Source organism: Euprymna scolopes, chromosome 10 (genome assembly GCF_053919585.1).
Source record: "Euprymna scolopes isolate OS-2025 chromosome 10, ASM5391958v1, whole genome shotgun sequence".
In the NCBI taxonomy this organism is placed as follows: Eukaryota; Metazoa; Mollusca; class Cephalopoda; order Sepiida; family Sepiolidae; genus Euprymna; species Euprymna scolopes.
The window spans coordinates 31,434,234-31,578,412 of NC_136491.1; the positions used below are offsets into that span (position 1 = coordinate 31,434,234).

The 144,179-nt window shown below is 34.0% G+C and overlaps 3 protein-coding genes and 1 pseudogene across 4 annotated transcripts in view; 3 read left to right on the plus strand and 1 right to left on the minus strand.

Moving 5' to 3' along the window:
• LOC145285909 (putative ATP-dependent RNA helicase DDX10) overlaps nt 1-44,455 on the plus strand; it is a 67,497-nt gene extending 23,042 nt beyond the window's left edge. Inside the window, exons 8-19 of the mRNA XM_080134388.1 lie at nt 671-775; nt 3,601-3,763; nt 6,793-6,877; nt 10,094-10,195; nt 13,402-13,489; nt 17,536-17,624; nt 21,642-22,218; nt 25,178-25,300; nt 28,552-28,710; nt 30,304-30,357; nt 36,664-36,848; nt 44,285-44,455. Of these exons, the coding sequence (XP_079990514.1) occupies nt 671-775; nt 3,601-3,763; nt 6,793-6,877; nt 10,094-10,195; nt 13,402-13,489; nt 17,536-17,624; nt 21,642-22,218; nt 25,178-25,300; nt 28,552-28,710; nt 30,304-30,357; nt 36,664-36,848; nt 44,285-44,435 (1,881 nt within the window). The 3' untranslated portion in view covers nt 44,436-44,455. The remainder of the gene's footprint in view (nt 1-670; nt 776-3,600; nt 3,764-6,792; nt 6,878-10,093; nt 10,196-13,401; nt 13,490-17,535; nt 17,625-21,641; nt 22,219-25,177; nt 25,301-28,551; nt 28,711-30,303; nt 30,358-36,663; nt 36,849-44,284) is intronic.
• Nucleotides 44,456-53,693: 9,238 nt separating this feature from the next.
• LOC145285910 (DNA-directed RNA polymerase III subunit RPC3-like) lies at nt 53,694-114,856 on the minus strand. Of its 2 annotated transcripts, none has more exons than XM_080134389.1 (15): nt 114,623-114,856; nt 108,107-108,368; nt 102,566-102,727; nt 98,375-98,433; nt 91,807-91,905; nt 86,261-86,353; nt 85,697-85,774; nt 81,536-81,587; nt 76,759-76,819; nt 74,718-74,784; nt 70,118-70,201; nt 66,255-66,356; nt 61,918-61,967; nt 59,212-59,361; nt 53,694-53,912 (listed from the first exon to the last, which is right to left on the minus strand). In XM_080134389.1, the coding sequence occupies exons 1-15, from the start codon at nt 114,767-114,769 to the stop codon at nt 53,822-53,824; spliced, it is 1,557 nt and encodes a 518-aa protein (XP_079990515.1). In that variant the 5' UTR covers nt 114,770-114,856; the 3' UTR covers nt 53,694-53,821. The 2 variants fall into 2 exon arrangements, with proteins under 2 accessions (XP_079990515.1, XP_079990516.1); XM_080134390.1 differs by lacking the exon at nt 114,623-114,856 and adding an exon at nt 114,345-114,470.
• On the plus strand, nt 102,010-102,126 carry LOC145286809 (5S ribosomal RNA; annotated as a pseudogene).
• Nucleotides 114,857-129,507: 14,651 nt separating the features above from the next.
• LOC145285912 (uncharacterized) overlaps nt 129,508-144,179 on the plus strand; it is a 53,091-nt gene continuing 38,419 nt past the window's right edge. Inside the window, exon 1 of the mRNA XM_080134391.1 lies at nt 129,508-129,994. Within this exon, the coding sequence (XP_079990517.1) occupies nt 129,929-129,994 (66 nt within the window). The 5' untranslated portion in view covers nt 129,508-129,928. The remainder of the gene's footprint in view (nt 129,995-144,179) is intronic.

The window sequence follows — 144,179 nt, forward strand, 5'->3', positions numbered from 1 at the left end:
TGCTGTCTGGAAGCCTGCAAAAAATGAATGAAGAGATTGAGAATGGTAACGAATAACACAATTTGATACAGCAAAAAACATGCTTTAAAATGATATATAACATGGCTATATATATATATATATATCAATGAATTAATTCAGAAATCATATATAAAGGTGAGAAAACGATATTGTTCTTACACCAACCTATTAAATTATAGTAACTTTATTGCCCTTGGCTGCAAATCTGAGCAGAAGGGAAAAAACATTTTTAGTCAGCCTCCTTAGATTGTAAGGCTCGTTAAGCTTCAAAGAATAATGTGATATTTCTTTAAAAAATTTTCTTATTTTGTTGTAGCTGGGGATGGGGCACCATACTGGATGTTAAAAATTAATCAGCTATCTCATACATTTCAACCAAAAGATCTTTTTTAGATTCTAACTGTCCTTTTAAGTGCAATTGCTTGTATCTCTCTTACACTTGGTTCACTGGGTATATTTGCCAGGTAGTTTTTAAAATTCTTCATAGGTTTGATTGCACTCCCATAATTACTATAGTGATGAAAATCTTCCTAAGATTCCCTTTTCTTTTCATGCCATACATAAGACTTTGGTATTTTGATACTAGTTTCTAGAATCACTGCAATATTGTTATATAAATGTAACATAATTATCATGTGTTTATTTGTAGAGCTATATCACCTGTGAATTAGAAGACAAAATGACTGTCCTCTGGTCCTTCTTGAAAAATCACCTGAAAAAGAAAATTGTTGTATTTCTGACAACTTGTAGTCAGGTAAGTTTGGAAAATTTATCTATATATTTATATAAAGTGAGGGTGTGTGTGCGTTTGTGTAAGGACACTTCTCAACCTATATACTCAACAAATTTTTTATCTACAAACTTGAAATTTGGTATAGAGGATATCTAGACATGGGGAAAACTTTTTTATCCATTTTCATCCAAAAAAAAGATTTACTAAGAGGTGAAAATTTAAAAGTTTGTACATGGAAGTCATCGGAATATTTTATGTTTACTGTTTCATAAATGCGCATGCATGAATAGTGTACATTACAGATTACTTATGTTAAGAATAAGTAGTTTCAAAACACCTCTTTAAAGATTGTGTCACGCTGGTCTAATGGTTATCATACTTGACTGACTGTCTTTAGGATTTGGTTTTTCTCTCAGCTTGAGTATTTTTTTTTTTTTTACTTACAAGAACTGTTTAAAAAACAAACATAATACTCGAATATACATGTCTTAGTTTCATTCCTTTTTTTACTTCCTTTTTCTAAAGAAATTTAATGTTGATTGAGATTGTCGGACTGACTTCCTCATCTTGGTTGTTCTTGTCACAACGTTTCGGCCTCCGGCCTTCGTCATGTGTTTTGTATTACGAAGGCCGGAGGGAAAAATGGCCGAAACATTGTGACAAAAACAACCAAGATGAGGAAGTCAGTCCGACGATCTCAATCAATGAAAACACCTCATCTCAAAAATACAGACAATTAAATTTAATGTTATGTTTAATACTTGGGCAACGTCAGGCACATTTGCTAGTATATCTATAAAAGTGAGTATATCTATAAAAAATGAGAATGCGTGTGAAGACACTTCTCAACCTATATATTCAACAAATTTTTGATCTACAGACTGAAATTTGGTATATAGAGTTTTCAGACATGTAGAAAACTTTTTCACCTGGAAAAAAAGGTTTACTACAAGGTCAAAATTGAAAAATTGGTAGTTGGGAGTAATCGAATTTTTAATTTTTTGTCAACTGTATAACGACTGCACATGTGTGAATTGATCACATGACAGATTCCTTGTGTTAAGAATAAGTAGGTTTGGAAACAGTTTTTAAAAACTGTGTCAAGCTGGCTTAATGGTTATCGTATTTGACTCACTGTCTTTAGGTTTTGGTTTCGATCTCAGCAAGAGTATTTTTTCTTTTACATATAAAAAGTGAATTGATTAGAAAAACCATAATACTCGCATATCTGTCTCAGTTTCTGTATGAAGTAAAATATAATATTTATGCATATTTTACGACCGGGCAACACCAAGCAGCCTGCTAGTATTTTATAAATATATATATATATATATATATATATATATATATATATATATATATATATATATCATAGTTACATACTTTAAAGATAATGTGACCTTTTGGATCACCCATTGAGTATGGATTAGATTGTTTTTAAATCAGGGAATATATATATATAAAAAGAATATTCAATCACAAAAAACTAAATTCACTTTCCCATATGTTTGCCTCAACTGAGTTATCTGCAGTGGCCATTTTGAACTCTGTACATAACCGGAGCTGAAGTGAGTAAAGACCCAATACTTCTGCATTTTTTTTCTTTATACTCTGCTTATGATCTGAGCATTTATGGGAGTTTGAAATCAAATCCATTAGATAGTGATTTCAATATCAGTAACCTCCCAGCTGATGTAGTATTTATTGAAACTCACACTGCAGACAAGAGTACACATGAGAATGAAATCTGCACCATCCCTCTACAAAGAAATAGCCAATGAAGGCAGGCACCCCACCTCTGCCTTGTTTGTGATTATGAGATTAGGGGGAAATGTAGGAAAAAAATGTAGTGAGGGTAAAAATGATTTACCTGTGTTTTGTGAAGTTTTGTTGCTTAATAATAGAAAAGGTACTTGTACAGTTTAATCAAGACATTAAAAAATGAAAATATAAAAAAAAGTTTAAATTGTACGTAGCCGTTATGGAATGAAGTTCTCTGAAACAAAATTTTAATTAATTTCATCAAGTAGTTTTTGTTTTACAGCGAAAAAACAATTTGTTATGATACCGAACAAAAGGTTAAATATTTAGGAAGAAAAGCTAGTGTTAAAGATGGGGGGGGGGGGAGTTTCGGCGCGTTAACTGGAGTTATCTCCCCGTGGCGTTTCTAAAATCCAAACAAAAATTTTAAAAATCCAATATATCTGCCTTCAATGTTTTGTCATAAAAACGTGTTTTTCCGCTGTAAAAAAAAAAAACTGTTCGATCAAATTAGGTGAAATCTTCAGTTCAAAACGGATACGTACAATATAACCTTTTTTCGATATTTTCATTTTTTAATGTCTTGATTAAACTGTACAAGAACCATAGAAAAAGACAAAATGGCAATGCGCAACTGGTTTTATGCTCAACGGTTACATGAAATAATGCAAATTATTGGTGTTTGTATGTAAATTAGATGATCTGTGGCTGGATAAAAGCAAGTCGTTTGAAGAATGGAACAATTTGTTTGAAAAAGGTGAGTCGTACATATGTACCATATTGACACGTAACAGATTATTTACTTGAGTCAACACAAAAAAAAGGCTACAAGAAAACTGCAATTGTGCATTGCTGAAGAAAATATGTAATCACAGTTAAGATCCCCCCCCCCCCGATTAAAAAAAATTCAAATTTGCTCTAATTTTGAGAATGGGAATAGTTTTGTACAATTCAACTCGACTTATATCTAGTAAAGTAGTTAAACCTGAGAATTTCATCCTGTTTTTTTTTTTATAATTGAGATCTTTTATATCAGTCGATTATATTTGATATCTGCATTTTTTTTTTTTTTCTTTTTCTCCTAGGTGCGTTACATATTCAAAGCTTTGTGTCACATGCGACCTGGTATTTCACTTCACGCACTTTATGGCAAGATGAAGCAGCACAAACGCATGGAAGTCTTTCAGCAATTCTGTTTCAAACAGAGTGCAGTCCTTTTTGCCACGGACATTGCCTCCAGAGGACTTGGTAAGTTTAGTTATACAACTAGAACTCAAATTCTACTGGATCTATTGCGAGCCTTTATGTATTGTTATATCTGGAAACTGTTTGTACCCCCACCCCCACACACTCTATCCTACATCGGGTAAAATTTTATCATTCAAAATGGCTGATTGACTAGGATAAAATCCTTATTTTTCTCTGAGGAACTAGGTTTTATATACGGTGCATGTAAAAGGGTCTTATGTATTTTTCTTCAAGGGTTCTTCTACAAGTGATCCTTGGTCTCCTGATGAATTGTATAAATGAAAGACCCTGATAATTGCATGCTTATTCCCAGTTGTTTGTTTGTGTGCGAAACAGTTGTTGGGAATTTAACTTACAATTGTTTATTTATATATATATATATATATATAAAGCTGAATGTCTGTGTGTGTGTCTGGTCACGAATAGGCTTCTATATGGTTGACTATTTTAAAAAACTGATTACATATAATGATAGATGTATCGAGACACAGGAATGGGTATGTTTGATCTGGCAGAACGGTGGTTCATTAAAATTGTGGGGTCTGCATTCCCACCTGGTTCACAAAGTATGGAAATAAAAAATTAAAAAAAAACGTTTACAAGTGTTTTTGATATAGATGTACATAATAATACTTTGATAAGTATGTTTTAACTTGAATAGGGATGGTATAATAAAATTGCGGGATTCGCTTTCGCGCCTGGCCTCCATAGAATGGAAATAGGCACAAACTTTAATAAAGACTTTTCATATCTATCTGCATAAGTATACTTTGATAATTATGTTTCAGTTTGAAGAAATATGGTATAATAAAATTATGGGGTGTTTGTTCGCGCCTGACCACCATAGAATGTAAATATGTCACAAAGTTTAACAAGGTTTTTTAATATAGATCCACAGAATATTGTGATAAGTGTTTCAGTGTGAACAGGTATGGTATAATAAATTATGGGGTTTATCTATTTTATTTTTACTTTCATCATATTTTGCTTTGGTTTTGATACCCCCAAATTCGAAGCTATCTCTTTACAACCCTTCCTTTTCATAACCTATCATACTTTCATAAATCAGAGCCCATTTTCTGTAGGCTGTTTTTGAACCCAGTCAACGACGGGTACTTTTGCTAGTATATATATATTTTTGTTTTTGTTTCATTTTACTTAACTGGGGGTAACACTCAATCTCTGTACGAGATGCAGAGATATTTGAACGTTCCATAAAAGTTCTCCATCTTTCAAACACTGAAAGAAGTTGAGAACATAATTTTCTTCTCCCTATTTGATCACCTGAATCTGTTGAAGTGTATCTTCTCTTGTGGTCTCTTGGTCTTACTGGATTCCAGGACGAGAATTCATCTAGTCTGGTGGAGTATCCAGCTTTGTGCTGTTACTTGAGGTAACATTACTTCAAGAAGGTACACATTTAGTCAGGGTTTATTTTTAAGGAAAAGAAATAATCAGAGTGATTAATTACTTGTGTGAGAGCCTATATATTTTTATTCCAATCAACACTGAATCAGGCGGAGTTTGATTGTGTGTCACGCCATCAAATCATTGGTTGAAGAATGGTTACATTTGGTATCTTTAATTCTGAAAGCTTATTTTCAGTGCCTTCATTAAACTGAAAACTTCGATGGAAGCTCAAAGTAACATATACTGTCCGTGGAAAAAATAAAATATATATCTTTATTATTTTAATTCATATGTAACCCGATGATTGTCTTCATGATCGCACTATGATAAAGCAACACAAGTACTTGATGTAAATCAGTTAAGCTCTGTGTGTGCACGCGTGTACGTGCGCGCGATACCGTCACGTAATGTAGAAATAGGAATGCTTTCTGGTCGCGTCAGTCCCAAACAATTTTTTAAAAATTTTGTTTTGTTTTATATATAACAAATATAATAAATATAGCTCTTCAGTTTGTAATTAAGTCTTTTAATTTCCATTGTTTTTTCCTATTATGTAAAGCTTTTACAACAGAAAAATACTCAGAATCTCTCCTCCATTAAAAAAACAAAAATAAAGAAAAATCTATATGATGTATGTACCTGTGATAAAATGAAAATATCATATTCTAAAAATCACGTAAATTGATCAAGTAGTTTTTATAAAGAAAATCATTTTTAAGCAATTAATGGGAATTCATAGGCACTACAACATATATCTTGCAAGTTTGAATTATTGAGTTATCTCCCTTGTTTTGTTTTTTTTCAAATTGCCGGACAAGTTACTTCTGTTACTCATAAAATTTGATTTTCTTATCTAAAAATAAAACCTCGTTTTTTAATATTGGAAGAATTCTGGATAACAACCAAAAATGTAGAAAGGGTAGAAGGTACTTATATATAATGTGCATATTTTCATATCCATTCATATATATAAAAGGCAAATGTGTGCATGTGTTTGTATGTCTGCCAAAAGTTTTGATTGAAAAAATTGGTATTGTTTGAAAGATCGGACTCTCGGATGACAAATATCCAAAAATTGGCCAAAACATTAATTGGACTGTTCTTTGCAAGGAAGGATCAGTTTTTGCATCAACATTTTTGCAAAGTCATCATACTCCTTGCAATGACTAAGCTGATTTTAAATGGCCGTGACGTCGTAAGTCGCAGGGGGCATGGCAACTAAACCGTTGGCTTTTTTTTTACACTTCCATTTTCTCTTAGCGTTACAGATTCAAGCTTTTTAGCGTTCACACAGGGGTTGGTTGATTTATTTGTTTTTTTTTTGTGCTCCCACAGAGATTGGTTAATTTTTTTTTTTTTTTTTGTGATCACACGGGGTTGGTTATTATTATTTTTTTTTTTGTTTCTCGTTCAATTGAAACATTTTATTTTTAAGGGCTTGATTGGTCAATACCCTTACCATAAAACCGCTCCAAATCCGGGCAATGCCAGGTACCCCTGCTAGTCTATTGAGAAAAGCATGAGATGTTGTTTTCTTTTTTGACATTGGATTTTTTTAAAGATTTAAATATGAAACAAATATTTTTCTTTGAATTTTTGTTTTCTGTTATGCTTTGCAGATATCCCGGAAGTGAATTGGGTGATACAACTTGACTGTCCTGAAGATGCCAACACTTATATTCACAGAGTAGGGCGTACGGCACGGTAAAGTAGACATATTTTTCAAAGACCTTTTTTTTTCCAAAATTTCCAAGATATGTTTTTGAATAAAAATTCATTTTACTTTATTTTGAATCTTGTTGCACTTAGTGACACCAAATAGTTGGCAAATTACATTTTTGCATTTCATATTTGACAATTAAATGATCTCATTATATAAAAAAAAACGTATGTATTTTACAGGGTTTGTAGAGACTTGAAAAGTTCTTGAATTTTGACTTTTGCCTTGGAAAGGCCTTACTTCTATTATCTTGAAAAATCCTTGAAAATATAGAAAATGTCTTGAAAATTGTAACCTTTATGTCCAGTAAAAATTTGTGTCGAAATATTAAAATACTATTGAATTATCTTTTAAGTATTAATAAAAAATACCATTAAAATATTTTTTAAATATTGAAAATAAAATCGAAATACAGTGTTCTGAAATTGCACGGTAGTATTGTAGATACAAGAGATACGTCCCTTTATCGCAAAACTACCTAAAGTGGTTTTGTGATAAAGGGACGTGACTCCATTTTTTTGGCCCAGCTTACCTAGTTTTCAATTATCACTAAATTTTTTTTCTTACTTTTTTTTTTGGGGGGGGGGTCAAACCTCTCTCTGTTTTTGCTTTCATTTATAATTTAATTTTTTGGAGGAGGGGGCAACAAGGGGTGGGGGGTGGCAGCCACCATAAATAAAAATGATCCCTACCTCCTCTAAAAAAAAAACTTTCCTTGCGCAGACGGGACTCTTCAGTGGTGAATTCCTCCTCTCTCCCCCACTCCCCAAAAAAGTTTGTGATAATTGAAAATGAGGTCAGCCAGGCCGAAAAAAATGGTCAAGCCGACAACCATCTTGGGTTGGAAATTGAAAAGCCGTAAAGAGAGTTAATATTTAAGATGAAATAAAAAGCATCTAAAACTACTTAAAAAAAAAATGATGCCGGTAGGTTGCAAAATAATCTTTATTAGCCAAGGTAACATTTATTTTTTATATGAATGTATTTGATTTTTTTCCATTTTTTTCAAATTGCTGTGGATTGTAAAACAAGCCCCAAATTTTGTTTTGAAAACTTGAATTTTGTCTGGAGAAGGCCTTAAAAACCCTTGAAAATGGACATTGAAAATTTGTACGAACCCTATTTTAAGTTTTAAAAAAAATGCAATAAATTATATGTAATATAGAATAACAAATAAAAGTACACCGTACTTGGCCTTCGGGACAAGATCATAGTGTAATATCTGTTCTTTAGATGCTGCACTTCAATTTCTTGTTTTCTGTCAGTGGAGGAGAAATCCTTCACGATTGAGACCATTTTTATTTTTGTTCCCTTTCTCCACGTTAAAAATCGACCCTGGTGTCTAACTTGAATTTTGTCTGGAGAAGGCCTTTAAAAATCTTGAAAATGGACATTGAAAATTTGTATGAACCCTATTTTAAGTTTAAAAAAATGCAATAAATTATATATAATATAGAACAACAATAACAAATAAAAATTGGCTAGTCAGAATCAAAGTTTGATATGTCGATTTAATTTTTTTTTTTTTTATGGAAATTGTTCCAGACAAGGCATGAAGCTATTTGATGTAAGGAGCTAAAAGGAATACAACTTCAAGGTCCAAAACTAGCCAATGAAAAATGTTACATGTTTAGATAAATTTTGATCCAGTAACAGCAATTTTTTTCTCTTTGTTAGGAACATCTCTCATTTAACTCGCCAAAACAGTTTATGAGTTGAATTTGGAATCAAATGGTGTTTAATTCAGTTTATGTAAAAAAAATCCAAATAAACAAATATATCCTGAAATAATAAAACCAAAAATAATTTAATTCTTATAAAAACATGTAAACATAATTGAAGACGATAAATTATTTGAAACAAATACAATATTACTTTTTATCATCATAATATAGATTTAATACAGTGTTCATTAAAAGAAACAACAACAAACAAACAAAAAATTAATTGTTATCCTAAGGATTTCAGAAGTACTTATCGACTCAGTGCCGAATATTGATGAAGAATCCCGTGTCAGTCTCTGAAATCGCTGAAACAGTTCATTAGTCGAATATGAAAAGGCAAACGACACTAAGTCTGTGAAGGATTGGATTAAGCTTATGTTTTTTTTTTTTTTTTTTTTTTTTTTTTAATGATTTAGGAAAAAAAGAAGGTAGCTCTCAAATCGTAAATTGCTTCAGTCATTTCCGGAACTGACTCGTTAAATACTGAAATCCTGATGCAAGTATCAAGAATAGTAAAAAGTAGTGAATCTTATTATAAATTTTTGTACTGTGTCTGTTTGTCTGTGTGTGACGCGGTTTATCTCAGCCTACAGGCAACCCACCCTGGCAAGTAAGATACCGAAATGAAGCTTATGACCTAGCGGATGTTTAAGTGATATTTATATCCATGTTTGGTGTATGGAAATGCAAAAAAAAAAAATGCAAGAAATGCAAAAAAATAACGATTTACTAAACAACGTTTTATTTATTGGATAATTTTCTGTTATTCACCGGAAGTTATTATCTCCCTTAGTAAGTTTGATTTACTGTCTGTGTGTGTGACGTGATTTATCTCAGCCTACAGGCAAGTAAGGTACCGAAATGAAGCTTATGCCCCAGCGGATGTTTTAGTGATATTTATATCCATGTTTGGTGTATGGAAATGCAACGTTTTATTTACTGGATATTTTTCCCGTACAAGGACCCAAGTTTGCCCAGCTGGGCAAACTTGGGTTTTTGTTATTTTAATTTGCCGTGATCTAATTCTTTTAGTAAAAATCTCTCCTTAAAAGAAAAAATAACCATGTTAACAACAAAACATATATATATATATATATATATATATATATTATATGTTTTATTTTTTAAAGGGAATTAGACCTGGAGTCTAAAGAGCAGAGTTTATTTTAATGTACTAGTAAATGTATTAATACTTTTAAAAGAAAACAGTGCTCATTGTAATGGAGATATATAATAAGCTCAATAGGTAATAGATATCCTAGAGCTATATTTATATTGAGTAAAATGATATATAATAAGCTCAATAGGTATAGATATCCTAATTTTCAGACAAAATAATGGAACGTAAGAGTTATGAGGTTGCTGAAAGCAAACACAGGGTCCACTTTCTACTCTCCTCAAATGCTAATAGGATCCAACTTTTAAAATCCCATCAGATAGCTTTATATGCTAGATTTTATTTTGTTATTTTTGCAGATATAAGAAAAATGGAGAATCTTTGCTCTTCTTGTTACCATCTGAAGAGGCCGGAATGTTGGGTGAATTACAAAAAAAGAAAATACCCATCAAACGTATACAGTAAGTACAGTTCTATTATATACCAGTGGACGCCTTTTGTCTAAAATTGTATTTTTCTCAGGATTTGCACTCATCTATATATCTATTACAATAGAAAAATGTGAGCATGAAACGTAATATTGTTAAGCAAGAGGGGACCAGAGATTGGAGCTCAGATAAGCACTTGCCATAACATGTTCAGCTACAAGATATGTTCAGTAAATGAAAATTTAAACATTGTTAAAAATAGCAGAATTCTCTGCTTGATTAATGTTAAGCTTAAACATGGAAACTTAAAGAACTAGTTATTAAAACTGGAAAAGAAAAGGACAAGATATTTTAGTAAAAAAATATATTAAATTAATAATTTAAAATACTGCTGCATTAAGAATTGATTATGTGACCTTACAGCGTGGTCTTACACGTCCTTGACCTTCTGATTGCGGCCCAGCTATGATCTGCACCCTGGTCGGTACAGTTATGATATGTCGACTGGGCAACCAGGTCTGCAAACCGTTAGTACGTCGCGTCACCCAGTGAGTTCTTCGTTAAGGCGTTGGGGATTCTTCTCGGATGCTCGGTCCTCAAGGCCTGTTCTCCGTGGATCGTCTAGTTATTCTGGGTGTTTGTTGACGGATACGGTGTCACAAATGGCAAATAAAGAATGTACATATATAGGGATCAACGCACATCAGCAACAAAACTCCAGAGGTTGGTTAATATAATATATATTTCGGAAATTCATAAAAGAAGTATTTACAGCATATACATATAGTTGACAATTAATTCAAGCAAGCAGTTAGTTCTACAACTGAGCTTCTGTTGTTGAAATACCTGGTTGGTATTGCGGACTTTGCGTAATTCTCATTAAGTGATCGACATGTTATAAGCGTTGAGTTATCAGGCAACAAGTGAGGGGGAGAGAGAGGAGAGGTGATTCTGCCGAGACTTTGATTCCGGACTCTCTCTTCTCTTCTGTTCTGTTCTCTTCCGTTCTTCACTGACTTAATCTCTAATTTTTCATTTCTTTTATAATACAATTATGGAATGATGACGACACCCATGTTCGTCATCAACCAATGAAATTGCTTGATTATAATTCGACGGGGCCTTTTCTCATTGGTTGATTATACTTCGACAGGGCCCTTTTTCATTGGTCCATTTCCAAAATTGGATTGACTCCTCCCTTAATTAACGCCCAACTTACACGTTGTATTAATTAACTCCTCCCTGGCTTACTAATGGAATTTCCCCATATCCAGGAAAATTATTTTTCCTTTAACTTAAAGCAAATCACGCGATTTTATTTGTTTTAAAATTATCTATTGATCTGACTTTTCGCTTTGATAATTCAAAGGAATTTTAGTTTATCTTTGAATTAAGTTCTGGTTGTCGGCCATTTTATTATATCAGACATTTTGTTTACGTCAAAAGACCAAGAATGCATTTGTCGCTTTGAACTTATCGGACAACACATTTTCCCATCCGAGCAAAAATATTTCATAACTTACATTTTCGGTCGACCTGATTCACCAAATGACAATTCTCGATACGTTATTTTATTGTTTTGAATTTTCGGACAATTCATTTTTCTTCCTATTCTTTGTTCTAAACATAATGCCGAGTCACTGCGTGTGTTTCTCTTAGATCAAAAACAACCCGACTTTTCAACTTGTCAAATTCACAAGTCAACTTTGGCTCATAGTTTTGCCAATTGCGGGTGTGAAATCCCCACCCCTCTGGCTCCTGTACCACTATGATTCCGGTCATCGTAGATCAAACGCCTGTGTATTTTGGCTAACATATTTTATGCATTCTTTTTCGCTTTTGAAGTCCAGAATGTGATTTATCCTCTCGCTACAAAGGCACTCTTGCCGCCGCCATTTCAACAACAGACTTAGCTCAGAATTTATTCACAAATAAAAATTAATAATAATTTTTATTACTTCAACCCGATCATTGTCCGGGAACAAAAAATTACTTTTAACCAAAATAAACGTCACATCAACCCTACAGGTCTGATGTGGCCTCTCTTTAGTGTTACAATTAGCTAATTTTATAAATTGAATTTAAAAAAAAAAAAATTCCTAATGCTGCAATATTTTATTACCTTTCATGTTTGCATTTTTCTATTTAATCCATAATTTTGTCCAGGCTTCCAATAAATTCACTTGTTCTTTGTTTAAGTTCAGTCTTATTTTTTTGCCCCCATAAACACATATGTAATAACAATGTATGGCACTCGTCTGCTTTTAATAACCCCCCCCCCAATTATCTTTCTTTGATGCTTTCATTAGTGAATTAGTAGCAACAGTAGTTGCTGAAGCGACGTGTTTGCTATGGAAACCAATCATAAAAAGCATCGCTCATCTCCTGACAGTTTTACGATTTTGAACATCAGAAAATTCACCATAGGTTTTGCTTTACTGAACAAAAATTGCATTTTTTGTTTTTTTTTCACAATATAGCTGAGAAGGTGGTCTATAAACTGTAATAATTGTTTGAAATTCGAGGGAGCGGTGAAGCTTTAAAGCTGTTCTAAATAACTAAAACTGCCACTTTCATGCTTTTATTAGTTAATTAGTAGCAACAGTAGTCGCTGAAGTGACATGGTTGCTATGGAAACCAGTCATAAAAAGCGTCGCTCACCTCTTTACATATTTTTATGATTTTGAACCCCAAAAAATTAATCGTAACTTTTGTTTTACTGAACGAAAATTGAAATTATTTTTCTTCACAATATAGCTGAGCAGATGATCTATAAACTCTAATAATTATTTGAAATTTGGTCGAAAAATAAGTGAGCAGTGAAACTTTAAAGCAGTTCTAAATGACCAAAACTGACACTTAACCATATATTCAAACACTACTGTGCTTGAATGATAAAAGTGAGAATGTGTGTGAGCACACTTCTTCAATCTATATACTCGACGACTCTTTGATCTACAAACTTAAAATTTTGTATATAGGGTAAGGGCTGCTAAGAGATCAAGATTTAAAATTTGGTACTTGGGAGGGGACCATCATATTTTTATCTATTTGCCAACTCTTTCACAAGTGCGCATGTGTGAATTGTTCACATGACAGCTTCGTTATGTTAAGAATAAGTAGGTTTGAAAACAATTTTTAAAGATTGTGGCAAACTGGCCTAATGGTTATCGTCCTTGACTCGCTGTTGATTAAATGTGTATCAGAATGTTGCATAATCTATTTTCTTATAATTTCAGAGTTAACCCGAAAATGTTGTGGGATATTCGACCTCGTCTGAAATCCCAGTGTGCGGCTGATATAACAATGAAGGAGAATGCTAAAAAGGTAAGCGTTGCATGACATATCTGTTCGCTGTTGTAGCGAGTTTCTTTCTGCCAGCTTCACGTTCTACTTTATCGAGAATTAGATCTCTGGTAAATAAATTCTTGTTTTTGTTTTTTTTTGTTTTTTTTTACATAGGAGTCACCACTTATCAAGGCTCGGAGGCCACTCGAGGATAAGAGTTATTGAGTGTACAGTAATCAATGAGATATCGTAGTAATCGTTAGTAATGAAGATTTGATAAAGTGTCTTACTTAAGGGGGCGGTTCATCAAGAATTTGTTTATGTTGGACTTGAAGACAACCAAGTTGTAGACAGCTGGGAAGCAGGCAAAAGGAAGTGAGTTCCACAGGCGTGCAGTTCTAAGAAAGAAGCTTTGTTCATGGAATCTACTTTTTGATTTAAGCACAGATAAAGAGTGGGGAAAATTATTGACTGGTTTCAGCTAGACGGGTGTTTTTCGTGAAAGATTGGCAAGAGGGGACCAGAGATTGGAGCTCAGATGAGCACTTGCCATAACATGTTCAGCTACAAGATATGTTCAGTAAATGAACATTTAAACATTATTAAAAATGGCAGAATTCTCTGCTTGATTATATCTTTTAAATAAAAATTTTTATTTTTATTTTTTTCATGATCTTGTGTGTGTGACATAGCACTAACCCTCTCTGGGTTCCTCCGAAAGAGGAAGTTTCATGGAAGTATGAAATTCACAAGTGATCCCCAATTGCATATATTAGGGGAGATGACGATGTTAGGTTTTGGCAACTCTTGCAGGAAGGTGTTGACGTCCTGCTACATACAGCGCCTGGAATTCCCAAATTGGTCACCCATTTTAGTAATGACTAGGTTCAATGTTGCTTAACATCAGTGATCTGATTGGAACTAGTGGGTCAACATGATTATGCTGTATTCTAATGTGTTTAAATCCCCAAAAACTGTTTTTTATACTTGGGAGTCCAAACTTACCAAAGCCCAAGGGCTACTCAAGGATAATGGTTAATGAATGTAAGGTTATAGTGAAGTAATCGTTTATGGTGTATGAGTGAATTGGGCAGAATTTGATTATTTACAGAGACAGCTTAACAAGAACTTGTTTACATTGGACTTGAAGACTACCATGGTGTATTCAACAATATATATATATTTCCCTCTTTTATATATGGCACAATCATGTTGTCATACCGATTCTTGCCAGATCACTGAAGTTAAGTGACGATGAGCCTGGCTAGTATCAGATGAGTGACTATTTGGGAAGCCTGTATGTGCGGCGGGGAGATGTAGAAATTTTCAGGTTGGTATCTGGGGACATGTTTAATTCATCATATACAAAATGCAAATATAGAAAAAACTTAATGACTTCGATATGAAAAGGGAATAAAAGAATAGAATAAAATGGTAAATAGTAATTAAAAGTAGGTATAACATATAAGGGTAGTATATATGTAGGTAATAGTAAAATTAAATACAAATCATTTTTCATTATTTTCTTCAATTCGACTTTTCAAGTTTATAATTATCTTGGTGCTTGTTTTTGTAACTTTCAACATTTCTGCAACACTGCCATTTTAAAAAAAAAACAAAACAAATTTTTCCATTTTTTTTTTTTTTTTAATTGTCTGCTTATTAAATCTATGGAAGTAATATTCTTTTGAATGCTTACTAATAAAAATGCAATTTACCTTTTTTCTCTAATAAATATTGTGACTAAAGATTCAGATTTATTTTGGACTAGCAGGCCGGCTGGCATTGCCTGGTCGTAAAATATGTATAAATATTACATTTTAATAATTGCAGAATTCTTATTTATTATAAACAGAAATACTGCCATTTAAAAAAAAAAATTTTTTTTTAATTTTCATTTTTTTTTTTTTTTTTTTAACCCCAAACAAGGCATGTTGCCATTTTCATATAGGGAACCACTACCTGGGACCTAATTGTGCTATGAAGGGAGTTGAGCAACAAGATGTCTGTTTACAGTACATTTGAACTTCTACATGTCAGTAAAGTCGGGAAAGCAGGAACCCAGAAGGGAATTCCCAAGTCTAGCAGTTCTGGAGAAGAAACTATTAGAATAGAAGGTTTGCTGGCATCTGGGGATCTCTAAAAACAGACAGAGGGATGCAACATTTTGTCGGTAGGACAGACGTTGAAAACTTATTAAATCTATGGATTTAATAAGTTTTTGAATGTTTACTCAAAGAAATGCAAGTTATCTTTTTTCTCTAATAAATATTACGACTAGAGATTCAGATTTGTTTTGGACAAGCAGACTGCCCGGTCGTAAAATATGCAAAAATATTATATATTTATTAATGCAGAATTCTTATTTATTATAAACAGAAATACTGTAGGTATTGAACGTAATGTTAAATTCCTTTAAAAAAAATGAAGTAAAAAAAAAAAAAACAACAAAACTGAAAGAAACTGAGACATGTGCATGTGAGTATTATGTTTTTGGTCTTATAACAAAAGAAGGGTGGACCTGTAAATTCACCCTTGTTTGTTCGTCTGTCTGCACTTTTCTCAATAACTTCGCCTTGGAATTTTTTGAAATTTTGCACAAACATTAAACATGATATGAGTAAAAAAAAGTAAACGAACATATTTTCCGGGAAAACTCCGGTTGCCCTTTCCTAGGGGTGCCTTTTGGGTTAAAATGGCTAAAATTTACATTTTTTTGTGCTTATTAAAAAAAATTGATGCCTTGGATTTTTATAAAACTTTCTGAAAAGTTGTCTATACTTCGCGATAACTCTTAGCTGTGCTCTAGGGACTCTATTAGGGCTAATAAAAACACTCTATTTTTGAGACTATTTTACCATATTTGTGTAAAATTTTCTGTGTATGTCTATTTACCAGTTTTGCATGGTGCTGAACTCAAATTTAAATATGTTAAGGCCTTGGAGACTTTTTGGGCGCAATGTGGGGGATGCAAATGATGGACTTAGTCATTTCTTTTTTTGCATGGTGCAGAACTCAAATTTACATATGTTAAGGCCTAAAAATGGACAGTTCATTTTCACCAGGATTTGACGTCTCCTGGAGACTTTGGGGGTTAATGGGGGGGGGATAAATGCTGAACTTAGTCATTTTTTTATGCCTCGTTCACTGTGCACCCACAGGGAACTATGCATGCTTCACTTGTTTCTAGACAGTTCACTTGTAAGTAAAAAATATTAGTCTAGTTGAGATCGAAACCAAAAGTCAAGTACGATAACCATTAGATCAGCTTGACGCAATCTATAAAAACTGTTTTCTGAACCTATTTATTCTTAACCTGAAGAAGATGTGAGGGTTTCCAGTTGTGCATGCACATTCGTGTAACCGTCGACAAACCCAGTCATCTTGACACCAGCTTAAAAGTCTCCCCGGGGCCACACCTCCATCTCACCTGGTTGCATTTTTCTTTCTTCTCTGACCTCACACTGGCACATCTGTTTTCCTCGGCACATACTTTGCTTCTTCCGACCACATGGTATCCTTTTTTTCTTTTTCTTGTCACACAAGCTCATGCACACTTTCAAATTTGGATATGTGCTTTTTTTTTCGGTTATTGCTGCTAATATCTTCGCAAGCTTTTGCTGATATCTTTTTCCACGCGCTCATAATCGCTCTGTTACATTTAATTGAATTTTTTTGATTATCGATTTTCAATACTTATCAGATGCATTCCAATATCAAACCTATGTAAGAACACTCCCAGACACATAAAGTACCTTCATGTAAAATTTTAAAAAAATCGTTCCAGCCGTTTCCGAGTCCATAGGGAACAAACTGTCACGCACACAAAGTTCCTTTTATATAATAGTAGAGATTTTTACTACTTATCACCATAGATCAATACTTATAACCAAATACATAATTTCATGCAGATGTCCGAGTTCTACAGAAAAATTCCCAAGTTTGTCCAGACACTCTTGAAAAAGGTTGCAGGTTATATTGGCTGAAACGGCGTACGAATAATACGCAAGATCAGAACAGACATTCAAATAATCCAAATCTCAAAAATTCAAAAATGTATTTAATTTGTTTTCTTTCTTTCTTAGGCTTTTGTTACGTACACGCGAGCTATATTTTTGATGAAGAATAAAAATATATTTGATGTCCAAAAGTTAAACCTTGAAGAATTTTCTGGGTAAGAAGATTTCTTTTCATTTATTGATCTGTTTTTTGTTTTATTATATATATATATATATATATATATATATATATATATATATATATATGAAATAAAATGGAGGTGGAAGGACCTGGATACTCAACGTTTCGCCCGATTTATGCGGGCTTCTTCAAGAGGGATGGTCATTGACGAGAGAGTCGGAGGATTGGGGCTATATATAATGATGGGGGAGAGCAGCGTGTTTTCCTTATGTAAATTAGATGTCATATATACATGTATATACATTTTATTAAAGAAAACAACTTAAACGCGAAAAAAAAAAAAATTCGTAATTTCACTTAATTTTATTTTTATTTTACTTATTTACTGTATTTTATCATTATCTATTTTTGGACTCCATTTTATCACCTCCTATTCTTATTTTTAGATACCATCTTTTAAGTTACTGCGCTATTTTATCCCAATTCAATTATTTCTAATTTAAAAAAAAAAAAAAATTCTTTCGTAATCTCGTGTCATTTTATTTATTTAATCTATCACCGCTATATTTCCAAACACAATTTTTAATCTCTACGATATTTTATCTTTTAGACGTAATCCACTACACTAGTTTACTCTAATTAGTTCTCTCATAAAATGTATATACATGTATATATGACATCTAATTTACATAAGGAAAACACGCTGCTCTCCCCCATCATTATATATAGCCCCAATCCTCCGACTCTCTCATCAATGACCATCCCTCTTGAAGAAGCCCGCATAAATCGGGCGAAACGTTGAGTATCCAGGTCCTTCCACCTCCATTTTATTTCATATCGTCGGATTTAATCCAGCTCAACAATCATATATATATATATATATATTTTAGTGATTCAAAGATTATGAGGGATTTTTGAAGCATGAAAACGATGTTACTTTTTGTATTTACTATTTTATTTATTTTTTTATATTTCAAGCAGACCTCTGCTCTTATTCACAAAAATATCGAAATTTTTGTGACTGAGGGTGGAGCTCTGCTTGAAGTATAAAAAAATAATAAAATATTAAATACAAAAAGTAACATCGATTTCATGCGTCAAAAAACCCTCATAACATTTAAATTACTATCCTAGAAGCATACGTGGATTTTTAACATTAAACACACACACACACACATATATATATATATATATATATATATATATATATATATAATTAATGACTGACAAAAGTCTATATTCCAAAGTTCATGATGTTGACGATCTTACAATTTATTCCTTTAATTCAATTGACACTTACAATTCTTGACAGTATCTGTTTCGTAGCACAAAATCAATCACTTAATTATTATATCAGTCAGTGAATCTATTTTGTCCTTAACTCATCAGAAGAAATAGCAACAATCAACCCATCAAAAGGAAAGTGTGTACGGTAAAGTAATCAGTGCGTTTTGTCATGATTAAAAATCCGAAAATTGGAAGAGCAGCTGTAAATACCTTATATGTTTACATTATTTATATACATATATATATATATATATATATATATATATGTATATAAATAATGTAAATATATATGAAAACAATTTTGCATTTACTATAAACTTTTTACGCAAATATTATGCAAGTATAAATCATGTAGAATATCTGCATGAATATAATTACATGTAATAGTTAACTAAAGATGATCATCACATAAGAAAACCGAAGCAACTAATAGGGAATTAATTAAAATGAATGTTTAAAAGAATATGCAAATTAGCTAGATCTTTTTTTAGTGAATGCAATTCCACACCCCATATATAAGAAAATTGTATTTTCTTTTTAAATAAATAGAAAAAGGGTTTTTTAATATGAATATCAGTACACACAAAAGAAAAACGAATTTATAGGAGTATATATATTATATATATATTTTTTTTTTTTCTCCCCGTAAATTGAATAAAACGCAATTTTAATCGCTTTTTCATTCTTTGTTTTAAAAATTCCCTCGATACAGCTTTGAGAAGCGAGGGTCGAAACCGGTCAGCTGGCTCCCCATTTCTCTTTCTTTCCTCTCCTGTTCCCCTTTTTTCCCCTTTTAGGAGAGAAGATTAAAGGAATATATATATATCTATATTTATATATATACAAATTTACTTTTAATCATGAATCATAAGTCTTCCCTTCCTAATTGAAACCTGACCGCCCATATGACAGCCGGAGCTTCTAACTGTTGCACTATTCGGCTGCTGCTATGCAGGCAGTGAATTAACAATGTTTTGACATTGTCCAATATATATATATATATATATATATATATATATATATATATATATACTAGCAGTTGCGCCCGGTTTCGCTCGGCCCTATGTACTGTTCATAAGGTTATGTGCATATGTATATATTAAAAAGTGTGAATATGTAAAGTAATGCCTTTCTGTATAATAGTCTTCCTTAACTACCATAAAGAAAAGACAGACAGACATTTTCACTTTTATAGTTATATAGATTGCTAGGTAGATAGATTGGATGCAATATATAGCAATGATTTAAAAAGTATTTTTAAAAAATGACTCAAGCGCCACCACTGAGAATCGAAACTAAAACGTTCAGTTCACGATTTATTTTGCCTCTGCCGTCAATGACTGGGCTATGAAAACATGTTTACGGTAAGGCTAAATATTTAAACATGAACCAGTAGCTACTACATTCTGCATTCGTAATGCCGGCGTTCGACCTTCACCTGCCAAATTTCATTTTTTTTAATTTTCACACTTTTACACCAATTTTTCCGGACTAAAACCCAAATATAAAGTTTTGCATGGATTCAAATACCTTATATATGAAGGTTTATGCCTGTAGACCAAAAACTCTAGGAGGAGTTTGGTAGGTAAAATTTGTTAAACAAAAATTTATACGTATACATAAATATATATGGAAACAGTTTTGCGTTTACTATAAACTTTTTACGCAAATATTATGCAAGTATAAATCATGTAGAATATCTGCATGAATATAATTACATGTAATAGTTAACTAAAGATGATCATCACATAAGAAAACTGAAGCAACTAATAGGGAGTTAATTAAAATGAATGTTTAAAAGAATATGCAAATTAGCTAGATCTTTTTTTAGTGAATGCAATTCCACACCCCATATATAAGAAAATTGTATTTTCTTTTTAAATAAATAGAAAAAGGGTTTTTTAATATGAATATCAGTACACACAAAAGAAAAACGAATTTATAGGAGTATATATATATATATATATATATATATATATTTTTTTTTCTCCCCGTAAATTGAATAAAACGCAATTTTAATCGCTTTTTCATTCTTTGTTTTAAAAATTCCCTCGATACAGCTTTGAGAAGCGAGGGTCGAAACCGGTCAGCTAGCTCCCCATTTCTCTTTCCATCCTCTCCTGTTCCCCTTTTTTCCCCTTTTAGGAAAGAAGATTAAAGGAATATATATCTATATTTATATATATACTAATTTACTTTTAATCATGAATCATAAGTCTTCCCTTCCTAATTGCAATAGATATATATATATATATATATATATATATACTTAGTTATATGTTTGGGAAAAAGAATTTCAGCAAAGTGCTCTATTATAAGGAAAATCTTTCAAAATAAGAGCATAATATTCATAGTTTTATTTTTAGCAGTTTAGATAAGCCATTGGTACTGTTGGTTTCAAATCTGATAATAGGGAATTGTTTTTAGGTTCCAATATCAAGCTCTCTTCATCGGATCAATCTCATCTGTCTATAACCGGAAGTGGAAATATACACAAACCGATGGTACTGATGGCTTATCTTATGTAAACTTTTGAAAATATAAATATATATATACCATACTTTGGGGTAATTGTGCCAAATCCGGGGGTAATTGCGGCAACTAAAAAAAAAAGTGCTCTTTATATGTGTAGTTGGTCAATTACCCCAAAATACAGTGTGTGTGTGTATATATATATATATATATATATATATATATATATATATATATATATATATATATGAGAAAGGAAAGGAAATAATTCAATTTGTTCATCTGCTTTCAGATCTCTTGGACTGGAAATTACTCCACGTGTACGCTTCCTGGAACGGGAACAAGAGAGATTGGCAAAGAAAGAAGATACAAAAACGAAAGACACTAAAAAAGAAGACGAGTCGAGTGATTCTGATGATTCGTCGATGAATGAAGAAGTCTTGAAGAAATGGATGAAAATAAGAAAGCGCCAAATCAAAGCAAAGAAAAATGCCGATAGCTCAGAGGAGTCAGCTGATGAAAGCAATGACGAACTTCTGAAAAGGCTGCAGAAGTTACGGGCTAAATTCCGGGCAAAAGCAAAGGCGAATAAAAAGTACCGAGATTGGTCGGGATCTGAAGAAGAAAATGATGCAGAGACAAGGGAAAAGGGAAAAGAGGAGGCTGTCGACAGATCTGCGAGTGAAGTATCAGAAGAGGAAGTTAGTGACACATCTTCAGATGGAGTATCAGAGGATGAAGATTCTGAAGAAGAGAGTGCAGATAAAAAGTCTCCAAAAATAACATTAATGGCCGATGAAGATGGAGAAGATTTGTTAACATTGAAAAGAGTAATACCAGCGGAACCAGCAAAAGATGAGGAAATTATGGTTTGTTTTCTTTTTTAAGTTTTGAATTCAGTTTTACTTCTCTTAATATTAGTGATGGGATGATTCCAATATGTTTCCCCGATTCAAATACAATAACCGATTCTGTTGTAAATTTCCGATTCCGATACAATTACTGATTCTGATTCTTTAGAAATCTCTAACTATTAAGCAATAGACTTGTTTTCTTTTACAGATTACCTTAAAACCCTATGTAATATGTGCATTTATTTTCACAAATGTAAAAATATACTTTATGGAGTAAGTTATAGATTTTAGTTTTTCCTGATAGTTTAAAATCAATAAATATTTATCAGTTCATCATTAGGATCAGCAATCAAAAATTAAGTTTTAAGCAAAAATAAATAAATAAAAATTAATTTTTTGGCATTGGAAAATAGTTGCAAATTTTTCCGATTTCGATACCCCAAAAAGTTCCGATGGTTATAGTTAGCTAACGTACTTCCTAACTTCTGGTGTAGCACTACCGGAAGCAATGACAAGGTAAATCAGTTCCTTCACTTTTATTGTTCTTCAATATTTCTATTGTGAAGCGATTTATTGAAATAAAATAGAAGAAAAGGACATTTTTGAAAAGTATACGCTAAAAATTAACAAAATTATACAAATAAAAGTGATACAATTAGTCTTTTTTTCGATAGTCATCTGCAAGAATTCCTGTGGCGGCAGAGAATCAAAGCCAATCAACTATTTGGGGAATATTATGTATTGGATAAGTTTTTTTTCTTTTTTATAATTTTTGAAATTTTGTTATTTTGATTTCAATTATTTTATTTTTCTACTTTCATAAACATATATTTATTACATAAATTCTTAAAATTAAAAGTAACTTATTTTTTTAATTTTGTTATTAAAAGTGCATATATAGACTGATCGTGTTATTTTTCTCTGCATAATTTTGTTAATTAATTTTCAATAATGTCCTTTTCTTATATTTTATTTCAATGAATCGCTTCACAATTAAAATACTGAAGATCAATACAGGTGAAGGAACTGATTTGCTTTGTCATCGCTTCCGGTGGTAGCGCTATGCTGGAAGCTATGAAGTATGCTTGCTGACTAGAATTGTTATGACTTTTTTCGATTTACAATTAATCATCTGAACGCTACTCTGTATCTCTTGCTCTTTCTTCAGGAGTTTTCCCCTCTGCGCGAAAGCATTCTGGGTCTAGGCCATTGTTAAGATTACATGTTTCCTGTTGGCTTAGGATTGGTCCTGTGTAGATTCTTTCTCTGCTTCTATCTTTTTCTACCAACATTGTGTCTCTTTCTGTTGCCGGTCCTGGATATGACCTTAAACTATATCCAGTGGTGAGGCCCCAGCTTGCGGGCTTTGGGGAGTGTGGAGCCACCCTTTAATTGCCATTGCTCCCAGGTCCACTCTGACCCAGAGTGGTAGTACCTGTAGGTCTCAACTATGGGTTGAATAGAAACCGACTTGAAAACAACAAATATATTCTATTAAAATTTTTTTTTCAAAATCTTTGGATTCGGCATTAAGTAACCCGAAAAGGGTTGATATGCCGCAAAACAAAAACAACCAACCAATCAACCAACATTCTGTTGCTATTTTTTTTTCACTCTCTTTCTTTCAACATGGTGTATCTTTCGTTAGACGGTCATAGGATATGCTCATGACATTCAGTCCGACAGTGACTTTGTTGCTGTTCCTCTGAGATATGATTCTGCTCAGTCCTGGTAAATCAACCTTCCCAGGCTTTACTTTCTCTTTGAAAAGGGGTTAGTGTATTTCCAATCGTATGAGGTGTTTCTACCAAGGAATATCAACGGGAGTTCTTAGACATTTTTTTGTAGGTCAATGTACACTTCAAATGCGCTGCCTTTTCAAAATCACACCTAACCTTATTTCTGACACCCTAGAGAGGAAATAAATAAACAATCAAGAGAGTCACCAATCATTATCACTGCCTAGACTTTGAAGTGGTGGTGGGAGGAGGAAAAATAATATGACCCAAAATTTGAGAAACTTTTTTTTTCTGTTTTTAATTTTTTAGTTAGATTTTTTTAATTTTATTTTATAATTGTTTTATCTGATTTCTTAACTCCATTTTCATATAAGGGTTACCTCAACTCGCTATTTGATCTAGTCATGCAATAAAATGTCTTCCTTCTCTCTCTTCCTCTTCTCTTTCTTCATCTTCTCTTTCTGATCTTCACCCTTCCTCTCCCTCCTCTATCTCACTCTTCTTTCTTCTCTCTCTCATCTCTAGCTCTTTCTACTTTCTCTCCCATTTCCCACTTGCACCTCTTCTCTTTCTTATCTTCCACTCATATATCTACATTCTCTCTCTTTCCTGTCTCCAACTCGTACCCCTCCCCCCTCTCTCTCTCTCTCATGTCTCCCACTCATACCTCTTTCTTCCCTCTCTCTCTCCTTTCTCCTGTCTCTCACTTGTACCTCTTCTCTTTCTCTCTCGTCTCCCACCTGTACCTCTTTCCTCTCTCTCTCCCATTCGTACCTCTTCCCTCTCTCTCCTGTCTCCCACTTGTACCTTTCCTTCTCTCTTTTTCTCTCTCCCGTTTCCCACTCATACCTCTTCCCGCTTTTTCTCTCTCTCCTGTCTCCAATCTGTACCTCTTTTCTCTCTCTTTTTCACTGTCACCTCTTTCCTCTCTCTCTCTCTCCCACTAGTACCCCTTCCCTCTCTCACTCACACATACCTCTTCCCGCTCTTTCTCTCTCTCTCTTCTGTCTCCCACTTGTATCTCTTACTTCTCTCTCTTTTATCTATCTCTCTCTTTCTCTCTCTCTCTCGTTCCTTTTCCCTCTGTTCTCCCCTCTCCCATTTTTTTCACTTTTCTATTAACTATTCCTGCCACCTTCAGTTTCACTCTCTATCTCCCCCCCCTTTTTCTATACTATGATCACAAATGTTAAGACATTTTTTGTTGCTATTCCATTCATGTTTTTCATTCTCAGCAAACAACAATAGAAGAACCGAAAAAATCCAAGAAAGTCTTGACTAAAATCGCTTTGGCAAAAAGAGCTTTGAAGAAACAGGTCCAAATGAACACAAAGTTGAAGTTCAATGAAGAAGGGGAGGTAAGTCATTCATTCTTCATCAGATTTTGAAAAAAATTAACATTATTTCAATAAATTGTGTTCAGCACTTTACCCAACCCACCGGTAATTTCATCTGCGATTGAGTTTCGCACATTCTGACTTGCTGGAGTTGATTGAAAAATTCCATATGATCACATGATCTCTATTATTTGCATAGCGGATACAATCATTGTTGACACTTGATGTTAACTTTAGCTCATAACTAATGAGACCCAACAATATGAACGCGATTCTAAACTTTGCCGCAAGTTATTGGGTAGCTATCTTGCTTCTGAGCCACATTGGCTCAAGCTGCTATATGCTTTGAATTTATATTTTTCAGCTAACACCCTAAGTAGTCAATTTCTAAAAACCAATATACCTAGTGGTGAATGCTCTGACGAACTGCAATCACTTGTGCTCCCACGACGTGAGCACCCTCGACAAACCCGACAGGCTTGCTAAATCCCACCCCCACACTGTAGAGATCCCTAGATGTAAAAGATCTTTCTACTCCAATAGTTTTTTCCCCAGAACCGCTAGACTTTGGAATTCCATTCCAGGTCCCTGCTTCCCCAACAGTACTGACGTGAAGAAGTTCAAGTGTAATGTGAACCGACATCTTGCTGCCCAAATCCCTACATAGTACCCCAGTAGTTGTTGCCCCTGATAGTAACCCCCTACACCAAAGTGGCAATTTGCCTTGTTTGGGGTGAAAATGTAATAAAAAAAAAAAAATACCTGCTCAATAGATGGTCAAATGGTGGTACTTATGAATGTAGATGGCACCCCCCACTTTAAGTTATCTTCTGCTACCTGGGTAACATGTTAAATGCTGGTGGTGGTTGCAAAAGTGCTCTCATTGTTGTGTTGTTTAGGGAAGGTTCAGGAAGCTTTTGCCAATCTTTAGATCTGGGCAAATTTTTTTTTACCCAGGACTCTGGTTAAGGTCTTTTCGGCCTGTGTTTACGCCACCATTTTTGTAGGGTAGTGACACATAGATCCACAACTCTTCTGACTCGCAACAACTTCAGCATAATGACCGTGCCATGATCAGGTGAACTTGCAGGCAGCAAACTAGAGGAAACAATCCCTTCAGACTTGCTCTATCAGAAGTTTGATATTGATGGAAATTGGGATGCCTTACGTGCTTAGCATCTCAAGTGATTTGGCCATGTACAGTGTGCCACATTTGATTCATAAAACTCACTATGTCCATCTGTCTCCATATTTTCAAACTCTATCTCTTCTGAAACTAAAAGTTGCAAAGCGGCACTAGGGGCCTCAAATGATTGGATTTTTTATGGATCATTCTTTTATGGGACTTTAGCTGGTTAAAATAGTTTTTAAGGGGTCAAAAATCGTTATACATTTTGTACCTTCCTCTCAGTATATTTTTCATCAGTTCATATGCGTGTCATGTTGGTACAGTGGTAACATCACCAGCTTTGAATGCTACGGTTTTGCTTTGGGTTTCGATTCTAGCTGATGCCACCCAGATACTTTTTGTTTTACTTTTGAAATCACAATTTTATAATGATACTAGCATTTCAGCCCGGCGTTGCCTGGGTGTTTGGAGGTGTATGCTGAGCAAAAAAAAAAAAAGTGTAAATTTTTTTTTTAATTTGACCCCTATTATGACCCCTTAAAATTTATAGTTTCGGGCTCAAATCACTTTATTAAGTTAGATCCAGGTTCAAGAACCTATATCTAAAATTTCAAGTGTCTAGACCCAAAATTGTCGGAGGAGGTTGGTAGAGTTCTTAAAGGTCAAATCGTTGAAATTTGACCCCTTAACAGCCAAATTTCTGGCTAACACCCGTCACATCGATTTTCCCAAATCTCAGTACCCGGTATTTCAAATTTCGAGTCTATAGACTAAAAATTGACAGAGTTATTGCGTAGGGAAATGTACACAGACAGACACACAGACAGACAGACAGACAGACACGTTCACTTTTATAGATATATAGATATACAAAATCTGGACAAATTAAAGTATCATATTTAGGCATATTTTATGACTGGGCAAAGCCTGGTGGCCCTTCCCCTGATAGTTCTGCATTAACTCTATATTTCAAGCATGGGGATGTATGGAAAACCTGAGTGTGTATGAAATGATTTGACTTTTTTCAACAGTATTCGTATCAACTCTATAGATTGAATCACATAAAGAGAAGGTGTCAAATGTTGTCTGGTGTTGTCCAATTCTACACTTGCAGCACTTTAAATCTGTGAGTTTCGCTTTTTTAAGATCCCTTAAGCTTTCTAAAATCAAAATCACATAATCATGATTTTAAACATAAAGTTTGCGATCATTATATTATTTTAATCTTTGTAAGGGGCCATAAAAGTTGTGGAGAACTCTTTCATTGGCCTTTGGACCAAGATCACAGTGTAGTATCTGCTCTGATGCTATACTTCACCCTTTCTGTCCTTGGTCAGTGGAGGAGAAATCTTTCATGACTGGGACAATTTTTTTCTCGATTTATCGGAGAGGGACCTATGTTTTCAGTGGCATCCGTTCATCCATTAGTCCGGACGATTCCCGGATAACCGTCCATGACTTTTTTCTGAAATTTTGCCACAAGTTGTACTTCAATACGTAGATGTGTACAACAATAAAATTTTTTTTAACAAAATTCTCGTTGCACTCCCAGGGGCTCAAAAGGGGTCAAAAATGCCCTAAAATGGACAAAAAATTACATTTTTGGCCCCATAATTTTTTATCCATCCATTAGATTTCACTGAAACTTGGCCAAAATGTGAAGGTAATTGATCCAAATATACATTCAGTATCGCTGACCCTGGCAAAATTCTGATTTGCATCCCCCAGGGGCTGGACTTAATCGCATTTTATTTATTTATTTATTTTTTTTTGATAAAGATTGAAAACAAAAAAATTGCTTCACAAACCACGACTTATTTTCCAGACTACTTGGCCTTTTGGTCAAGATCAAAGTGTAGTATCTGTTCTTCAGATGCTGCACTTCCATTTCTTGTTCTCTTTCACAAACCACGACTTACTCATTTTTGGTCATTACTCCCTCACATGTCACTCGTAGAGGGGGACCATGCACGCGCGGCTTGTTATTTTTGTTCCTATCCAGTGCTTCTTTTTGGGGAACTGGAGGCAAGTAAATAGGAACTATGTATTGAATAAAAATTTTATTCAGTGTCAGATATGAGATGTTTTAAATGTTGTATAAGTTTACAGATGGGATATTTTTCATTTTCTTTTCGTCTTGCAGGAAATTCAAGATGTCTACCGAGAGCGTCAAACTGCCAAAGATGCATGTGATAATTCCAGGGTTGGAGGAATCGATATAGAAGAAGCAAAAAAATTTATGCAGACGGAAGATCAATTTGATAAGAAGTTGTACCAAGACAAAGTGAAAATGCAACATAAAGTAAGTTTAATAAGTGAAGTCACTAAATATCGTATTGATAGTGAGAAAATAATTATGTGTAGGCATTAAAAATATTATTTTTGTTAAATATTATTGCATGAGGAGTCATTTCAAGTTAAAATTTATTTTATTTTACGCATCTCAACCTGAGAAATACAGTTTAAATCTATAAACATTACGTAAAGAATAACAAACATGGCGGTCAACGCCATATTTATTACTTGAAGCATAAAAACTTTCTCCAAAATTACTGGATTTAGCATTAAATAACCCAAAAAGGGTTGATATGCCATACAACAAAACAACCAAACCAAACTCCATGAATAAATATTTGAAGATATAAAGAACTTGAAGCATAAAAACTTTCTCCAAAATTACTGGATTTAGTATTAATGACCTGAAAAGGATTGATATGCCGTAAAACAAAACATTGCTTCTACACTATTGGAACGAAATTTCGGAAATCGGAAAACTGAATTTCACATGAAAACAATGGTATCTATGTATTCCTTGTATTTATAAGACGATTATATAAAAAAAATTACGAAAATCGATAAGGTAGAAAATTATTTATTAAAGAAAATAAAAAAAATAGAATTTGATGAAAACGATCATAAAACACAAGAATTCCCCTGATTTGATTTAAACAAGATGGCGGCAATTTTCACCTGCTAACACGATTAAAGTTGTTTTGTTTAATAATTTAGTAATATTCAGGTAATTTCGACTGCATAATTTGAAAGCCACAATTGTAACTTATAAAAACTGACAAAAAAAATCAGTTGAAACCATTGTTTTTTTATCTGAAAACTCCATTTATTGACTATGAAATTTCATCCTAATTCTGTTGAAGCGCTAACAAAACAACTAAACTAAAATTAGAAATGCTAGATTAAGTATACCAAATATTGTGGCCTTTTTTTCCAGTTAAATGACTTGCATGTTCGTCATAGAACAGTTGTCACAAAGTTGATAGAGTTCAAAATAGACTTCGTAGCCTCGTAGGAGATGTCCTTTTCTCTTCCTTGCAACCTCTATCTCACAGAAGAGATGTTGCGAGTTTGTCTCTGATGTATCGTTATTTTCATGGAAGGTGTTCAACTGAGCTTCACTCTATGGTCCCCCCTCGCCAAACTTTCACAAGAAACACTCGTCTAGCTGTACACACTATCAATAATTCCCACCACTCTTTATCTGTGCCTAAACCTAACCGTAGATTCCATGAACAAAGCTTCTTTCTTAGAACTGCACGCCTGTGGAATTGTCTTCCGTTTTCCTGCTTTCCGGCTGACTACAATATGGTTGTGTTCAAGTCTAACGTAAATAAGTTCTTGATGAGCCGTTCTATATAAGTTAACAAATTTACCAAATTTTCATTACTAATGATTACTATATTGTCCAATGTCTACTGTACACTCTTTAACCCTTATCCTTGAGTGGCCTCTTGGCCTTGATAAGTGGTGATGCCTATGTACAAAAAAAAAAAAAAAAAAAAAAGTTAAAGCAAACCAATTAGGTGTATTAACTTGTGAAAAGCCAGTTTTTTAATGATTTTTTTTTTTTTTTAATAATTTGTTTTAATTATCTTTGCAGGAAAAACGTTTAAAGGCAAAAGAGAAGAAACGATTGGAAAGGAAAGGGGAAGAGGTGAGTACTCCTTTTCTTTTATTAATCTGGTAAAGAGTCGAATACCTTGCTATACATCATTTATTATAGCATATTATTACTACCAGCGTCTACCAAGGCTATATCTGCCCAGAGGAGCAGGTAGTAAAAGGTCTGTCAAAGATTGACCACCAACACTGAGCCACTATTGTGAGCACTGAGCAATATCTGATGAGCTCCTAGAATCCAAACCTTAAGATGGTATATGAACACCAAGAAACAAAAACTGGGTTTGTATTACTGTACACATAGATTCGAAAAAGTTGTCAAAAAACAAATATATAACAAATAAATGTTATCAAAGGCAAGATAAGTTACTTTTCTACCAAACTGGATATATTTTTCGTGTTTTTATTCAATGTAACATATTTATTCAGCTTGAAAAACATACAGTGTTTACCGATGTATTGGAAAATTCAAGATGGCGTCTGATTATCTCTTTAACATGGTAAGTTTGGGAAAAGGTGTTATAAATAAAAACCCAGATAAAATACTGTTAAAAACTCGCTCAATATATGTTACCGTGACATAGGTTGACATATATTCGGCGGGTTTTTAATAGTATTTTGTATAGTTTTTTATTTATAACACTTTTTCCCAAACTTACCGTGTTAAAGAGAGAATCAGACGCCATCTTGAATTTTCCAATACATCGGTAAACACTGTATGTTTTTCGAGCTGAATAAATATGTTACATTGAATAAAAACACGAAAAATATATTCAGTTTGGTAGAAAAGTAACTTATCTTGCCTTTGATAACATTTATTTGTTATATATTTGTTTTTTGACAACTTTTTCGAATCTATGTGTACAGTAATACAAACCCCAAAAACTAGTATAACTACCTCCATCGCAAAACCGGCCAAACATTTTGGACAAAGCTGTCTTTTGAATGAAACAGAAGACAAGCCTGCAATGGGAATAGGCCAGAAGTTGGCAAAATTACACAAAGACCTTCCATTACAGAAAACTGGAAGAATGGGCCAACCAACAGTGTGCCAAGTATTTCCCGGATAAACAGGAATATATAGATAAGGAAGACTCACTGAAAAGAGGATCGCTCAACTATGATCAGTAGAGAATGATAATGGCCGCCCAAGATCGAATCTTGATGACCTACACTTTTAAACAGATGATTGGTCTCAGTAATAACAAGTGCAGGTTTTGTCACACAGAAGTAGAGTGTGAGTCACCTGACATTTATTATATAAAAGGCAAAATGTTTGTCAGTATCTGTGTGTCTACCTAAAACTTTCGACATACGCAATGAACACTGATAAATTGGTATCGTTAGAAAGATCGATCTCTCGGACGACAAATATCCCAAAATTGTCCAAAAACATTAATTCTTTGACCGTCAACTGGGCCGTTTTTTACAAGGATGGGTTATTTTTTGCGTTGACAGTTTTGCAAGTCATTCACGCCTAGTGATCTCAACGTACATTTAAAGAACGTTATTTCGAAGGCTCGTGATGTCATAAAAGTCGCCGTGGGCGAGACAGCTAACGCGTTTGCTTTTTTTCACCTCCTTTTCCTCTTTCACGTTACAGGTTCAAGCCTGGCTATTGCGGCTAATTTTTCTTCTTTTTTTTTTTTTTTTGCGCTCGTACGGGTACTCATGGTTATTTATTTATTTATTTTTTTTTTTTTTTTTTAGGGTTGTAGGTTGCTTAGTAGCCTTACTATATCACCTCTTGACACCCGGGCAATGCCGGGTAGCCATGCTAGTCCAGTTATAAAGTTCTGTTAGGGGACAGCTATTATACCATGTGATACAATGAAGTGTGTAAATATCTCCACTGGAAAATGTGTAAAAAGCAGAATATCCAGTCATAGCAGGAGGTTTTAAGAACATATACTAGAACGGACAGTTAGAAATAATTCATACATCATCCATTATGAAATTCCTACAACTACGTATCTAGAAAATGGAGCTGTTAAGCTTGATGTAGTGATATGGAAGAAAGGAGAGAAAGTAGCAACCCTAGTTGAAGTGTCTCTAATGATGCTGGCTTAAATGGAGCCGAGAGGAAGAAGATAAAATACCAAGGTGTTATGCACGATGTAAAAAAAACCTGGAATCATAAGATCTCCATCATTCCATTAACTGCAGGAGCTTCTAATGATGGAGGTCTGAACAGAGCTGAAAGGGAGAAACAGACCAAATATCAAAGTCTCATGTATGATATTAAAAGAAACTGGAATCTTAGGGAGATATCAATCATACCAGTTATTATAGGTGCCATTGCGGCTAATTTTTCTTTTTTTTTTTTTTTGCGCTCGTATGGGTACTCATGGTTATTTATTTATTTTTTTATTAGGGGGTAGGTTGCTTAGTAGCCTTACTATATCACCTCTTGACACCCGGGCAATGCCGGGTAGCCATGCTAGTCCAGTTATAAAGTTCTGTTAGGGGACAGCTATTATACCATGTGACACAATGAAGTGTGTAAATATCTCCACTGGAAAATGTGTAAAAAGCAGAATATCCAGTCATAGCAGGAGGTTTTAAGAACATATTACTAGAACGGACAGTTAGAAATAATTCATACATCATCCATTATGAAATTCCTACAACTACGTATCTAGAAAATGGAGCTGTTAAGCTTGATGTAGTGATATGGAAGAAAGGAGAGAAAGTAGCAACCCTAGTTGAAGTGTCTCTAATGATGCTGGCTTAAATGGAGCCGAGAGGAAGAAGATAAAATACCAAGGTGTTATGCACGATGTAAAAAAAACCTGGAATCATAAGATCTCCATCATTCCATTAACTGCAGGAGCTTCTAATGATGGAGGTCTGAACAGAGCTGAAAGGGAGAAACAGACCAAATATCAAAGTCTCATGTATGATATTAAAAGAAACTGGAATCTTAGGGAGATATCAATCATACCAGTTATTATAGGTGCCATTGCGGCTAATTTTTCTTTTTTTTTTTTTTTGCGCTCGTATGGGTACTCATGGTTATTTATTTATTTTTTTATTAGGGGGTAGGTTGCTTAGTAGCCTTACTATATCACCTCTTGACACCCGGGCAATGCCGGGTAGCCATGCTAGTCCAGTTATAAAGTTCTGTTAGGGGACAGCTATTATACCATGTGACACAATGAAGTGTGTAAATATCTCCACTGGAAAATGTGTAAAAAGCAGAATATCCAGTCATAGCAGGAGGTTTTAAGAACATATTACTAGAACGGACAGTTAGAAATAATTCATACATCATCCATTATGAAATTCCTACAACTACGTATCTAGAAAATGGAGCTGTTAAGCTTGATGTAGTGATATGGAAGAAAGGAGAGAAAGTAGCAACCCTAGTTGAAGTGTCTCTAATGATGCTGGCTTAAATGGAACCGAGAGGAAGAAGATAAAATACCAAGGTGTTATGCACGATGTAAAAAAAACCTGGAATCATAAGATCTCCATCATTCCATTAACTGCAGGAGCTTCTAATGATGGCGGTCTGAACAGAGCTGAAAGGGAGAAACAGACCAAATACCAAGGTCTCATGTATGATATGAAAAGAAACTGGAATCTTAAGGAGATATTAATCATACCAGTTATCATAGGTGCCACAGGGCTTACGAAGAAAAACCTGAAGTCCTACCTAACTAATATTCCCGGTGAACCAAGTGCAAAAGAGATCCAGACAATTGCACTTAAGGGAACAATGAGGATACTAAAAAGAGATCTCGGGTGGTTTCAATAAAAAGCGGAGCAATGTTGGAAGCTGGTTTGGTTGCCCCATATCCAGCATTACAATCTTCAAAGGAAGAAAATTAAAAAAAAAAAAAAAAGTGAAAAAGAATTTTAAAAACTACCTGTCAAATATACCTGGTGAACCAAGTGAAAAAGAAATACAAACAATTGTACTCAAAGGAATGGTTAGAACTTTAAAAAGATCTCTCGGTTGGAGTGACTGAAATAGTGCATGAATGTCTAGCAGTCAGTAGAATGCCCCATTCCCAGCAAAAACAAAATAAGATTAAAACAAAGAAAGAATGCTGATTTCATATTCGATTTCTCTGGTGTTGCAAAAAAAATAAAAATTCTAATGTTTCTTCCACAAATTCTCTGAATTTGTTGTATTATTTGGATGTTTTAGAGGTTTTTTCTTTTTGTTACTTGGGAGTCTCCACTTATTAAGGCCCGAAGGCCACTCGTGGATAAGGGTTAATGAATGTAAGTTAGCAGTGTAGTAATCATTAATGGTGTAAATTAGATAAAATTTGATTATTTATAGGGATGGCTCAATAAGAACTTGCTTACATTGGATTTGAAGGCTACTATGTTGTATTCAACCGGGAAGCATGCTAGCGGAACAGTGTTCCACAGTTGGGACGTTCTAGAAAAGAAGCTTTGTTCATGGAATCTACATTTAGATTTAGGCACAGATAAAGAGTGGGGAAAATCAGATATAGTGATTGTAGCTAGTCGAGTGCTTTTTGTGAAAGTTTGGCAAGAGAGAACCACAGATTGGAGTTCAGTCAAGCATTTGCCATGAAAATAACGAAAGAGCAAAGACTGGCTTGCAACGTCTCTTCTGTAGTTAAGAGGTTGCAGGGAAGAAAAAAGGGTATCAACTACTAGGTTTTGAAGCTGGTTTTGAACTCTATCAAGGCTGTATAGGGTGCGCTGAGCAGCTCCTACCCAGATGTGGCAACAGTACTCCATTTTAGCATGTACCTGGTTCTTATACAGACAGAATTACATCAGCAGTGAGATATCTTCTGGAGTGGTAGAGTGATCCAATCATTTTTCCAGCAACTTTGGCAACAGATTTGATGTATGTGTTCCATTTCAGATCAGGAGTGAAAGTCAATTCCACAAACTTGTCAAGACATGGAGTTTCTCCAAGGCCAGAACCATTCATTTCAATTTGGGCGTGATGGAGGTCAGAACGATTATAATGAAAGGAGAGAAGCTTGGTTTTTGATACATTAAAATTAACTGGTCACCTTTTTCCTCATTGTACTACATTCTCAAGATTAGATCTTGTTTCTATTGCAACTTTTCTGTCTATGTAACATCCGACCTTCCTCAGTTTATCTTGTATTTTGTCAATGGTTCTTATTGATGAATCATTGAAAGAATGTTTTTTGTTCTTTTTTTTCCAATCAATCATAGTGATGCATCACTTATTTTGAGTTCTAATAAAAATGAAAAGAGTGTCGAGTCGTTTCTATTTTTGTATTATTCGGATCTATACTGATTTAATATGTTTCTATGTATTACTTGGGAATAATTTCCCAATTTAATTCATTTTATAATAACAAATTAATTTCAGAATTACTCTTTTTTTTCCCCTTTCATTTTATTTTTAATTTCATTTTATTTGTGAGCTATTTTTAACATAGAATGTGTGAGTATGAGAATGGGAATATCAACAAACCAGATCACATTTTAAAGTTTTATGCAATAATCCGAAAGTTTGGCATCTAATCGATATCAATTCACTAAAAATGAAAAAAAAAAAGAAAGTCTCACTCTATTTTAAGTCTGCTCAAACTGGTTTTAATCAGTTTTGAGAGTAACTTATACTAAAACTTGATTTTGAAAACTGTCATTTATTTATTTTTTGCGAGCCTTACTCTTTTCCTTATTCAGTTTTGATAGACAATACTCAGTTATCTCACTTTAATTTGATTTAGTTTTAACTACGTGTCTAAAATTATTTCAGCACTTGTTTAGTTTAATCAAGGTATTAAATAAAAATATTGAAAAAAAAAAGTTATGGAATTAAGTTCGCTGAAAAAAAATTTCACTTAATTTGATCAAGTTGTTTTTTTTTTTTTTTTGTTATGACAACGAACAAAAGGTAGCTTTGGATTTTTAGACGACGGGGAAGGAAAAGAAGCTATTATTTAACATGAGGAGGAGGGTGTCGGCACTTAAGACTAAGTTATCTCCCCATAGCACCCCCTCCCTTCCTCATGGTCCTAAAATCCAAACATGGCTACCTTTTGCTTACTGTCATAACAAATTACTTTTCCACTGTAAAAAAAGAAAACCTACATGATCAAATTAAGTGAAAAATTTTTTTTTTTTTCTGAGAACTTAATTCCATAACGGGTGCATACCATATAACTTTTCTTTTCTTTTTTTTTTTTTTTAATATTTTAATTTCTTAATGTCTTGATTAAACTAAACAAGTACCCATATTTCAATGATAAAAACGTTTGGAGTATTTTCGCAAAAGAAAAATTGTGAGTGGGTGCAAATTTTCCAATAAATAATCATCGTTTCTTTTTATTTTTAATTTATTCATTTTTTTTTTTTTTTTAATCAGAATGCTTCAGTGGCTGTTCTTGGTTCTGCCAACGATGATAGAAAAGATGACGAATCCTCAGAGGAACAACAAAACAGTGATGATGATGATAAATACCAAAGTTTTGACAGTGCTGATTATGATGATTTTGATGACAAAAATGATGATAGTGATGATGACGACGACGACGACGACGACAGTGATGGGTATGTAGAATGTTTATTTTCTATCTTTCTACCATTTTAGATTTCATTTCAACTTACATCATTTACAAGAATGGTCAATGTTTCATTTGAGTCAAATAATCCTTCACATAAGACTGATAAAATACTGTTGGGAAAAAATATTTTGATTTAAATTTCAGAGGTTATAAAAGGATTTCTGATCCCCATCTGGCATCACTTGGGATGGATGGCTCTCATCTGGGACAAGCTTCTGGGTTTGACCTTTACTCCTGATCTGAAATGGAACACGTACATCAAGTCTGTTGCCAAGGTCGCTGGAAAAATGGTGGGATCCTTCTACCGCTCCAGAAGATATCTCACTACTGATGCAATTCTCTATCTATATAAAAGCCAAGTATGCCCAAGGATGGTATACTGCTGCCATATCTGGGCAGGAGCTGCTAAAAACAGCCTATCCTGTCTAGACAGAGTACAAAATAGACTTCATGGCTTAGTGGGGGATGCCCTTTTCTCTACCCTGCAACCTCTTCTTTCTTAGAACTGCACGCCTGTGGAACTCTGTTCCGTCTGCCTGCTTCCCACCTGACTACAACTTGGATGTCTTCAAGTCCAACGTTAACAAATTCCTAATGAACCGCCCCCTTAAGTAAACACTTCATCAAATCTCCACACTAACGTAATGTACTTGCAATAACCCTTATCCCTGAGTGGCTTCCAGGCCTTGATAAGTGGTGACCACTGTGTAAAAAAAAAAACTTTGTTGCTTCATTATTATAATAACAAAATTTTAAAAAATATTGAATTTCAAGCAAATCCAATGCTATCCATTTAATTGTCGTGTCACAATAATGAACATATCCAAAAATTACGAAAAAAAAAGATAGGTAGAAAATTGATTATTAATAAAAATAGTTTCCGAAAACAATTAACGAAAATTGAGTTTTGATAAAAAAAGAAACAAGAGAATTCTAATCATAACAAGGGAGGTAATTATTTTCTGCAAGCTTTATAAATCTTAGGCCAATTTAGCAAAACTCAACTTTGGAAACTGTTTTCATTAATAATTAATTTTTGGATATGTTCATTACTGCGACATTACTGTCAAGCAGATACCATTAGTTTTACTTGAAATTCAATATTTCGATTTTCACATTTCACTATTATAACTAAGTGCCAAAATTCAAACAAGTAAAACACGAGTTGTCTCCTCTTTGTTCAATTTTTATTCAATTTTCACCCCAAACAAGGCACAGTGCCACTTTGAAGCAGGGGGCTACTATCAGGGACTTAATTAGCAGGGTCATTATGAAGGGAGATGAGTAGAAAGATGTTTGTTCACATTACACTTGAACTTCTGCATATCAGTGCAGTTGGGAAAGCAGAATCCCGGAAGGGAGTTCCAAAGACCCGCAGTTCTGGGGAAGAAACTATTGGAGTAAAAGGCTTTCTTGCACCTAGAGATCTCTACTATAAAGGGATGAGACTTAGTAGCTTGTCGGGTTTGTCGAGGGTAGTTATGTCGGGGAGGTACAAGTGTTTGCAGTTCATCAGAGCATTCACCATTAAAGTATTTGTAGAACAGGCAGAGGGATGCAACATCTCGTCAATGGGACAGAGGCTGAAGCCTAGATGACAGTTCAGGACTTATCAGGGTGGCGACTCTCTTTTGGACCCTGTCCAGGAGCGAGAGACAAGCAGCAGATGCACCAGCCCAGATGTGACAACAGTACTCCATACATGGGCGAATGGTGGCCTTATAGAGGTATAGGATACCGTCAGGCATAAGTAGTTTTCTAGCACGGTAGAGGGAGCCAACCTTCCTTGCAGCAGCCTTAGCAATGCTCTCAACGTATTTATTCCAGTTCATATTCCCTGTAAACGTTAGGCCGAGGAGTTTAAAAGAAGTACTTTCAGGCAATGTGTTCTTGGCCATTGCTATTGGTGGTAGAGAAGGTTTCTTGTAGTTATTGAAGGAAACAAGCTTAGTCTTAGCAGTATTGAATGTGACCATCCATTTTTGTCCCCATTCCACTATAGATTTGAGGTCATCCTCTAGATTTTAATGTAAACAATCTTTAACAATAAGTTTTGTTGGATTTGGAGAACTATGAATACATTTTTAGATATCTGCAAAAGAAAGTGCAATTTTGCCCTCTATCGGCCCCATAACAGTGGAGTTACTATCTTTAAGAGCATATCTGAGAAAATAGACCACATCCTGTCTGCAAATCCCTTGGCTAACATTCATATCTGTGGTGACTTCAATGTCCGTAACGTGGAATGGCTGACCCACTCAAATAAGACAGATGATGAGAGAAGGTTCTGTCATGATTTTGCCATTGCCTATGACCTCACTCAGATTGTTCGCGAGCCCACCCGTGTACCCGATACTACTGGTCAGTATGCAAGCCTTCTACACCTTTTTTCTCTCAACTTCCCCTGAGCTATGTTCATGTTCCGTTCTTTCTCCTCTAGGATTCTCTGACCACTCGGTTGTATCAGTTAAGATAAAAATGAAATGTAACAAGTCCTCAGACATACCCCTCCACCGTACTGTATACCGATACTCCATGGTTGACTGGGATAGCTTCCGTACATTCATATCTGATCTACCTCTGCATTCCATGTTTAAAAAGGATGTGTCCTCTATAGTATCAGACCTAACCGAATGGTTAATTGTAGGCACAGACCGATTCGTACCATCTAAAATATTCCAACAAAAACCTAACAGCCAGCCATGGTCCTCCCCAGAATGTGCTGCTGCCATCGTACACAGAAATCATTTTTTCCATAGCTAGCAACGTAATAGATATATTGAGACTAAAGCTGCTTTCAGGACTGCCAGCAATCACTGTAAAAGAGTAATAAAAAATGCAAGAGAACTATATGCTCAGTCCGTTAAATCCAAATTAGCTGATCAGCAACTTGGTTCCCACCAGTTTTGGCAAATAACAAATAGGATCCTGAACAGAAGTATGCGTTCTATCCCAACCATTATCAATGGACCAGAGGTCACCTTGTCAGCATCAGACAAGGCCAAACTATTTGCCAAGAATTTTGCAGCTAATTCTACCCTATGTGACGAAGGCCATCAACTCCCCATATTTCCTCCTATAACACACAACACGCATATTAAATAGAGAAGTAGTCAACCACCTCAGCAGAAATAACCTTCTTAGTGACACGCAATATGGTTTCCATTCTGCAAAATCTACCGCAGATGTGCTAACGGTTATATCTCACAGGATTAGTGAATCTCTTGACAAAGGCTTCCTTTCTAGGGCAATTGCTCTTGACATATCAAAGGCCTTCGACAAGGTATGGCATAAAGGCCTACTTCACAAGATTTCCAGCTACGGTATAACTGGAAATGTTTTCTCAATCATTAAATCATTTCTCTCCGATAGGCTCATAAGAGTAGTGGTCGATGGACAAAAATCAAAAGCCCACAGTATTAATGCTGGAGTCCCTCAGGAGTCCATCCTGGGCCCAACTCTCTTCCTGATCTACATCAATGATCTCCCAAAACACATACTTAAATCATTCATTGACATCTATGCTGATGACACAACCATCTACGGCAACGCATCAAAGGCTGTAAATGACAAAGTTCTCTCTGATTCTCTCTCCTCTGATCTCGAGCGAGTGGTTCAGTGGGGGAAGATATGGCTGATTATCTTTAATGCATCTAAAACCAAGCTCCTATCTTTACATCATCAACGCTCTGATCCCATCTGGCATCAATTCAAATGGATGGCTCTCGTCTAGGAGAAGCCCTATGTTTGGACAAGCTTCTGGGCTTGACCTTTACTCCAGATCTGAAATGGAACACGTACATCAAGTCTGTTGCCAAGGTCGCTGGAAAGATGGTGGCATCCTTCTACCACTCCAGAAGATATTTCACTACTGATGCAATTCTCTATCTATATAAAAGCCAAGTACGTCCAAGGATAGAATACTGCTGCCACATCTGGGCAGGAGCTGCTAAAAACAGCCTATCCTGCCTTGACAGAGTAAAAAATAGAGCATGGCTTAGTGTGGGATACCTTTTTCTCTTCCTTGCAACCTCTCTCCCACAGAAGAGACGTTGCGAATCTATCTTTGCTTTATAGTTATTTCCATGGGAAGTGCTCGTCTGAGCTCCAATCACTGGTCCCCCCTTGCCAATCTTTTACAAAAAACACCCGTCAAGCTGACACCACTGTCAAAAATTTCCCCACTCTTTATCTGTGCCTAAATCAAAACGTACATTCCATGAATAAAGCTTCTTTCTTAGAATTGCACGCCTGTGGAACTCTCTTCCGTCTGCCTGTTTCCAACCTGACTACAACCTGGATGTCTTCAAGTCCAATGTAAACAAATTCCTGATGAACCGCCCCCTTAAGTAAGACACTTTATTAAATCTCAACACTAACGTACTGTACATGCAATAACCCTTATCCCTGAGTGGTTTCCGGGCCTTGATAAGTGGTGACCACCTTGTAAAAAGAAAAAAAAAAGAAAAGAGGAGTGAAGAATTTTCCTATTTTTAATGTTGGAGGATTTTAACTTCTTTAGTTAAAATCTTCCAAGTTTTAACTTTTTTAGTTAAAATCCTCCAAGTTTTAACTTTTTTAGTTAAAATCCTCCAAGTTTTAACTTTTTTAGTTAAAATCCTCCAAGTTTTAACTTTTTTAGTTAAAATCTTCCAACTTTTAACTTTTTTAGTTAAAATCTTCCAAGTTTTAACTTTTTTAGTTAAAATCTTCCAAGTTTTAACTTTTTTAGTTAAAATCTTCCAACTTTTAACTTTTTTAGTTAAAATCCAACTTTTAACTCTTTTAGTTAAAATCCTCCAACATAAAAAAAAGGAAAATTCTGCACTCCCTCCTTTTTTTTTTTTTTTTACAAGGTGGTCACTCAGGGTTAGTGTTGAGATTTAAGAAATAAATTAATGAACAGAATTTTGGTTTGATGAAAAATATTGCCATTTTGGGATATTTAAGAAGGGCAAATCAAAGTTTTCTGGCTTAGTCAGTTTATTAGTTTCTACTGCTGTTAATTGGAAATGACCTTTGAATTTTTGTGATGAAGTCCGAAGAATCCAAATAATACAAACAATGACAAAATCTTATAAGGCATTTCTGATTAACGCCAGAAACCCTGTCGGCAGGGACACAATTCACTGTGCATAATTCCATGCCCCTTCCTATTCTGATTTGCATTGAATTTGATTTTAATAGCCATTACACACAAATGAAGCAAGATTCTCTGAATTTATTTTTTTTTCTTAAGATTCCTTAAGCTTAAGCCTTAAATTTAAGACATTTTCTATAATCAAAATCATGTAATGGGTTTTGATCAAAATTAGAATAAGGATTCTAAATAAAAGGTTTAATATCACTATATATTTTAATCTCAGAAGGGCACAAAATTGTTTTGTTTTTAGGTTTCTTGTTGTATTGTCGAGAGGGTATATATTATGTATAAGTGTGTCTTTTTTATATATATATATGTGTGTGTGTGTGTGTGTCTAAATTCGCATACTATCTAGTTGTATAGAATGTTCTTCTAATTAATGTGTGTATGCAGAATGTATATACTTGTGTATATACATGTGTTCGTCTAATCTAGTTTTTCTATTGTTTGTTGAATTGTTGCGTGTATAACACTTACGACAGTGTTAATATATTAGATTAACAACAGACATGTAACATTTACAACAGAAAGGGATGTATAACAGTTCCCTGGGGTTTTAACACTGGGCCAATTGGTTCGTCTTTGGTCTTGTTTGATGAAAAGCTGCAAATGAATTAAAAAATCTCAGGTTGATTTTTCAGCAACTTTCTTTCAGATGTTTCCCCATTGGAAAGTTGCAATTCTGATTCTGACTATCGCCACTACCGATCCCCTCTACTTGGAGTCATCCCGATCTGAAGACTGTTTCTCTTTCTCAACTCCAACTCTAAAAAATGATATGTGTCTTTCAAGCTCTACCCTAAAGACCACATCACTTTAAGTGAACTCTATATAAGTCTATAGAGGTCAAACCTATTTTTAAATTATTGTTTGTCTTCTAAAATTCTTTCCCATTAAAATATCTTAACATAAACAATTTTATCTGCATTGCCCGGTCAATATTTAACATCTTCGCTATCTTTAGTGAGACTGAATTTCTCACTTTTATAGATATATAGATTAATTGAACAGAAGTTCATACCTTCTTTTAATGATTTTTATATTTCGCTATCTCTGATTAGACTAAATTGCGCATTGATATGAGCATTCTCGTGCCAGTTTTCTGGCCTTACTATTTCCATGCTGGCACATGACAAATTGGAAAAGTAGGTGTTTTTGTTTGTGAAACCATCAAAAGATTGCTGTACAGGGTCCAGGGGCTCCCTCTATCTAAATTGGTTTTTGAACAGTCTACTCTTTTTCTTAGATTTTCTTTCAACATAGCTGAGAAACTCCCTTTAACCACTGTATGGTAACCGTCCAGAATATCAAGAGATGATATTGCCCAAGGGTGACCTAAAACTGTGCCAGGCAAGGGCATTCAGTTTCCTCAGGTATTTATGGTTGCATCTCAGAAAATAGGGGTATATTTTTGGCCAGATAGAGAGGATTTACAAAATTGAAAATTGGACTGGTCCCAAAATGCATAAGTTCTGGTCGACTATGGGAATTTCCATCTTTTACAGAAATCCAAAATCTACATGAAAAATTTTCTTTGATTTATTTCTGAGATTAATTCATATCCACTCAATTTATTTTTTCTTTTGAGGGGATTAGTAAATAATGGCCATGAATGCTCTTTAGGCATTCAATGGCTACACCCCAGATTAAGCTTTTCTTTTGGTGAGGAGGCAGGAAAATGCCTGCTCTCAATAAAGCTATATTTAAATACCACTATAATACTTAGTTTTGTACTTGAATAGACATCCACTGTATGATACCATGCGCCAGTTCAAAAAAATTTGAAATTTGTACATCTGAATTTATAATTCATGGCTTATGGTAAAGAGATACATCAAATTTGACTACATAATCAGAAAGAGCACACAATTTTACATAAGAGTACCAAGTTTCATGAGAATAGCTTGAAAAATAAATAAATGGTGTCAAAATTTCTTGAAATGTTGAGGTCCGTAATTGAGCCCACTTTTTCTAAAGAAAAATGTCCACAGAAAAGCATAAATTTTGGCATTTAAAATTCTCATAACTTTTGAACTACTGATGGTATTTGCATAATTCAAACGGTTTTAAGCATATTTTACATAGCTCTTTTCATGTAAGTTGAATAAATAACAATTATCTAAAAAGAAAAAAATCAACTTGTGATGCTAATTTAAGCATATTTTACAACCAGGCAAGGCCGGGTGCCAACTGATAGCTTTAAATATAATAAACATTTTTTTTTTTTTTTTTAAATTTTTTTTATCAGTTTAACTATAAACATTTTATTTTATATTCAGATCCCAACCTCCACCAAAACGGAAACGGCCAAACCGAACTAAACCAGATTCTTTGAGTGATGCTGAGGAGGAGATGGAAGAATGTCCAGAAATGTCACTTCAAGACAAGGAAGATTTAGTTTTGAAAATGCTTGAGGTTTCTCGAAAATAATAAAAAAATAATTAATTTTTGTTCTGGTCTTAAGTGTATTTTTTAATATTTAGTACTCATTTAAGGATTATCATACTGCAAAAGAGTCAACATTTTTCCACAAAATTCTTTAACATTGTGGAAGAAAAATGGGTGTTTTTTTAGCCCCAAAAGTCCCCAGGGGATGTCAAATTCTGGTGAAAATGAACAAACAGTGCAGTTTTAGGCCTTAACATATGTAAATTTGAGTTCTGCACCATGCAAAAAAAGAAATGACTAAGTCCATCATTTGCACAAGGCCTTAACATATTTAAATTTGAGTTCAGCGCCATGCAAAACTGCTAAATTGACACAGAAAATTTTGGACAAATATGGTAAAATAGTCACAAGAATGAAATGTCTTTATTAGCCCTCGGGGCACACCCAAGAGAAATCACGAAGTATAGACAAACAAAATTATATAGAAATCAGTTAGTTACAACTTTTCAGAAAGTTTTATAAAAACCCAAGGCATCATTTTTATTTTTAATAAGCACAAAAGTGTCAATTTAAGCCATTTTAACCCGAAAGGTACTGCTAGGGAGGTCAACCGGAGTTTTCCTTGAAAATCTGTTCTGTTATTTTTTTACTCATATCATGTTTAATGTTTGTGCAAAATTTCCAAAAAATTTGAAGGCGTAGTTCTTGAGAAAAGTGCAGACAGACGAACGGACAAGGGTGAATTTACAGATCCACCCTCCTTTTGTCGGGGGACCAATATGTTGCTTTAAGCAAAAACAATATTAAATGTCCAAAATAGGAATATATCCAAAAATTAGAAAAAATCATTGCATAGAAAGTTATTTATATAATTAAAAGTAATTTTTACGGAAAATTGGGTGAAATTGCATTTTACTTAGATGTTATGAAGTAGATAGTAAGAGTCTACACGCAAGGGACATAACTCCAAAATGAATATTTTAGATTACTTCTTCATGGCTGCAATGTTTTTTGTCTATAGCGATAGACTTTTTTTTTTTTTTTTTTTTTTTTTTTTTTACTAAAAACACAATATCAGTTGTTTTAGTCGAATATTCGTAATTTTAATTAAGTTCGTAATAAAGCTTTTGCTTGAAATATGTTTAAAAAGTCGATTTGACGACTATCTCTTTACAAGCACCAAAAAATTTAAAATAATTTTGTGAGAATAAATAAACTCTTTGTAAAAAAAAAAATAAAATAAAATAAAAAAAAAAGAGCATATCTGAGAAAATTAACCACATCCTGTCTGCTCATCCAAAAAATTTAAAATAATTTTGTGAGAATAAATAAACTCTTTGTAAAAAAAAAAATAAAATAAAATAAAAAAAAAAGAGCATATCTGAGAAAATTAACCACATCCTGTCTGCTCATCCTTCAGCTAACATTCACATCTGTGGTGACTTCAATGTCCATAATGTGGAATGGCTAACCCATTCAAACAAGACAGATGATGAGGGGAGGTTCTGTCATGATTTTGCCATTGCCTATGACCTCATCCAGATTGTTCGCGAGCCCACCCGTGTGCCCGATACTACCAGTCAGTATGCAAGCCTTCTAGACCTTTTTCTCACAACTTCCCCTGAGCTATGTTCATGTTCCGTTCTATCTCCTCTGGGATCTTCCAACCAATAGGGTGTATCAGTTAAGATAAAAATGAAATGCAACAAGTCTTCAGACATACCTCTCCACCGTACAGTATATCGATATTCTATGGCTGACTGGGATAGCTTCCGTACATTTATATCTGATCTACCTCTGCATTCCATGTTTAAAAAGGATGTGTCCTCTATAGTATCAGATCTGACTGAATGGTTAATTGTAGGTATAGACGGATTCATACCATCTAAAAAATTCCAACAAAAACCTAACAGCCAGCCATGGTTCTCCCCAGAATGTGCTGCTGCCATCGCACACACAAATCATTTTTTCCATAGCTAGCAACGTAATAGATATATTGAGACTAAAGCTGCTTTCAGGACTGCCAGCAACCACTGTAAAAGAGTAATAAAAAATGCAAGAGAGCTATATGCTCAATCCGTTAAATCCAAAGTAGCTGATCAGCGGCTTGGTTCCCACCAGTTTTGGCAAATAACAAACAGGATCCTGAACAGAAGTGTGCGTTCTATCCCAACCATCATCAATGGACCTGCGGTCATCTCGTCAGCATCAGACAAAGCCAAACTATTTGCCAAGAACTTTGCAGCTAATTCTACCCTATGCGACGAAGGCCATCAACTCCCAGTATTTTCTCCTATAACAGACAACACGCTATGCAACATACAAATATCTGTGCATGATTTTGCCAAGCTAATCAAGAACCTTGATTCCAGTAAAGCAACTGGCCCTGAAGGCATTCCAATTATAGTGTTGAAAAAGATCCAACCACAACTTGCCGCCTTTGCTAGGCTCATAAGAGTAGTGGTTGATGGGCAGAAATCAGAGGCCCACAGTATTTATACTGGAGTCCATCCTGGGCCCAACTCTCTTCCTGATCTACATCAATGATCTCCCAAAACACATACTTAAATCATTTGTTGACATCTATGCTGATGACACGACCATCTATGGCAACACATAAAAGGCTGTAAATGACAAAATTCTCTCTCCTCTGATCTTGAGCACGTGGTACAATGGCGGAAGAGGTGGCTTATTACTTTTAATGCATCTAAAACCAAGCTTCTATCTTTACATCATCAACGTTCTGATCCCCCATCTGGCATCAATTCAAATGGATGGCTCTCATCTTGGGGAGGCTCCATGTTTTGACAAGCTTTTGGGATTGACTTTTACTCCTGATCTGAAATGGAACACGTACGTCAAATCTGTTGCCAAAGTCGCTGGAAAAATTGTGGGATCCTTCTACCACTTCAGTAAATATCTCACTACTGATGCAATTCTCTATCTATATAAGAGCCAAGTATGTCCAAGGATGGAGTACTGCTGCCATATCTGGGCAGGAGCTGCTAAAAACAGCCTATCCTGCCTTAACAGAGTACAAAATAAACTTTGTAGCCAAGTGGGGTATGTCCTTTTCTCTTCTCAGCAACCATTCTCCCACAGAAGGAACGTTGCAAGCCTTTCTTTGTTTTATCGTTATTTCCATGGGAAGTGCTCGCCAGAGCTCCAATCTCTGGTCCTCCTTCGCCAATCTTTCACAAAAAACACCCATCTAGCTGAAACCACTGTCAGTAATTTCCCCCACTCTTTATGCTTAAATTAAAATGTAGATTCCACAAACAAAGCTTCTTTCTTAGAAGTGCACGCCTGTGGAACTCTCTTCCGTTTGCCTGTTTCCCACCTGACTACAACTTGGATGTCTTCAAGTCCAACATAAACAAGTTCTTGATGAACCGCCCCCTTAAGTAAGACTCTTTATCAGATCTCCATTACTAGCAATTACTATGATATTATCCCATTGATTACTGTACACGCAATAACCCTTATCCCCGAGTTTCCTCCGGGCCTTGATAAGTGGTACCTTCCTTGTTAAAAAAAAAAAGAAAAAAAATGTTTCATTAATAAAAGGCAAAACAAAACTTACATGTCTTATACAAAAATTGGTATCGGTTACGTTTACGTTGGAGAAAACAATATTTGCAGTTAGATCTGACATTCTTATAACATCTTGCCTTTTGCGACAATATTGTCAGGTTGAAAGGGTTATGGCAAAACCTGTTGCGCAAAAAAAAATAATTCATTTTTGTTTTGGTTTCTTGTGTATTTTTGAATATTTAATACTCAGTCAATATTTGAGGAATATATGACAAACCCAGGTTTTTTTTATTACCATTAGAAAAATCTAGTGAGAAATAAAAAAAAAAAAAAAATTGTTTTTCTCATCATGTGAATAGGAAATTCTGATGGCAAATTGGCCATCTTGCCTCTGTAACTGATGCAGATCGTTCGACATTTATAGTATTCATTAGAGCAGTAACCTTTAGCGAGCAGGTACCAACCAGAAATGGCTAACTTTGACGTCATGAGACGTACATTTTACTATTTTTTTTTTTAATTACCCATCTAAAAGGAGGCAGGTTTTTTTTTTTTTTTTTTTTTGCTTAACCCTTTATGACCTGATTGAACTAATTCGTTCAGTCGTAAATAAATAAATATAATGGCATAAATAAAGTGGGAATTGATTCAAACACGCCCTTGTACATATTAGTTCAGCATCTAGGTAGACGCCAGATAACTCCAGATTGCAACTGTCCATTGCTTACATTCAGTATGCCACCATTTGTCTCAGAGAGTGGAGGATTTCGTTTGTTGTCATAAACACACTTTTTCAAGAACTATGGATAATAATCAAGGTAAGTTTATGAAATGCAAAAAAAAAAAAATAGTTTTGAACTATTGAACTTCATAATTTTTCCAGTTTGTAGACAATCATAGTATTATTACCCTTTAAACTAACAAATATTTTTTTTAATCATCAACATCATAATTCAGGTTATAAAGGGTTAATTGTTGTTATAAAAATATTTGACTAGCATGGATACCTGGGTGGAAATGAAGTTTGGTTTGAATACAACTGCTATACTGAGGATATTGAGCACTTTCGTCGATATTCCCAGAAAAGAACGGAATCGTGCAAAAAAAAAAAAAAAAAAAAAGAACAACTCCCCCACCAGATATTTCAGCAAAAGGGATACGAAGAGAAGTAGCTATTCTCCAGATCCCACCCCTTAAAAAAAAAAAATATGTGAATCAAAATGCTTTCCTTTCAATCAAAATAGCAGTGTGTGACTTTGTGTACCAAAAAAAGAAAAAAATGAGCCACGGCAGCTAGGTTCAAACCTGAAAGAAAAAGAGGGGAAAAAAGTTGCTAGCTAATAAGCTAGCTGTCACGGCCATGGCGACTTATGACGTCATGATGCTGCAAAATAACGTTTTTAAGCATCGTTTCAGTTTGCTACATGTGCGTGACTTGCGAAGACCCTTGCAAGAAATGGTCAAGTTGGCCATCACAGAATTAATCTTTTTTTTCTAATTTTCACATATTATGCATCCAGGGCATTGCTCTTTCAGACGGTCCCAGTTTCAACCTGGTTGGATGTGGCTAACAAAAGTTTTTAGTAGACATACAAATATACACACTAAGACACAAACGATTTTCCTTTATATAATAGACTACCATGGGTACTCGGCATTGCCCGGGTATGGAGGGGTGGTTTAGTAAGGCTATTGAGCAACCAACCCCCTAAAAAAAAAAAAAAAAAAAAAAAAAAAAACTCAAAATAATAGCGAGTGCCTGTGCAAGCGCAAAAAAAAAAAAAAAAAAAAAAAAAAAAAAAATTATCCACAATCACCAGGCTCAAACCTTAGCGCTAAAGAGGAAAAAGAAATGGAAAAAAAAAAAGCAAACACATTAGCTGTTCCGCCCATGTGGCACTTATGATGTCACGGGCCTTCGAAATAGCGTGTTTTAAATGCATGTTGAGATCGCAAGGTATGAATGACTTTGACACAAAAACTGACCCCCTTTGCAAACAACGGCTCAGTTGACGGTCAAAGAATTAAACTTTTTGGTTAATTTTTATGTATTTGCCGTCCTAGGGATCAATTATTTTTTTCTAACGATACCAATTTTGTCAGCGTTCTTTGCGTGTGTCGAAAGTTTTTGGCAGACATACAAACACACATTTTGCCTTTTATAATAGACTAGAGGGGTTACCTAGCGTTGCCCGGGTGCGGAATTGTTTTATCGTAAGGGTATTGAGCAACCCAGCCCTAAAAAAAAAAAAAAAAAAAAAATTAGCCACAGAATGGTATCATGGTGTACTATTTTTTTAATAATATTAAACATAAATGCAGCATTAAGATTTTTTTAAAAATTCAATTTATAAAATTATATAATCAATTCTTAATGCTGCAATTTATTATATTTTCTACTAGAATATCTTGTTCTTTACTTTTCCATGTTTATGCTTAATCATTACTTTTCGTGCTCGCATTTTTCTATTGTAACATATTCTTCTTGCTCGTCTGTCGAAGTCGACGATGACCACGGTATCAATCAGTTCGGTGTTGGGGTTGGTGGGTCTTGAGATGGCTGATGAGGCCAATCCGTGCTCGCCAGACTCTTCCACACTCTGGACACGTGAAGGCTGTGAACCGGCAGCTCTCTCCTTCCTCCTCTTGCGCTTCTGCTGGTCGTGGGTCATGCGTTGATCCTCTGCCCTGTCGGCTCCTAGGCTGATAGCGCAGCGCCAGGCAGAACCTTCCACAGCGCGACTCTCCCAAGACTGGGGTCTGATGTCAGTCTTTGAGGAAGGTTCTCAGGCAGTGTTTGTATTGTTTCTTTTGGCCTCCTGCAGTCCGCTTTCCCTGGCTGAGTTCCCCATAGAAGAGTTGTTTGGGGATTCGGCCGTCAGGCATGCGATAGACATGGCCTGCCCACCAGAGCTGGGTTTTGCGGATTATGGTGGTGATGGTATGGAGCCCCGCGCGCTTCAAGACTTCTGTGTCAGGAATTCTGTCTTGCCAGCGGATGTTGAGAAGATTACGGGGACATCTGAGGTGGAAGCCATTCAACTGTTTTTCATGTCTTTTATATGGCGTCCAAGTTTCAAAGCCGTAGAGTAGGGTTGTCAGGACGACTGCTCGGGATACTTTCAGTTTGGTTGTGAGTGTAATGCCTCTCCTCTTTCACACATTGTCTCTAAGTCTTCCAAATGCACTGCTCGCTGTGGAGGTCCTATGGTTAACCTCAATCTCAATGTTGGCGGCGCAGGAGAGGGTGCTGCCAAGGTAGGTGAATTGCTCCACAGCATGAATCTTCTGCCCTTTGACAGTGATGCCGGGTTCATGGTATGCATCTCCTGGGGTGGATTGGTACATAACTTCTGTCTTCTTTGTACTGATGGTGAGACCAAAGTTGTCACAACTGGTGGAGAATCCGTCCATTTGACGTTGCATCTCTATCTCATTTATTAGCATTAAGTCATTAAGTTAGATCCATGTCCAAGGAACTTATATCTAAAATTTCAAGTGTTTAGACTTAAAATTGTCGGAGGAGTTTGGTAGAGTTCTCAAAGGTCAAATCGTTAAACTTTGACCCCTTAACAGCCAAATTTCTGGCCGAAAACCGATCACATAGATTTTCCCAAATCTCAGTACACTGTATATCAAATTTCGAGTCTGTAGACTTAAAATTGACAAAGTTATTGCATAGGGAAATGTACACAGACACAGATACGGTCACTTTCATAGATATATAGAGAGATATATAGATAGATTAAACAAAAATATATGTACATATACATAAATATATATGGAAACAATTTTGTGTTTACTATAAGCTTTTTATGAAAATATTATGCAAGTATAAATCATGTAGAATATCTGCATGAATATAATTATACGTAATAGTTAACTAAAGATGATCATTCCATAAGAAAACCGAAAAAACAAATAGGGAATTAATTAAAATGAATGTTTAAAAGAATATGCAAATTAGGTAGATCTTTTGCAGATGAATGCAATTGCACGATTCATATATAAGAAAATTGTATTTTCTTTGTAAATACATAGAAAAGAGGGGTTTTAATATGAATATCAATGCACACAAAAGAAAAACGAATTTATAGGAATATAGATAGATTATTTTCGAATTTTGAGTAGGAAATTAATTTCATATATAAATTTAATGCAAAATGACTATCATTTACAACCCATCCTAACTTGTTAGAGATGTTTTAGAAATATTTTTTTACCACTAATCTTATTTAATCACTCCAAAATCGAATATTACACAAAATACTGGCAGGACATAAAATTTTTGCATGATTGTAGACATTTATTTGATGTGTTTTTACAAGCATTTTGTTTAATTTTCAATTTTAAGCACTTAAGGGTAATCGGTGCAGGTCTTGTGGGCAGCTATTTTTTGTTCTAATTTAACAGAGTGGGCACTAGGTTTGTTTGGATTTAAAATAGGCTTTAAAATAAGTTTAAATACAAATAACATTATCCAGGTAGGTAGAAGAGTAACATCTTGCATTTGGTAACATTATTTTGTTGCATATTTTTTCTTTTTTTTTTCTGTTAGTTGTAATAGCAAATACTTGAATCTCAGGTTGTGTATGTTTGTTTACAAATGACACGTGCGTTGGCAGTCAACTGGTGTCAATTGTAAAGTGTCGCCTTAAGGCAACCCAACTTCCAGGGTCCTTATTCCATACTTTGTCCCATTTTTGTTGTCAAGAAAAAAAATAGAAAAGAATTGCTTTTGGAATCGGAAATTAAGCTCAAATTTTTCTGATTCCAATACCAATTCTTATACCACAAAAAGATCTGATCTTTCTAATTGCTGATATACAAGGTGTTCCAAAAAGTCTTGGGCACATTTCAAGTCCTCATATCTGCTTAACTATGAATGGCAGTCAGATGAAAGTGGTGCCATTTTAAAGCTAAATGTTTTTTTTAAGGCCATTGATGTTTCATTTCTTTTCAGATCCAGTAATGGTGTTCACTCAACCAGAAAAAAGCGTTTTGTGTGCTTGAATTTGCAAAAACCGAATTATGAACACTTGTTCAACATGCCTCTCAGATTTCCAGATCTCACACCCTGCGATTTTTTTTTTTTTTTTTTTTTGTGGGGATTTGTGAAATGATGGGTCTATGTGCCTCCCATTCCAAAAAACATAGATAAGCTTTAGGCCCAAATAACAGAAGCTGTTGCAACCATTGACAACGTAATGCTGGAACATGTTTGGCAAGAATTGAACTATCAGCTTAATGTGTGTTGTGTGAAAAACTTGAGATTACAAGCTTTCTGAATATACCAGATGTGTTTTTATATCCTTAATGGTTCTCGAGGAATTCAATGTTAAAATGTGTAAGGCTTTTGGAACAGCCTGTCTAATGAGTGCGAGTGTGTGTGTAAAATGAAGTTGGACATTTTTTTTTAAATTTCATATAATTATCTTCAAGCAAAATAAAACAGTAAATCCTACAAATAATGTGAGCATCAAAATCAAAGAAGTGAATAAATCAGATGTAATAATATTTAAACAATAAAATTTACAAATTCCCTGCTTTTCTAGTGACTACTCTGTAATTAGATTCCAGTTTTTACCAATTTTTATTTTTTTAAATCAAAAAAAAATAAAAATTGGTAAAAAATACAAAAAGTATAGTAAAAAAAAAAAAAATAGATTGATTAAAATAAATATAAAAATAAAAAGTAAAACGACCTAAGCAACATCTAGTAAATACAGCGCATTTAAAAAAAAATAAATTTGCAACTAAGTTTTTTTGTTAAAATAATTTATTTATAATCTTTTCTACATGTGTCAATCTATATATTTATATATTATATAAATGTGTGTATGTTTGTTTTTTTTTAATAAAGAACAGCCTCCTTTTTTGTTCCCATTCAGTTATCAAAATAACTGACAATTTAGTTTGCAATAAAATAAGTACATCTGTAATAAAAATGCTGTCTCATCAATTTGTATTTCACTCTGGTCCAACCTGAAAACAAGAAAAAAAAATATGAGAGATATAAGTCTTAAAATTTAACCAAACATTTGTGATTTTTTAAAACAAACAACCCATAAGTTTATTTAAGAAATGGCTACCAACATTTAATTAAATTTACATTTTCTGGTACTTATGCACAATAAGGATTGTGCTATCATTAGATTTTCTGGGAAGTTTACGTAAAATGTTGAAAGCTGCTGAATGAAAGTTTTGTGATTCTTTGGGGAGGGGAGTAAAGGACAAACACTAGTCAACTTTTTTAAATGAAAAGCATTATTTCTGTTATTACGAAGATAATTCAATGAAAAATTAATGGAAAAAAAAAATGAGAAGAATATTCTTTTTGTTGAAGAAAATACAATAATTATCGGACAATTTTTCTGAAACTTAAGAAAATTAAAATTCAAATCCAGAAAAAAAAAAAAACTTATTGTAAGTTTCATGAATAAATATTTATTTAATGAATAACAAACAACTGATTGCAAACAAATAAAAGACTTTTGTTTTTTCTTTTTTTTTTTCATTCAAATCAAGATATTTATTTATTTATGTTTTTTAAATAATAAACCAATGATAGCAAATAGATAGCACAAAGAAACAACTTCTGCAAGCTTTAGTATTCTCAATAGCAACATATGGAGCAGAATATTGGGAGTTGAAGAAAATCAACAAAAGGAAAATTGCTGCTTTTGAATTGTGGTGCTACCATAGACTTCTTTGTGTAAGCTAGGTGGACAAACGTACAAACGAATGGATTCTGGAGAAAATTGGACCATGCTAAAGACTGCTGGACAACATCAATGACAGGAAATTGCGATTATTGGGACATGAGGCCAGAACAGATGGTCTAGATCTGCTCTTTGATACAATCCCTAGCAAAAGAGGATGCGGAAAACCAAAAATAAGAATATCAGACGTGAAAGACATTGCGGATATTAGCATGGCTAAGTTACTCAGAATGGCACAGAACTGAAGTCAATGGTGAAGATTCATGAAGAGTGCCACGGCTGGTCAGTAATGACCATTCCGTTAAAGAGAGAGAGATAGCAATTAAATGTTTTCTTAAATGACGGCTTCTGCAGTTTCATTGGCTCAGCATTTTAATACCTTTATAGTGAGCCGTTTAGACCTGCCAAATTTGCTTTGTCTGGATCAAACACACAGACACAGAACAAGCTGTATGCAGTAGCACACACGCATGGAGAGGAGCACATGCAAACATAACATAACTTTGATATGCATGTATTTCCGGTGACCTTTGACATAACCTTCCGTTTACCTCCTTTTTTCCCCTCTTCTCCGCTTGACACTAAGCTGTGCACACGTATAAACCACGCGCTTCATAAACATGCACTCGGAGAGCAACAACAGAAACATGAGGTAGGCTTGCATATTTTTCATATAAACATTGTTACCTGTAAGATGCTTACATATAGGGCTAATACAATATGAACAATCCAAGACTTATAATTAAGCTATATATCGCTCATGTAAAATATGAGCTATAACCTCTATTTATGCACACTTCCACAGAGGTCAACACGTACAAGCCACAATCACACGTCCTTACGTGACTACCCAATTATTGCACTAATGTATGAACTTTGTTTTAAATAAATAATGTAGTTTTATATATATACTGGTATAATGGTTTTCCTTATTGCTAAGTCGTGAACATGCATTATATAGTCTCGCAACACCTTTCAGCATTTTACCTAAACCGAACAGAAAAGTTTGAAGATAGCATATTCTGCATAAGTAATTTCTATCGTCAAAATGATTTGTAAAATATGTGAGATACATGAAAATGATAAGAATAAAATCTCTACGCTAATACCGTAGTACTTTTAATGTATGTAAGTACATGTGTGACATTTTCCAGACTATAAGTTACTAGCAGGGGTGCCCGGCGTTGCTCGGGTGTTTGGAGGTGTATGCTGTGCAAAAAAAGCAAAAAAAAAAAACAAAAAAAAAATGGTTAATTCTTTAAAACTTTGACCCCTATTATGACCCCTTAAAATTTATAGTTTCGGGCTCAAATCACTTTATTAAGTTAGATCCAGGTTCAAGGAACCTATATCTAAAATTTCAAGTGTCTAGACCCAAAATTGTCGGAGGAGTTTGGTAGAGTTCTTAAAGGTCAAATTGTTGAAATTTGACCCCTTAACAGCCAAATTTCTGGCTGACACCCATCACATCGATTTTCCCAAATCTCAGTACCCGGTATTTCAAATTTCGAGTCTATAGACTAAAAATTGACAGAGTTATTGCGTAGGGAAATGTACACAGACAGACAGACACACAGACAGACACGTTCACTTTTATAGATATATAGATTCGATCGAGAGATCCTATTTATTATAAAGGAGAATAGAAGGTGACGACATACTGAGAATATTAAATTAGTATATAGACATGCTAATTTAATGTCTGTAGTATGTTATCACCTCGTATCCTTTTTTTAATTAAATAATTTATCGTGATCATCGAAGATGCAATATAAAAAACAAAAAATTAAATAAAAATAAAAAATGATGTTGTTTTTGGGCCATACATGAAACTAAAATATACCTACTTGGTCTTCTGGTTAAGATCAAAGGATAGTATCTGTTTCGTCTAAAGATAGTTTAATGATATTGTGAGGTTTGTGTTCATGTTGGGCATCCATACAATAGAAATATGTCACAGACTCCTATAAGGATACTGGAGATAAACCATAATAAACAGACATATTTTGTAGGGGGATCTGGGTAGGGGTAATACCTTTGGCAGTTTGCCATGCTGTGTCCTACCTGTTAGAGCAGATGAGCACCACTGTACCCCATCCATCTCCTGATCTCTCACACGCTGACTCCAAGCATCACAACCCGGTACACCGCTTTAGCTGGCAGACTAAACTACATGAGGGGGTGGTGTTTACACTGCACTACTAATCTAGTCAGTGGAGGAACTGCTGCAAATAGTCAATGGCTAAAGGGCGGTGGAGGAGATTAACGATTTAATGGCTAAGTGTAGGGGTGTAAACCTACTGAAACAGGAATGGAGCCCCAAAAACGGATCAGCATGCTGTGCTAACTGACTTCAGCAACTCCCGCAACCAAACTGGTGCCAAACAAATTGTTCTGCTTTCTTTAGCGAAGTCGAGAGGGGGGGGGGGTCTTGAGTACTGGGCAGATTAGGACCTTCAGCCCAGATGTGGCATCAATACTCCACGCATGGGCGAATTGTGGCTTTGTAAAGATATAGTATTCTCTCTGGTGTGAATAATTTTCTAGTATGGCAGAAAGAGCCCATTTTCTTTGCAGCAACCTTGGCAATATCCTCAATGTATTCGTTCCAATTCATGTTGCCTGTAAATGTTAAGCAGAGGAGTTTGAAGGGTTTTAGGATTATCTTCATAGGGTCATTCCTAAAAATGAAATGTTACTATTATTCCTTATAGTATAAAACTGATAAGCAGACACAGATTTCTACTATTAAATATAAATATATGGTAACCCCAGGGGCGGAGATGGGACTAGTGCCACTCGTGCCCGGCACGACCAATAATTCGGTTAATGTTATTCAAAATGGATTAAAAAATCATCCATTAATTTCAAGCAAACATACTTAGTCTGATCTCAATTAAATTACATATTTATTCAAGTTTCGATAACTAAGTAGCAAAAAATTCATAAATATATCTGGGAATAATACAAGGATGCTGTTTTGAACGGGTTGTCTTTGTCCGGCCACTGCCAGATTCATTGAAAACTCCATAACAGCGGCTATGACGTTGAACGTCCGTAATTCGTGCCAAGCCAAACCTTTACTCGTAATAATCATAATGTTAGAGAAATCCAGATTTTTCTGTAATCACCCGCAAAGTGAAGCCCACTTATAGTGCCTAAAATATTTAGCACGATCGAGCCTGCTGATGTCTGTTTTAGGAAGAGGATGAGGGACCGAGAGAGAGAGGGGGAGAGAGAGATCTCTAGACACATACATACGCATAAACACATGAAGAATGATTACTACTACTGTTGCAATATGTAGTAGCACGAATAGTTCTGTGTAAACATAACCACGCGTGTATATCAGATTGCAAATAAATATCAGTGATGAAGTTATTGTTTCATTAATTAATAAAGAACAGGTTTTAAATAAGAGTGAATTTGTTTTTTTGAGGAATTTTTTTTTTTGGTGAATTTTGAATCATAGAAATCTACGAAAAATACGGGTTTTAAGTCATTTTATATTAATACTAAGAAACCCGTCAATCCAATAAACCTTCGTAGAATCACGCAATAGCAACTATGATTACTTATTTGGGTCCATGGACCACGGATTGGGAACTAAAGTTGACAAAGGGCAGGGGGGGGCGGCACGACAAGCAATAATAGGCTAGAGTCGCCACTGGGTAACCCCCATCTCCATGGAAGTGTTAATAAAATTCATAAGATGAGAGATACTTTAGTGGTCATCTTATCAGTAGTAGGCGTGATCCTAAATAACCTTGGAACTCACCAGACTATAATCTCCCACAACTCAATGTATAATCTATATTTTTCTTTGTTGGTTTCATATTTTTATTAGAAACTACTGGCTGAAATTTGATATGGACCTTTGTAATGATAAGGTGCAGTGGACTAAGTATTATGGTATCCGTTCAATGCATAATTACTAATTCATAAAGATTAGTATTTAATGCAAAAAATGAGCACAACTTTAACCATATTCAACCATCAATTTGACACAAGGTGATACTCTTGCAGAATTTGACCTTGATCCTCAGGATTTTCTATTATTTATTGCTTGGACTTGACCAGTAATCATGAGATTAAACTGAGTGTTGCTCAAATATTGAAACGCTAAATCAACATTTTTTGTTTTTTTGTAATAAAAAATGTAATTTTTAATTATTATATTGGGTGATGGGGAGGTATTTTTTCTGTTTATTTTTTCAATTCAATGGCTGAGCGTTTGTAAATTCAGTAAATTTACGGTAGGTTTTTTTATTTTTTATTTATTGTATTTCTATTTTCTTTTTCCAGTTTGTTTGTTTTGAAATTCATCTGCGTCTGTTACTTCACTCAGCTTAATCCGCTGACTGCCGGTGGAGCCCAAGCCATAACCAACAGAAAATCCTAAGGATCCGGGTCAAATTCTGCAAGAGTACCCACAAGGCACTCATTTTAAGTCAACAGGCTATCACTTTTGTCTGTTTTTAATGGGCTAAAAAGTTTAGTATTGATGCAATTACAGTTTTTTTTTTTTTTTTTTTTACTTAAATAAAAATAAAAATATTTACTGGTTGATATCATGTTTGACTTTGGCCAATTGAGTTTTTTCAGCAGGCGTAATTGTTTGCTCGACTTCTGATTTTTGGGTTTCATCCATACCGTTCTGGTCAAGGGAGGCAATGATTGCTTCTACTCTCTGTTGTTTGTCGAGCAAACGTCTAAAGATTTAAAAACAACAAGAAAAATTTTTTAAATCAAATCATTTCAAAGCACCTTTTTTTTTAATACTAAATTCAAAATAAAATCGTGTATGCGACAATTAAAGAACAACGTCATATCCTATCTTGTAAGTTTAAATGTTTCATTTTAATTTCCAGTTAATGGAGATCTTCTTGGACAAATACCTCCACCAAAATTGACGGAAAAAAAAGTATACTTTGCTAGTATTCGCATGAATATTCATATTTATAATAAATTATGTCTCAATCAGTAAAGTTAATGAAAGAAACAAATATCAAAGTAGGAATTTAAAGAAAAATGTTTTAAAATACATATGAATTGGTGTACAGATTAATTGTTTAAAAACTATTACATGTTTCAGTGACACCATAGTTTCATTGAGGTGGATTGGCCTTTTGGCTGTTAAAAATTAATTTAAATCATCAGGGATTCACAAAATCAAAACAAGTCACAGAATGGAGTTCAAAACGAATTCACTAGCAAATCCAAGTGTCCCTTTTGAAAGTGTTCCTTTCAGTGGTGGCAGACTGTATGGTAATATGGGTTTTAATCATAACTAAGCATCATTTGCAATAACATAATTGTTGATGTCTGACTTTGTATGATTTTCTGTCTCAATGACGTATTTAAATTTAATGTGTGTGCAGTTTATTACCAATTGTTGAGCAAGTCAGATATTGGACAGGGTGTACTTCTGTTATAGGGAACAATATTAGCTATGATTAAAACACATTAACATACAAAATTATGGAGTAGAAGTTTAATTAAAAGTAAAAATCAATTGTATTTTGCAGGAGTTGTCCATTTTAAGAGAAATGCCAACATTTGCTGAAATGAAGGACTGAATTATCTCCCTTGTTTTCAGATAACTCTTCAAAATTACTTCAATACAATGAAACTGCAATTTGCGATAAAATTTAATTTTACTTTTAATTAAACTTCTACGCGACTGTTTTTCCTAATTTTTGGTGAGGATACATATTTTTGCCCGATATGTAAGTATAAAAAGTTTTTATTTGGAAATGTGATTTTCATCCGTGTCTTCATCTGTATTAGCGGTACTTATACAGTTTAATCAAGACATTAAAATATGTAAATATTGAAAAAAGTTATATTGTATGTACTTTTATGGAATGAAGTACTCCAGTTTCACTTAATTTGATCAAGTAGTTTTTTTTTTTTTTACAGAGGAAAAACATCTTTATGACAGTACACTGGAGGCAGCCATGTTTGGATTTTTAGAACATGCCACGAGGAGATAACTCAGTCTAAAGTGCCGGCACCCACTCTCCATCTTAAATAATAGCTTTTCTTCCCAAAAATCGAAAACATGTCTACCTTGTGCTTGGTATCATAACAAATTGTTTTTTTGCTGTTAAAAAAAAAACAAAAAAAAAACAACTACTTGATCAAATTAAGTGAAAAAAAAAATTTTTTTTTTTAGAACTTCATTCCATAATGGATACGTACAATATAACTTTTCAATTTTTTTTACTATCTTGATTAAACTGTACAACTACCAGTTTTTATTTGGAAATTATTTTCATCTGTGTCTTTATCTGTATTAGCATCAAACATTCTTGTTTTAAACTTTTGTAATTTTGTTTCAAAAGAAAAATTTTTTTTTACAGCAGCAACAAAGATCACGTGATTGACATTAAAGCCGGTGCTGAAATTAAGCTCTGAATTCAAACAAAGACAACAAGCAGACGATTACAGCTTGTGCAATGAGTGCACATGGATGGATGTTCACTCTTATGTCAGCCTCAATATCAATAATCGTTTACTGATGCAATTGCAAATGGATCATAATTATGGCTGAGGTAGTTTAAAATAATCAAGTCTGGTCTGTAGCAAGATAGAATGCAAGATTTCTTAGTTGGAAAGTATAAATTTAGACTTTGACGATTCCAAAATATCGGACTCAGATTCCTTAAAATCTACAAACATTCAATAATAATCAGTGGAATTAAAAAAATTAAACTCCGACCTCTAACGAATTTGACTGATTTCTAAAATGTTTGACTCAAAAAAAAAAAAATTTGTATTCTATATGTCTCTGTGACAAAAAACGAAAACATCATGTTCTGAAAATCATGTAAATTGATCAAGTAGTTTATTTTTTATAAAGAAAATCATTTTTAAGCACTTAATGAGAATTTGTAGATATTACAGCATAAATTTAGTAAGTATAAATAATTGTTGAGTTACCTCCCTTGTTTGTAGAAATGTTTTTTGTCCCCCCCCCCCAAAAAAAATGGCGGGTTATACAGCCACTACTTGAATGCTCATAAAATTTGATTTTCTTTTTTAAAAATAAAACTACTTCATCAATTTATAAGATTTTTGGAATATGTTTCCATTTCATCACGGGTTACATACATCATACAGATTTTTCTTTATTTTTGTTTTTTAATATAAGAGGAATTCGAGACAAGAACCCTTTATTTTAATTGTAATGAAGAAAAAAATGCCACAAATGTTGGTTACAAGCCATTGACTGACAACCTACAATTATAAAAAAAATGATTTACCTGTGTTCTTTTACTTCATGTTCTCGGCGTAACATGGCATTGTGCAGCGCCTATAAAAAAAATATATATACATATATACATTTTTCAAATTATAGATAATTAGCAGGAAGACTTGCTGTTGCCCAGGATTAAATGAATGTTTCACACTCCCATATGTTTATTGTCATCAAAATTGGTGAAATCGTCCATTTTTCAATCAAATCAATTGATAGCCTGCTCTTGTTGGGAACCCATCGTGGTGCACCCGGAAAGAAGCTTCACATGCCTCCTAACAATGACTTAGTCAACAATACATTGTAATCTACGCTGCACTGTAGAGAATCTACTGTTCAATTTATAAAATTATTTTTATACATAATGGTCTAAATTAAATTTAAAATACAAAAGTCAAGCATCATGCTTCAATTGTGCTTTAAACAGAAACATTTTGAACATATCCTTGTCATAGCAAAGAATCTACTGTTGATTTTATATGCTGGGTCTTTCTACTTGTCCAGTAATAAAACTTCTGAAATGCACTCGTGATGTTAGGCTGTATAAGGTGTTGACTTTGATGAAAATCGCCTGTTCTTTCTTTCATCGGATTTTTTTTTATTCTTATCGAAAGTATTTCGATACAAATCCTATCTAAGAACACAGCCAGATACATGATGTACATTTGTGTGGAGTTTTATAAAAATCGGCCCAACCATTTCAGAGTTCATAGGAAACGAACGCACACACAAAGTTCCTTTTATATAATAGTAGAGACAAGCATTTTGTTTTTACTCTTTTTCACCCCAAACAAGGCATATTGCCACTTGGTTGGTTGTTTTTGTTTTACAGCATATCAACTTTTTTCAGGTTATTTAATGCCGAATCTAGGTATTTTGAGGAACGATTTTTAATGGAGTATATTTGTTTTTTAAGTCGGATTCTATTTAACCCATAGTTGGGACCCTAACAGGTACTACCACTCCGGGTCAGAGTGGACCTGGGAGCAATGGCAATTAAAGGGTGGCTCCACACTCCCAAGGCCCGCAAGGTGAGGCCCTCACCATCGGATATAGTTTGAGGTCATATCCAGGACCGATATTGCCACTTGGACGCGCGGAGCTACTAATTGGGATCATTTATAGGAAACTATATGAGGAATTGATTAGCAAGGTGTCTGTTCATTTGATCTTCTGCATGTTAGTACACTCAGGGAAGCAGGAAACAGGGAGTGAATTCCAAAGACTAAAAGTCAATTTGAAGAAATTATTAGAGTTCTAGAACACTTTCTAACCTCAACAGCGCATAGGTGGGATTTTGATACTCGTCAGGTTAGTTGGGGATATGTACACCAAAGGGACACAAGTGCTACATGTTCATTGGAGCATATTCCAGTAAAAGAGGCACATGAATGCATGATTTTTGGTGATGGGATAGGGATTGGAGTTTGGCTAATAGTGCAGGACCTATTAGATTGGAGACTCTTTTATGGACCCTGTCTAAAAGGGAGGGATTAGTGGTAGCTGCATCAGCCCAAATATGACAACAATACTACATGCATGGATGAATTGTTGCTTTGTAGAGATATACGATATTCTCAGATGCAAGTAATTTTTTTTAGCACTGTAAAGGGAACCCACCTACTCTGCCGTAACCTTGGCAATATCCTCAATGTATTTGTTCAAATTCCTGATGCCTGAGAATGTTATAAACCAAGATGTTTGAGTAATGAGCTCTCAGGTTATGTGTGCATTGGAAAATATAAAGTAAGAAATATTTATTTTTAGGAGGATGTTATAGGTTGCATGAAGCATTGTGTTTGAAGGCTATGCCAATGCAGTCTTGTAGAAAAACATAGTTGGATACAAAAGGTAAACAGAATAAATAACAACTAGATTCCACAGTAGTTGAAAATTTTTAAAAAACACAAATCAAACAAATAAAAAATAAAATAAAACAAAAAATGACAAATTTAAAATAATTTTTTAGCAAATTCTTTTTTAACCTTTTAAAGTTAAAAAGAATTTTCATTGAAAAAAATTTAGATTTTTTTTTCAATGAAAATTCAACACACAACACATTGGTTTTTTTGTTTGTTTTTTTTTCCTAAATTTTTATGTAAATTATAGAGGAACAGATTTCAATTCACTTGCATATTTTTTTTTTAATTTTAAAAAGAAACTATAATAATAAAAAAAACATACTCCTCTCAAAATGACTTTTTTAAATTACAAAATAAAATAGCCAATTTGAAACTGTAAACAGACAGTCATGTTTTTTTTTTTAATTTTTGGAGAGGAAATGGTTTTAATGATTTTTAACTGATAAAGGGAAGTAATTTGTTTCTCATTAATTAATGTTTGCAGTGATGATGTTTTTTTTTTGTGACACTGGACGTACAGCAAGTAAATTAATATTTAGATATTGAAAGATTATAATAATTTTAGATTATTAATTATTTATTTACCAACGATAGTATTGGTGTGTTATGTTCTTTGAATTTTCAAAGTAAAACTTATCTCCATACTTGTTTTTTGTTTTTTCATCATCATAGATTTAATTTTGTCTGGCGTGAACAGACAACTTTTAGAAACTGACTTCCAAACTCTGATCACATCTTTATTTATCACTCTTTCTCTCAAGTGTAGTCTCAATCTACCAGTAATGCAAAAATGTATGTATTTGTATGTACAACATTTTAAGAAGATAAAAAAAAAAATAAAAAAAAAAAAAAATAAAAAAAATCGAAACAGAAATAAAAATTTGTTATTAAAAAAAGCGGAATTAAATATATTTATCATTAAAATAGTTACATAGTTAAAAAAAAAAAAAAAAAAAAATGGTGCCGTTAGAATGAAGAAAGATAGCATTTTATTTGCATACTAATTTCAGGGATGTAATCTGAATAACTGAATAAACCAAGATATCATAATTTAAATTTTTACAAAAATTTAACTAAAAACATTGAAATTTTTGTAAAAATTTAAATTATTTTTTACAGCATAAACTATTTATACTTTAGAATTTTTTCTATTTTTTGTGATAATAATAATAATAATAATAATATATGGAGACCAATCAAGAATACCTCTGGAGGCCAACTCACAACCCTCTTTTATTCACTAAGTGAGGGTTTCCCAACCAGGGTTCCTGAAAAGTTTGTTAAGGGTTTGGGTTCCTTCAAGAGAAATTAATAAAGAGATAGAGAAAATTATGTCTTTGCACATATGTGCAAAAGCATTTGTCACATGTTTTCACAACCTAATTTTCTTATACATGTATGGAATTGTGAATAAATAGGAAAAAGGATCCAGTTAGGTGTTGTAACTAGTTGTCAGAAAAATATTTATTTTTTCTTTTTCAAAATTGTCAAGAAATTTTAAAAAGACATTTTCTTTTTCAAAATTGTCAAGAAATTTTAAAAAGACATTTTCTTTTTCAAAATTGTCAATAAATTTGAAAAAGACATTTTCTTTTTCAAAACTGTCAAGAAATTTGATTTCCAGAAGTACAGCATTGCAAGTAAATTTACTTTTTTTAAAAAATGTTTTTTACATAGTTTCACTACTGATTATAGCACACAGAGATCTTGTACAATTCTTAGACTAAAACCTGTCAAAATATTTTTCAGTAAAATAGTTAGTGATTCTTTATTATACAAACAAAAAAATATTGAATTTCAAGTAAAACAAATAAAACCTATGTAATTGTCATGTCGCAAATAGTAACATATCCAAACGTTTATGGAAAACGATCAGGTAGAAAAATAAAACAGTTTTTGATAAAGTTTATATAAGGAATAAATTTTGTCAGACATTTTGAATTACATTGGTCACGTGATATAAGTAACAGAACTTAACTGTCTCCCCTATCGACTTATCTCTTTTTTTAGTAAGTGTAATATAGTGATTTCGCTTCCTTTCATAAATTTCTTGTACGGCATAATCACGGTTGACACACCGGTTCCCATCAGATCACTGAAGTTAAGCAACAATGAGCCTGGCCAGTACCAGATGGGTGATCATTAGGGACTTCCAGGTGCTGCATGTTCTCTCCGCCTATCTCGGCATTGTTTCCAATTGTGCAACCCTTGCCACACGATTACATGCACAGCTGCCCCTACAGGGGGTATCCTTTGTCTTTTGAGACTGAACGCAGGCATCGATCACAAATTTCTTTTTTCATTAATAATTTTTTCTACCTTATCGTTTTTCATAATTTTTGGATGTGTTACTATTTGAGACCTGAAAATTATGTAGGTACCATTTGTTTCACTTGAAATTCAATATTTTTTTTTGTTTGCATAATATAGAAATTAGACAATCACATGAGGTCATGTTTTTTTTTCTGTTGTGAGGACTCACCTGATAACAACGTTCTAGAAGCATCCGGGCAACATGTTGGATGTCAACCGTGAAGAGATAATATGTCCGTGAAGGTGCATGGTCAGGTGCTTTGGACACTTCCTAAAGAATCAAAAAAAAAAAAAAAAGAGTTAAAAAAGAGTTTGACTAATCTACCCCCCCCCCATGTAAACACAGAATTTTTGTGAACTGTTAAACAGTACTCTGCTCAATAAATGTCGGCATGTTAGTTACAGAAAAATGGTTAATTAAAATGCAGAAGCACCCGTTAAGCTATACAAGTTCTATAATTGAATACCCCCCCCAACAAAAAAGAATGAAAAGCGTAAAAATATGTTTTTGTAAACCGCTTGTGAAAACTTAAATTTATAGACTAGATAAATTTATAGACTAGATAAATTTATAGACTAGATAAATTTATAGACTAATCAAAAAGCATTAAAAACTATGTAAGAAAAAAAAAAAAAATTAAAAAAATTCTTTTTTTTTTTTAAACTTTCTTGTTTTTCAAATGTCTGCTATAAGATTCCTCCACAATGACAAGTCACTTTACTACGTTCGTGCTCATGTGAACGCATCATGTAAGAAAATACTACCAAATCAAATAAAATGATGTGCTGTGATATTTACTTTTTAATTACGGAAACTAATAAAATGCTAATTGTTAAAAATAAATGTGATTACTCTTTGGTCTGTGCGCATGAGCAGTCAGCCGACTTACGCCATTATGGCTTATTATACAAAGAAAATAATCCCCTAGAAAAATATTAATATCTCAAAAACTATTAATTTGCAATGGATACGGTTTTCAGATTCTTTTTCAGCACAACAAAATCTACAAGAAAAATATATTTTTATCTACTAGTTCGAGTTCATGTTTTTCTAAAATTTTACCAGAGTTTGATTAAATCTAAGATATAAATTTATTTTATTTTTATTATTGGAATACTTTCAAGATGAGTAATTTTATATATTTATTTATATATTTATTTATCTATTTATTTGTTTGTTTATTTATTTATTTGTGGACTGTTATCCTCATCTTTATAGTTGTTGTTTCACAACGTTTCACCTAACTATTCCTTTGACCTTCGTCAGATGGTAAACCATGACGGGATAGGAATGTTGAATGTTCAACTGTATCCTCAGTAATTACTGCTTCCCATAGTTGTTATTGCCTCACCACATTTTCAGCCGGCTTTGGGTAGGATTGAAACTGCTCACTTGGAACCGTAGAGATTTAACATCTCTATTCACTGCACCACGGCCTCAAAGGGCGATCAAGTTTTGATTTTTGCTCTTATATATATCCAAGTTTTTTTTTGTTCTCATCTGGTCTTCTACTGTCGGGTTCATACCGAATGGCATTATGTATTATTTTTATTGGAATCCGTTTGAAATCAGTAATTTATATATTTATTTATTTATTTATTCACGGACTATTATCCTCATCTTCTAGTTGTCGTTTCACAATGTTTCGGCCAACTATTCCTCTGGCCAACTAGAAGATGAGGAAGAATAGTCCACAAAAAAATAAATAAATAATATATAAACTTATTTTGTAGGACAAAGCATTAATCCACTTGATATAAGGAGCTAAAAAGAAAATTACCTAAAGGTCAAAAATTAACCAACAAGAAATGTTAGATAGATTCTGATTCAGAAAACAGCAATTCTTCCCCCCTTGCTCATGGAATGTGAGGACTAAAGGACCAAATAATGGAAGCGAGAGTTATGAAGCTGCCAAAAGTAAACCACAAGGTTTGAAGATGATCATATTACCGACTGTAAAACCAAACTTTGAAGATGACGATGTTGTAGCCCTTGAAGAAATTATCTAGTGGCGGTGTGTTTTTGGAAAGAAACCCTGCGCATGGAAATTCCGTTTGATCTTAGGTACACAAAATTAGAAAGGTTCTTTTTTTAAAGTGGTGGTAGGTAGATGAGTTCTTGCTGCGAAAGTCTTACAAGGAAGGACTTGAGATGGAAACTTGGTTGAGAACCTTCTATAGAAATAATGATAGAGTAAGAGTAGAGAGAGACTAACAACATCCTTTCTAGATATATGAGTGGCCAACGACTAAAAAGTCTGAAATTAATTTGTTTTGTAGTCTGCGGACAATAGATTGTGTAAACCATAAATGGGACCCTGACAGCTAATATTACGCTGGTATTTTTTCGGTGGGGAGGAGGAGGAGAGGATTTATGATTCACCACTTATCAAGGCTAAAAGCCACTTGAGGATAACCGTAATGTTGCATCCCTGTGCCCGTTATACAAGTATTTTAATAGAACGTACTCTGATGAACTCGTTGCACTTGTGTCCCCTCGACAAATCCACTTAGCAAAAAAAAAAAAAAAAAAAAAAAAAAAAAAAAAATCGCACCTCTTCATTGTTGAGATCCCTAAATGCCGGAGGGCTTTCTATTCTAATAGCTTCTTCCTTAGAACAGATAGACTTTGGAATTCCCTTCCTGCTACCTGCTTCCCTGACTGTACTGATATGCAGAAGTTCAAATGCAACGTGAATCAACATCTTGTTAATCTTTCCTAGGCATGGTTCCAATTCGTAGCCCCTTACGTTCAGGTGGCGATATGTCTTGTTAGGGGTGACCGTTAGTAAAAAAAAAAAAACCCAAAAAACGGTAAGATGGATAGACTGTTGAATGATGATGAATAACAATTTATGTCTCATAAATAGGGCTAGGACAACAGCATATTCTTTTCATTGTTTTGACCCTCCAGTGTGTATCCGTTGATGTTTTGTATGCTTTTATATAGAGTGATGCGGTTCTCGGTTGATTAACTGTGTCGGATATATACTCTAGAGTCAAAACAATGAGAAGAATATGCTGTTGTCATAGCCCTACCTTCTAAGTTTCTTTTTTTGTATGCAAATAGCATGCATGTCTCAGATGCTTCTCACTCTTTTCTGACTCCTGAGATGGTTAAACTTCAAAGATTCTCTGTAATTACTATACATGAACGGCAAATCAATATATTAAGATATGACTGCATCAAAAAAATCTCAAACTGTGTACAAATGATGAATAGGGCTAGGACAACAGCATATTCTTTCCATCGTTTTGACTCTCGAGTGTGTATCCCTTGATATCTTATATGCTTTGATATAGAGGGATGTGGTTCTCGGTTGATTAACTGTGTCTGTGTCCAATATATATTCGAGAGTCAAAACAACGAAAAGAATATGCTGTTGTCATAGCCCTACTTAATGAGCACAGTTTATCGCAAGTGTTTATATTAGATTTAGAAGATGACCATCTTGTAACCCTCACGGAAGCAATTTTGTTAGAATATGTTTATCGGAAATAAACTTTGTAGTCCAGTCACAATATGACCCCCACCCTCAAAAAAACCTTTAGCCTGAACAAATTCCAAGAAAATGTTTTATGATTTTTTAAAATTACTATTATATGTGGGGAATAACATACTAAAAGCTTACGAAAATCTGATCACCACAAAGGTCCTAACTATGACATCATAAAACAACAACCATCGCACTAAAAATAACCAATATTTCCAGATTTCAAATATGGAAATATTTCAAAGCTGTAGTATCTGAAACGAGCTGGAAGACATGGCCACAAAAAAAAAAAAAAAAAAAAAATCTGAAGAAGAGAATGTGGGGTGGGTTCGGGATATACCGTTTCTGATTGGAGGAACTAACCGTAAACCTAAAATCCTGACCATAAACTCTACCCCTACTCCTCCCCAAAAAAAGCATTTAGTTTATAATCACACCAGGAAAAAATGTTTCTATTGATTTCAAACAAAAAAATAAAATAAGTATTCATAAAACTTATGATAGAAAAAAAAACCAACAAAAAAAAACGTAAACTTACAGTGAATGTAACAAAACCGTTTGTGAACATATTATAGAGATATTCTTTTACTTCTTTGGCAGGAACCATCGCATATTCTTCAATCTGAAAAGATAAAATTATTAAACCGATATACGAGGGTCATTCCAAAACTAAAGCCCCCTATTTTTTTTTTTTTTTTTTTTTAAACAAGCAACCTTTTGTGCTCCGGAATTTATTTTTCTACATAGTCAGCACCATTCCCATTAGTTTTGCCAGGAATTCAATGGCACATCTCTGCTTCTGATGCACATCCATGACAGGTCGCTTTCTTAGATCCATGCGGGCGGAATAAAAAATAAGAGGCATTACTTTTGGAAGACCCTTGTATATTACTAGACAAGCATCAGTGAATACATCTGCGCCCTTAACTGATTGTTAAGATAAAGTGAAAATTTTGAAATAGGTGCTGTATAGTTCTGAAAGATAGAAGTCTTGGACCCCCTCATGCTCTCTTAAATTTTAAAAGAATTGTTTTTGGCACAGATTTTTCTGATCTTGAAACTGGAAAAAGTTCCAATTTTTTTTTTCTTTTTTTTTTTTTTTTTTTTCAATTGGTAACGATGTGTCCTGAGCCACCCCATATTTATTGAGTTTTAACTACAAGTAAAACTAATATCTATAGATCAACCCCTGACAAGTTTATTTTTACATTTACAAAAAATATATGCACATATTACATGGGTTTTTACAATAATCTGAAAATTTAAAACTCTATCGCTAAATATTTAGAGATTTTAGAAGAATCAGAATCAGTAATTGTATTGGAATTATGAAAAATTTTAAAATCATCCCATTACTGATTTAAATATTTGGTGAAATACCTTCCTAATATTATTTTTTTTTAAATTTGGTGTCATTATTTTGATCCAACTTTTTTCTATTGTTATTTTTACATGTAAATTGTGAATATGCTTATAATAAATTGGAGTTTGCTCCACCAACTAGCAGTAGCATCAACTTTGGGGCTTACCCTTAGCCTCACCGATAGCTGAGACAGCAAGCCTCCATGACAAAGGTGACAGTAGTAGTACTACACTGCCTAAAAGTGTAGCAGTCATAAATAAAGGCTTATTTTCTCTTGCAGAGAATTGTTCCTGCCAGGACACTAACTAATCAACTTGTAGGGCATATTGAGTTGATCTGTCAACTGAAGAACTACTTCAACCCCTTTGGGAATCATGGTCGATCAGCAGAGAGAACCCTAGAAGCAACAACGAAAGATATCCCCCTCCCCACTCTTCCTCCTGTCCCTGTCCACTGGACATTCAAGCATCGACTATCTTTGCTTGAACTTTCAACAGCACCACAAGAACCATCTACTTCTGTTCCTCATGAGGACACAGGACTTTCTTCCACCTATGCCGAATGGTGTAGTTAATTGAATAAAATCCTTTTGTTGGCGTTATAAAAAAGGTTTTGTTTTTTATTCTGTGCGACAGTTTCCATTACATACTAATATATAGAAGCGCATTTAATTTCTATACAAGTACTGGCTTAGCAACGACAGCACAGTATTAGCAGCAGCTCCAATCTGGCAATAACAATACAGCATTAGTGCCTGTCCAGTGATAATCCACAACCTCCAACTCCAGCACTGAAACAACTGCTCCTAACACTAAGACTACTACTTGCTCTTGCCCTCTATGATTGCAGCAGTTTCTGATCCTGCTTGCAACAACATTATCCACTCCAGTAATATTCTAATGAAACAATAACACTTATTTCTATTGTATGCTCACAAGGTATCTGCACCAAAAATTTGGAAAAGGTATCACTAAGAATTTTAATTAAAAATAAAAATCAGTTTTATCGTATTTTGCTGATTGACCATTGATAAGAGTGAAAATACCTGTAAATCAAGGGGAGATAAGTCAGTCTGTCATTTAACCAAGTAATAATGAATGGCAGATTGGCAAAATATGAAAGCTGATTTTTTATCTTTAATTAAAACTTCTACTCTCTAATTTTTTTCTAATTTTTAGTGAGGATACTTATTGTTTCATGAAGTCTAATTAAAAGGAAAAAGCAATTTTATTGTCTTGAGTAATTTTAAAGAGTTATCTGAGAAGGGAGATAATTCAGTTTTTCATTTCAGCAAATGTTGGCATCTTTAAAAAAAAGAACGACTCATGCAAAATGAAATTGATTTTTAACATTGATCTATCGAATAACATTAATTATTTTATATTCTGCACAAACCAGTCAGAATTTTATGTTGCATAAAGATACAAGTGTTACATTCCACTCTGATGCTAAAATGATGATGAGGATGGATGAGTCGTCAATTTCATTTTAGTCTAATTAATTTTTTTTTTTTTACATAGACATCACCACTTATCAAGGCCCAGGGGCCACTCAAGGTTAAGGGTTAAAGAGTGTACAGTAGTCAATTGGACAATATAGTAATTGTCAGTAATGGAAATTCAGTAAATTTGTTTACTTAAGGTAACGGCTTATCAAGAACTTGTCTACATTGGACTTGAAGACAACCATATTGTAGTCAGCCGGAAAGCAGGAAAACGGAAGGCAGTTCCACAGGCAGTTCTAAGACAAAAGCTTTGTTCATGGAATCTACATTTAGGTTTAGGCACATATAAAGAGTGGGGGGAATTATTGATAGTGTTTTCAGCTAGACAAGTGTTTCTTGTGAAAGTTTGGCGAGGGGGGACTATAGATTGAAGCTCAGTCGAGCACTTGCCATGAAAATTACGATAAAGTAAGAACAAACTCGCTACATCTCTTCTGTGAGAAAGAGATTGCAGGGAAGAGAAAAGGACATCTCTTATGAGGCTACGAAGTCTATTTTGAACTCTATCAAGGCAGAATAAGTCCTTTCTCTTTCTAGCAGCTCCTGCCCAGATGTGGCAACAGTACTCCATCCTTGGACGAGCTTGGCTCTTATATAGATAGAGAATTGCATCAGCAGTGAGATATTTATTGGATCGATAGAAGGATCCCACCATTTTTCCAGCAGCAACAAATTTAATGTACGTGTTCCATTTCAGATCAGGAGTAAAGTTCAAGCCCAGAAGCTTGTCAAAACATGAGGCCTCTTCAAGACGAAAGCCATTCATTTCAATTGATGCCATATGGGAATCAGAGTGTTGACGATGTAAAGATAGAAGCTTGGTTTTAGATGCATTAAAAGTAACCAGCCACTCCTTTCTCCATTGTACCACGTGCTCAAGATCAGAGGAGAGAAAATCAGAGAGAACTTGGTCGTTTACCGTCTTAGATGTGCTACCATAGATGGTAGTGTCATCAGCATAAATGTCTACGAATGATGTAAGGATGTAATTTCGAAGATCATTAATGTAGATCAGGAAGAGAGTTGGGCTGAAGATGGAACCCTGAGGGACTCCAGCATTAATACTGTGAGTTTCTGATTTTTGCCTATCAACTACTACTCTTATGAACCTATCAGAGAGAAATGATTTAATGATTAAGAAAATATTTCCAGTAATACCATAGCTGGAAATCTTGTGAAGTAGGCCCTTATGCCATACCTTATCGAAGGCCTTCGATATGTCAAGAGCAATTGCCCTGGAAAGGAAACCTTTGTCAAGAGATTCACTAATCCTATGTGATATAACCGTTAGCACATCTGCTGTAGATCTTGCAGAGCAGAAACCATATTGCATGTCACTAAGACGGTTGTTTCTGTTGAGGTGGTTGACTACTTTTTTATTTAATATGGATTGTATATCAAAATTAATACAATTTATTAATAAGTACCATACTATAAACTATAACAGTAGCCAGAAACTTCGTTGAGATGTGCCCTCAAACGTTGAACCATCCAGATATCTGGATATCTTTTTAATTTAAAAATGCTTAAACACGCATCAGTGGAAAAGAGAATACACACAGGTGATTATAAAATATCCGTTATTTATTTCTGTACGTTTAAGTTTTTAATAACAGATTGAGAAATCTGATTGCAACGTGACGGGGTTGGTGGGCCATTTATAAAAGACTGCGTTTCTCTCCACTCATGTTGCTGTTGTCTCGTGTCTTCTCGCTGTTTGTCCCTTTTTTTATGGTATAGAATGATGATTTCCAATCGATCGGCATTCCAATCAACATTGTTTTGCAAGAATGTGGTCACTCGCTTTGACGTCATCTCCCGGGCTCGCCTAGACTTGTGACCTACTTTTTTGTTGGCCGTCTTTAACCACACAAAGATTCTGCAAATTCAATGTGAAGAATCTAACTATGCAGTTAAAATTTGTCTGTTTTAAGAAAGTTTGGAGATTTAAAGTCTGCTGAGATGTTAACTGAACAATTTCTAATTTTGTTCTGATAAAGTATTTCCTCCCTTTGTTATAGTTTTTCCTCTTTTTCTTAATTTTTTTTTTTTAATTACTTCCTAACACTTTGGTGGTGAAAGGGGGGGGGGCATCTCTAATATCACACAATATCTTTTTTCTTAAAACAGACAATTTCATTTTTCAAGAAAAATAAGATTTTCTGTTTTTTTCATACCAAACATGGATATCAATTAGGATAGAAATTTCAAGGCTTGTGTAATCAAAAATTTAAAAGATTTTGAATAAAAAAAAAACAAAAAACAACTAACCTGTTTTTGTTCTAGATGTTTCTTTACAAGTAAAATCCTGAAGATTCTGAGGCTTTTAGAACCAAATCTTTGAAAAAAGATTAAATAAAAAGATATTAAATTCTAATAAGTGATATTAATAAATTTTAGATTTTCAAACGAAATACAATATTTGTACAATAAAATATTCAAACTAAATACAATATTGAAACTAACTGCAATATTTAAACAATATTTAAATTACAATATTTAAATTAATTACAATATTTAAACTAATTACAATATTTAAACAATATTTAATGTTAGGAGAAAAATATATACCCCCCCTCCTTATATCATAATGGATATATAGATATGAGCCAGACAGACCTCCCCTTCCCCCCTTCCAAATCAAGCAGCAGACCTCCCCTTCCTAAGTTGAACAGCGAACAATCGAACGACACAATCCCTCCCTCCCTCACTGATCAACTATAAGCAGCAGTCAAACACCCACGCAAACATAGGTAACCATGACAACCGACATCAGGCGATCGTGATGTTAAGTGCAGAAAGAAATCGCGCAAAAAAGTTTAGTTTCAAGCTGACAATCGTTGTGAAATGACGGCAATATTTTCTGCTCCCCAAAAAGCAGGAATATGCACCCGCGTGGACGACGCATGGTGACCGACAAATGATCAGCTCAACTCAACTTGGCGAACGGCCATGAGACCAAAAAGGGGCATTTACTCCAACATGGAATTACCTTGGTCAACATAATTTAACGAGAGACATTCTACCCGAGAACTTTGTCAGGACAAACCGCATATCGAAGATGATGAAGAAAGAAAAAGAAGTGATAAAGAAAAACTAAGGATATTATTACGTCACCAAAATGCGCGCGTCAGGGGAGAAATTCCCACCAAAAAAGCTAAGTATCGTTCGATATCCATTCTCTCATATTTCACCCCCCCCTCAGTGATAATCGAGTTCTTTCCGTGAAATAATTTCTTTCCTCACCAAGCATAAAGGTGAAAGAATTGGAAAAAGAAAAGAAAGATAAGGAGAGAAAGAACATTGTTACCTAACTTTCACTTTGATTGTTCTAATGTTTGTTTCAACTGTGACTTTATTATCAAAAGAAAAGAGAAATCATAACCCCATCCCAACCTGATATTGTCTGCGACCCGACTTTCATTTTGATTATCCTAATATTTTGTTTGGTCTATATCTTTGTTTTGCCAAAGTCTGTGACCTGACTTTCATTTTGAATATTCTAATATTTTGTATTAACTGTGACTCTGTGTTTTATCAAAAAAGAAAAGAAAGAAAAGGAGAGAAAAGGAAGAGAAAAAATAATATATCTCCACCAATGACCCCCCCCCCCTCCTGATCTGATGTTGTCTGTGACTGGACTCTCATTATGACTGTTTTAGTATTTTTATTTCCTTCATTTTAACATTATTCATTTGGTGTCCAACCTTTTTCATTCCTTGCCATCTTTGTTATTAAACGTGAATGTTATCGGGTAGTCCATGACGATTCTACTAATTCAAAACTTGGGAAATGCCATGCAGTTGTGATAGTATTACGGCCGGCAAAATTCCACACTTTTTCTTTTTCTTACGACGTGTATTTGGGCATAAAATTTCTTGCGAAATTCCTAACCCCTAGGCTAAACCCGGAACACATCACATTAAACTAACTAATATTAACTGGTCCGATGGTAACCTCAGATTACTGCAAAGAAAGCCTGGACCAAAGAAGCTTGGCCTGGACTAACAGAGGTGTTAGGTTACCGTCAAGGCAGCCTGACCTGGTAGTAGCCACAGGTTGCTGCTACAAGGCTTAGCTTTGCGGTATTGATACTTTAAAACCATGTCTGACTTGAAAGATTTTATCTTCTGATAAAAATTTTATTCAAAACATTGCTGTTATTTTTACTTTTATGTTTATTTCTTTGTATGAATTTATGTTGTTTAAAAATTATTGAAATATTAATATAACTAATCAGCTTTTTTTTTTGTGCAAATGTCTAAACACCAAAATAATATAATGGAAAAAAAAAAAAGAAAAGTTGTCTTACCTTTCTTGAACAACTGATTCGATGTGACTCTTACACAAAGCAGTCAAGGATTTGTAAATATCTGAGAGACGTTTATTAAGGAAATCGTCATTCTGATAATTTCATTTTACATATAAAGTTTTCAATTCCTTATCTTTGTATTCATTAAACGTCAGAGTGAGAAAAAAAAAATAGCATTAGTGCACTTTAGTAAACCAGAAGTATAATGAAACTGAGTTCATTTAAGTAAATAGATCTCTAAATTTCTTCTTTCTTTAAAATCTAACTAATATTGAACATGGCAGCAAAATTATATGAATTCATAAATGAATGCAGGCTTTAAATAATCCTGAGTGATGCTGGGCCAGGAAAGCAAGTATCTAATAAAAGTAAGTTCATTTAGGTAAATAATCTCTGAAGTTCTTTCAAATAACATTAGTATACATATAAGAGTTATCTCTCCCAAACAGGAAGAAACTGCTGAACAGAAAATAACCAGTGGTGATCTTCCCTGATAGTTAGACATGGGAGCAGCCATTTGCTTTTTGTGTTGATTTCAGTAGCGAGATGGATGAACACATTTTCTCACTTTACACAACCATCTATAAATATAAAAGCAAAAATGTATGTATGTTTGTATGTGTGTTCGCTTTTTCTGTATGTCTACAAAAAGCTTTTTTCAGAGAAGCGGTCGGTCACTTCACAACTTTTTAAAACTTTTTATATCCCATATAAATCGTAATATCTCACAGTTAACAACGAAGCTCGCCTGTCTATTTAATTTGCTCGATTTCGGGAAGATAAATATTCAACATTTGTCACTCGCCGCATGTGGGTTAGTCTTTTTCCTATAACATCTTGGGGGAAAAAAAGCGTTCAGCAGTAAATGAAGGTACTATCCCGCAGTCAAACATGACCTCATTAACTCATTAAAATGGGCACCTGCCAAATCCAAGTAATTAAATAAATTCAAACGTGTTTCTGTTAGCATCTCACGGTGGGGCAATGGTTAACGTCGCACGTTTTTTTTTTCACACTTTAATTTACAACTTTGCCTCAACGGTTCGGGTTCGATCCCCATACTTACTTTATTTTTTTTACTCCCCCCCCACACCTCCAAACATCCGGACAACGCCGGGTACCCCTCGCTAGTCTATATATATAAAAGCGAAAATGTATGTATGTATGTATGTGTGTATGTTTGTGTGTCTGCTAAAAACTTTTGACAGACACAACGAAAATTCACAAACTCGGTATCATATTGAAGCTCACTCCTTTGCACGAAAAATATCGAAAAATTGGCCCAAAACGTTAATTTTTTTCACCCTGAAATCAACAATTTTCTACAGGGGGGGGGTCAACAAAAACGGTCCTCTCATGACGAGATCGGTTCTACACATGCGTCAGATGACGTCATGACCTGATTTAGTTTAAATAGTTGAAGAACTGACTAAATTTCATGTACGTCGTGTTAGCTCGGTTGGTTAGAGCGTTTGCTTCATTATCTAAACGTTTTGGGTTCGAATCATGGTGTTAGTTTTTTTTTTTTAATATTGTGTTAAAAAAAAAAAAAATAGGAGTAGTAAGCAGGCTCCAACCCGTACACCGTGAAGAAGGAAAAGAAAGTTCTATTGTATGAACCCGCCGGTACGTCGCGTCACCCAGTAAGCCCTTCTTCAGTGCGTTGGTGGAATCGTCTTTGCTGCAATGTCCGCAAGGCCGGATCTTTTGTGATCGTCTAGAGATTTTGTCTTCGGAGATACTGGGTGCCCGTTGACGGAAGCAGTTTCACAAGTAAAAAAAATAATAATAATGAAAACATCAGCACATCAGCAAATCGAAGAATGTTGAATAAACAAAGACTCCGGAGATTGGGTTATATGGAATGTATTAAAAGAAAACCATAAAAGAAATATATACAAACACATGTACAGTTTGGAGTATGAATTTGTAAGCAAGCATTTAAACTTCTAAGTGGGGCTTCCCCTTGCTGGAATTCACAGGTCTATTAATTTAACCCTTTTTAGTTATCGGGGCAATAGGCGAGGGGGGGGGGGGAGAGAGAGAGGAGAGGTGAGGTGGCTTGACTCTCGGACTCGCTCTGTTTTGCTCCGACTTCCCAGATTCTCTGACTCTCTTGGTCTTTATATAGTAGAGCACTGGGCGGGGCGGCAATTCCCAATTCCTTCCCAACCAATCAGAATGCTCGATAACCAAATCGTCTGATTCTCTCTCATTGGATAATTTGACTGATGACAGAAATTGGCCACCTCCCACAATCCAAGAATAATTCTAACTCCTCCCCGATCAATCAAAAACGCCTGATGGAAACTAACCAGTTTTCTCTCATTGGATAATTCCCAAACTGCGTAATATGCGATAACCGCGTAAGTAAGAAAACTGCGTCCAAAAAAAAAAAAAAATGCTTCGTTAATTCTGCCCTTAGATGTGACACGTGTCATTATCAAAGGAAATAAACAATTTATTATTCTGTTAACATCTCGACAAAATATGTTATTGAAAATTGTCAGGTGGCACAAATCTCTTGATCTATATTTCAGAACTGCGATTCGGTTTGAGAATGAAAACAGTTGGGGATGTTATTTTGGGTTCAAATGGTTTTATCAGAGTCATACAAAATCATTTAATATTTGATTCGACAAACATTCTTTAAAGCCGACAAATGCGTGTGTGAAATTTTAATTCCAAAGAAATTATTTATCCTTGTTTTGATCTGTCACAAATATATTTTGTGATGCCAACAAATACGTGTGTGTGTGTAGTTTTTAGTTCAAAGCAAAAACATAATCCACCTGTTGTTACTTCCAGCTGACACATGAATTGTGTTCTTGAATTTGTCAACAACAAACGGTCGGCGCATCTTTTGAACCTGACCCATGCGTATGTGCGACTTCAAATCAGAGAAAAAATATCAACAATCGAATCATGCTTTGAAGAAAGAAAGAAAAAAAATACTTTGGCAAAATTGAAGCCAGCAAAGTTCTTTTTCTTTTTCGATGTCGGCCCGGGACAAAAATATTTAACCGGTGTTGCCCGGAATAAGATCTTAACATCTATCCTTAAATTACCCGATATTGCCCGGGATAAAATATTAACGTTAAATAAAAGTGTCACATCGACCCTAATGGTCTAACGCTGCCTCTCTTTGGTGTTACAATTGCACCCATCGTCAAACCGGAAGTGACGTAGGTTTAAATTAAGGCTAAACAATCGAAAAGAGGCGATGATTTTCAAAGATATGGGCAAAAAAAGTAACCCATCCCTGTAGAAAAGTTCCCAGTTGAAGGTGAAGGAATTAATGTGTTTGGCCAATTTTCCGATATTCGTCGTCTGGTTAAGGTTGAGCTTCAAAAAAATCCGTTGCCTCTGTCAAAAGTTTTAGGCAGACATACAAATATACATACATACATTTAAACAGACAGGTGAGATTTATATTATAGACTGGGGGGAGGGGGGGGGGTAAAAAAAAAAACGAATGTTAAAACTTAAGCGGGGGGTACCGGCCGGGGGGGGGGAATCAAAACATAAAAAAAAACTAACGTAAGGTAAACGAACGATGTTAAATGTAAAAATCGAAAAAACCAAAACAAAAAAGAAAATAGAAAAACGAACGTTAAAACTAAAAACCAAAAAAAAAAACAAAAAAAAAACATGTGAAAAATGGCTTAAATAAGCCTGTTTCGATATTAAAATTTAAAAAATCGGTGGGTACCCGGGTGTTTTTGGGTGTATGTGGTCGGTCGGGGGTGGGGGTGTTAATGAAAATCTAAGAAAACAGAAAAACAAACGTTACGTGAAAAATGGCTTAAATAACACTGTTCAATATTTAAATTTAAAAAATCGAAAAAAAAAAAAAGAAGAAATCTCACACCACGATTCGAACCTAAAACATTTAGATAACGAACCAACGCGCTAACCAACTGAGCTAATGCGACGTACATGAAATTTAGTCAGACTTTCAACTATTTAAAGTAAATCAGGTCATGACGTCATCTGCCGCATGCGTAGAACCGGTCGTTGTAACAAGAGGACAGTTTTTGTTGCTCCCCCCTTGTCGAAAATTGTCGATTTCAGGGTGAAAAAATTAGCGTTTTTGGCCAACTTTTCAATATTTTTCGAGCGAAGGATGGAGCTTCAATATGATACAGAGTCTGTGAATTTTCGTTGTGTCTGTCAAAAGTTTTTAGCGGACACACGCGAGGATACTAAAAAGAGCTCTCGGTTGGTTTCAATAAAAAAGCAGGGCAATGTTGGCAGCTGGTTTGGCTGCCCCATACCCGGCATTACAATCTTCAAAGGAAGAAAAAAAAAAACAAAAAAAAAACAAAAAACAAATACCAAGGTCTCATGTATGATATGAAAAGAAACTGGAACCTAAAGGGGATATCGATCATACCAGTTATCATAGGTGCCACAGGACTTATGAAGAAGAACCTGAAGTCCTACCTAACTAATATTCCTGGTGAACCAAGTGCAAAAGAGATTCAGACAATTGCACTTAAGGGAACAGCGAGGATACTAAAAAGAGCTCTCGGTTGGTTTCAATAAAAAAGTGGGGCAATGTTGGCAGCTGGTTTGGCTGCCCCATACCCGGCATTACAATCTTCAAAGGAAGAAAAATAAAAATTAAAAAAAAACAAAAAAAAAACATACACACATTTTCGCTTTTATATATATAGATTAAAAATTTTTTCCATTTTTTTAAAATCACAATCTAGTAATCACCAAACACATACTTACCGTTAATAATATCATTATTGAAATAGTTAAAGGATACTAATTTCATACATTCCACCACCACTGTCTCCACACCGGTTTACAAATTCTGACTGAAAAAAAAAAAAAAAAAAAAAAAAAAAATGAAACAAATCTCTCTCTACTATTATATGAACGAGACTTTGTGTGTCTGTCAGTTTGTTCCCTATGGACTCGAAAACGGCTGAGTTAATTGTTATAAAATTTCACATGAAGCTACTTTAGGTGCCTGAAAATGTTCTTGGATAGGTTTTCTATCAGAATGTTTTCATTAAGTATCAATAATCGAAACAATTCGATGAAAGGAGGAACACGTGATTTTCATCAAAGTTAACATCTTACACAGCTTAACGTCACAAGATCATTTGAGAAGTTTTATTACCACACTAGCTGAAAGTAGATTCTTTGATATGACAGGGCACGTTCGAAATGAATTTAAAGCACAATTTCACAATAACACTTAACTTTTTCATTTTAAACGTAAATTCAAGCCATTATTACCACACAAGCAATAATGCCTTGTGTATAAAATCAACAGTACATTGTTTGATATGACAGGGTTGCATTCAAAATGAATATTTCTGTTTAGAGCACAATTGAAGAATGATTTTTTTTCTTTTTTTTTTTTTTTTACATGGTGGTCACCACTTATCAAGGCCCGGACGCCACTCAGGGATAAGGGTTATTGCAAGTACAGTACGTTAGTGTGGAGATTTGATGAAGTGTTTACTTAAGCGGGCAGTTCATTAAGAATTTGTTATCGTTGGACTTGAAGACATCCAAGTTGTAGTCAGGTGGGAAGCAGGCAGACGGAACAGAGTTCCACAGGCATGCAGTTCTAAAAAAGAAGCTTTGTTCATGGAATCCATGTTTTGATTTAGGCACAGATAAAGAGTGGGGAAAATTTTTCACAGGGGATTCAGCTAGACGGGCGTTTTTCGTGAAAGATGATACTTGACTTCTGCATTTTAAACTTTAATGCAAGCCGTTACATATAAAAAATAGTTTTATAAAATTTTACAGTGCAATGCAGATATATATTGTAAACTTAGTCGTTGCAAGAGGCATGTGAAGCTTCCTCCAGGTGCATGGCGATGGGCCCCCAATTAGAGCAAGCCATCAATCGATTTGAATCAAAAATATACTATTTTATCGATTTCGATGATAATAAAAATATGGGTGTGTGAAACATTCATTGATCAATCCCGGGTAGTTATTACATAGTGATAGTTTATTGGAAGATTTTAACAAGACAGAAATATGTCCGGGGGTTGTAAAAACAAAAAAAAAAAACAAAAAAAAACAACTTGAGTATATTTTTTTACTAATTTTTACTTTTTTCCTTGATTCTTCTTTCTTAGAGTCTTATGTGATGTCATAATTTTACATTATTTTGGGGACATCATCCCTTTGTTAAGTGCTTATATTCATTGGCTGTAAGTTTCTATTCTTACACCTTCCTCCTATATAGTCCTAATAGAGCATTCTAAGGTGCTTTTTCAGATTGGCACTTATAAACAAAATGAAGAAAAACTTTCTTGTACCTACTTGTCATGGAATGAAGATTGCATAGTCCAAAAATCACAAAAATTGATCAAGTAATTTTTTTTTACTTACGAAAAACAAATTTGCTATTTTTTTTAACAGTAAGTGACAGACGAGGTCATGTTGCTGTAAAGAATACAAGGGGAGGTAATTGGTGATTATTTTGACAGTTTCTACATGCATTATGGTTGTCTGCCTTTGTCATCTGATTGGCTGATTTCCTTCTTTTTTTTTCACCCTCATCGAAATAGAGTAAAAATCGATTTTCTTGAATAAACAAAAACTACTTGATTAAATTATGTGACTTTTGGGAATTTTTCATCTTCGTTGGTACGTACATCAGACATTTCTGTATTTTCTTAAATTTTAAATGCCACCATAAGTGCCAATCTGAATAAGCATCCATTGTAATAAACTAATGAACTTTGGTAATAGACCATCATATCTCTCATATATATATCGTGTTCAATTAGACGTGTTTGAATATATATATATTATATATATATACATATATATTCAGACACATCTCGTTGAACACGGAGTTATTCTTTTTTATGATCTGGATGGATAGTTTTTCAATTTGGCGGGCGGTCCTTTTAATTTTGGTAGGCAGTTTATGCAGTATGACGCCCAAAGGTTGTTTTTCAGCCATATTGTTCTCATGGTTCTCGAGCGCTTTCTATCAGTGCATCCGATTATCTTCAGGAGCGATTGTTGTTGTTTTCGTTTTCTATGAGGCTTGGTGTAATTATATTTTTTTTATTACAAGAAAGTAAATAAATAAACTATGCAAGGAGAAAATCGAAATTACAATTAAACAAAAAATAATTCGACCTAACCCCCCCCCTGCACTCACCTCTACAACCAATTAATAAAAAAAAAAACTATAATTACACCAAACTTCATAGAAACGAAAACAACAATCACTCCTGAAGATAATCAGATGCACCGAAAGAAAGCGCTCGGGAACAATATGACCGAAACACAACCTTTGCTCGTCATACTGCATAAGCTGCCTACCAAAATTAAAAGGACCGCCCGCCAAATTGAAAAACTATCCATCCAGATCGGAAAAAAAAATAACTCTGTCGTGTTCAACGAGACGTGTCTGAATAACAGTCTGCTGCCAAAATATACACATATATATATATATATATATATATATATATATATACGCACGCACACACACACACACACACACACGCATACACAGGGTGGAACGATAAAATTGTCGCCCTAGAAAAGACAGCAGGATTCAATTTCCATTTGATGAGAACTGGATTTTTTTTTTTTTTTTTTGTTGCAGACCATCTAATAGTTGGCCAGTCGTCTAAAAATCCCAAGAGTAATAGAAGCCTTCTATCATGTCTGAAAGTGACACAATGTTCAACGAGCAAGATCAGAGATGCACCAGTGTACAACTCATGCTTTCTACCGCTCCAAGTTATGAGAACAGGACCATTGCCAGCATCTTCAAAATCTCAACAAAGTTTCTGGCCACTGTTATAGTTTATGGTATGGTACCTATTAATAAATTATTTTGATATACACTGCTAAAAAACATTCTATTTAGTATTTTATTAATTTATTATTTATAATTAATCTCTATATATTTACTTAGATAATAGTAATAATAATAATTTTAATATATATATATATATATAAATAACATGTTTATATATTTATTTGATTTTGTACGAAACTAATTCCAAAAGATATATCTTTATTTCTGGTTATACAAATTGTTGATTTTATTTGAATTTTATATCCATATATAATTCAGTTTTGTTACTATTTTAATTAAATTTATTATTACATAAATTATAATTCTTTATTGTCATGTAATTATTTTTTATTAATCTTACTTAATTTTAATATAAAACTTCCCTTTGTAATATATATATATGGGTAATTCCATGTCAAATTATCCAGGGCTTCAGATTTTGTAACTTGCATGGCAGATGGACATCATAAAAACTATTAAATCCTGAAAATTTGAGTAACTTGAAGTAGTTTCCAATTTAGAGCATTTTTTGTTTTGCATAAATCATGCGATGTTGTCCAGGCGACATTTTAATAATTACATTTTCTTGAATATTTTCAGTTTCAAACATGATGTGATTCTGAAAATTCACTCAGGTAAGATTTTTGATCTGAGGAATCCAAAAATGGCATCAGATTTGCTCAGAAATGTAGTCTTGTATGTGATTTTATCAGATTTTGAAATTTTTTATATGGCCAAAACGTGGTGAGACAACATCAACTATGAAAGGCAGTAATTACTGAGGATACAGCTAAGAGACTCATCATTCCTATCTCATTGCGGTTTACCACCTGACAAAAGTAAGAGGATCAGTTGCCTGAAGCGTTGCGAAACAACAACTAGGAAAATGAGGATAACAGTCCACAATATATAAATAAATGATTACTTGTAATTCTGAGTAAATTTTAAAATGTATGATTCTGAATCCATCTGAAAATATAATTTGTTTACATTTTGAAAGTGGTGGCAAATTTGAGTGACTTTAGATATGGTGTGATGCTAACTCCATTCCCTTCAGCTACCAGCATAACTGGGGTACTGAATCTATTTGGTCCAAATTAAAGAAGTAAGAAAATTAAAGATTAAAATGCTTACATCATCGCACATCACAGACAAATATTGTTCAAGAATTGGTTTGGTTATTGCCAGATCCTTTGGAAGATTATTGAAAATCTGCAAAAAAAAAGGATTTAAAAAAAAATTTTGTTTGCTATCAATTGTTTGTTAATCAAAAGATAAATATTTATTTATGAAACTTACTTTACAATGAGCTTTTTTTTTATTTGAATTTTCTTAAAGTTTCATAAAAATTGTGCAATATTATTCATGGTATTTTCTTTGTAACAACAAAATCAATATTTTTTTCATTTTTTTTAAGTAACATTTCATCGAATTATTTTTGTAATAACAGAAATAATATATTTTCATTGAAAACAATTGCCCAGTATTTGCACAAAAAAAAAAAAAAAAAAAAAAAAAAAAAAAAATCAGGAAACTTTCGTCTGGCAACTTTCTGCATTTTACATAAACTGCGTAGAAAATTCTGACAGTAGGATGGTCCTTATCCTGCCCAAGCACACATTAAAAAAAACAAACAAAAAAAAAAAAAAAACAGGGGGGAGGGAAAAAAAAAAAAAAAAGAACAATTTTAAAACTTACTTCATTTATGGACATTGGAGTGATGGTGAGTGCATCAGCAGTTGAATTAATCTCTCCAATTCTTAGCATAGTCCGAATTATTTCAGATGCTTTCTTAAAAACAAAAAGTAAAATTTCTTTTAGTTAACCAAAATTTGGATTTTGTTGAAGAATTTTAAGAGATTACACTTAGTTCACAAAAGAAAAAAAATTAAAAAAAGAGAGAAGAGGTATGATTTCAATAACTTAAATTAATTGATCAATGTTTTGATTTTTTAGAGATTTCACTCAGTTTTCAATAAAAAAGGCAAAGTGAAGCATGCATGATCCCCTGTGACTGAACAGTGACCCCTCCCCCCTCCATTTAGCCCCAAAAGTCCCCAGGGGATGTCAAATCCTGGTGAACAAACGGTGCAGTTTTAGGTCTTAACATACTGTTATATCGTAGATTATATGAATAACAAGTCATTACTGGGGTTGTACAGAAAAGGTTTATTTAGGTAAAAAGGTACACACATTTCTAAGCGTCCATTGACAGCTTAGTACTAAATTCTGTCTCCCACGTGAGGAGAGTTTGCTTGTCTTTTTATAGACGTAACAGTCCATTCATTTGAGGGGTGTTGGATCAGTCCATTATATCACCTTCCTCCCAAGCTAAATTCTTCCCTAGAATTTCGCTTCACCATTTTTTTCTTTTTTAACTTTGTCCAAAAAATTCAGTTCTTTTTCTTTCACTTCTCCTTAAAATTTGCGTTTGCGAATTTTTTGATTTTGGAGAGTGACTTGTATTTTCAGTTACTGGTGCTTCCTTTTTTGGATTTCTTTTGTTTTCTGCTCGTTAATCTTCTTGTGTGCTTTTTCCTTCGCTTTGTTTTTTTAGTGAGTTTCGTTCAAATTCTTCGTCGCCAGTTGTTATATCGTAGATTATATGAATAACAAGTCATTACTGGGGTTGTACAGAAAGGGTTTATTTAGGTAAAAAGGTACACACATTTCTAAGCGTCCATTGACAGCTTAGTACTAAATTCTGTCTCTCACGTGAGGAGAGTTTGCTTGTCTTTTTATAGACGTAACAGTCCATTCATTTGAGGGGTGTTGGATCAGTCCATTATATCACATATGTAAATTTGAGTTCTGCATCATGCAGAAAAAGTAATGACTAAGTCCATCATCTTCTTATATTTTAGTTTGTTTGATGCATTGGTCTAGTGTTCTCCATCAATTTGCTGTTTTGATACCTCAATGTAATACAGCTTCCTATTCCAGTAGCTTCTTTCCAAGAATTGCAGGCTTGTGGAACTCTCTTCCTGCTGACTGTTTTCCTTTTACCTGTAACTTTGATCTTTTCAAGATTAAGGTCAATAGGTATCTCTTGTCTTTTTGATAATCATATTTCGTTCTTGTTAGCTCCTTACAAGTGGCTTCATGCCTTGTCTGGAGTGATTGCCATAAAAAAAAAAAAAAGATGCTAATCTAATTTTATTTATAATAAAAAACAAAATATGAATCGGGATCAAATATTAAAATCGATCAGAAATAAAATCAAATATATATTTAATTATTTACCCTTTGTTAAGAAAGCTATTAACCTTAGTTAAATGAGGAAACAGTCTTTATATACATATATATATATATATATATATATATATGCACGAGGGGCCTTCAATAAGTTTCCAGACATTTTTGTACAGGCATCTAAACTTGTCATAGAGCAGTACGTTACTGCTATAAATCTTATGAAATGGTTAAACAATTTTTATGACTTCAGGTTCAAATGAACAACTACAGCAAGATTTGAAATACATACTACTAAAGTCTGATGGTCACAGTGGGTAAATTTCAAAAATGCAATCTAGACATGAGGATACTTAAGAAGAACGATATGCAATAAAATTCTGTTTTGAACTTGGAAAAAAATGCCACTGAAACATATGGAATGCTTTAGATTGCTTTTGGACCATCTTGCATAAATCGAGCATCAGTTTTTGAGTGGCATGAGAAATTCAAGGAAAGCAGGGAGTCTGTGAGAGATGATGAGAGGAGGAGTAAGGAAGTCAGAACATCAGATTGATTGGTCAAATAAAGAATTTCATGGATAAGGACCGTCATGTATCTATAGAGACAATAAGTGCACAGTTTGATGTCAGTGTGGGAACTGTACACACAATTATTCATAAGGAACTGAAGATGCTTAACATTTCCGCAAACGTTGCTCCAAGGATACTCGAAGAATATCACAGACTATTTGACAAAGATGAGCATCAAGGCAGTTCCTCACCCTCCCTATAGTCCAGACTTTGCTTCCTGTGACTTTTGGTTAGTCAAAGAAAACCTTAGAGGCTGTCGTCATGAGACAATTGAGAAAATGAAAGCGGCTGTGATGAGGGTCATTGACATGATCACACAAGAACTTCCACGGAGCCTGCCAGAAGTTGTTGGAATGCTACAAGTGCATTGCAGCTGGAGGAGATTACTTTGAAGGGAACTCGAGGACAAGTAAAAGCATTTCACCAAACAAAACAGTTTGGCACCACTTTTTTTGTCTCCGTATGAAGATATAATACTACTAAACCTTATGTCAGAAACCATTATTATGATTTTGAAAAATGTCTCAAGTTTAAAGCTTAAGGTATCTTAAAAAATTGGGTTCCTGTCTAGAATTCTTGCTAAATTAAAAAACAAAATAAAAAAAAAAAATCTGTTTGATGTATGTACCTATGACAAAACGAAAATATATTCCAAAAATTATGTAAATTGATCAACTAGTTTTATTTTTATAAAAAATCATTTAAAGCAATTAATGGAAATCCGGAGGTATTACAACATAAATCTTGCAAGCTTGAATCATTGTTGAATTATCTTCCTTTGTTTTTGTTGTTTTCTTTTAAAGACTTTTTTTCAAAATGGTGGACAAGACATCCACTCTTCAGTTACAGATAAAATTTGATTTTCTTATTTAAAAATAAAACTACTTGATCAATTTTCATGATTTTTGGAATATCATATTTTTGTTTTGTCACGAGTACATACATCACATGTATTTTTCTTTATTTTTTTATATGGGGGAGATTCTGAACAAGATCCAAAAATTGAAATTCAGAGTGCCTTGCTGGATTTGTGTCTAATGGCTATGGATTAATTTAATGCATTTATGCTTCCAAAGACTCTTTTGAAACTTGGGGAATGTTTATTAATTAATGTCTAATACCTATTGTTAAAATGGTGCTTGTTAAGATGCAGCCGACATACTGATTTTTTAAAAAAAATATGTTGTTTTAAGCAAAAACAATATTACATACTTAATTGTCATGCTGAAAATAGTACTATATCCAAAAATTATGAAAATTCATTGTGCAGAAATTTATTTCTTGTTAAAAGTAATTTTTACGGAAAATTGGGTAAAATCGCATTTTCCTTAAACATTATAAAGTAGAGAGTGAGGGAGACTAAAAGCAGGGGACATAACTCCGAAAGGAATATTTTAGATTACTTGTGTCATGGCTGCAATATTTGTTGTCTTTTGCGAGATACTTTTTTTTTTTTTTTTTTACTAAAAACACAATAACAGTTGTTCTACTCAATAAATTTATAATATTTGAATATATTATTATTTTTGACATGACAATTAAGTACATAATATTGTTTTTGCTTAAAACAATATATTTAAAAAATCGATTTGTCGATCAGAGCACCGTTAAAATTTCACAAAAAATCAGACCTATCTAAATTTTCATGAAGAGCTTCAATCTCCTTTTTACCCTCTCTACATAAATAAATAAATAAATGTGTATATTCTGTATAAATTTCCTTATTTATTTATACAAACAGTTTTAGACTGCCCATTTGAAGACATGTTTCAGTTAGAGCCATGGAAGACATTGTTTCGAATAGGTTTGACTTCATGAGTTATTGCCATAAGTATTGTGTTTTGGAATTAAACAATCTAAAAAAAAGGTTTATCTATTATATAAAAGGAACTTGACTGTATGTGTATGTATGTTTGTATATCCAGCTAAAAATAAGAAATTACAAAACATAATTCCACAAAGTTGGTATATTCTTGGATCAGCGTTGCCCTGGGTGAATAATATCTAAAATTTAGAAAAAATTTATTAATTCTGTAAGGGTCAATTCAGCCAGGTTTTGTCAGGTGGTGGTGGTGATGGGGTTTAGCAGCTTTTTAATATTATTATGTACTAATTTGGAAATAAAATACCGACTAATTCCACAAGGAATCTATTATATAAAGGAGACTTTTTTTATTTTTGTTTTATTTTACTTCAGTCAAATTTCTCAGAATTCAAGGAGCCCTCTTCCTAGAACTAACACCTGATCTCTATATGAGATACATAGATATTCAAATATCCCAGTAAAGTTTTCCTTTACCTCTCAAATAATAATAATAATACAGAAGTTGATAACATTATTTCCCTCTCTCCAATTGACCATTAAATACATTATAGTATATCTTTCTTGTGGTCTCTTGGTCTTACTATAGATTCCAGGACAAGAATTCATCTAGTCTGGTGGAGTGTCCGGCTTTGTGCTGTTACTTGAGGTAACATCACATGGAGGTGTATCGTTCCTCATAAAAGCCAGTGTTGGTTAGCCATACCAATGATATCTTACTTGGGACGCAAATACTATGTGATTTTGAATATTTGGTCAGGATTTATTTGTAGGGAAAAGTATCCTTATGCCAAATTGTCTTGACAAACCCATGTAGAGAGATCTTAGACACTCAAGAATAGTGTCTAGTAGGCATGTGCGTGCGTCCAGCTAAAGAGGAATGGGTTGATTGGAGGAGAAAGTTGGGTTAAGGAGAGGGGGGAGAAAGATATAGAGATAAGAGTTTTAATAGAAATAGGTTACACTTTTGCGCCAGGCATCCCTTTTTAGTCTATAATATAAAGGGCAGTTGTATGTTTGTATGTCCAGCTTAAACTCAAAAACAACAAAATGAATGCCCACAAAGTTGGTATTTTCCTTATTGGCGTTGCTCTGGATAAATATATAAAATTTAGAAATAATCATTCATTCTTTGATTCTAAATTGGTGCAGATTTCATCAAAGGTGAGGTGGAGGCAGTTTTTTCAGCCAGACAGATTATGTACTAATTTTTTAATCAAGGAGCGCTAATTCCTTTTTATCAACTCATTTCTTGAATAATCTATAGAAGTGTGTATGTGTGTGCATGTTCAGAAAGAGGAATGGGTTGGGCAGAGAAAAAAAGAGAGAGAGAGAAGATGGGAGAGAGAGAGAGAGAGAGAGAGAGAGAGAGAGAAGATGGGAGGGAGAGAGAGAGAGAAATATGTTATGTTATACTTTTGCCTCAGACAACACCAAGTAGCCATGCTAGTCTGTCGTGAAACAGATAAAGGAAACCAATTTGAAGCTTTTTTGTTCGTTTTTGACATTTTTTTTTTTTTTTTACTTTTTAACATCTTATTTTTATAACTTTTATGTTGACTCCAATTAAGGATACCAAGTTCGGTTGAAATTATTTTCGAGTCGGCCTCTTCAAAGTTTTATCCAAGTGAAAGGATAGGTAAATAATGATTACTTACCTTGTCAACTTTATTTACCATTCCAGAAATTATCAGTTGGTCTCTGTAATGTTGATGGAAACGATCAAAGTTGACTTGCCACTGGATATTAGTCGTGTTCTAGAAAGTTGGAAACAAACAAGAATGGTTATTCTTACAGATGCAGCCTTTCAATCAGTCAGTTTTTAGTAATAAAAATGCTATTTAAATGATAGATAAAAGAAAGCTTATATGTGATGTACAATAATTCAAAGTCTAAAGAAATGCTTGGACATAAAAAAGGAGGAAAAAGAAGGAAAGAAAAAGAACAGGCAAAAAGGAAAAAGGAAAAGGAGGAAAAAGGAAAAGGAAACAAAAGAGAAGAAAAATGAAAAGCAAAAAATAGAGGAAAAGGAGAGAACCAGAAGAAAAGGGGGAAATTACAAGAAAGAAAAGAAAAGAAAAATAATGAAAAAAAAAAAAAAAAAATCATGAAATAATCGAGAAATATCTAATAAATTATGAATTTAAAAATCAGTCAAGATATAACAAGAGTACCAGAGAGGATTATGGGATTTATTTTTTGTTTATTTATTAAGGGATATCTTCCACTTTTATCAATTTGTTTCTTCTAACCATTCCTGGTTTACAATTTGGATCTCCACATCATCTTGAGACATTTTATGGAATAGCATTATTAACAAGTTTGTAGACTTGAAAACTAAGGTTCGACTGACAATTCCCAAAACTTTAATTCTGACTCCTAAAACTCCAAAATATCTGACTGATTTCATATTTTAAAGTTTTCCAATATTCAGACTCTCTGTCAATTCTTTGAGAATTAAAAAATTTGAATCTGACTCCTAGCATTTTTACAGGCTCAAGTCTGACTCCTTCCATAACGTCTAACATCTTACTTAGACCTTAGGAACTCCTGTGTCTTACAACGCATGATGCAGAGCAAGTATATTATCATTTTTGGTCTGAAACCAGATCCATAGCATTCCTTCAATTTCTTCCCATTTCAATCAAATCTCTCTCAGTCGTTTGTTTCCCCAGTACATTTTTTGTCTTCCTCTTTTTCTATCAAGAGTCTATTGAAGCACTAGGTTAGCAATTCTCTCTGAGACCAATCTTACAGTCTATCTGAGCCAGTCTAGGCATCATTTGCAGATTATTGATGATATTGACTTTTTGGTCGGTGGTTCAATCGCTCTATTTGATCTCTAGAATCTTTCTCAGTCACTTGGAATCAAACACATCTAATTTCTTCTCTTGGTTAATTCTGAGATGCCAAGTTTCACTTCCATATAACATAGTAGACAAGACGTTGCAGTTATAAAATGTTAATTTAAATCTGATGATAACTTATTTCTTCAGATTTTGTAGATCTTATTAAATGCTGTTGATGAATTGCCTATCGTGCACTGCAACTCCTGGTTTATATATTGCATTTGTTAATGGAGCTTTCCTAAGTGGGGAGTAATGCTGATGACATGACCATCTACAGCAACACATCAAAGGCTGTAAATGACAAAGTTCTCTCTGATTCTCTCACCTCTGATCTCGAGCGCGTGGTTCAGTGGGGGAAGACATGGCTAGTTACCTTTAATGCATCTAAAACCAAACTCCTATCCTTACATCATCAATGCTCTGATCCTCACCTGGTATCAATTGGGATGAATGGCTCTCATCTGGGAGAGGCCCCATGCTTTGACAAGCTTCTGGGTTTGACCTTTACTCCTGATCTGAAATAGAACACGTACATCAAGTCTGTTGCCAAGGTCGCTGGAAAGATGGTGGGATCCTTCTACCGCTCCAGAAGATATCTCACTACTGATGCAATTCTCTATCTATATAAAAGCCAAGTACGTCCAAGGATGGAATACTGTTGCCATTTCTGGGCAGGAGCTGCTAAAAACAGCCTATCCTGCCTTGACAGAGTACAAAATAGACTTTGTGGCTTAGTGGAGGATGCCCTTTTCTCTACCCTGCAACCTCTCTCCCAGAGATCATCATTAAACCAGGGCCGATTATACTTGGTTGATACCTTTGTTTTCGGTATATTTCCTCAGCTATTGAGATGATGGTATCTGTAAAGTGAGTGATTGTTTCAGGACCAAAGTGTTCTAATGTTATTGGGAAGTGGTCGCTCCCACAAGTGTCCTTGTGCACTGTCCAGTTGTAATCCATAAAGATACTAGGATCACTTATAGAGAGGTCAATTGCTGAGTATGAGTTTGTAGCAGAGTGAATAAAGGTTGTTTTTTTGTTATTATATATGCATAGGTTGTTGTTGTTGTTGATAATATTTTCTATAATGATTCCTTTTCTGTCAGTGTCTGAACATCCCTAACTAATATTATGACTGTTAAAATCACCTAATAATATGAAGGGGCAAGGAAGTTGGTTGATAAGTTTTTCTATCTCTGTTTCATCTATAGGGTCATTTGGGGTAGATAGATGGAGCAGATTGTGACTGTTCTATGTAGAGTGATTGTGGTGACAATTGCCTGTAAATTAGTTTGTAGATTTATTTGGCTTTGTGCTGTGTTTTTGTTGATGAGAATGGATGTTCCTCCAGAAGTTCTATTTGGATTATTTGTTGTGTGGTTATATTCAGTGAAGTTATGGAGATTGATAGTTTCAGATGGTTTTAAAAAAGTCTCTTGTAGGTATTTTATAGTAGGGCAGAGATTGGATATTGGTACAAGGAATTCATTCTTGTTGGCTTTTATACCTCTGCAATTCCATTGGATTATTTTGTTAGCCATAGTTTAGTTTTATGTTTTTGATTTCCTTTTATTTTATTAAGAATAACAGTGGTTGTTTTCTACTATTTGATTATGGGTGTTCAGAGGCTCTGTCGTCTGTTTCCATTATTTCCAAGGATTTAAATTTGTTCTGATCTGTAGTTCTGGTTTTTGACGTGGAGCGAGATCTGTCTTTTTTGAGGTTTTTCATTTATTTTCTGTTTGGTTGGTGTGAGATTTGATTTTTTTTTTTTTGCGGAGGGTACTAGGCGATTGTTCTTTTGGTTTTGGGATGTTTTCAGTTTGTGTAGGTTTTCTGTTAGAGGATTGTGTTTGATTTTTGGGATCTGGTGGGATTTTATTTTCAACTATTTGGTAGTTATTTTCAAGTACAGCTTGAGTTGATGCCAGTTGCTGTAAGGTGGCCCTCAATGCCTCAACTAGTTCTTGAAATGATTTTATGAGGGTAGAGATTTCATTTAGTTCAATGTTTTCTATTGTTTTTAATTAATTTTTGGTTGCACCTGCATATGATCTAGTTGGTTCTGTTGTGGTGGCTGTTTCAATAATTTTTCTATCTTCAGTAAAACTTATGTTTTTGTTATATTTTAGTTTGTTTATTTTTTTTTCTTTGATCCAGTTTTGGCAGAGCAATGAGTATGCTGCATGGTTCTCACCACAGTTTGGGTATTTTATATTTCCTTGGCATTCTGTTTCCTGGTGTTCATTACTGCTACATTTTGAGCATACTGTTTTCCTGGTGCAGTATTCTTTGAAGTGGCCAAATTTTTGGCAGTTTAGGCAGCGAAGTGGTCTGGGGATATATGTTTCTACTTTAATGTTGTTATATCCAATCTTGAGTTCAGTTGGTTGGGTGGGAGTATTGAAAGTTAATATGTATGTGTTGGTGTTTATTGTTTGTTCGTTTTTATTTATTGTAATTCTTTTAGTATCTATAACTTCTTGTTTTTTTTAGGTTTGTTTTTATTTCTTCTAGAGAGCAGGTGTTTAATTCTGGACATCTGATGACTCCCTTTGAGGTGTTGAGGGTTTTGTGAGGGTAGGCTTTGATGTTTATATCATGGAACTTTGCCCATGTTAAAATGTTTTTGGCGCTACTTTTAGTATAAGTAAAGTTCCATTTTTTAATTTGTTTTGTGTTCAGATTTTTGTTGATAATTTTTTCGATTATGAATGGAGACATTTTAGTTATTTGTGTGTTATCTTGCGATTCCAAGATTATATACTCCGGAAAGTTTGTGTTTTCATCTTCATCATCTTCTGGATTGGGGTCTTTTAATTTTTTTGGAAGCCATAGAATATTTTTTGTTTTTTTTCATCATCCTTGCTCCCCACCCTCCTCGGAGCCCTAAATTGGGAGATGGTTGGGGGGAAACTCATTCGCCCAAGCATCTCAGGGATACAATGATGATATACTCAAACAGTGAGTATAGCTGCTTATGATGATTTTTTTCATTTCCTTGGACCCAGCAAGGTGTAGAAAGGGTTAGTTGTCAATAGCATCAGTTTTCACCAACTGATTGGCCCTTGCAATCGCCTTCTAATGATAGTATGTGTGTGTGTTTTTTTTAATTTTTTATATGAGTGTAATGTGTTTGTATTTCTCTTTATGGGGGTTTACTATTATTAGGGACTGTCATGACTAGCCGGTTGGTCGGGTCGAGCCTGCCCGACCGGCTGTCTAGCCGAAGTAAGGGCCAAAATGGAGTGTTGCTAACTCACAGCCATTTGGTTCCAAGGTCGTGAGTTGCTCAGCCACCAGGATCCTGTTCTAAGGCATTACGCGTCGCCACCTACGGCCAACAGGTGGCCCCATTGAAGGACTTTTACTCTCTGCAGGGGGGCAGTCGGTGTATTCTGATACTCCACGAACAGTCTGGGAGTGGGGGGGATAAAATAAAAAGGAGAGGGAGAGGGGCTGTTGTTTTTATTTTTGGTTTTGCAGAACAAAATTAAGTTTTACAAAAAAGATCAGAAAACAAAAAACGTCAATGTAGGTGCATTTCGTCTCAGGAAGCCAAAGGACAGCCTGATCTGGTAGCACCAGTGGAATGTGAGGACTAAAGGACAAAATAAGGTAAGCGAGAGTTATACGGTTGCCGAAAGTAAATCCAAGATCTACTTTCTACTCTCCTTTTTTCTATAATGTCAATATTTAATCGTCCTCTGAGGTCATCAGATAGAAGCCAGTCCTTAAGGCTCACATTATGCATCCATCACATCTCTTCATGCAACACATATCCTCAACTCTCACTGGCCAGGTTTCACTTCCATACATCATCATACTGCACACACGTGCCTGATAAACTCTTCCCTGGGTTGACAGTGGTAATGCTTTGCTGGTTAGTAATGACAGAAGTTTCCTGAACTTACTCCATCTGATTCTAAATCTTGCAATCAAACAAGCACCTGCTCCACCCTGTACTCCCTTGATATCACCAAATTAACAAAAACTTTGGATTATTTGCAAAGGAGTTTAATTGTCCACAAAATGCTGATCCTTTTGCAAATATCTGTATGTTGTTATGTCGGAAGTTATAACTCAGAATCCAGCAATGGAACGAGAACTTACTATGTGAAGAAATTTTTGGTCATACTCCCACTTCCCAAGGAATAACAGAATTATGCCCCTTCAAATTGACAAAACTTTCAATTTTTTTTTTACAAATATTTAAATATACACTGATTAGTTTTTTTCCCCAAACTGCATACACGTGCTTGATAGACATTTTCCTTGGTAGTGCTAATGCTCTGCTGGTTATCTATTATATCTATAAAAGTGAGAGTGTGTGTGTGCGTGAGAGGACATCTTAACCCATATACTCAGAAATCTTTGATCTACAGACTTGAAATTTAGTATATGGGGTATTCAGATATGTGGAAAACTTTTTAATCAATTTTCATTCAGAAAAAAGGGCTGCTAAGGCATCGAAATTTTTTTTTAAAATTTGTACGTGGGGGTTATCGAATTTTTATCTGTTTGCTGTTTCACGAATGCGCATGCGTGAATCATTCACATTACAGATTTCTTATGTAAAGAATAAGTAGGTTTGAAAACACTTTTTAAATATCATGTCAAGCTGGCCTAATGGTTATTGTACTTTACTCACTATCTTTAGATTTTGGTTTCGATCTCAGCTCAAGTACACATCTGACGTCATAGCAAAAAGGGAATTTCTTAATGTAGGAGCTAGTTTTAGTCAGATCAAGGCAGTCGACAGTCGGGGAGTCAAGTTTGAACAGTCAGCAGAGTCGGTCGGGAAGAGCTGACATGGTCAGAGGAGGGTCCCCTCAGAGGCGAAAGCATGGAAGTTTAACCATGTAGAACCAATGTGAATTCCTGACGTCAAATCATTCGACCAGCCAAATGAAATAAAGAACATCATCGATTTTTGTAACCGTTGTCTTCGTGTCGTCATTCAACAATTGAAGGTAATATGTTAATCATCTTAACATGAACTTTATGTAACCCTTACAAGAAATGTATCTCTCCTCCTCGCTAATATGTGTTAAGAAGAAACATCCCAGAACTGTATAAATGTTCCCCCCCTCATCATTATTACATATATGTCCCCGCCGTCTCTCTCAATATGAATGTCCCCATCATATCTCCTTTAATATGAAACAGCGTCATCCCTTTAATATGAAGCCCCTATACAACAAAAGTATAAAAATAAAATTACTGAAATCAAAATAACAAATAATTTTTAGGCGTGAGAGAAAAAAGTGAAGGAACTGATTTGCCATGTCACTGCTTCCGGTAGCGCTAAATTAGGAAGTACGCTGACTAACAAATTAGGATGGTCTTATCGTACAAAATAAGTATCAATACTTACATCAGTTCTTTGACATTTGGCAGACGGGGGATCATCTGAATTTCTCCGTTTCCTGGTCGCTAAAGAATTAATAAACAGATTTTAAAAATTAGAACCAATATTTTACGACATAAAATAAACTTGTAATCAACTAAAACTCGTTTTTTTTTTTTTAAATTTATTAATTTTTTTTTCATTATTGATGTTTTCCCCCAAGCAAGGCACAGGACCACTTATTCGTGAGGGGCTACTATTTGGGACCAGATTTGTAGGGATACTATTTATGGAGTTGGGCAATGAGATGGCTTTTCACATTACAATTGAATTTCTGCATGTCAGTAGACTCAGAGAAGCAGGGGCCCAGGAGGGAATTTCAAAGTGCAGCAGTCTGAGGGAAAAAGCTATACGGCATCTAGGGATGTCTACAGTGTAGGGGTGGGATTTTGCTGCTTGTCGGATTTGTCAGAGATATTGTTGTCGAAGGGGTTCGTCAGAGCACTTGCCATTGAAAAACTTGCAAAACAGGCACAAGAATGCCATGTTTCAGTGATGGAATTTTTGAAACCCCATATTATTAACAAAGGAAATTAACGGAACTCTTCTTCAACAACATCGCAATTAACAACGACAAATCTAAACTCCAATGTTCTCTCAACTGAATGTCATCTATATTTAAAAAAAAAAAATCTAAATTCGAACACAAGCCCCCCCCCCCTCCCCACTAAAAATCGAGCACCCAACATACGGAAATGTGCACACGCTCACTTCATTTATTTCTCCATTGTTACGGTAGATAATATTTAATCTTCCTTTACATTTTAAACCATTAAATTCCATAGGTTAATTCCTTTACATTTTAAACCATTAAATTTCATTGGTTAATTCCTTTACATTTTAAACAATTAAATTTCATTAGTTAATTCCTTTACATTTTAAACCATTAAATTTCATTAGTTAATTCCTTTACATTTCAAACCATTAAATTTCATTAGTTAATTCCTTTACATTTTAAACCATTAAATTTCATTAGTTAATCCCTTTACATTTTAAACCACTAAATTTCATTAGTTAATTCCTTTACATTTTAAACCATTAAATTTCATTAGTTAATTCCTTTACATTTTAAACAATTAAATTTCATTAGTTAATTCCTTTACATTTTAAACAATTAAATTTCATTGGTTAATTCCTTTACATTTTAAACCATTAAATTTCATTAGTTAATCCCTTTACATTTTAAACCATTAAATTTCATTAGTTAATTCCTTTACATTTTAAACCATTAAATTTCATTAGTTAATTCCTTTACATTTTAAACAATTAAATTTCATTGGTTAATTCCTTTACATTTTAAACCATTAAATTTCATTGGTTAATTCTAAACAATTGTTTATCCTTTTTTTTTTACATACGAAATTGTTCCATCTATCTGGTATTGTCAGGGAGTTTACTCTGATTTTTGTTTTACTTGTCACCACCCACCCTTTTTTCGTGATGTCTTGTGAGAAATTATTTGCATTTTCAGAAAGTTTATTCCATGAAAGAATGTATGTTGTTTAATAAAATCCATAAGACAAAGGTTCTTTCTTAGAACTGCACATCTGTTGAACGCTCTTCCTTTTGCCTGCTTTCCACCTGACTATAATTTGGTCATCTTCAAGTCCAACATAAACAAGTTCTTGATGAGCCGTTCCCTTAAGTAATCCAATTTACCAAATTTCCACTACTAACAATTATTACGACGTTGTCCCATTGACCACTGTACGCTTATTAACCCTTATCCTTGAGTGGCCTCTGGCCCTTGATAAGTGGTGACTCCTTTGTGAAAAAAAAAAAAAAGAAAAAGAAAGACATCTTGCAAAATTTTAAATCTGTTGGAGAAAAAAAAAAAAATCAGATGTCATCGGGGGGGAGGGGGGGTTACCATTTTGTTTTTTTGCTGGGAATGGTGCCGCATCCTACCAGATGTCAAATATTGATCCACTATTTCAGACACTTCAACCAAGAGATCTTTTCAAGATTGTAATCATCTCTTTAAGTGCAATTGTTTGTATCTCTCTTACACAAGGTCTCACCGGGCATATTTGTCAGATAGATTTTTAAAATTCCTTTTCATGAGCCCAGTTACTCTAAAATGATGGATATCATAAAATTCCAGTTGTCGTACATAACACCTTGGTATTTGTTATCTTCTCCCTCTCAGCTCTGTTTACATCAGCATCATTAAGTACACTGACTTCAACTAGGGTTGCTACTTTTTCCTTCTCCCATATAACTATCTCAGGTTTAATAGTTCTGAAGGGGTGTGATTTTATTGCTAAGTGGATTTGTTGTGGATATGTACGTCGAGGGGGCACAAGTGCAATGAGTTCATCAGAGCACATTCCATTAAAATACTTGTAAAACAAACACAGAGATGCAACATTGCAGTGACGGGATGAGGATTGATAAAAATACGTTATTTGAGCTGTTTTTTGCCGTTTCATAAACGCACAACACATTTTGAATTCTAACGACTAATTTGCAATCCCCTCTGATCCATTTGGGCAGAATAAAAATAGGTTGGTTGTTGGTTGTTTTTGTTTTACGGCATATCAACCCTTTCCAGGTTATTTAATGCCGAATCCAAAGATTTTGAAGCAAAATTTTTTAATAGAATATATTTATTGTTTTCAAGTCTGATTCTATTTAACCCATAGTTGGGACCCTAACAGGTATTACCACTCCGGGTCAGAGTGGACCTGGGAGCAATGGCAATTAAAGGCTGGCTCCACACTTCCCAAAGCCCGCAAGCTGGAGCCTCGCCACTGGATATAGTTTAAGGTCATATTCAGGACCAATAAAAATAGGAGGCATTACTTTTGGAAGCCCTACATTTAGGATTGTTATGTTTTCTATTGTTTTTAAACTTCAGAATTAACAATAACTCTTTCCAGGCCACAAAATACTCAGAAAAACATGCGTGCAACTCCATAACTACCCCTCCCCCAAAGAAAAAACAAAAACTAAAGAAAATTCTTTCTGGTGTAAGCAGCTGTGATGGAAAAGAAATATCATGTAACTTGATCAGGTAGATTTATTTAAAATATAAAAAAAAACAAGCCAAGCATACAGAGAAAAATTTACTTCCACCATGATTAATGTTTGTGCAAAATTAAAAAAAAAAAATTTAAGGAATGACTATTGAGAAAAGTGTGAACAAATGAACAGACAAACGATTTGGGGGCAATTTTACTTCTATAATGGCCCTTAGCGGTGCAACCAGAGTTATCATGGAAAATCTGTTCTGGCAAAAATTTACTTTCACCATGACTAATGTTTGTGTAAAATTTCAAAAAAAATCCAAGGCGTGGTTATTGAGAAAAGTGTGAACAGACAAACGGACGAACAGGAGTGAGTTACTAGGTCCAATCCCTCCTTTGTCGGGGGACGAAAAAAAGAGAAAATCAAAGTTTATGGCCAAATGACGATCGATAATCTCTCAACACAATTTTGAAAATAGTTTTAAGGACAAGGGAGGTAATCCCAAATAGTTCAAACTTTTGGGAGAATGTAGAAACTCATTAGCATTGGAAGAGGCAAGGCATTGGGACAAATTTATCACTGATTAACGATTCAGAAATAAGAGTTTATAATCAGCTTTGTACATCATTGTAATATACGGCATAATCACGTTGACACACCGGTTCTCATCAGATCGCCGAAGTTAAGCAACGGTGAGCCTGGCTAATACCAGATGGGTGACCATTTGGGAATTCTAGGCGCTGTATGTGCTCTCCGCTCATCTCGGCATTGTTTCCAGTCGTCTTGTACCTCAACTTGCCACTGGTATGCAACAATGTTGACTCAGGAGAGGCGTGGTTGGAGATTGCGCAACTCTTGCCACACAAATTTCACGCGCAGGCACCCTTACAGTGGGTATCCATAGTCTGTCAAGACTGAAGGAAGCCTTTTTTATTTTTTTTAACATCATTGTAATGCCTATGAATTTTCATTAGTTGCCTAAAAATGATTTTCTTTATAAAAATAAAAAGCCTCTACCAATTTATTCAATTTTTGGTGTACAATATTTTTTTTTGTCACAAGTATAGACATTATAAAGATTTTTCTTTGCTTTTACTTTTTGTTGTGTGTGGGGGGGGATAATTATAGGCAAGCACCATTTTTTTTTTTTTAAATATCAAATAAAAAAAGCTAATAAAATCAACAAACCATCGGGGATGACATGTCGGATTTCCAAATCTTCCGGTGTACCAAGGGAAACAACTTTGCCTGCAGAGTCTCGTACGGGAGTCAGGCATCGCTGAATAAAATGGGTTTGGACGAGGTTATTAAACTTTTCCCGGACCAGTGATGAGGAAATTTTCGTATGACCTGTAATGAAATATAAATTAGTCAGTCAAGATTGTCTGCTCTTTTTAATTTCTGGTTTCTGTTCTGCAGATGGGAGGATGGTGACAAACAAGATATAGTCCCTTCTAATTAATGAATATCTTCCCTTTAAATAACATGAAAGCTCCCCCTTTGTCATGTTAAGATGTCTTGTCCGCTTGACCATGTCTAATGATCCAGCCAAACTTCTCAGTTTGATGATGGACATCTGAATTAACATAAAAAGTGTTAATATTTAATTCCCAAGAAAATCTGAATATTTAAAAAAAAATTTTTTTTTACTCTAATTGCAACTCAACATGCAACTCGAAATTGATGATTTTAAAGGTTTCTGGGTACGCTGAAAATGAATATCATATTTAACTTTGGAGCAGACAAGTAGTTTTCTGGATATTAAAACTTATTATCAAATGTAATCCATTATGTTCTTACTGGTGGCCATATTTTCTTCCCAACTAAACAAGTATTAATGCGCATGCATATTACAACTCCCTCCTTCTCTCCATGTTAGGAATGGCGAATGCCACTGACATTTATTAAGTAATACGTTAAATAAAAAATGTCTTAATATCCATAAAACTACTTGTCTGCTCAAAATTTGAATGTGATATTCATTTATAGCATACCTGAAAACTTAAATAAATTTGTCAATTTAAAAGGTGGGTATTGAGTTGCAGTGAAAGTAAAAATTTACCAAAATTTGATATCTATCCAAAGCTGAACTATATTATTCCATCCATAGCCCTTGGGCCCCTGAAGGGGCATAGGCCATCTACAACTTTTGTAGATGTTTTTGTAGCGAGGAGTTCTTTTTACAGGGTGAGGGTGCTGGCCCCATGCCCAACCTTCCCAGAAGGTACATACAGCGCCTAGCCTTTCCCAAATGGTCACCCATCTGGTACTGGCCAGGCTCAACGTTGCTTAACTTCGGTGATCTGGCAAGAACCGGTGTGTCAACATGATTGATGTACATGAACTTTACTATTACTTTTATTGATTGTACTTATGGAGATATGGCATTCATCTGAATCTGAAATTTATTTCTATTTAAAATGTATTATTTTTGCTGAATCCAGAGGGTAGAGGGTAGTGTAGTATCTGTTCTGTTCTCATGACTATCTTCCCAGGCGTTACCTCCTAGTTTAGAGGTGTAATTTAGTATATGTTCACTTATCATGAGGCCATGTTCTTAAGCTATATTTCTTTTAGGCTTGGGTTATGGTAGAATGTCTGTTTGTTACAACACCATTTTCCCAGGAAGTACCTCCTTTTATTTGATGGGAAAGTAGTACAGTATTTGTTCTGTGGTCATGATACCATCCTCTCTTCTTGGTTTGGTTTGGTTGTTTTGTTTTATGACATATCAACCCTTTTCGGGTTATTTCTTGGCGAATCCAGTTATTTTGGAAACAGTTTTTATGCTTCAAGTTCTTTATATCTTCAAACATTTATTTGTAGAGTTTGGTTGTTTTACAACATTTTGGTTATTTAATGCCGAATTCAATTATTTTGGAAATAGTATTCATGTTACATCCCGTTATTTTGTAGAAGGTTTTTATTCTTGAAGCTCTTTGTATATTTAATTGCTAGTTTGTAGTGTTTGGTTTGGTTGGTTATAATGGATTTAATTGTTTTTGTTTCCTGCCCTGCAGAACATGAGTTTTGCAATGGAAGAGGGGAAAAGGATTACAGTATTAATGTTTGGTACATTTAAGTTAGGAAACCAGTCAGAAAGTCGAGGAGATAGAAAGAGAAAGGGGAAATGGGAAGAAGGAAAAAGGGAAAAAATGTGTTTTTGTTTTGGTTTTGCAGAACATAATTAAGTTTTGCAAAAGGAAGTAGAAAAACAAATAGCTTCAATGTTAGGTGCATTTCGTCTCAGGATTGGTTGGTTGGTTGTTTTTGTTTTACGGCATATCAACCCTTTTCAGGTTATTTAATGCCGAATCCAAAGATTTTGAAGAAAAAATTTTTTTAATAGAATATATTTGTTGTTTTCACGTCGGTTTCTATTTAACCCATAGTTGGGGCCCTAACAGGTACTACCACTCCGGGTCAGAGTGGACCTGGGAGCAATGGTAATTAAAGGGTGGCTCCACACTCCCCAAAGCCCACAAGCTGGGTCCTCACCACTGGATATAGTTTAAGGTCATATCCAGGACCCCCATTGAGGGACTTTTACCCTCTGCAGGGGGGCAGTCGGCGTATTCTAATGCCCCACCGACAGGGCCTCGTCTCAGGAAGCCTATATCTTCAGATAGCCTGATCTGGTAGCATCAGCTTCTTGAGGTGGTTGGGAGCCGGATAGCGGGATTTTAGAAAAATATGACATACCCCAGCAATCAATACAGATTTGTTTGAAGTAGCCGAGTGTTCTTGACTATTGTAATTGAGTAGTACAATCAAGTAAGACGTGGTAATGAACGGCTGTCTGCGGTCGTAACCGATAATATCTTTAAGTGTTAGTGTAGTATTATGTCTGCAAGGCAGGGCAATACAATTGTTATTGCAAATAAATATTCAATAGGAAATCAATTATCTGTTGTCACATTGGAATATTTAGTCACAAATTTTTACTCAGGCAAATAAAATAAACTTACAAATAATAAAATAAATTTAGAAATTTTTAAGTAGATTGGAATTTGGTTAAGTAAACAAAGATTTAGCTTCTGTGAATGACGTTGGTCTGCTTTGCTGATGGTGATACACAGGGTCAGAGGAGTTGGAACTAACTAGTTGAAGAGAATGGATGGGGAAGTCCATGAAAGCATTCCAGTGGACAGACAAGAAAAAAAATGTAGGGATACAATGTGCCAACTCCAATCAAGAAAAAGGATCATCCATAAAAACGAATAAAGGCCATATAAAAATATAACTCATTGTTATGGGTTTCCTTTGGAGGGAATAGCCTTCGATTACAGGACTTCATGAAAAAAAAAAAGAAAAAAAAAAAAGAAAAAAAAAGCGCTGAGCAAAAGAACCATACAAGATAAGTCTACTTTGTCTGGTGTGACAAGTGGACAAGGATATTTAAGTTATGTCCAAAAATTCAGTACTCAAAGTTAAGACACTGGAAGTAGACTTGATTTACCCAAATATGGAATTGAAGTTACTAAGCATTAAACGAAAAACGAAACCATATGGAACCACTTCTTGTTTTATCATGAAGCAAAAATAAATAAATTTTTATTTTTTTACATTTCTATAAATATTTTTTTTAATATTTTAAAATATATTCATATGGAAATTTATTTCAAAAAAGTAATTTAAACTTTCATAGTTTACATTTCTACAAATAATTTTCTAAATATTTAAAATATATTCATATAGAAATGATTTAAAATTTTCACAAATTTTATCATAAATAATCTATAAATATAAAAGCGAAAATGTATGTATGTGTGTATGTGTGTTCGCTTTTTCTGTATGTCTTCACAACTTTTAAAACTTTTTATATCACATATAAATCGTAATATCTCACAGTTAACAATGAAGCTCGCCTATCTATTTAATTTGCTCGATTTCGGGAAGATAAATATTCAACATTTGTCGCTCGCCGCATGTGGGTTAGTGTTCTTCCTATAACATCTTAGGAAAATAAAAATCCCGCAGTCAAACTTGACCTCATTAACTCATTAAAACGGGCACCTGCCAAATCCAAGTAATTAAATAAATTCAAACGTGTTTCCGTTAGCATATCGCGGTGGGGCAATCATTAACGTCGCACTTTTTTTTTTTTTCACACTTTAATTTACAACTTTGCCTCAACGGTTCGGGTTAGATCCTAATACTTACTTTTTTTTTTTTTTTAATCCCTCCACCCCTGAAGTTTCCACACACACCTCCAAACACCCGGGCAACGCCGGGTACCCCTCGCTAGTACTTTCATAAATCAGAGTCCATTTTCTGTAGGCTGTTTTTGAACCCAGTCAACGACGGGTACTTTTGCTAGTCTATCATAAAACAGGGTAGCTGCCCTCAATTGAATTACAAAACTGAAACATTTTTTATAACACAAGAAGTGTTAATAAAAAAAAACTTTCGTACATTATGACAAAATTCTGTGAGAAAACTTGTAAAAGACATAAATATATTATTTCAAAAAGGCACCATTTAAAGAAATGTAAATAAAAATTCTCATTAGATTTTGTTTGTGATAACACAAGTGTCAAAATTCTTTTAGAAATGTAAAAAAATGAAAGTTTTTTTTGTTTTTTTTAATTGTTTCATGATAGTACAAAAAGTGTTAAAACTAAAATAGTTTTTTTTTCAAATAAATTGTTTCCATATGGTTTCGGATTTCGTTTCATGTTTAGTGATTTCCGTTCCATATTTAAGTAAACAGAGTCCATTTCTAGCATCTTAACTTTGCGTATGGAATTTTTGGACAGAACCGATATTTCGTTTATGAATTTTTGAGATGAGGATTGGTTATTCGTATTATTTGGATCCATTGAACTACTGTTTTCGAGTGTGATTTTCACAATGTTCTGGTCGATGTAATCTCTGACCTTCTTCAGGTGTATTTGTCAAACTCGAGAATGTTTTTGTCGAACTCGGGAATTTGGACAGAATTTCCAGCGGAACCCTTTATTTACTTCACGAGGGTAGCATGCTCTTGTTCCATCAGCCATGACTGGATAGAGGTTCTAAGTAATTTGCAATTGTATTTTTCGGTTGCCCATACTGAGGATTGAACCTTCAACCCTCAGGAAAATATTACTTTTTACAATTGATTCTTCCAAGTACTCTAACCACTGCGCCACAGGTTCTTGCCAAGTAATTAAAGGATTTCGCTCGAAATTGTCTAAATTCCTGAGTTCGACAAGATACACCTGAAGAAGGTCGGAAGTTACATCAACCGAAACGTTGTGAAAATCAGATGAAAATAGTAGTCCGATGAATCCAAATAATACGAATAACCGACATTTGTCTCGTTACTAAAGAGCCGTATCTAAAATGTATTGTTTCGATTTGTGAACAGTGTAATTGAATATGTATATACACTCGCTTCCCTAAGCATGAAGATTACATGTTATTTAGATGAACCCTTTATATACACACAAGCATATAACATATTCATTTAGATTATTGATATAGCACATACGTTTATTAAACACTAGAGAGACATAAACTCATGCGTACAAGAAAAGAAGAACATTATAACTACTCGATGATACACAGACGATCAAGAATATGTTTACATTGGACTTGAAGATGACCAAATTGTAGTCACCTTACATTCATTAACCCTTATCCTCAAATGGCCTTCAGGCCTTGATAAATGGTGACTTCCAAGTAAAAAAAAAAGGGGGGAAGCACCATATGCACACGATTTAAAACATCATAAAATATACTGACCGGAAGCTTCGAGAGCATCATTAAGGCGTTCGGTGACTTTGTCGACAACAGTTTCCATTGAGCCCTGGCCTCGCTGCAGGATCTCCTCCACCAACAGCTCTGCAGCATCGCCATATAATGTTTTGGCAGTATAAATGAAGTAGGGAAAACGCACCCGGCACAGGATGACCTCCATGTTGATGCTGTATTCAACATGACCCTTTTTGTGAGGACTGAACTTCACTATATTTTGGTAGATGAGAGAAGCCAAAATCTTCTTTACCTATGAAAAAAAAAGAAAAAAGAAAAAAGAATCATTACATAATAATGGCAAGATGTCAAAAGTATTCATATATGTATCAACGTCCATACGTGCAGACATACCCATTTTTTTTTTTTTTTTTTTTTTTTTTACAAGGGGGTGACCACTTATCAAGGCTTAAAGGCCATTCAAGGATAAAGGTTAATGAATGTAAGGTGGTAGCTAAGTAATTGTTAATGGTGTATTTGGATTATTTAAGGGGACGACTCAACAGGAACTTGTTTACACTGGACTTGAAGGTTACCATGTTGTAAGCAGCTGGGAAGCAGTCCAATGAAACAGCGTTCCACATGCGGGTAGTTCTAGGAAAGCAGCTTTGTTCATGGAATCTACATTTAGATTTAGGCACAGACAGAGCGTACAGAAAATTGTTGATAATGATTGTAGCTAGTCGAGTGCTTTTTTGTGAAAGTTTGGTATATAGTCACATATATATATACCACATGCATACACTGTCATATTGACAAAAAAAAAATAAATAACATGAAAAATAATTTTAAAAACTTTTAAACAATTCTTATTTTAAATTAATTTTTTTATATAATTTAGAATGACAAATAATTTAAACAACTTTTAAACACCTTTTATTTTCAAGTAAAATTTTTTTTTAATTTAAAATAACAACTAGTTCATGCATACGATGCAGCAAAGGACTCCGCCGAATTTATTTGTGCCTATTCGCTCTCTCCACATAAATTCATAAAGATACGAATTAAACGGATTCACCAAAGACCCGTCGGTTCGTTCCGTTTCACTCGATTTTGGTTTTTGATCGCAGGGTCAAGGCTGTTATTTGTTCTATTTATTTTATCGTATCACCCACAAACCCTATTTAGTGAAATTACCCAAAAACAATATTACATACTTAATTGTCATATTGGAAATAGTAATATATAAAAAAATTATGAAAATTAATCCAGTAAAACGACTGCTATTGTGTTTTTAGTTTTAAAAAAAAAAGGTAAATTTTTACGACGTGCCCCAGCATATTATAAACATCCCAATCTCCCCATGTTAAGAATGGCTTTCGGAATAAACACCCTCCCCAACCTCTAAAGCCATTCTTAACACGGGGAGGTTGGGGGGTTTATTCCGAAAACTGTTCTTAACATGTGGTGGTTGGGTAGCAGTGTCAGATGTCGCCATTAAAAATGAGTGATAAAAATTGGAATAATTAGACTCACTATCTTTCGAAGCTTATAACTACTTGAAAAATGTAATTTCAACTGTAATTTTTTTTCAATACAAGAAGCAAAGATCAAATTTTAAAATAATAAAAGGTTTAATAGAAAAAATATGCAATATTATTTTTAAATCGGTTTTCTTTAAAAAGATTTCAAGAAATTCAACGAATTTTAACTTACTCCGAATATAAAAATATATATAAATTCCAAAAATTCACTTACCTATAAAAAATAATAATCAATCAATCAATAATAATTTTTAAGAATTTGTCCATATTTATATTTTATATTCCATGTACTTTTTAAATAAAAAGAATTTTCAACGCAAGAATTCAAAAAGACTGCAATTTTAAATTGTAATATCAGATGTTTGCACGGAGTTGTCTCTCTTTCTTCCAGTTGAAAAATACTAAGGCTTAAAGGCGCACTGGCGCATGAAAAAAGTTAATTTATTTTTAGTTATCTTATCTCCCCTTTGAATTTCTGGCATGTGTTTGCTGTCAACAACCAAGTTAAGTTAGTCAGTTATGGGTCACCGTATTTGAAAATGATCACATTTCACTCATCAGTTGAATAAGTAAGTTTACTTTTAAACACAAACCCAGTGACAAATTTTCCATTTTTTTATTTCTTAAAGAATTACATAAGTTTTTGATTCAAAATATTTTATTTCTCCTTTATGCAATCAATTTTTTTTTAAATAAAAAAAAACAAAAAACATTGAATGAAATAGAAAAAATTGATGTAGGTACCCAATTTTTACTGGACAATATTTTCAAAATATGAGGTTTCACTGAAAAAAAAAAAGAAAAAAAATCAACCTGGTTTTTTTTAAAAAAGGTTTTAAACTTTTGACTTAAATAAATTTGCACATAACTATTCTTTTATTTTCGTTTTAAATTAGATTATTTTATTTATCTTCAATTTGTGATATATAAACCTTAGGTGAGAAAAGTAATTATTTTCATTTTAATAGACATTTCAAAATAGGAGGGAGGTGAATTAAAGAAAAAAACGTTTGTCTAGAATATTATATTCGGTTTATTGGAAAGAGCATAAAATTTCATATTAAACCTGAAAATATTTTAAAAATTGAACCAATAGAAAAATTTTAATAGATTTTAAAATTGAAAAAAATTTAACTCATAAAAGTTCAATTCATTACATAGAAAAAATGGCTGCATGAGCGCGCGCAGGCACTTTGTAAACACTTTTTAAAAAAATATATAAAATAATATTTCTATTATTTTTTAAAAAAACTTTAATAGTTTACTTTAGAAGTATATTCCATAAAGAAATTAAACAACCCACTTAAGAAATTACGAGTTTTGTATATTTTATTCGCAGTTTTGTGCTAAGGGTGTCAAAAATTCCCCCAAAATTCTGACACATCTAGTGGTTGGGTAGGTGTGTCAGAATTTTTTTGGAATTTTTGACACCCCTAACACAAAACTACGAATAAAATATAAAAAAAACTCGTAATTTCTCTTTTTAAAGTGTGTTGTTTATTTTCTTTATGGAATATACTTCCAAAATAAACTATTAAAGTTGTTTAAAAAATAATAGAAATATTATTTTTTATTTTTTTAAAAGACCGTGTTTACAAAGTGCCTGCATGCGTTCATGCAGCCATTTTTTCAACGTAATGAAATCAATTGAATTTTACGAGTTAAATTTTTTTCAATTTTTTCACTTTAAAAATCTATCAAAATTTTTCTATTGGTTCAATTTTTATGATATTTTCAGGTCCAATGTGAAATTTTATGGTCTTTCCAATAAACTAAATATAATATCCTAGACAAGCGTTTTTTTTTTTAATCCACCCCCCATTTTGAAATGTCTATTAAACTGAAAATAATTAATTTTCTCACCTCAAATTTATATATCACAAATTGAAGATAAAAGATCAATAAATAAAATAAGCTAATTTAAAACAAAAAAGAATAGTTATTTGCATATTTACCTGTAAAGTCAAAAGTTTTAAACCATTTTTTTTGAACCACGTTGATTTGTTTTTGTTTTTTTAAGTGAAACCTTATAATCTTGTTATATTGTCCAGAAAATTTTTTACAATTATGACAATTTTTTCTATTTCATTCGATGTTTTTTTTCTAGATATTAAAAAAAAAAAATTCACTCCATAAAGAAGAAATAAAATATATTAAATCAAAAACTAATGTATTTCTTTGATAGAAGAAGAAAAAAAAATCGACAATTCATTGAGTGATTTGCGTTTAATCAGCAAAAACTGATGAGTGAAATGTGATCATTTTTTACGTACGGTAACCCACATCGACCAACTTTATTGACTTCAAATATCTAATTAATTACAAAGGGAGATAAATTAAAGGTTTGTTTCTTCATATAGTTACTATCGAGATTACTTTTGACATGTATTTGGTCTAATGTGTTGTTTTTACATTTTAGAAATAATTATTTATGTCCCTTTGACGCCGCCGTATTTGACAACTTGAAAAATAGAAGAAACACCGCTTTGGCTAATGGCGGCTAACGAGTTGCGAAAATGCAGTTTTCTGGGACCCTTGCTTTAAAAACTCCTTTTATTTAAAAAAATACATGGAATATAACATATAAATATGGACAATTCTTATAAATGAAGAATGGAAGCACACATTGCTTAGTATTTTTTATAGGTAAGTGATTTTTTGGCAATTATATATATTTATTAGATTTGGATTAAGTTAAAATTTGTTGATTTTCGTGAAATATTTTTTGGAGAAAACTGATGGAAAAAAATATTGTATTTTTTTTCGATTAAACCTTTCATTATTTTAAAATTTAGTCTTTGCTCATTTTATTGAAAAAAAATTAGGGTTTGAAATGACATTTTCATATTGTTAAAAGCTTCGAAACAGAGAGAGTCTAAAATAAATAATCAAATGTTTATTCACTAGTTTGTAATGGCGACTTCTGCCACTGCTAATGATTGGGGGTGTTTATACGCAGGTCGTAAAAAACTACCAAAAAAAAAAAAAAAAAAAGGAAAAAGTCCATCGCTATATCGTACATAAGTTCGAGGCCATTACGATTTAATCTAAAATATGTTTCGAGTTATGTTCCCTGCGTGTGAACTCTTCATCGTCTACTTTATAACATCCAAGAAAAATGAAATTTTACCCAATTTTCCGTAAAAATTACTTTTCACTATAAATAACTTTTTACGCGATGAATTTTCATAATTTTGGGATGTATTCCAATTTTCGACGTGACAATTAAGTACCTAATATTATTTTTGCTTAAAACGAGATATTAAAAAAACAAATCGACCTGTCGAGTGTCGACTCTATCTCAACAAGCGCCGAAATGAGGCCTCAATAATTTAAAACAGACTTAAAATAAACAAAATTATTTTGTAACATTTGGATTATTCGGACTATTGTTCTGTTCTCATCTTGGATGTTATTCTCACAACGTTTCGGCCGATGTTACCTTTATGGCGTAACGGATAAAGTGATAGGTTATAATCTAGCAGTATCAGAATTTTTGTAGGAATTTTTGACACCCCTAACACGAAACTGCGAATACAATATAAAAATCTCGTAATTTCTCTGTTAAAAGTGGGTTATTTATTTTCTTTATGGATTATACTTCCAAAATAAACTATTACAGTTGTTTTAAAAGTAATAAAAATATTTTTATTTTTTTTTTAAAACAGTAATGAATTTTCCGAACTCAATATTTTTCAATTTTTAAACTCAATATTTTTAAATTTTTAAATTTTAAAAATCTATCAAAATTTTTCTATTGATTCTATTTTTACGATATTTTCAGGGTCAATGTGAAATTTTATGTTCTTTCCAATAAACCGAATATAATATTTTAGACAAACGTTTTTTTTAAATTCACGCCCCCCCATTTTCACGCCCCCCCATTTTGAAATGTCTATTAAAAAGTAAATAATTAATTTATGTTTAATAGGTTTATATATCACAAATTGAAGAGAAAAGGTCAATAAATAATATATTCAAATTTAAAACAAAAAAAAAAAATCAGTTTTTTAGAAATTTACCTGTAAAGTCCGAAGTTTAAAACCTTATTTTATAAGAACACATTTTTTCTTTTTGTCTTTTTTTTTTTTTTTTTAATGAAACCTTGGTCCTTGCTCCTTTAATTGAAAAAAAAATTAGGGCTTGAATTACATTTTTCGAGGAGTTATAAGCTTAGAAAGATAGGGGGTCGAATAATTTACGCCTCTCATTTTGAAATGTCTATTAAAAAGTAAATAATTAATTTATGTTTAATAGGTTTATATATCACAAATTGAAGAGAAAAGGTCAATAAATAATATATTCAAATTTAAAACAAAAAAAAAAATCAGTTTTTTAGAAATTTACCTGTAAAGTCCGAAGTTTAAAACCTTTTTAAAAAAAAAAAACACATTGTTTTGTTTTGTTTTTTTTTTTAAATAAAACCTTGGTCCTTACTCCTTTAATTGAAAAAAAAAAATTAGGGCTTGAATTACATTTTTCGAGGAGTTATAAGCTTGGAAAGATGGGGTGGAATTATTCACTATTTTCACGAAATTTCTGACACTGCTAGTTATAATCAGTCCTAAGTGACAGTCGGTAATTATGGCCGGGTAGATCAACACAAAACCTACGCTAAAAACTTATTTTCTAGGGGTTTTCGGGTGTGCTGAAAACGAATATCGCATTTAAAATTACTTGACAGTGTTCTGGAGGTTAGATGTTCAAGCCTCACTACTGTCGATACCAAGAATAGAATTACTTACGATTTCTATGGCTGATGGGACGAGAGCAAGCTACTTCCTTGGATTAAATAAAAGGCTTCTGTAGTACTGTCTGTACTGTACATATTACCGAGTTTGCCTAGTAGCACTTGAAGAAGGTTACATCGGGCGAAACGTTGTGAGAATAGAATGAAAACACTAGTCCCTGAGTGGCTTCCGGGCCTTGATAAGTGGTGACCACTGTGTAAAAAAAAAATAAAATAAAAATAATAATCCGAATTATCAATCCTCATCTAAAAAATTGCGATAAACAAAGTTACCTGTTCGGCTTTAAATCCACTATAAAAAGTAAGCAGTTTCAACGGACATGGACCGGCTTCTAATAAAATGGTGCATATTTTTTCCGCGATTTCAGCAAAATTTTCCCGAATTATCAATTTACAAAGATTAACTCTGCTTTTCGACATAATGGTTATAAATCAAGATTCAGATTCACATGTGGTCTAGGTTCGTGCAAAACAAAAACCGGTGAACAGTTAAAACGTGTCCCTAATTAAAAGTTAGTACTAGGAAAGGGGAATAATTTACTGTTTTATTTGGGAGTTAACCAAAAACTAAAAAACATTCTTTAAGATGCCAATTATGATGATAAAGAGGAGGAAAAGGGGGAGGATGATAATTTTGGAAGCAAAAATAAATAAATAAAATCTAAAAGGCTAAATAAAAATAAAATCTAAAAAGCTAAATAATTAAAAAAGAAAAAAAAAACACTAGCAAAATCACGGCGTGAGTTTATTGTGAAAAAAAAATCTATGAAGGCATTAATTTAAAAAAAAAATTTTTTTTTAAATATTATTATATGAGGAATCATTTCGAGATAAAATCTATTTTTTTCCTCTACACCATCCAGATGTGGCAGCAGTACTCCATCTTTGGACGTACTTGGCTCTTATATAGATAGAGAATTGCATCATTAGTGAGATATCTTCTGGAGCAGTAGAAGGATCCCACCATTTTCCCAGCGACCTTGGCCACAGACTTGATGTATGTGTTCCATTTAAGATCAGGTGTAAAGGTCAAACCCAGGAGCTTATCAAAACCTGGGGCCTCCCCTATTTTGTATTGAGAAATACACATTTTAAATATGTAAACATTTCAGTTATCCAAAATGGCCATGGTGCTGCCACTCACACACACGTTCGCTCGCAAATAAATGAACGTTCATTGATTTTAATTTTCCCGCGCATTTGCACAAAAGTAAGTTCTTCTAGCAACGGTATAATTTCAAATACGCTCACGCGTTTTTCTCACAACGACAAAAGCAAAATGGACATATTTTGGGCGACGAATATATCATGTGACAATATCGACCAATGAGAAATTTTAGAAGATTGTTTTTTAACGCTTTCACAAACCAAATATCAGCAGCAATCTTGTGCTGGAATCCGATTAAAAAAGTATTTAAACGCAACAAACATTCTTTCTCTTTTTTCGCTCCAACTTGACACGAGAACATGTCTCTTATTTTCATCTCATCATTGTGTTCAAATCTGTCGAAACCATAATTACACACGCCATGCAGGCATCAAAAAACCACACTTATGCACACACGCACCCATTCCGTACATTTTCTATAAGGATTACTAATAACAGACTACTTTCCTCATGGGACTTTCGAAAAGGCGAACTTCACCAGTTAAAATAAAACCTTGAAATAAGAACATTATTTTCACAAAGGACTTTCACCTTCCAATCTCATTTTTTAACGAAGGACTTTCATCTAACATGACCTTTTAATCTTAGTAATTCCACAAAGGATTTTCACCTAATTTGAATATCCTAACCTCAAGAACTCTTATCGATTGGACTTTACTTGTTCATCTTGTTATTTTGTTGAAAAATAAATGCAGTGCATTTTAAATGAGAAGGAGGTTTTTATTGGGTTTTATTCCCTTTTTTTATTATTATTTTGTTTTGGGGCAGAGGAATTTAATTTCTCTTCAATTTTTTTTTCCTCTATACCATCCATTCAGGCCACATTGGATAACTTTACTGAATAATGGGAAAACATTGAATTTCAAGTAAAACAAATGGTACCTTTCTAATTGTTAGGTCTGAAATAGTAACACATCCAAAAATTACGAAAAACAATACTATAGAATATTAATTATTCATGTAAAAGGACATTTGTAAAATCTAGCGATTTGGTTTCAAAGTCTATCGATTTGAATTGGAGAGTTATCAGGGGGGGGGTTAATTAAGTTTCTACTTAAGTTAATTAAGTTTCCAGTTTCTCAGAAATCTTGTTTTTTTTTGTTTGGTTGTTTATGTTATTCCGCCGGTTATTGACACAGCTGAGCTGGAGCTCCACTGCACCCAGGCTCTCCACTTCATACAGAGGTCCAGTCCAGTAGACGATTGAGGTTGGAACGAGTGTAGCCTGGTGTTGGTGGCTGGTCAGGTATCCTTTCCAACCAGATGTTCAGGTGTTTCTTGAAAGTGTTGGAGGATGCTCCTTATATTCCTTATTGTGGCTGGAATACAGTTGAATGTTCTTGTACCACTGTAGGTGAAGCTGTGGTGGATGAAGGACTTGATCCTCTGTGTAGTCCCAGGTGTGGTTTTTATATAGTGCAACCTCCCTCACTGCTAGTGGCTTATTTCTACTATTGTTGTGTTTGGAACTCTTCCTTTCAAGATTTTCCATATGTAGATGATAATATATCGTCCTCTTTGGCGTTGTAGTGAATAAAGTTGTAGCTCCTTCAGCGTCTCCCAGTAATTCATTTGGTCTACACCATATATTTTGCTAATGAATGTTCTCTGGGGTGCTTCTATTTTGCAGATTTCTGTTACGTTTTGTGGAGACCACAGCTGACAGCAGTATTCTAGTCTTGGGAAGACAAGGGATTTCTCTAGGATGAGCATGCACTCACTCTTCATACTCCTGAAAGTTCTCAGTATCCATCCTATTTGCTGTCTTGCGACCGCTGTGGTGTGGCCAATATGTTGTGTGACGGTGGCATCTTTGCTCATATGAGCCCCTAGTTCCGTCACTACTTCCTTTGATGTGATTTCTTGTGGTAGCGCCAGTATCCAGATGTTTCCTTGATGGTCCGTCTTGTAGTAGTTCAAATATATTTCCATTTAGAGCCATATTGTTGTCATTAGTTTATTTTATGATTTTGTTGAGATTTTCTCGTAAAAGCTTCTTTTTTTTTTTTTACATAGCGGTCACCACTTATCAAGGCCCGGAAGCCTCTCAGGGATAAGGGTTATTGCAAGTACAGTACATTAGTGTGGGGATTTGATGAAGTGTTTACTTAAGGGGGCGGTTCATTAGGAATTTGTTAACGTTGGACTTGAACATATCCAAGTTGTAGTCAGGTGGGAAGCAGGCAGACGGAACAGAGTTCCACAGGCGTGCAGTTCTAAGAAAGAAGCTTTGTTCATGGAATCCACGTTTTGATTTAGGCACAGATAAAGAGTGGGGGAAATTTTTCACAGTGGATTCAGCTAGACGGATGTTTTTTGTGAAAGATTGGCGAGGGGGGACCAGAGATTGGAGTTCAGACGAGCACCTGCCATGGAAATAACGATAAAACAAGGATAGGCTCGCAACGTCTCTTCTGTGGGAGAGAGGTTACAGGGTAGAGAAAAGGGCATCCCCCACTAAGCCACAAAATCTATTTTGTACTCTGTCAAGGCAGGATAGGCTAATTTTAGCAGCTCCTACCCAGATATGGCAGCAGTATTCCATCCTTGGACGTACTTGGCTTTTATATAGATAGAGAATTGCATCAGTAGTTAGATATCTTCTGGAGCGGTAGAAGGATCCCACCATCTTTCCAGCGACCTTGGCAACAGACTTGATGTACGTGTTCCATTTCAGATCTGGAGTAAAGGACAAACCCAGAAGCTTGTCAATACACGGGGCTTCTCCTAGACGAGAGCCATCCATTTCAATTGATGCCAGATGGGGATCAGAGCGTTGATGATGTAAAGATAGGTGCTGGGTTTTAGATGCATTAAAGGTAACCAGCCACGTCTTCCCCCACTTAACCACGCGCTCGAGATCAGAGGAGAGAGAGCTTTTTCATGATTCATGTTTCGTCAGCAAAAGATGTTGCCATGGTATGTTCCAGGTTTCTATCTATGTCAGTAACCATTATAAGAAACAATAGAGGACATAATACTCAACATTGTGGTATGCCGTTGATGACCTTAGTTGCCTTTGATAAGTTCCCGCAAATGGTTACTTTTGTGTACTGTCTGAGAGGAAGCTGTGTATCCACGTCCCATGTCTTCCACTAATTCTGAGTGAGCAAATTTTATGCGGGACTATTTTTGTTGTGATGTCTATGAAGGTTTCTTCTGTACTGTTAGGGGGTCTATAGACGACAGTGCTCGTCTGAACTCCAATCTCTGATCCCCCCTCGCCAATCTTTCACAAAAACACTCGTCTAGCTGAAACCACTGTCAATAATTTTCCCCACTCTTTATCTGTGCCTAAATCAAAACGTAGATTCCATGAACAAAGCTTCTTTCTTAGAACTGCATGTCTGAGGAACTCTTTTTCCGTTTGCCTGTTTCCCACCGACTACAACTTTGATGTCTTCAAGTCCAACATAAACAAATTCCTGATAAACCGCCCCCTTAAGTAATCCAATTTATCAAATCTCCATTACTAATGATTACTACGATATTATCCCATTGATTACTGTACACGCAATAAACCCTATCCTTAAGTGGCCTCCAGGCCTCGATAAATGGTGACTCCCATGTAAAAAAAAAAAAAAGGAAAAAGAAAAAACATGGCTTCTGTTTTCTCTGTCTGTTCTGAAGATGGTGAAGTTATGCATGCTTATTTCTGCATCTAGAATGTCCTTGTTTAAATGTGCCTCAGTGAGGGCAAGAAATATTGTATTTCTTTTGGAGAAATAATTTCGACAAGTTGTGAAACAGTTAAAGTTCTTCTTTTTTAATTTTTTTATTCTGGGTTTCTTGAAATCCATATGATCCCCAGTTTCTTCTGACATGCTAAACAACTCTTTCCCCAAAGAATGCTCTTTGGACTCTTTGAATTCTCATTCTTCACCAATCCTTCATTTTTATTGTCTTAAAATGTTGTTGAATAAAATTGATTTTTGCATGGATTTTAGTTAAAAATGAAGACAACGAAAGGAAGTATCATTTTAACATTTTAATAAACAACTTTATTTGTTATCTTCATTAGTGGCTTTAGTAGAAGAGAGAAATGGGTTATTAGGTTGAAGTGTTCTAGTGTAAAGAGAGATTTAATATCAGGCCATCTGGTTGAAGGAGAGAATAGTTCAGTTCCATTTACACATGTTTATGGCTAGTAGTCGTTGAGATGGAGGAAGCCGGTTACCGGAGAAAGAAAGGGGCAAGATATTGTGGGAACATGATGAGAATTAGCAGCGAACCGGATGTTAACGTATCCACCATGAGAGACAAAATGAAAAATCGTCTTTTGCACATGGCTCCACGCATTGCTTCTGCTTGGAAAGAAAAAAATAAGATAACCACAAAATAGTTATCGACCAATGGCAGAGCTCCGCGCCTAAAATAAATACCTCAAATATCACAGTCACTGGGAGCCGGTTTGCCACTATAAAACAAGAGATTTTAGGGAACCAGGAGATAGGAGGAAAAAGAAGATGAAGACGCCGGGCTGCTAGCTGCTAATGAAAGAAGTCACCCACTTTCCAGTTACAAGCCAGGACATGCATCTCCGACAGCAGGATGACCAGCCTACCCCTACCACATCCATCGTCCAAAAGATAAGTTACATTTACGAACCTTCATTCTTTGTCAATTCATACATACCTACAAACGTTTTACGAACATTCATTCTTTGTTAAATCGTACATACCTGCAAACATTCTACGAACATTTCACCGTAATACAAACAGTCAAATATCTCCATCGGACAATCCATTCTTTGTTAAATCACATTCCATCCTACGAACACTTTGCCTTTTCTAATACAAACTGTTAGTAGTAAATAAAATCGGTTCTCAACCTTCAATATTCGTCTGTCTTTAATTATATGAAGTCAGAATCTACATATTTCCAACGTTGTTCATTTCATGTATTCTTTGTTGTGACCTCTATGGCATCCTTCCTACCCCTAATCCTTTCATAAAAAAACTGAAGCCATAGTATTCAGTGTGTTTGCGTGTTGTCGTGGGTGCGTGTGAGTTGTGTCACCGAGAGCAGTTCTTTAGCACAATAAATAAAGTTTGTGTGGGTACCGCACGTGGAAATAAATGTGAGTTGGAAGAGAGCTATAGCTACCTTGTTATACTCATGTTCTGCCTGGATCAGGATGAAAGAGGGTTGAGAGTTTCAGATTTCACCTTTTATATACTCTGTCACATGATAGAAGACTGGCTTTTGATTTTGGATTTCAAATCTCAAGTCGTGAGAAGTAGCTCCTGCCTGTGATTGTAGCAAGTGTCGGCTGCTACAGATAAACATTTGTTATTCATTCATTTGATAATGCGCTATCTACTGCAAATATCAAATATTCTAATTTTTTAGTGTAAAATTCACCACAGTCAATCCTGAAGGTCATGAAAGGTCAAACATAATGTCAACAAAGTCATTTCACATGGAAGTGAGCCACGAATAAAGATGTTCACTGTAAAATTTTCTAAAATGTATAAAGTTTTCAAAACAACATTGTGTTTACATTTCTTCTGAATACTATAACTCCGCAAATATGGAACTTAAAAGGCATACACATATCTATCTAACATAAAATTGTCTTGGCCAATTTTCAAAGTTAGGCCCAAATAGCATTTAAACTGACAAATCAAACTTTGATTCCGACTAGCCAAATTTTATTTGTTATTGTAGTATCTTATTATTGGCAATATAATAAGATACTTATCTACAATTTATTTAAAAAAAATATTTAGTCCAGCTAAGACGAATGTTTATATGAAACATTGTTAGATCTATATATCTATAAAAGTGAAGATGTGTGTGTGCGTGTGAGGACACTTCTCAACCTATATACTCAATGAATTTTTGATCTACAGACTTAAAATTTAGCATATAAAGATATTCAGAGATGTGGAAAATTTTTTAATCAGTTTTCATCTGGAAAGAAGTGCTGCTAAGGTGTCAAAATTGTAAAATTGGTACATGGGGGGGGTCATCAGAGTTTTCTCTGTTTGTCAACTGTTTCACAAATTCCTTAAGTTAAGAATAAGTAGGTTTGAAAACACTTTTTTAAAGATTGTGGCAAGCTGGCTTAATGGTTATCGTACTTGATTCACTGTCTTTAGGTTTTGGTTTTGATCTTAACTCGAGCATTTTTTTTTACTTACAAGAAGTAAACTGGTTAGAAAAAAACATAACACTCACATGCACATGTCTCAGTTTCTTTCTGTTTTTTTTTTATTTCATTTTTTTTTTTTAAGGAATACCTACGATATTTCTGTTTATAATAAATAAGAAATCTTCATTAATTTTATGACCGGACAACGCCGTTGGGGTCCGCTAGTAATAAATAAAAATAAAATTCAGCAAGGGGGAATAACTCATTCTAAATTGAAGAATATTATAGGAATTTTTACTCTAAGTTTAAAAATAAGCAAACAAATAAAAGCACATCATAAAGATTATCCTCTATTTTTTTTTTTTTTTTGTCTTCACCTGTGTTTGTTTAGTGCAGTCCTACAGTGTCTTGTTTGGATCTAACTTGTGGCTACCTACTGCTTTCTACTATGTGCTCTAGTATAAAGCAACACGTATTCACCCAAGCGGCTTCATCATTGTATGCATATGCTATACACTGGAGCCCTATGCCATAAGGTAGAGATTAGGTCAACTAATATGAATTTTGAGAATGTTGCATTAAATGCTTGTCAGGGGGTGAGGGATGAGAGATGATAGATTACACGAGATTGGAGTTTGTTTAAAATGAAGCTGGTTTGTTCAGAGTCAACCTCACTCTCTCGTCTCAACCAGCCTGATCCAGCGGCAGGACAGATTCGAGACAGCTGGAGGTCAGATGGGATACAGGAGCTGCCGACGTTGCTTAACTTTGCTCATGCAACGAGAACTAATGTTTCAACATGACTTGACTCTATCACAAATCTTGGCAAATAGGGTTGATGTGTTGCAAAAGAAATGGGAACGGAAAGAGGCAAAGAGAACAAGTTCTAATCTGTTCATTGTTTTAACAATCAAGTGAAAACATGGCAACGGTTCATCACCAGATCAGGTTTCTCATCCAATTCATGCTTGTTCTTGTTCTTCTGGAATCATTTGTTGCCTCATCTAAAAACAAACTGATTGCTTCCTCCTTCCTACACATCTTTGCAACATTTATGAATTATGGTTGTTGTTCTTGTTCTACTACTACTACTACTACTACTACTACTACTCTTTCAATTTATTCTTCCTCTTCTTCTACCACCATTTTTTCTAATCTGTCTTCTTCTTCTTCTTCTTCTTCTTCTTCCTCTTCTTCTACCACCATTTTTTCTAATCTGTCTTCTTCTTCTTCTTCTTCTTCCTCTTCTTCTACCACCATTTTTTTCTAATCTGTCTTCTTCTTCTTCTACCACCATTTTTTTCTAATCTGTCTTCTTCTTCTTCTTCTTCTTCTTCTTCTTCTTCTACCACCATTTTTTCTAATCTGTCTTCTTCTTCTTCTTCTTCTTCTTCTTCTTCTTCTTCTTCTTCTTCTTCTTCTTCTTCTTCTTCTTCTTCTTCTACCACCATTTCTTCTTCTTCTTCTTCTTCTTCTTCTTCTTCTTCTTCTTCTTCTTCTTCTTCTACCATTTTTTCTAATCTGTCTTCTTCTTCTTCTTCTTCTTCTTCTTCTTCTTCTCGTTTTCATATTTGTTTCTCTTTATTTCTTGTTCATCTTCTTCTCCATGTTATTTTTCTCTCTTATTTTTTACTAGTGAGCCGTCACTTATCGAGGCCAACGGCTACTTGAGGATGAAGCTTAACGAGATGGAATTGCTGTCATCTGAAAGATGGAGAATATTATAATGATGTTTCTTGATGTTTTTCGTGTCCTCTTCCTCCTCTTCCCTTCCTCCTTTTGTGTTCTTCGTGTTTTTTATTGTTGTGTTTTTTCTTTTCTCCCTTATTTCATATTTTTTTCATTTGTTGTTCTACTTTGTTTCTTATTTTTTCGTCTCTTTTTTTTGTTTTTGTTCTCTTTTTTTTTTTTGATATCTTTACTACCTCCACTAAGGAGGTTATGTTTTCAGGCGAGTTTATCAGTATGTTTGTTTGTGTATAGCTTAGCATTCATATCGTTTGACCAATCGTCGCCAAACTTGGTTAAATATCGATCATTATCTTAGAACCAACTTAATTTGGGGATATTTAAGTCAAAGATCAAGATCAACAGTCAAGGTAAATGTAAAAGTTAATGTCACACTTTTGGTAATAACTTCAGTTTTATTCGTCATAGAGACTCACAACCTTCAGGACTGCCAGAAAACCACTGTAAAAGAGTAATAAAGAACGCGAGAGAGGTGTATGCTCAGTCTGTGAAGTCCAAAGTAACTGAGCAGTGGCTTGGTTCCTACCAATTTTGGCAAATAGCAAACAGGGTCCTGAATAGAAATGTGTGCTCTATCCCAACCATCATCAATGGACTTGAGGTAATCTCTTCAGCATCAGACAAAGTCAAACTCTTTGCCAAAAACTTTGCAGCTAATTCTATCCTATGGGATCAAAGCTGCCAAACCCTTGTCTTTCCTCCTGTATCTGAAAACATGCTATGCGACATACAAATATCTGTGCATGATGTTGCCAAGCTAATCAAAACCTCGATTCCAGTAAAGCAACTGGCCCTGACGGCATTCCTATTATAGTACTCAAAAAGCTTCAACTAGAACTAGCTCCCATACTTACAAAACTGTTTAAGCATTGTCTTAAACCAATATATGGCACAATCACATTCGCACATCGGTTCTCGCCAGATCACCAAAGTTAAGCAATGTTGAGCCTGGCTAGTACCAGATGAGTGACTATTTGGGAAAGTGAGGTGCTGTATATACTGTGAGGTAAAATACCAGGTTGGGAAACTGGCGCAGTCTATCCTTTTCTCGATGGTAGATGAGCCTCTCTTAAGCTTTGGTAGGCATCCCATCTCATGATGGCATCACAATAAAAAATACCCTTGATAGCTCTGGCGAAGCATCAAGTATTCAGCTACGGACAAGATTTAAATTACACTACGAACTTGTGTAGTGAGTTCAATCTCAGCTGTGGCCACATGTTACGTTTTTAAGACAATGAAGTAGTGTTGGGACGATTAATCAGAATCGGAATTGGGACTGGAAAAATCGGAGCTTTTTGGGGTATCGGAATTGGCATTGGAATCGGAACAATTTGAGCCTATTTTCCAATGCCAAAAACGGTTCTTTAAATTATCTTCTTTATTTGATTTTGGTTTAAGAAACATCTTCTACTGATTGTAGTAATAATAAAATAATAAATATTTATTGATTTAAACTTCTAGTAAGACTAAAATCTCTAGATCACCCCCTCACAAGTGTGTTTTTACGTTGAGAAAATATATGCACATTCAAAATGCTTTTTTACAGTAATTGGGGCAAAATAACACTTTTATAGTTAAATATTAAGAGATTTATAAAGAATCGGAACCGGAATCGGTAATTGTATCAGAATCTGGAAAAATATTGGAATTGTCCCATCACTACAATGAAGTTTCATATCTGGTAGATTGGAAAAGTTTGGTCATGGTCGAAATTTTGATTTTTTTCGAAAACTTTTTAAATTTGATTTATGGATCTGATGTTTTGGGATAAAAGTAACCATCAAAAAAAAATTTACACTCTGATCAGATAAATAGTTTTTGAGTTATCAAAGTTTCCTTGGCATAACTTTTGGAATATTTCATACAATATGGATAAGTAAGGTTACTTTTTATGAACAGATATCTAAGAAAATTTCAGTACTTACATCGTCAATTTCAAGTTTTACCAAAGACTTTTAAAACTGACAAACATTAATTAACTTAACCGCACAAATATTATCAGCAGGTTTTTTTTTTCTTTTTTGTGAAGAAGTTATTTTGTGAATTTGGCTTTTGTCCCTCAAGAATTTTATTCGGCCTTTTTAAAAATTTGACTTAAATTTTAACGTTTTTATGAGTATTTTACAAAAATATTTATTTGATAGTGTTAAAATGTTTTTGATTTATAATGAGGGTATAACCCCAATGATTTTGACAATCGTACTTATAACTTATGGTTAGGACAATCAACCAATCAGAAGCCTCCAACTTTATTATAAAAATATCGAATTTTGGATTCAATTCAGTTCGCTGTCAACCTCTGTCTTGAAACAACTGAATTGTGACTGGATTGATTCTTCACCGCCATCTTGGTTATTAAGAATTACTCAATACTCGAGATCGGGACTGCATTGATTCTTTACCGATTTGATTTACTGCCACCATCTTTGTTCAACATAATGTCGCAACACTTAACAGATAATAATTATTAAAGAAAACGTTATTACATTTTAAGAAATTTGGTCTTCAAATATTGTATAGGATTTTTTTAAATTTTGGCTTTTTTTTTTTGTTTACTATTTTACAAATATATCTATTTGAAAGTAATTAATAGTGAAAATGTTACAAATAAATATTCTTGAAGCAGTTTGAGCTTGCAAAATTTAAAAAAACAGCCTATCCTACCTTGGCAGAGTACAAAATAGACTTTGTGGTTTAGTGGGCGATGCCCTTTTCTCTTCCTTGCAGCCTCTCTCCCACAGAATAGACGTTGCGAGCCTGTCTTTACTTTATCGTTATTTCCATGACAAGTGCTCATCTGAACTCCAATCTCTCGTCCTCCCTCGCCAATCTTTCACGAGAAACACCCGTCTTGCTGAAACTACTGTCAATAATTTTCCCCACTCTTTATCTGTGCCTAAATCTAAACGTAGATTCCATGAGCAGAGCTTCTTTCTCAGAAGTGCACGACTGTTGAACTCTCTTCCGTTTGGCTGTTTCCCACCTGACTACAACTTAGATGTCTTCAAGTCCAACATAAACAAATTCCTGACAAACCACCTCCCCTTAAGTGAGACACGCTATCAAATCTCCAATACTAATGATTACTACAATACTATCTCATTGATTACCGTACATGCAATAACCCTTATCCCTGAGTGGCCCCCGGGCCTTAATAAGTGATGACCTCCATGTAAAAAAAAAAATTGCCTTTTTTTTTTTTTAATGATTTCACATAAAATTATATTTGATAACACATAAGTTTGCTTTACAATCCAGTCAACTCCCTTTTGGAATCTGGAAAACTCTCAGAAATATTCAAATCGCTAACCAAACTTTCTTTTTTCATTATCTTTCCAACTCACATGCACATGCTAATTCCGACTTCTGGTGAAATCGGTCTCAATAGACAAATAAGATACTTTAAAAAGATTTTTTTTTTGTATTTTCACCTCAAACAAAGCACAGTGTCACTTTGATGTAGGGGGCTACTATCTGGGACACAATTGCAGGGATACTATGTAGGGAATTGAGCAGCAAGATGACTGTTTACATTACACTTGCATTTCTGCTTGTCAGTATGGTCGGGGAAACAGGAACCTGGAAGTGAATTCCATCCAAAGTCTAGCAGTTCTGGGGAAGAAACTATTAGAGTAGAAGGCTTTCTGGCATCTGACGATCTCTACTGTGTAGGGGGTGGGATTTTGCTGCTTGTCAGGTTTGTCAGGGTATTTACATCGAGGGGGTACTAGAGCTTGTAGTTCGTCGGAGCATCTACTATTAAAATACTTGTAAAACAGGCAGAGGGATGCAACATTTTGTTGATGGGACAGAGGTTGAAGCCTCGCTGACAGTTCAGAACCTTTCTATTAATTTTACACCCTGTCCAGGAGTGAGAGACTCGTAGCAGATGCACCAACCCAAATTTAACAACAATACTCCATACATGGGCGAATGGTGGCCTTGTAGAGGTACAGGATACTTTCAGGCGTAAGTAACTTTCTGGTACGGTAGAGAGAGCCCACCTTCTTTGCAGCAGCCTTGACAATGCTTTCTATGTATCTGCGAAGGAGGGAAAGAAAGTGAAAAAAAACAAAAAAATGTGATGCATTAGCTGTTGCGCCCATCGCCAAACTGGAAGTGACGTAGGTTTAAATTTAAGCTAGGCAATTGAAAAGAGGTGATGACTTTCGAAAATATTGTCGAAAAAAGCGGCCTCTTCCTGTAGAAAAGTGCCTAGTTGAGGGTGAAGGAATTAATATTTTTGGCCAATTTTTTGATATTTGTCCTCTGGAGAGTCAAACTTCAAAATGATACCGGTCTTGTGAAAATCCTTTGTCTCTGTTGAAAGTTTTTGCGAGACATACATGCATACATGATGATTGCAACGTCTTGTCAGACGAGTGCCACTCCCTCAGACATTTAAAATCCATGAGCCCAAATTTCTGAGGGAGTATCTATACAAATATGATGTTACAGAGTCTTAGCTTTGTACGACAGCTAAGTCTCTCTCTCGGTTCAAAATGTTGAGATCCAGCAAGAAGCAAGAGCAAGATAGCCAGCAACAAATTAAACTGCAGACCAGTTTAATGTCAGTGAGATTTATATTATAGACTAGCCTGGGTGCCTGGCGTTGCTTGAGTGTTTGGAAGTGTGTGTTGAGCAAAAAAAAAAAAAAAAGTTGTAGTAGGCAGGCAGGCTCGAACCCGTGACGCAAAGGCGGAAAAGAAAGTGGAGGTGTGTGTAAGCGTGTTAGTTGAGCAAAAAAAAAACAAGAAACAAAAAAAAAACAAAGGAAAAGTGCGAGTGCAAAAAAAAAAAAAAAAAAATAGGAGTAGTAAGCAGGCAAAAACAACCAACCCTTCCTGTAGAAAAGTGCCCAGTTGAGGGTGAAGGAATTAATGTTTTTTTGGCCATTTTTTCGATATTTGTCGTTCAAAGGGTCGAGCTTCAAAACGATACCGATCTAGTGAAAATCCATCGCCTCTGTTGAAAGTTTGAGGCATACATGATGATTGCAACGTCTTGTCAGACGAGTGCCACTCCCTCAGACATTTAAAATCCATGAGCCCAAATGCCTGAGGGAGTATCTATACAAAGATGATGTTACAGAGTCTTAGCTTTGTACGACAGCTAAGTCTCTCTCTCGGTTCAAAATGTTGAGATCCAGCAACAAGCAAGAGCAAGATAGCCAGCAACAAATTAAACTGCAGACCAGCTTAATGCGGGTACTGGTCTCCCGCTTTGTTTTTTAAATCAGAGATTTGCTTCTCCTAGAAAGGTTGCCTTCACCACGGCTTACGGGAGCCCTCTCCACCCCAATACACACACACACACACACACACACACACACACACACACACACACACACACACACACACACACACAAATATACACTGTGCTAGTTGGCCGTTGACCCAGAAAAAGAGTTCATTCACCCTACATTCGAGGCATACATACATACATACATACATACATACATACATTTAAACAGACAGCTGAGATTTATCTATAATATAAATCTCATCTGTTTGTTTAAATATATGTATGTATGTATGTGTGTATGTTTGTATTTCTCGCAAAAACTTTCGACAGAGGCGACGGATTTTCATGAGATCGGTATCGTTTTGAAGCCGACCCTTCGGATGACAAATATCAAAAATTGAACATTAATTCCTTTACCCTGAATTGGGCACTTTTTTACAGTGAGGGTCGCTTTTTTCGGCGATATTTTCAAAAGTCATTCCCCTGTGTTCGATTGACTAGCATTAATTGAAGCATTCGTCGTCACTTCCAGGTTGGCGATGGGTGCAGCAGCAAAGATGTCACGTTTTTTTTTCTCATTCTTTTCCTCCTTAGTTGTCCGGGTTCGAGCCTGCCTAATACCACTTTTTTTTTTTTTACTTAACATACATCTGCAAACACCCGGGCAACGGCGGGCACTCAGGCTAGTATTATAGGAAGAAGAAGAAGAAGAAGAAGAAGAAGAAGAAGAATATATTAAAGAAGATAGCATTAATGAAGGAATTTTTCCATTTAGCCTTTTTGTTTCATAAAGTGTGGCTTTAGTTTCGAATTTGGCCTTTTTTGGCCTTTTTTCTCGAAAAATTTGGCTTCAAACATTTATTTTTATTTTTGTCTGGCAATCCTGATCTCGTCAACAAATCTCGCGAGGTTTTACGCGTGACGTCATGGCGATGGGCGAAGCAACGGCGACGAATATGTAAACTTCAGGATTATTACTTTTCAAAAGAAATCTCACATCTGGTTTTGGGCAGGAACGATCGCAACCAAACGACCCTCTTTCTATTTTGAAGGGAGGGTCATTGTCAGCAAACCCCGAAACAGAAACAGAAACAGAAAAACTCTGCCAATTAGTATTTACAACGAAAAAGCAAAGGAACCATCTTTCTCTAAAAAAAAGAAAAAGTTTAGAAGAGGCCAGGTTTCTTATTTGCGTTTTTTTTTTTTATCGATATATTAATATTATTAAGCTCTTCTTGAAAATTTCCCTCCTTATCCTCGTCGGAGTTTTAATTTTTGTCCAAAATTTAAAAAAGAAGCAAGAAACAATCTTGGAAACATGTTTGACCGGTCACCTACGGACAGTGTGAAACGTAAACCACCCCACACTTATTTGGATTACGAAGTAAGTGAAGAACGGGGAATTTTTAACCCCCCCCTTTTATCTTGTTTATATTTTTTGATTTATGATTGATTTATACGATTTTTTTGTTTTTGTTTATAGTTAAAAAAAAAAATTACTATGCATATTTTTAAAAACATAATCTCAATTGATAGATCATTTTGAAATTACTACGATTATGAGAGAACAACTTCACGTGTGTGTGTGTGTATTTCTTGGGTCATTGTAACTTTGTGAATCCCGTCTCCATTCTGATGTTTTTTGTTTTTTTTTTAAGGTTAGAAGTCGTTCTCCTTGTATTAAAAAAAGCTACAAAGTCAAAAGATATACCGAAGATTCTACAATGGATGCATTCTGTAAAATCCTTTTTTTTTTCTTTTAATATTTATTAACAAAGAAAAAGGGGGCGGAAGTACTTGTGCATTTTACGAACCGTGTTGAAACAACGTAATTTAGACAATTCTTAACATAAGAGGCGGGATTTTAAATTTATATGCGTGTGTGTGTGTGTGTGAGACCATGTATGTGTGCTGAAATGGTCTCTACAAAATTACTCTCTCAATTTTTGGTCTAAAGACTTGAAAATTTAAGAGGGATTTCGACCCGACCCGTGGAACAAATTTGATTTGGGTTTTTAGCCGGTAAAAGGGTAAAACTATACAAACACCGTGACAGCGAATTAACCCTAACCCTAACCCCCTAACCCTAACGCTGTCACGGTGTTTGTATAATAATACCGGTAAAAGTAGCTGCTCAGGTGGTCAAAATTGAAACAAAAAAATCGAACTTTGCAAGCGTAAGTCGACTAAAAGTGTTACTTCAACGCATACGCAAATATACATTTATATCTTTAACAGCTTTATTTTTTAAAGTATTTCTCGGGTGGTAACGAATAACGCTGTTTTAGCTTCGATTCTCGCTGATGGCATCCAAATCACATTAAAAAAAATCTTTTGAAATCACAACTATATATTGGGTACAATGTAATATTCAGTAGATAATTTGCTGTATACTAAATACAAACTCTGCATAAATTAAAATACATTTAAGTGCATATCACGACCGGCCAAAACCGAGCGGCGTGCTGGTATAATGGGTAGTTATGCAGAAACGTTACCATGTTAAAATGATATTATTTAGAAACACATTCTTAACATGTGGAGGGAAGGATGCTTTGTAACTATTTCTGTACTTTCACCTAACAATTTAATAAAAAATAAGCTTGAAACTAACTTGAAAATACAAATAGCACGACAACTTCTCTGCATAAGTACCATATAATGTATTTGTTTTTCTTTTTGGGCGGAAACTTTTTTGCGCCTTTTTATCGTAGACTTTGTTTTATTTACTATTTGAGTTATTTTACGCTTGACTTAATCGTATTTACTAAATAATACGAAGTGATTTTTAAGTTAACCAACCAATAAGTTTATTTTCTCTTGTTCTCGAACAATATAAACTTAAAACAGAAAAACATTTACGATTAAAAACAAACGGCGCGATCACCATACGCTCATTTACGCGCCAATCTCATTATTGCGAATTCTTAAAAATTCGCTTCCTTTCTACCGTTTTTAGTTATTTCAATAATATTATAAAATTCAATTCGGGGCCCAAATCAAAGTGTAGTACCTGTTCTTCGGATGCTACACTTCAATTTCTTATTCTGTCAATGGAGGAGAAATCCTTCACGACTAAGACAATTTTTATTTTTATTCCTTTCTTCACAAAACGACCCTGATGTCTAACTCTGTCCAGTGGGGGGGGGGGGGGCAAAGTAAATAGGAATATTATGAAATTAATAAAAAAAATTTGAGTATCTTTTTTTTTTTTGCGCTTCTTCGCTTCTCCGGACTAACGAAAATCGAATGCCACAAAAAATTGATTTCCATTAAAAACCACGGGTTTGTTTTACAATCCATAGATTCGAAAAAGTGAACAAAAATTCAAATACATAATAAATGTTATCAAAGGCAAGATAAGTTACTCTTCTACCTATCTGGAATTTTTTTTTTTATGGTTTTACTCACTTTAAAACGTTAAATCGGTTCGAAAATCATAGTGTTTATCGGTATACATATGTCAACAAGACAAATGGCGGCGAGGTGACTGTTAAATACGTGAAGTTTGGAAAAATAAGTTAAAACGAACAAATTATGCAAAATACTATTAGAAACCCACCCAATATAGGTATGTCACAGTAACAGATTAGGTGGGTTTAACTCATTTTTTCAAACCACGTATTTAACCGTTAGCTCGTCGCCATTTGTCTTTCGTTCGGTATAAAGATGGGGTCCGAAAATCCATCCTCATTCTGAATTCGGAAAAAGGTTGGTCTGTCACCGGTGTCGACGGAGAACCTAACCCCTTTAAATAAACGCGTCAAAAAAGTAAAGAGATATTGTTTTGAAGTTTCAGTCTGGGTTTCTTTCTTTCAACTTATTTTTCGAAACAAATTGTACATATTTAAAAGAAAATCCGGTTTCCGTTGCATATAAGAAAAAAAAAGGTGTTTATGTACTATTGTTACCGTGTTATTTTTAATAGATTATCGTAAAACTTGAAATACTACATATATTGAGTGGGTTTCTAACAGTGTTTTGTATAGTATTAGTTTGAACTCCTTTTCACAAACTTAACGTGGTCAAAACAGCAAGCACGCGGCCATTTGTCTTTTTCAAATATACCGATAAACACTATGTTTTTCGAACCGAATAAACATTTTACATTAAATAAAAACACTAAAAACTTATCAAGCTAGGTAGAAAAGTAACTTGCCTTGCCTTTGATAACATATATATATATATATATATATATATATATTTGACAACTTTTTCTAGGTATGGGCAAAATGAATGCCGACGCTCAAAATGTATAAACATTTTGACTCCTCCCTTTACTTAAAAAAAATCACCAAAAGTCAGGAAATTAACCAATTTTAATAAAATTTTCAACATTTCTCAAATAATGATCGCGGAATATAATGAACTAATTATTTTTATTTAAATTTTAGTGGAAATGTATTTTGTTTAAACAAAATTACCCTTACTAAAGTTATGATTTTCAGTAGTAAATAAAATACGCAAGAATTTATGTTTGCTTTTTTATATAAATAAAGCATCGTAATTTGTAACAAATAAAATAATTTTTACAGGAACATTATGAAAAAAAGCTCCTAAAGTCCGTATTAATGAATTCGATATAACTCGAAGAAAAATGAATATCTCGAACTACCGATATTACCATTGAATTAAGCATTGTTTATTTAATATTTTCACACAAAAAAATTATAATTGCAAAACATATTTCTACTTTTTTTTTTTTTAAATTACAGGTTTCGCATAATTTTTATATACAAGATTTTAATAATTTCCTTGCTCGCAAGAACGTGAAACTTTCGACGAACCCAAAATAAATAATGGGTTTAATTATATTCTGTGATTGTTAATTGATAAATGCTGTACATTTCATTAAAAGTGGTCGATATTCTGAATTTTTTTTTTTTTTTTTTTTTTTTTTTTTTAAGTGAGTAAAGGCCCAAATTGTTTATACATTTTGAAGATCGGCTATTTTGCACGTGCCTAAATAATTTTATTTGCATAAAAATAATTCGATCGTATTAAAAGAAATTGTAAATATTCGAGAAAAAACATGTACAATTTTTCAACCGCAAGATCTGTTTGGATGCGAAGTTATCGTAAAGTGATCTTGAATGAACCTCATTTATCGATCTGTTTATTTGCTCGGCCACATGTGGCGTTTTATTTGCTTCTTGTTACGAAAGCAGTTCGACGACACACGGTTGGTTTAATTAACAAGTTGCGTCTTGGAGTGTGATGAAAATAAGTAAAATTAAAGCACGGCGTTCTACGTTTTTATTCTCATCAATTAATATTTTACCTTCTTTTTTTTCTTTCTTATTTTTTGTGTAAACATTTTGACCCCTCTCTTTACTTAAAAAAAATCATCAAAAATCAAGAAATTAACCAATTTTAATGAAATTTTCAGTATTTATCAAATAATGATCGCGGAATATAATGAACTAATTTTTATTTAAATCTTAGTGGAAATGTATTTTGTTTAAACAAATACCTTTTACTAAAGTTATGGTTTTCAGTAGTCAAATAAAAACGCAATATTTTCTTTCCATGACGGGCATGACAGATTTTCTTTTGTTTAATAGAGGGAATTCTGGACAAGCCCCAAACCTTTTTATATGTAAGGATGGCAGTAAAGATAGATCCCCCCCCCCCGCAATAATGCAAATTTTGAACTCTATGGAACTGTGTGTGTGTAGGCATTTTCGAATCTTAGTCATTAAAGCACAAATTCTTTTTGCTCGTTCAGCACCAGTGCTGAGCACCACTCCTTTAAAATGGTAGGAAGAGAAACGGAAAAAACAATTCTTTTTCCACCCACATAAACTGTATGGTGCCTATTGGCACTTATGGCGGCATTTAAAATTAAAGAATATGCATAAATGTCTGTATGCGTATCTGTCTCAAGGCGAAAATGCAAAATTCCAAAAATCACATAATTTGATCAAGTAGTTTTATTTTTATTAAAAAACTATTACATTTTACTCTGTTTTGATTGGGGGGGGGGTATCGTCCAACGAATTAGGGGACAAGGGCAGACAACCTAACTGCATGTAGAAACTGTCAAACACTAATTACGTCTTTATGTTCTCTAATATCATGGCCTCGGCTGTCACTTGTTGGTAAAAAAAATGATCAATTTTTTGTGATTTATTTTATTTTATTTATTTATTTATTTTTTTTTTAATATAACATCTTCATTCCATGACAAGTACATACACAAGTTTTTCTTCATTTGTTTATCGCTATAAGTGCCAATCTGAATAAGCACCAACTAATATACATATATATATATATATATATATATGTGTATATTAATGGCCTGGCAAGGCTACAGGGCCCAGGGAAGACAATAGAACCAGCAAAAACTAAAGCTGGCCTGCTAGGACACTGTATGTACAAATGTAAGCAAATTTGGGATATTTTATTGGTTTGAAAATGTAGCTTTTTTATCAATTGCCATAAAATTTTAACCATAGAATAGTATTATCTGCAAATTTTATGTAGTTTCGTCCCATAGAACCAAAGATATGAGCATTTCAATTTTCAATTTGGCTATGTGTGTGTGTGTGTGTGTGTATATAGAGAGAGAAAGATACCTTTTTTTTTTTCTTTGCAATTTTATAAGTTCCAAATTTTAGTGACTATGGATCAGAATTTAACAAATGAAGGTTTGTTGGAAAGCTAATGACCTGAATTGTATAGTGGGCTATGTGACATTTGCCCTCAAGGTCGCACATTATTGTTTAAACGAATAGGGGATCCCTTTTCTATATTAATTGAACGTAAGACGAGCCCTCACTTTTTGGCTATAAAGTGGGTGTTTATTTTACGTTAAATTAATAAAGAAAAGTAATCCTCCCCACTTAAAAGTACAATTTTTTTATATTGAAATTATTCGTTTCCTGGGATTTTAATTGTTTTTGTTTTAAGCACCCTTGAAAGCCTATAATAGTGGTAATTTTAAAGGATTTTTTTGTGGGTGGCAAGATATTGCACTTTTACCAATATTTCAGTCATAGTCATTTATTTTCCTAGTTTTGCATATGAATTACAAAATATCTGATATTTCCTCAAATTTCTGGTATTGATAGAGGAGAGACTAAAACTTGCTGCTATGGTTTCAAATGATCTGAAATAACAGCAAAAGGATACTTGATTCCAAATGTTTCTCAGATGTTATATCTCCCCTTTTTGGTTTTCATACATAAAGTAAATTTTACAATGTATAAAGATTATTTGATACTGGAGATATTCATAAATGCACCCTATTTCCAAAAGAGGGGAGGTATAACATATGAGAAATATTTGGAATCAAATCTCCCCTTGCTGTTATTTCAGATCATTCGAAACCATAGCAGCAAATTTTAGTCTCCCCTCTATCAAGGCCAGATGTTTTGGGATATATATATATAAGGGTAGGTCGATTTTCAACTTTTTTTTGGCAAATGTAAAATGTTGAAGCAGAGAAAGTGGCACACACTTATGGAGAGTACAAATATATAAAACTTTTTAAAGATCATCTACTTTGAGACACGGAAAAGTTCTTATCTTTCAAAGATTTATATGAAATTATTTAGTAGTTTATGTATTTCTTGTTTAAACAAAAAACACCTTTACTAAAGTTAGTTTTCAATAGTAAAAAAAATTGAATTTATTTTTGCTTTTTTTTTTATGATGATAAAGCATCAGAAATTGTAACAGAAAAAAAATATTAATTTTTTCAGAAACATTACAAAAAAACCCTTAATGAATTCGATATAACTGGAAGAAATTTCTAGAATGATCGATATTATCATTGAATTAAGCATTGTTTATTTAATATTTCCACACAAAGAATTAGAACTGCAAAAAATATTTCCTTTTTTTTTTTTATTTAGATTAGATTTTTCGCATAATTTTTATATGTAAGATTCTAATATTTTCCTTGCCTAAATGAACGTGTAACTTTCAGCGTAACATAATTTTTATATAATCTTGAAAAATAAAAAGTTGAAAAAATTTAAAAGCAGAAACACAAAAAAATAAATTAAAAAAAAAAAAATGGTAAAAATTATACAAACGTTCACGATAGGAATGTATGGATGCATGGCTGAGAAAAAAAAAGAAAATCAGCACTCCCTACTTCCCTCCAACTCCCTGATGCCATTTTCAGAAACCCTTTGGTTTTGACATTTTGGGATTCTGTAGAATCTATGCTTAGACGACTGATTTTGTGCGATACCAGAATTTCTTGCTTTTGGGGACTAATTAAGTTATTTTTTGTACAAATAAGGTGTTTTTTTTTGTCTTGAATTTGATATCTTCAGACTTCACTAATTATCTTCGAAATAGACCCAGAAAACTAATATTTATCTTTCAAGGAATTTTTTTTTTCAATGAATTTATTTTACTTAAAAATTTAGCTGAATTTGTCAGTTTCCGAATGTCGCCGTGAAAACATTTTTCATTATAACTTTTTTTTTTCACGTGTACAAATATTTTTATTTTATTTTTTTCCCTTTTGGAAATTAACTTTAGGCTTTAATCTTGTAAATACAATATTTGGCCAAGATCAAAGTGTAGTATCTGTTCTTCAGATGCTGTACTTCCATTTCTTGTTCTCTTTCGGTGGAGGAGCAGTCCTTGATGAATGAGACAATTTTTTATTTTTGTGCCTTTTCTCCACGTTAAAAAAACGACCCTGGTGTCTAACTCTGTACCTATTTACAATGGCTCCCCACGGGACAATCAAAAAGTAGTTGGAAACCTTTTTAAAAAGTTTTGATAAACCAGCTTTCAAAATTATCTTCCCCCTATCTCTTTTCCAGCATTATTGCTGTACATAGATATCGCATTTAAAATTGTCGCTGGCAATTAATTATGATATTAAAACCTTTATTATCCAATATATTCGCTAATGGTTTTCAGTGGTCACCATTTTGTTTTAACTGCCGACGATTCAAAATGAATCAAAACAAGTTAAAACCAAAATGGCGACCACTGAAAACCATTAGAGAATATATTGAATAATAAAGGTTTTAATATCATAAAAACTACATGTTGGTAACAATTTTAAATGTTATATTCGTCCAGAACAGATCTGAATATACCTAAAAATCAACTTTGGAAAGGTGAATGTTCAGTTGGTACATAGCGGCATTTTGACCAGAATAAAAAAAATTTTTTTTTTTTTTTTTTCAATTATTAATGAAGCTTTTTTATTTTTTATTTTAGCCAGTCTATTTCAGATCTATGCAAAGAGGTAAAGCAGATTCTAAATTTTGCATCCCTATAGCAAACTCATAAACAGACAAAATATTATTGTTTGAATCAGTGCTCTGGCATCTCTGGAGTTCAACATTTTCAAGCAAATATAGAAAGCCATTCTTAGCAGACAGAACTTTCCTAAAATGAAAACAGTTTGATGTTAAACTTCTCTCGTGCTGGTGTCCATAAAGCTTTTGCCTTCATTTCCAGTATTTTATGCTATTTTTTTAAAAGAGCAACTTTGTAAAACTTTTAAACCTTCATATGAACAAAGGAGGATAATTAAAAAAATTTTTTAAACTCTTATTCACCCCAAACAACGCATATTGCCACTTGAATGTAAGGGCTACTATTTGGGACCATGCTTACAGGGACATTATATAGTAAGTTAAGCAGCAAGATGTCTGTTCGCATTACATTTAAATTTCTGTATCTTAGTACAGTCAGAGAGATAATTATAAAACAAGCTCAAGGATAGATACAATGTTGTGGTGATGAGACGGAGCTTGGCTGACAGTATGGGACATATTAAATTGGAGATTGTTTTTGGACGCAGTCTAAGAAAGAGAGAGACTACTGGTAGACTACTGTGGTTGGAAGCTTCTTGTAATTGTTAAAAGAAAGAAGCTTCGTCTTAATAGCATTAAATGTTACCATCCACTTAAGTCTCCATTCCATTACAGACTACGCTACCAGTCATCATTTTCTAAAGTTGCAGCCATTGCTTTAGAGAGAGGTCTAGTGTACACTCTTTTTTATTTTTTTCTCTCATGTCTGTTATGTTTTCTTTTATACTAGCTTGGGTACCCGGCATTGCCCGGGTGTTTGGAGGTGTGTTGAGCCCCCCCCCCCCTAAAAAAAGTGGTAGTAGGCATGCAGGATCGAACCAGTGACGCGAAGGCGGAAGAGAAAGTGAAAAGAACCTGACGTCTGACGTGACAAGTAGTTCGGAATGTTGAAATTAAGTAAAGTCATTTCAACCGATACGATGACTTGCAAAAATGGCGACTAAAAAAAAAACAAAAAACGACCCTCCTTGTAGAGAAAACTGCCCGGTTAAGGGTGAAGGAATTAATGATTTTAGCCAGTTTTCCGATATTTGTCGTACGGAAGGTCGAGGTTCAAAATGATACCAATCTTGTGAAAATTCGTCATCGCTGAAAAGTTTTAGACAGGCAGACATACATACATTTAAACAGACAGGTGAGATTTATATTATAGGTGCCTTTTTGGGTACATTTCTAAACGGAATTACAGATAGTTTGAGTGATTGTCATCAGGTTGTGTGCAAAAAGTGAAAGACAGCGGAAATGGATGATAAAAATGCGGAAAGAGTATAGTTGGATAGCAAAGCTATTGAGGTTGTGTCAAAGTTTGTTACCTTGGTGATATCATTTGAATAAAGGGGGAAGCTGATGTGATGTGAATGGAATAAGTTCACGGAACTTCTGCTGTTACTAACCAGCAAAATGTTATAAGAGAAGAGTCTATAGGGCTTAGGTATGCAGTGTAATGTGTGGAAGTGAAATCTGGCCAGTGAGAGTTGAGGGTATGTGTTGCATGGAGAGAACTGATATGAGAATGATACAGCTTAGATTTGATGAAGATTTAATTTGAATAGTTATTAGATGTATTCAGATGAGGAGACTTCAATAGTAAAGGTATGTTGAAAGAGGGGATTTGCGTTTTCAAGGAAAATATGGGAGGAAGTGATAAAGATGGAGTCCATAAAAAGATATAAGTCTGGTCAGAGATGGGTTAGTTTAGAAATTCTGCAAATCGTCCAACACCTGCTAACATAAAATGGATGTTAACCAAAATATGATTTTGAAGTGGTTATAAATATTGAGTGATAATGGTTTTCATGAAAATGGCTGATAGTATTGGTTAAACATTAAACGTAGATTCCATGATCAAAGCTTTTTTTCTTAGAACTGCACGCCTGTGGAATTGTCTTCCGTTTTCCTGTTTTCCAGCTGTCTATAATATGGTTGTCTTCAAGTCCAATGTGAACAAGTTTCTGATGAGCCGTTACACTTAAGTTAACAAATTTACCGAACTTCCATTACTATCGATTACTATATTGTCCTTTTGACTACTGTACACTCTTTAGCCCTTATCCTTGAGTGGCCTCTCGGCCTTGATAAGTGATGGCGCCTATGTAAAAAAAAAAAAAAAAAATATGCACTATATTTATAGTTCAGTTTATCAAATGTCTTGATTAGAAAATATTATCTTGCTTATCCGCTCAAACTGCAATGCCGGTCATTTGGTGCACATTTTCTACTCTTAGACACAGCATAAACTTTCAAGTATGCCGCATACAAAGTCTGGTGACCGTTCAAGGTAGTTGTTGCATAGTTAATATGCCAGGATGCATCCTCCGGATTGGTGGCCTATGCAGCTTTCCTTCTAGAATGTCTAGCAATGAATGAGGTGATTGAAAGCTATTTTAATGACCTGAGAACAAGAACCCCTAGATTCATGTGACTAGCAGCAATTCTAGAAGTGTAAGCCATGTTTAGTTTCAGAACAGTTTCCGATGGTTCGTTGTTACATACAAGTCCTGAGAGGTGACTGGTTTGCAGTAGACAGTTCCACAGAGCAAAATATTCTTACCATGTCGAGACGGAAAAAACATGCGAAATTGCTACAGAAAAGGTTTAATATTTATGGAGCAATTCTGGTTTCTGATTGGTTGATAGCAGAACGTGAATTAATTCGATTCATCAGTTCCTAGCAGCATCATTTATGAATAGAATTGCCCGACTGTGTGGGATCATACCCCATTATGAATCAAAAATATTGCAACAGCAATCATAGTCGAACGGTTATACATCACTGTAGAGTTAACAAGAGATGTTTTAATAGTTTTAAATTTATCTATTAGAACAATGTTATTTATATTGATTGTTATATCATTCAGTCAATACCAATTATATAAAACTATGATCTTATGGAATATATATATATATATATATATATATACTCGGGTTTTTTTTATATTCAAAAGTAATGGACTAATGAATTCAACGAGGTTGTTAGATAGTGCTCAATAAAAAGAGCTAAAAATACTTGTTTATTGTTATATAAACATGCTCACATCCCGCTGCTACAAATAGCCACTTGTTTCAATGAAACAACAGATATCATCAGGCAGCGACTTGACTATTCAAAAGTTCAATGAATAACCTATTATTCATTGAACTTTTTAATAGTCAAGTCGCTGCCTGATGATATCTGTTGTTTGATTGAAACAAGTGGCTATTTGTAGCAGCGGGATGTGAGCATGTTTATATAACAATAAACAAGTATATATATATATATATATATATATTGACTTGATGGTTGAATATGATTTAATTTGTGCTCATTTTGCATAAAATACTAACCATATTAATCTCTAACTGTGCATCAAACGGATACCATAATACTTAGTTTGCTGCACCTTATCATTACAAAGGTCCATACAAAAATTACAGCCAGCTTGGCTCAATAGTTTCTGATAAAGTGTAACAGAGAAATATGATATAAATCTAATTTATAAAACTCTGTCTGTGCATCTGTCTGTCTCCATTTTTTTTTTTTTTTTTTTTTTTCCCCCTCTCTCTCAAAATGCATCTCCTGATATGCAAGGTCGCGCAACGGCGTGAGTCGAGTCGGCCAGTAAAAATAACTGCTAAGGGGTCAAAATTAAAAAAAGATTGTAACTTGGCAGGAATAAGTTGACTAAACATGTTAGTTGTATGCATGCACAAATATATATATTTATACATTAACTATTTCTTATTCATCTGACAATAGCTCAAACAATAATGACTAAAGCTGGAGTGCTATGTTTTGGGTTCAAAGTCATTTTATTTTTCTAACTTTTGAAATCGCTATTATATTTTGGGTATAATATAATAATCGATGGTCTTGATAATAATAATAAATACGAAATCTACATAAATTAAAAAAATCATATTGTATTTTATGACCGGTAATGCTCGGTGCCCAGCTAGTAATGTATAAGTTTAATTGTTTAAACTAAATAGATTTAATACTGACTTTACAATTGATTATGACCTTTTTAAATTCTCTATGAAAATGACCTTCCAAAGTTGTTGCTAAGTTATCTAAAATTCTACAGGCATAACCATTGTCTATTGTATTTAATCAAGCCATATAACCTTTAACGGACTCAAATATCTCAGTTTCAAATGATTAAATGGGAAATATGTTTTCTACACTATCCGATCAAAAAGTGTTGATCGCTTTTTTTTTTTTATAGATGTTTTTAATGCATTACTTTCATAGTTAATTTAAGCGAATTTTAATCGGCCAAAAATCATATTGTTAATCAATATTTGACACCAATCATCAAGTTGGTTCATAAGTTTGTAGCACTTGTAAAAAACATCTTGTTGTTGTAAAATTAAATTTTTTTTTTGTTAAGCTTGTTTTAATTTTTAATATTAAGGAAGTTTTATAAGTTGAAGGAGAGGAGAAAGTGTACCTTTTTTTTGGTTTACTTTCTACAATCTTGTAATTCTTGCTTCCCTTATTTTGTCATTTAGTCCTCACATTCCATGAGCAATGTTTCTGACAAAAGGAGAAGAATTGCTGTTTGTTGGGTTGGAATCTATCCATCTAACACTTGTTGCTGGCTAGTTTTTTTTGTTTTTTTTTACTTTTAAGTAGTATTTTTAAAAAAGCTTATATCAGGTGGCTTCATGCCTTGTCTGGAGCAATTTCCAGTAAAAAAATACATGTATTGAAGATGATCAAGAATTAAAGTTTTAATAGTTTTTATTTATTTATTTATTTTACAATTTTTTTTTTTATTGTGATACACTCCTAAAATAACACTTTACATTTTTTAAGCCTAAAACTTAACCAAACAACCTAAAAAATTTTATTAGATGTATATTAATAATTTTAATAAATCTAATAATTATTTGATTATTTTTGTAGTAGACTCTTTCGGTTAGTCAGCTGATGTACTTTCTAACTTCTACCGGAAACAGTGGCAAGGCAAATCAGTTCCTTCACTTTTATTGTTCTGTAGTATTTCTATTGTGAAGTGATTTTATTGAAATAAAATATAAGAAATGGACATTTTTTATTGTATACAATAAAGATTAACAAAATTCTACAGATAAAAATAACATTAGTTTATTTGTACTTTTGATAATAAAATTAAAAAATAAGGCAAAAAGATTTTTAAACGTGTTTTCAATAATTCTTTAAAAAACTAATTTCAATAATTCTTAATTAAAATAATACCAAAAAACTTAAAAAAAAAAAACTATCGGAAAAACGGAATGAAAAGAGAGTACATGCACAGGGGAGATTAAGGTATGAGAGAAAAAAAGCGAAGGAACTGATTTGCCTTGTCATCGCTTCTGGTAGCAACCATGCTGGAAGTTAGGAAGTACATTAGCTGACTATAACTGAAAATTAAATTTTATGGGGAAGTGAGGGCTTTATGTTGCGAATGAAATGGTTGCATTTGTGAGTAATTTTTGTTAATTTTATTTTTTTTCAAATGGCAACTATGAGTAATAAAACTTATCTTTTGATGATTGTGTTTCTTTCAACGACAATTTTGCAAAGCTCACTTAGTGAAAAAATGTAAACAATAAGTTTAGTAGAACAATATACTTTTTTTTCTTTTTTTTTTTAATGAAAGCAGTTAAAAAAAAAAAACTGAAGAAATTTTAATTTTTATATCTTCAGTCTTTACATAAAATTTTGATGCGTATTTAAAATTACTTATTTAAAATAAAAATACAGGAAAATTTTTATGATGTACGTACTCGTCACAGAATGAAGATGTCATGTTCCAAAAATCACGTGGATATGGCTAATAACTTTTCTATTTGGCTAGTAAACGAAAATATTTAGTTGTGAAATGTCAACTAAAACTAAATTTGTCTATAGAGTCCCGATTACATAGTAAAAATGTAAAATCTGACCAAATCCAAAACAGTGATCTACAGGATTTGCTCAGTGGATTCTACAGAGTTTGGAAAATGATGGCACATAGAACTCTTTGCAAGTAGGACATTTTTTTTTTTCTTTCTTGATCACTGCTTTTCCATACGCATGCATGCATTTTACTGACCGAGGTTTGGTCATTTATGTTCAGTAACTCTCGCCACTTCATATGGCTTATCTTGTTTTCTACAGGGTGTCCACAAAGTCTGGCTACATAATCTAATGGGTGCCCACAAAGTCTGACTCCATTAAGTAGCCAGACTTTGTGGACACCCTATATATATATATATATATATATATATATATATATATATATATATACACATACAGGGTGTCCACAAAGTCTGGCTACTTAATGT

Coding starts and splice junctions, on each gene's coding strand:
- LOC145285910 (XM_080134389.1), bottom strand. CDS start 114,769: ATGTCGAAAAGCAGAGTTAATCTTTGTAAATTGATAATTCGGGAAAAT. Junction 102,728..108,106: donor TGATGCTCTCGAAGCTTCCG/GTCAGTATATTT, acceptor ATTTCATTACAG/GTCATACGAAAATTTCCTCA. Junction 76,820..81,535: donor TGGTGGAATGTATGAAATTA/GTATCCTTTAAC, acceptor AACGTCTCTCAG/ATATTTACAAATCCTTGACT.